This window comes from Oculina patagonica, chromosome 9, assembly GCF_052425735.1.
Source record: "Oculina patagonica isolate OP01 chromosome 9, crgOcupat, whole genome shotgun sequence".
Lineage (NCBI taxonomy): Eukaryota > Metazoa > Cnidaria > Anthozoa > Scleractinia > Oculinidae > Oculina > Oculina patagonica.
The window spans coordinates 24359269-24492950 of NC_135766.1; the positions used below are offsets into that span (position 1 = coordinate 24359269).

At 39.4% G+C, this 133682-nt stretch overlaps 6 protein-coding genes and 2 pseudogenes across 8 annotated transcripts; 1 reads left to right on the plus strand and 7 right to left on the minus strand.

Annotated features, from left to right (window-relative positions):
• Window positions 1–13715: 13715 nt before the first annotated feature.
• On the minus strand, window positions 13716–20312 carry LOC144666044 (epidermal retinol dehydrogenase 2-like). Its single transcript, XM_078527398.1, has 4 exons — window positions 19763–20312; window positions 17913–18157; window positions 15616–15741; window positions 13716–13845 (listed from the first exon to the last, which is right to left on the minus strand). The coding sequence occupies exons 1-4, from the start codon at window positions 20213–20215 to the stop codon at window positions 13749–13751; spliced, it is 921 nt and encodes a 306-aa protein (XP_078383524.1). The 5' UTR covers window positions 20216–20312; the 3' UTR covers window positions 13716–13748.
• Window positions 20313–21054: 742 nt separating this feature from the next.
• Window positions 21055–40845, minus strand: LOC144666045 (uncharacterized; annotated as a pseudogene). The gene is made up of 18 exons (XR_013573106.1): window positions 39702–40845; window positions 37732–38292; window positions 36910–37166; window positions 35865–36026; window positions 35028–35138; window positions 33872–34013; window positions 33375–33517; window positions 32095–32264; window positions 31203–31334; window positions 29898–30086; window positions 29304–29412; window positions 28542–28787; window positions 27700–27839; window positions 26571–26789; window positions 25710–25964; window positions 24571–24931; window positions 23477–23626; window positions 21055–23029 (listed from the first exon to the last, which is right to left on the minus strand). The product of XR_013573106.1 is annotated as an uncharacterized LOC144666045 (transcript).
• A 2479-nt stretch (window positions 40846–43324) lies between these two features.
• Window positions 43325–51671, minus strand: LOC144665128 (uncharacterized). Its single transcript, XM_078526301.1, has 4 exons — window positions 51328–51671; window positions 47763–51228; window positions 45942–46730; window positions 43325–44715 (listed from the first exon to the last, which is right to left on the minus strand). The coding sequence occupies exons 2-4, from the start codon at window positions 50866–50868 to the stop codon at window positions 44174–44176; spliced, it is 4437 nt and encodes a 1478-aa protein (XP_078382427.1). The 5' UTR covers window positions 50869–51228; window positions 51328–51671; the 3' UTR covers window positions 43325–44173.
• Window positions 51672–54191: 2520 nt separating this feature from the next.
• On the minus strand, window positions 54192–60753 carry LOC144666990 (exostosin-3-like). Its single transcript, XM_078528442.1, has 5 exons — window positions 58137–60753; window positions 57565–57692; window positions 57050–57194; window positions 56355–56483; window positions 54192–55672 (listed from the first exon to the last, which is right to left on the minus strand). The coding sequence occupies exons 1-5, from the start codon at window positions 60201–60203 to the stop codon at window positions 55463–55465; spliced, it is 2679 nt and encodes an 892-aa protein (XP_078384568.1). The 5' UTR covers window positions 60204–60753; the 3' UTR covers window positions 54192–55462.
• A 5031-nt stretch (window positions 60754–65784) lies between these two features.
• On the minus strand, window positions 65785–66561 carry LOC144665054 (uncharacterized). The gene has a single exon (XM_078526232.1). The coding sequence runs from the start codon at window positions 66559–66561 to the stop codon at window positions 65785–65787; it is 777 nt and encodes a 258-aa protein (XP_078382358.1).
• An 8073-nt stretch (window positions 66562–74634) lies between these two features.
• Window positions 74635–77902, minus strand: LOC144665129 (zinc finger protein 704-like). The gene is made up of 5 exons (XM_078526303.1): window positions 77256–77902; window positions 76928–77031; window positions 76506–76711; window positions 75954–76072; window positions 74635–75509 (listed from the first exon to the last, which is right to left on the minus strand). Exons 1-5 carry the CDS (start codon window positions 77744–77746, stop codon window positions 75065–75067), a joined length of 1365 nt encoding a protein of 454 aa, XP_078382429.1. The 5' UTR covers window positions 77747–77902; the 3' UTR covers window positions 74635–75064.
• Window positions 77903–84050: 6148 nt separating this feature from the next.
• Window positions 84051–114766, minus strand: LOC144666742 (phosphatidate phosphatase LPIN3-like). 2 transcript variants are annotated; one of them, XR_013573224.1, is made up of 27 exons: window positions 114439–114766; window positions 106465–106638; window positions 105610–105963; window positions 104901–104999; window positions 104037–104140; window positions 103219–103348; window positions 102098–102137; window positions 101744–101817; window positions 101186–101271; window positions 100271–100390; window positions 99519–99583; window positions 99325–99418; window positions 98688–98757; window positions 98528–98569; window positions 96588–96650; window positions 95158–95379; window positions 94410–94472; window positions 94226–94311; window positions 93441–93501; window positions 92614–92685; window positions 91740–91846; window positions 91124–91238; window positions 88435–88497; window positions 88064–88104; window positions 87475–87677; window positions 86826–86890; window positions 84051–86341 (listed from the first exon to the last, which is right to left on the minus strand). XR_013573224.1 is itself a non-coding variant. In XM_078528123.1 (26 exons), exons 1-25 carry the CDS (start codon window positions 114616–114618, stop codon window positions 87488–87490), a joined length of 2715 nt encoding a protein of 904 aa, XP_078384249.1. In that variant the 5' UTR covers window positions 114619–114766; the 3' UTR covers window positions 84051–86890; window positions 87475–87487. The 2 variants fall into 2 exon arrangements, 1 of the variants encoding a protein (XP_078384249.1); XM_078528123.1 differs by having other exon boundaries at window positions 84051–86890.
• Window positions 108564–111007, plus strand: LOC144665131 (uncharacterized; annotated as a pseudogene).
• Window positions 114767–133682: the final 18916 nt, after the last annotated feature.

Consider the following 133682-nt stretch of genomic DNA (forward strand, 5'->3'; position numbering starts at 1 on the left):
CGACCGGTAAACACTAGCTAAATTATATATATGATAATGCAAATGCGGCCTTACACTACTGAAGACCTGAAAAAAAATTTTCAGGCTCTGAGCGGGAGTCGAACCCACGACCTTTGCGTTGCCAGTGCAATGCTCTACCACTGAGCTATCAAAGCCACATGAGAGCGGTGTATATGGGTAATCCCTTTATGGTGGACATGATACTCGGCCCAAGTATATGTGAAATAAATGAATGTGTGTCCAGCAGTAGCAATGAAATATATATATGATAATGCAAATGCGGCCTACACTACTGAAGACCTGAAAAAAAATTTTCAGGCTCTGAGCGGGAGTCGAACCCACGACCTTTGCGTTGCCAGTGCAATGCTCTACCACTGAGCTATCAAAGCCACATGAGAGCGGTGTATAGGGTAATCCCTTTATGGTGGACATGATACTCGGCCCAAGATGAAAAAATGAATGTGTGTCCAGCAGTAGCAATGAATTTATATGATATGCAATGCGGCCTACACTACTGAAGACCTGAAAAAAATTTCAGGCTCTGAGCGGGAGTCGAACCCACGACCTTTGCGTTGCCAGTGCAATGCTCTACCACTGAGCTATCAAAGCCACATGAGAGCGGTCGTATATGGGTAATCCCTTTAGGTGGACATGATACTCGGCCCAAGTATATGTGAAATAAATGAATGTGTGTCCAGCAGTAGCAATGAAATATATATATGATAATGCAAATGCGGCCTTACACTACTGAAGACCTGAAAAAAATTTTCAGGCTCTGAGCGGGAGTCGAACCCACGACCTTTGCGTTGCCAGTGCAATGCTCTACCACTGAGCTATCAAAGCCACAGAGAGCGGTCGTATATGGGTAATCCCTTTATGGTGGACATGATACTCGGCCCAAGTATATGTGAAATAAATGAATGTGTGTCCAGCATTGCACTGGCAACGCAAAGGTCGTGGGTTCGACTCCCGCTCAGAGCCTGAAATTTTTTTCAGGTCTTCAGTAGTGTAAGGCCGCATGCATATCATATATATATTTCATTGCTACTGCTGGACACACATTCATTTATTACTAGCTAAATTATTTATCGGTAAAACCTCTTTTCAATTCATCGTACGGTAACACTACTTTTCTCCAAAGTGACCGTGATATGGTGGTATATCAGGTCAGTGACTTGATATCATAGGATATCAGGACAGTAGATCGCGCTTCTGATTGGCTACTTGCGAATTTGGTACGGTAATTGATTTAGTGAATACGCCAACAGTAAAATGACTGATGCGACGCGTCTGAGCGCACGTACTGTATGTTACATTGATGGGAAAAATCCGATGAACATACGATGAGAAAAGATCTTCAGCAATTACATCAGCCTGCAATGCAGGCGTATTTTAGCGAGCGAATTCGAAAGCATTTTGATCAGGCACGCGCCATCTTGGATTCGTACTCAGGAGAGGACTGGGGATAGGAGAAAACGCGTCAGAAGGAGTGAGGCTGAAAAGACCAAACCTCTCTCTGCCCTCATCCAACATGGCGGCGGATCTACTCAATCGCGAGCTAATTTCTTTGCGCGCCCGGAAAACGCCAGCAATCACACTTACAATCAGTTCGAATTCGATATCAGAGAAAAGAAAGTTTTTGGAACAAGTTTTAAGGTGGTGCTCAAGAACAGAAGAGTTCATATTATAGTTTTGCAATTGATTCTTGTGTTTGTCATTTCTCAGTTTCTATATGTCCTTGCATTGCTTTTAAAGAGTAACCAGTGATTGTGTCGATTATGGTATCTTCAGTTAATTAATAATATAAACTAAGTGCCGTGCTTAAAGTCAGTCTTGTTTCTCATGTCTATATAGAAACACAGCAAAGCCTGGATAACGCGGACAAGTTTTTGTGGATTACTTTAAAGGAAAAGAGGAAATTCCCGTTTCCACTTACTTCACTCCACGTCACTCAATATTCGTTACACCAGAGGTTTTCGCTCAAACTTATAGTTATCTACCATAGCCAATTTCCTTTGTAGTTTTTACATTTGAACGAGTTTTTACATTGCTTTTTCTATGAAAAAACATCAAAGCTGTATCTTAGGGTGTCAGGAGTAAAACGATCAAGCATTTTTTTCAATGGACGTAATTTTCCCTGTCGGTTGTTTATAAACTATGTATAAATATTATGTAGTTGTAATTTGTAATCCGAGGGCCGCTTGTTTGTCAGTAGTTTTTACTGTTTGCCGTTACCCTCTTTTAATAAAGTTGATTGATTGATTGATTGAAACGAATGGATTGAGAGTAAATCTAGCGGATCAAACCGAAACTTTTGTCGGTTTAATTGGGGTTTGTTATATAAATGTAAGTCTTGTCCTCAAAATATTTGTTTCGTAAAATCCGGGTTCCCTGCCACAACGGAAATATCAAAAACTCGCCAGAGGGTACTTCTCATTTGCGAAATTAAACAAGAATTAACCGAGCTTATGGCAGGAAACTTCATCAAATCATTATTTACTATCCCCCAGGAAATCTGTTAAACATATGAGGATTAGATATAACTATATTTACCGAACTGGCTCTAACCGCAGTTCGGAAAGGTTTGAAATTCTTGCTCGAGGAGGAGAATATTTCTTCATGTGTTCTGGATTGTCGGACTAAATTTAATCGGAGGGTTTTATCAGTATTTTCAAGTAGATGATGACTTCCGGTGCTTTATCGTTAATTATCACGCCCCCTGATAACTTATCTCCCTGACGCGTGCCATGACATAGAAATATCTTTGGGAAATACTCCACGCCTAGGGTCACATGTGGCTTGTAAGGCGTTAAATTGAATACATTACAGGAAATTTTAATTACGTAACTTCTTGGCGCCATGCTCGAAATATTGTTTCCTCTAACTTATCAAAAGGATAAAAGATAAGATAAGATAATTTATTTAACGTGGTTTATTTAATGTGATTCACGAGTATTTATAACATGATAAATGAGTCTGCAAGTGACAAGTTTGCGGTTTTTTTTTTTAAATTCCATGAATAGTGTTTGTAAAAGAATCCACAGCCAAATATCATCCATAGAATATAATTTCTGAAATGTTTACATCTTGTAAACTTTAGATAACTGTCAAAAGATTTTTCTAACTAACTTTGTGGAATACATTTGTGCTGGGTAATATGTGGTAGTGTTTACATTTTAACAGATTTGTCTACGAGACTGTGGCAAAAAATTAAGAGCGCTTGTCCCTCGCGAACAGAAGAGGGTTCAAGTTTTTCTTCTCTGGGTAAAGACAGAAAAGACTGCGCACAGAATAAATCAGTTGGATGCACATTTTCTTGATAAAAAGATACCTGATTTGGGTGTAAAATTTTTATTGTTCTTTCACTTTTCGATTAAAATTTACACCTTCATCTTTGGTCTTCGAACGCGCGAAACTTCTTTCTTTCTTGCCCTTACGGAATAGAACTATGGGGTACCCGAGTGAAACCGAACAAATAATGAACCAAGCGAACCGAATACGAAAGTCCCTGATGTCTGAGACGGCCGCCATGTTGTGACGTAACATGGTTTATCAACTAACTCGTCCCCAGTCGCCTCTTGTAAGGAAAAAAATGGATCGGAGAATGATGGGAACATCTTTCCTTCTTCCCGATCCCAGCCTCCGCGTCCTGCAATTTTTTCATAAAAATGGGAACGAGACAGGTTTATCAAATTTGTTATCGATCTCGGACTTAATAGAATTTGAATACAGACAGCAGAGATTGAAATAAATTGTTAGTATGGCCACTGATATTTTCTAGGCAGATCAGTTTCCAGGCACGGCGGGGGAGGGGCTGGGGGGGCTTTAGCCCCCCCCTAGAATTTCCGAAAAAATAAAGACTTACTAAGAGAAAAGTCTTTTAAGCCCCCCCCCCACTTCAAGTCACTAGTCAGCCCCCCCCCCCCCCCCCCCCCCCACTTGGAAAATTGCTCCGCCGTCCCTGGTTTCATTCAAAAGATGTGAAGCTTTTATCTGCATGTGTTTGTTGCTAAACTGTAATTTCATTTATTTAAATGGAAAATTTGCTGTTAGTCAAAAGGACAGTAAAAAAATAACATATATTCAGAATGTTTACAGAAAATGTTTGCAAAAAGCTAAGACAGTGTCTTGCCGGAACTTCTTTTTTCATTCGCTCATTGTAAACACTACCTTTATAGCCTCTGTTGTTTTCTAGGGCTAGGGGCATTGTTATGACCAGTTTAATACTGTTCTTAAAAACAATAAAGTAACTCTTTCTGAGACGACTGAATTGACAAAAGGTGGACTTTGGGATCCGTGCTTGAAGGCCGACGCGAGAAAACTGAGGGGGGGGGGGGGGTGCTCCGTCGTGGAAGGTTGTGCCGGGTAGCTGAGTCATAAACCTAACAGCCCTAGCGAGCCCAGGGTCAGGCATTAAATCGCTGGCTTTCTAGGGTGGTGGGCATAGTCAAGTTTTTGGGTCAATTTTAACAGACTTTGTCATTAATGATGATGATTGTCATGATTTTGGCATCTGGCTGCAACACTGTGGTAGCTTGGCTGCCATCGGGGGTAAATAGGTACTCCACACAGCCCTCTGGTCCAGCCACCTGCCCTCAGGGGAAGGGAATGTGGCTGTTAGTGAAGTGCAGTTCAGTCCTTTCTTTCCTACAGCTAAACTAAAACTTAGAGAATCCAAAACCGAAATCCAAAACTGAAATGCCGAGACCGAAATGTAACATCCGGATTGCCAAAACTGGAATCGAAAACTGAAATGTCAGAACTGAAATCTTAACTCCAAAACCATGAGCTACAAAACAAAAATCTGTCAAAAGCTCAAATGCCTAAAACAGATATCTGTCAAAAACCCATATGCTAAAACCTGAAACCGTCAGTTTTATAAATTAAGGTTGGAAGCTGGTTAGTTCTATATTTTGCTTGGCCGTGAAGACGTGTGAAGATCAATCTCCATTAAGGTAAGTCATTTTCGCCATTAGAATTTGCAATGTTAACAAAATCCTCTGGTACCTAGGGTATGTAGCAGTTCTTTTCTAAAAGAGGGCGGTGAATATATAGGGGTACGTAAATTCACCGATTTTTTTTTGGCCAAATCCGTCAATCCGCCACTATTTTCGTTGAAATCCGAATCTGAATTACTAGAAAACTTTGTGTGGTATACTTTAGCCTGCGAAAACAGCCGCCTCTCATTCGCGTCCCGAAGAGCGAATTTTCGTTGCGGGAGGCGAATAAGAGGCGGCTGTATTCGCATAGTTATACTGTAGTTTCACTGCAGTAAACAGCAGATGTTGTTTTTATGCCAATCTTTCAAGAAGTTTCGTTTTATTGCTTGTTTTTGCAACAATTCCGCAAACATACCTAAGAGGACCAACCAAATTAAAGTGACCCGAATTTCGTTAGTATCCACGATCCGAGCTATCTGACATAAAGAGTCCGGAAACCAGGCCAAAATACTTAGTTAATCCGCGATCCCGGCCGCTGTGTTTTCGTAATCCGAGAATACGTTCAATGTATCGCAAAAATCCACAATCCGTGCGGTTTTTAAGGCCAAATCCGTAGATCCGCAAACCTACTCAACCCCCTTCTAAAACGCTTTTTACTTCGTTTAGCTTAAAACAGACCAATCTTAAAAAGAAGAATAACCTGCGAACAGGCTCTCTATTGATCTCTATTCGGATCCCTTTTTGAGCGCTAAAGGCGTGCGAGCAAAGAAAGCCGCTGGGCGAGCGAAGATTCACGTTAATTGCTCCCGAAAAGAGAGCCTGCTTGCAGGCTAAAAGAAAAATTGTGGTGTGCGTTTCAGATGAAAAAAGAAACTCCATTCCGGGGGGGGGGGGTACTCAAAAAAGTTTTATACGGGGAGGCTCCGCCCAAAGTTCTAACCCCTTACCCTTTTATATACCATTTTTGAAAGAAATTGAACCCCTTTCGTATACCTTTAACTGAAAAAGGTACCCCTCTCATATACCTGAGAGACATGGCGCGGACTTAAAATAGGACGTTTTCTTGTCATTTTTATGTAGCGCTTAATAAATTAAAATAATATAGCCATAAAGTGCGTCTGTTCGAAATATTTTAATTAAAGGCCCTTTTAAATAGCCAAATGACAGATTTCCATACCCTTTCATATACTTAAACTCGTGAAATCCCTACCCTTTTATATACCTGAAGTCTGAAAAAGGTACCCCTTTCGGGCGGAGCCTCCCCGTATAGGCCATTATAGGGAGTACCCCCCCGGGACTCCATTACAGTTCTGTCATGTTTGTCATTACATTTTACAATGTTGAGCCTTACAGTGTTTTTGTACACCAATGAGTGGATGTGAAAAGGTTCTTTTCTGAAACGTTTAGTAATCTGTTTAGCTTATAGCAGACCTCTCTTGACGCGAAGAGAACTGTCATCACCTGACACCACCACCACCATCATCATCATCATCAATATTTATTAGCCACTTACCGTATTTAGGGCCTGTTTATATGGAGGACAGTTGTCCCTGGTAGGAGGGTTACCCTCCATACCGAGCCACCCCGGGCGAGAGAGCTTTTCATACGTTTCTTTATAAATAGCTGCGAACTGTTTATATGAGAAATTGCAAAGTTGGCTCGGGGGACAGGGTGACCCTGGGTGGAGGGTCACTCGCTTTGAAGGTAGGGTGACCCTGGGGAGCGAGCCAACTTTTTTCCATATAAACAGTTTGGTTATTTTCGCCTCGCCTACCAGGGACAAGTTGACACATACGGAGCATGTGCAAATGCCGCAATCGGCCAAAACAACATCGAAGTCGGCGGTAAATTGTCCAAAAATCGTCTTCGTAGTTGTTTCAGCGTTCCTGATTTTAGAAAAGGCCGCGAAAATAAATATTTCAAAATAACTCTCGCCAGTCTTTTGAACCGACAGTGCCAAGTTTCGGCTCGGTCAACAGGGACAACTTTCTCATATAAACGCTCGGCAAAAGATAGCGCGGGGGAGAGGGTAACCCTCCTCTCAGGGACAACTCTACTCCATATAAACAGGCCCTGAGTCGAATAAACACCGCGGCGTTTATTACATTTTTCGTGATTCGAGTGCGGCGTTTATTCGAGGGCGGCGTTTATTTTTCAAAATTCTAACCATTTGAACTTTAAAAAACATGAACATGTTGTAGTGCTTGTCTCAAAAATCATTTTCAATATCTTAAAACATTGTTACAATCAAGGAAAATAATTGTTTTTGGCTTGCTCAAACTTGATAACTACTGCATTTGCTTTTTGGGTCTATTATTTAAATAAACGACGCATCATGATGCGGCGTTTATTCGAGGGCGGCGTTTATTAATATTTCTGCTCTAAAATGCGGCGTTTATTCGAGGGCGGCGTTTAATCGAATAAATACGGTATGTGCGGTGTGTTTAAGTCAGAGAAGAAACTCCATTGCAGAAAGGTCAAACCTGGTTTTTAATAAATTAGATTGACATTATTACAAACTTGAAACACTACTACTGTTGAACTAGTTAAAAAAATATACACAAAAAAATGTCTAAGACATTTTCAATACACTAAGCTTTATACAGAAAATAAAATACTGTAAGTCCTTACTTGATTAATATTTGATAAGTGCATTAAGGTGATTCCACTGAAATAGAAGGAGTATTAAACATTTTCTGAAACTTGGTCCAGGTTACAATTATGTTATGAGCATTAAAAAAACAATATAAAAAATGGGGGTCACCGCGCTAGTTTTTCTGTAAAATGGATGGGCATTATAGTAAATATACGACCCATATATGCTCCTTGAATGTCAGGGGACTATCTAATAATATAAAGAGAAGAGAAACTCTCAACTGGTTAAGGAACAAAAAACACTCTGTTTACTTTCTGCAAGAAGTACACAGTTCAAACGAAACGGAAAAACTTTGGTTAGCTGAATGGGGTTACACTGGTCTGTTCAGCAGTCTTTCAAGCTCTAAAGCTGGAGTTTGCATCCTGTTTAATAATAATTTTGCTTTTGAGATACTAAAATATTATTCAGATCCCGAGGGAAGATTTATCACAGTCGACATCAAAACACAAGACAAAATTATAACTCTACAGAATATTTATGCACCGAATAATGATGATCGCGACTTTTTTAAAAAAGTCTTTAACAACTTGTCCACCTTCGAATGTGAACACATAGTGTTAGGCGGAGACTTCAACCTAGTACAAAACATTCAAAAAGACAAAAAGGGAGGAAACCAAACCACTCACTTTAAATCACTAGAAGAAATTGAAATGTTTAAAGAAGATATGGGTCTGACTGACATTTGGCGCGATCTACATCCAAGTACACAGCGTTTTACGTGGAGAAGAAACAAACCAGAAATTCACTGCCGATTAGACTTTTTTTTAATCAGTTCAAGCCTATCGGCCGATGCACTTGAGGCGGATATTCTACCGGGCTTCAAAACAGATCACTCTCTAATCACTTTATCCCTTGCCACCAAGTCAAACCCCAGAGGACCAGGTTTCTGGAAGATGAATAGCCTCTTTCTAAAGGATCTTGAATATATTAACCTTATCAAAGAAACCATAAATGAAGTGTCCAATGATTACAAAGAGGACGACACAGTTGACGCAATACTTTTATGGGATGTGATGAAAATGCAAATTAGAGCAAACTCAATTAAATATGCAAAACAACAAAAAACAAAACAAAAACAAACTGAGAAAACCCTGGAGACCGAAATTTTAAAGCTAGAACTAAAGCTGGAAGATAATATTTCCGATGATGAAAAGTGTGAAATTCGTACGAAACTTGAAATTAAGAAACAAAGCCTAGAGCAAGCGATCAGCTATAAAACCCAAGGTTCTATTATTAGGTCCAGAACACGCTGGTACAATGAAGGAGAAAAAAATACAAAATATTTCTTCGGTTTGGAAAAAAGGCATTATAACAGTAAAACGATAAGAAATCTGAAAATCAATGATAACACCGTCCTAAATTCAGATCAAGAAATTCTGAATGAAGCGAGGCGCTTTTATCAGACACTTTACACTTCAAACAATAGCTCTACACAGGAAACCACTTGTGAAGACCTATTCTTTCGACAAAACAATGATTGTAAAATAAGTGACGAAGAAAGAAAACGTTGTGAAGGTTTGTTAACGGCTGCAGAGTGTTTGGAAAGTCTAAAAACTATGGAATCAAACAAGTCACCTGGAACGGATGGAATCCCAGCTGAATTCTATAAAGTCTTTTGGAATGACATTAAGTCCTTTTTACTCGCCTCCATTAACGCTTCCTATGAGAAAGGCCTCCTTTCTATATCACAACGGAGGGGTTTAATAACTTTAATCCCAAAAAAAGATAAATCTCTGTGCTATATAAAGAACTGGAGACCTATCTCGCTATTGAACTGCGATTACAAAATCGCTGCAAAATCAGTCGCTAGTAGGATAAAAGGAGTCTTGCCTTCGGTGATAAATAGCGATCAAACAGGCTTCCAAAAAAATAGGTTTATTGGCGAAAATATCAGACTGCTAAATAGTATCTTGAGCTATACAGATATCGAGAAACTCCCAGGACTCCTTCTTTTTATTGACTTTGAGAAAGCTTTTGACACTCTTGAATGGACCTTTGTTGAAAAAACTCTAAAATATTACAACTTCGGAAATTCTCTTGTTTCTTGGATTAAACTCTTTTATACTGACATCAGTAGCTGCATACAAAACAACGGTTGGACATCCGATTTCTTTAATTTAAGTAGAGGCGTGCGTCAAGGCTGCCCCCTGTCCCCGTACCTTTTTATTTTGTGTGCTGAAATTCTGGGGGCGGCAATAAGGCGAGATAAATTAATCCATGGTATTAAAATCTCGGAGCAGGAGTGTAAAGTTAGCCAATATGCTGATGATACTACGCTCATATTGGATGGCACAAAGCCCTCGCTAGAAAGGTCCTTTCTGCTACTGGATATATTTGCCAGAATGTCAGGCCTAAAGGTTAATTATGACAAAACAGAGGCACTCTGGATAGGATCTTTTAAAGACCGAACGGATAAGCTTGCAATAAAGCAAAACATCAAGTGGACTTTTCGCAAGGTTAAATCCCTTGGAGTATGGTTTTCAACTAGTGTAGAAGAAGCTGCCATACTTAATTACCAGGAAAAGAAAGAAAAAATCTCTAAAATCCTAAATTGCTGGCAGGTTAGAAGATTAACTTTGCTAGGCAAAATAACTGTCATAAAAATTTTAGCTGCATCTCAGCTTGTCTATATCATGTCACCTTTGCCGTCCTCGCAATTATATCTAAAAGAAATTCATCAAATTTTGTATAATTTTCTGTGGGATGGAAGAGGGGATAAAATCAAAAGGAGTGTGATGTTAAACGAATACAAAGACGGTGGTTTAAAAATGTTAGATATTCAATCCTTCAATTGCGCTTTAAAAGCTAAATGGGTACAGAAGTACCTTGATGACAGTAACCAGGCAAAATGGAAACTCTTTTTTGACTATTTTATTAACGAACATGATGGCAAGTTGCTTCTGACTGGTAATTTAAACAAGGCTGACGTAGCCGGTTTAAATATTCAAGACTTTTTTACTAAAGAGATAATTGAAATTTGGTCGAGCGTAAATTACGAAGAAACCCAATCATCAGACATTGGAAACACACCGATTTGGTACAACTCTCTTATAAGGATTGCAAACCAACCCATCTTTTACAGAACATGGTCACGTGCGGGAGTGAACCAAGCTAAAGACATTTTAGACCATAAGTCAAACTTCTTAAAGTATGAGGACTTTAAATCCCGCTATAAGGTTAAAACCACCTTTTTAACGTACTATGGTGTTGTGTCCGCTATGACAAAATTGATAAAGCCTTTTCAAAATCAGGTCACGATGAATTCCAACCAACCCACTTGTGGCCAAAAGCTACTATCAGCATCAAATATTTGCAAAGAAGCTTACAAGTTAATCGTTAAAAGGATCTCTTCGACACCTACTAAAAGCCAGACAAAATGGATAACAGACTGCGGAAATTACGCAAATTCAATAAAATGGGATAAATCCTATAATCTGCCCTTTTTTTGCACTAAAGAAACAAAACTTCGAACCTTCCAATTTAAATTCCTTCACAGAAGAATTGCTACTAACAATTACCTATATAAAATAGGTATTTCTTCAACGGACTCCTGTACCTTCTGTGAACAAACCACAGAAACTTTGATCCACCTCTTCTGGGAATGTGAATCTGTTCAACTCTTTTGGCAAAATGTACAATACTGGTTGATACAGCATCAGGTTAAGCCACAAGATTTCTCTCTGAACCTACCTACCTGTCTGGGATTAGTTGATAATACTGAGGATTTACTTCTACATCATGCACTTCTAATTGCCAGATATCACATTTACTCATCAAAAATAAAGAAAACTCTACCGAATTTACATATATTTTCGCAAACCTTCTTAAAGTGTCAGGAAATCGAAAAATGTTTTGCTTATAAGACGAACGCTGTTAAGAAATATAACTCAAAATGGAACCGTTTCAAATAAACTGTGACTTCCATCTACCTGTTTATTAGATAGTCCTCTATTGCATTTCAATTTTTGTTTTGTACAACTCCACTCTTCTTCCAAAGCCTTCACATTAGGATTGCGGCCTCGCTCTTCATTTTGTTGTTGTTTTTTTTGTTTTTTTTTTTTTGTTGTTGTTGTTCTTTTTTTTTTTTTTTTTTTTGCTTTTTTCCTTTTATCGATACGTCCTGCTATTATCTTATGTAATGTGCACTTTTCTTGTTATTATTGATAATGATAAAAATATAGTTATATATATACACCTGTATAATGTACCAAGACTGGGACAACAAACTATAGATGTGATGTAAGATAAAAAAAAAAAATAAATAAATAAATTACACTGTAATAAGATTAAATATGTTCTACAAATTTAAAGTATCATATTGTAAGTGTTGTAAATAGTATACGGTGTCAAATTATAAGAAACGCGAGTATTGTATTGTAGTGCAGCCTAAGTATTTGTAAAATAAGTAATGAGTAGTTGACGTATCTTTTTTGTATTTTGTTTTGTAAGTGATTTTTTTTTTTTGCAATAATAATTAAAAAAAAATATATATATACGACCCGCGAGGTATATATTAGGAACTCCAGTAATCCGAATGGGGAACTATTGTTTCTAGAAAAAAATCATTATTGGATTAAATATTAGTCTAGCTTAACAAAACAGACTTTGATCTTATATAAAAAACTATTCTTATTGTGCAGAAATTAAGAAAATGAAAGAAATTAATTAGATTTTGCTTTGTGCGCACATTAACGGCACTACCGAAAAAACATGTTTTTACGGCATTAAAATAAAATATCTCAATGTAGAATTTTAAACTTTCCTTTAAATCGCGATATATTGTAGACAACCGTTTGACATTGTCGTAAGCTTTATATATTTACAGAGAATGAAGAACGCACCTTCCTTGATGTAGAAACTATCTACCTCTGGACGAAGGGTCAATAAAATATTTAAAACACGTTTTACACATAATTTTCATCGTCGTCACAAAATTTGTTATTCTGGGCGGCCATTACTGGTTTAATTTGGTAACCAAGCTTTTTCTTTTTTTCTAGTACCCAGACCTCCATGTGCAGGCGGTGTGCGCACTGGGATCGCTATGCATCATGGTCGAAATTAAAATTCGGGTCATTTGTGTCAAGTCGTGGATAAGTGCACATCTCGTGGCTGGCGACGAAGGCGAGCTGTATTCGTTAAATATGCTGCGAAAATCAGCGAATTGTCTATGTTTTCTTTAAAAGAACGTTAATGAACAAACAAGTTCGAGTGTGGTTGCGAAAACAGTCTTCGCTTCTTGATACATACCGTTTGTTTATACGTACATTCGCATGTTGGTCCATGTGAGCGAAGGATAAATTATCTGCCCTGCCGGTGCATCGATAGCGGTCGATAGCCTACCATTTAAATTAATGCACTAAAAAATGGGGGTCACCGTGCTCGTTTAAGAGAAAACGACCATTTATTTCCCCACCGACCTTAGCCTGAAGGGAATCTCGCAGTGTGCTGTGTGCGCGCGCTAAATGACGCGAAAACTTATGCGCAGCAAGGATGCGCAATGCAATTCAGCACACTCATATCAGAAGAGACAGACAAAATACCTCAAACTTAGCCATCACACAACTACAGCAATGTTTGGCAAACATTTAAAAGCCCTCAGAGGTACCCCTATAATGTTAGCTAATTTTCTGGGTGTGGCTCTAATTCAAATGTTACCTGTGGCCATTCTAGATGATATTGAACTTTATAAGTGGTACAAAAACATTCATTTTCAACTGGCCCCAAAAACGCATACAGTGAGCAAGCATCCTTGTGAGTGCCATTTATCTAGCCTGCGTTGCAGATGAACAAAACCCGTCTGCAACGCAGGCTACATTTATCAAGAAAAATAAAGACCAAGGTTTTATTTGTGCTTGGCCAGCACAAAAATATAAGTAAAAAGACCTTCAGTACCCAAAAAAGTGTTTAGGTATCGAATACTCATAATGGAATTGAAATATTGCATATTTTCATATTAAATCTAGCATCAACCAAACATGGCTTTGCAATAATTTCTATTCTAAGGCCTTGCCTTCTTTAAACTTGATTCCAAATTGCATTTTGGACAAACAAACCAGATTTCACATCATTATTACAAAACATACTTAACAAACAAATAGCTGCTAGCCTGAGAAACATAATACCATTAACTGTAACATTTATTCAGCTTAAAGTTAGTCTGCTTTCTTTGATCTTCCTTTGAAGTCCTCCATGCAAGCATTGGTACCAAAGAACTCTGCTAGTGTGTGGTAAGTGGATGTTGGAACAGTGCTGTTACCGGGTAATGCAAAGAGAAAATTAAATTAATTGTGTTAACTTCACATACAGTCAAACCCTATTTAGCGGCCGCCCAGTAAGCGGCCACCCCCTATTAAGCGGCCAGTTACTAAAGTCCCGAAAATATTGTCAGTATAATACTGTAAATAAAACCCCTTTTAAGCGGCCACCCCTATTAAGCGGCCATGGCCACCTTTCTTCCGTCCCGATGAGTGTTCTTCTATTGTTTTTACCTCTATTTAGCAGCCAATAAGAATGTAATATACGATATTTAAATAAATTTCCAACAAGCTCAGATCGTGACGGCCGATAAAATCATTCAAACACAGGTTTATTGTCATCTTCATGTGATTTCGTTATTCCTTTTCACCTTATTTTGTATTGAAATAATGTAACCTTCTTAAAAGACCTTATGCTAATTTCTGACAAACCCCTATTAAGTGGCCAACCTCTATTAAGCGGCCAGTTGCCATTTCCCTGAGTGTGGCCGCTTAGTAGGGGTTCTACTGTATTTATTAATATTAAAGCTATCTTTATTTCAGGGGGAATGGTGACCAATGGTTAGTGCACTGGACACCAGATCACACAGACTGGGTTCAAGCTATGGGTGTGCAGTCACTTGTGTTTTTGTTCTTGGAAAAGACGTTTAACTCTCATAGTGCCTGACTCCATCTAGGTGTAGCTCAAGCTTTTTTTGACCCCTTAAGAGACAAGTTTTCATGCCTGATCATCATCACAGTACGACAGCAGGGGACCGGAGGCTCTAGGGGAAGGGTACAGGAAGTGCACACCCCTCCCTGAGTGAGATGACCTGAAGCTTAGTATTTCCTTATAAAATTTGTTCATTCTCGTCACCATAGCCCTTTTGTTTCTCTTAGCCGGCTTGGCATGAGAAAACGAAGGGCTCTGGGGACATAAGATTTTTGAATTAATTTGAAATTTGTTTGATTGGCTGTTTGGAACAAAGAATTCCTGAACGGAAGTTGAAAACGTGACAACTATCTCATACATTCTTTTGAAACGTCATGACTGCATACACGAAGACCGGAAGTCCTAGAATCTAGGACTAGAAATCCTGTGTCCCCAGAGCCCTTCGTTTTCTCATGCCAAGGCCCATCCGGCTAAGAGAAACGAAAGGGCTATGGGGACGAGAATGAAATTTGTTTACATCACCAGTCTGTTACGCCATTCCTTAGTGGTGCACCCATCCTAAGAAAAATCCTGGATCTGCCCCTGGGACATTGTTTTTTATTCCTTTATTTGCAACAAGCTGGCTAAATGAGACCTTGATGACTGAAAATATAAGCATTTTGTCTTGAACACCCCTTGTGAGACAAAAATTGTTATTTTACACTCGTTATCGAGACGTTGAACATCCCATGTTTGTAGGGGTGACCCTATTTAGCGAAATGGCAGAATGATGGAACGGTGATGATATTGCCCTGTATTGCCCTTAAACCAACAAATAAAAGCTAACAGCAAGCAAACCAGGGCAAAGCTAACCACAAGCTAACTGCCGACCTTCCATCATTCCATCATTCTGCCGAATAGGGTCACCCATTTGTAGGGCCAGAACAAAAATTCTTGTCCTGTTACCTATCATAAAAAAGTAAAATAATTATAACACAAGCATGCAACTGCCACAGGCAAGCAAAACGCGAGAGTTTAAAGTTGCCACTCAATTTTTTTTTCAAGCCCTTGTTTGGAGATATAATTCTTCAGATATCTTAATTATCATCTGCCCTTAAACTAATCTCCACCTACCTTTTTAACCAGAGAATCACAGTCAGAATTTTTGGAAGGTACAGCATGGTTTGATTACGTAAAACAGCATTGACTATCTTATCCGTGGCCCAATCAGGATCCAGAATTGGAAGAAGTAATGGGAACCTAATAGACGGAGCATTCAAAATGTTATACAAGTAATTAAATAAGCTACTTGCTAAAACTAATTAAACACTGAAATGGGGTTTCAAGGACACAGCTTGCAAGTGGAGTTCACGGGGGGGGGGGGGGGAGGGGGTACCCAAAAAAGTTTTGTACCAAGAGGCTCCGCCCCGAGCTCTTACCCTTTACCCTTTTGTATACCATTTTGCCAGAAATTGTACCCCTGGTATAGACTAAAAACATGACATTTTCTGGTCATTTAAATTGAAATAATACAGCCATAAATTGCATCTGTACGAAATATATTAATAAAAGGCCCTTTGAAAAAACCTACATGACAGATTTCCAAACCCTTTTGTATACCTAAACTCGTGAAATCCCTACCCTTTTATATACCTGAAGCCTGAAAAAGGTACCCCTTTCGGTCAGAGCCTCTGTATATAGGCCATTATAGGGAGTACCTCCCCCCTCGGGGGTGGAGCTCCATGGGGAGACTCCCACAAATGGGCTATACAGTCAACTCTCGTTATAGCGGACACGCTCGGGGCGTCGTTTAGTGTCCGTAATAGCGAGAGTCCGTTGTAGCGGGAGTCATTTCCAGTCAAACCTTATTCGTCGGGGATCTGGATTTTGTCCGTAATAGCGAGTGTCCGCAATAGCGGGGTGTCCGCAAGGCGAGAGCTGACTGTAAATAGGAAAGTGCCATGCTCAGTCCTTAAATAGAGTATCTTTACACCCCTTTTGATGTTGTGATCCCAGTGTGATCCTAAGATATGGTTCCTTTAAATTGCATGCTAAAATATCATTCAGGAATTTCAAAATGTTTTGACATAGGTTACTGCAAGAGTAGGTAGATGTATGCCAAGCTTTTTTGTCTGAGCTAATTGCTATGACCACAGAAACTAGCGACATATATAGTCAAGTAGCAGATCTTTGGCAGTTGTCAGCTGAACTACCGTTTGAAGTATTACAGTAACAAAGAAATTTTATAAAAATGCTTGTTTGTCTTAACTCTCTTTGTCTTTGTCATTCATTTACAATTTCTATACTTGGGTTTAGGAACCTTTGTGGCACACATCTACCCCCAGGGGGGTACTCTGGCTTGTAAATGACGGGGATGATCGAAGGATTTTTTTGGGTTTGAAATTTTCAATTGCGGGATTTTTTGGGGTTGGAAAATTTGGCAAGGATTTTTTTGGGTGACTTGATTTAAATAGGGGATTTTTTTGGGTATTAAAAACGAATTAAAGTGCCTTGGCGTATTTATGGTATGATGAATAAACAAACACGAGCTTTCAATTTGTAATGGTTTTCTTTGTGTTTTGTGCTTTCTGTTTTTAGGGGTAATTTGACAAGGGATTTTTTTTTTTTGGGGGGGGGGGGGTTATTTTTGGTCCAAGGATTTTTTTGGGTAATGTCTGAAGACTTAGGGATTTTTTGGGGTCCTGAGTTTTGCCTCCATTCGATCATTCCCGTCATTTACAAGCCGGAGTACCCCCCCTGGGCATCTACCCTTAATTGATGGGTGTACCCCCCTTCCTGCCAGGGTGAAACTCCACTATACAATCTTTATGCGACTAAAGGGAATCAAGCAGGACTGTATACCAGACCATTGCCATAGACAAGGCAAGATCTTGTAAGGGGGTTATGGGGGCAGGCCTTTTGAAATCTAGAAGCTCTGGATCTCTTTCAGAGTCATTTTTTCTTGAGGCATTCCTTGGGAAAAATCAATCTTGTTCAACTGGGGATTATTTTCCCTACAAAACATATTTTGTTTTTTATTTTGGTTAAAAATCTAGATGAGGCAAGTGCCTCGTTCCCGGGGAATGCTTGTCGTAAATTTTGAAAAGAACCCCTAAAAGAGACCAATCTGGGTGTGGCTCAAGCTTTTCTCGACCCCTTAAAGATACCAAAAAACTAAGAATAGAATTTATATTTGTATATTTCTTCGTGTGTAACCCTTAACGAGACCATTATGGCTAAAAAAGCGTTTTGCCTGGAACACCCTAAGTGAGACCAAAAATCTGAATTTTACACCCCTTAGCGAGACGACGAGCATCCCCGTCACTTTCATATGTGAGTCCCCCCCCCCCCCCCGGGCCTTGTTTTGCCTCTTGCTAGTTACGGCCCTGTCAAGCCGTTAATATTTTGACAAAAAATAAAAATAAAATGACCTTGTTTTCACTCCATCAAACATGCCAGTGTTGATGAAGTATGGGCAGACAACAGTGGTATGGACACCAGTCTTTTTCATTGCACCAAGCTCCATCATCAGAGATTCGTCAAAGCCAACTGCACCAAATTTAGATGCACAGTAGTCACACAAGCCACACACTCCAAACATACCAGCAGATGATGCTATCGTCACAACATGACCATGGTTTCTCTCCAGCATGGATGGCAAAAAGGCTTTAGTAGTCTAAAGGTTAAAAGATGAAACAAAGTTAATCAAAAATACACTCTGCAACTAATTTTATAGAGAAAAACTCGTGTAAATTTACTACAACGTTCGGTAGTCGAACCCAATCAAACACCAATCGTTCGATTGGGTTTGGTAATCGAACATAATCGAACTCACAATAAAATTTGATCAATCGAACAAAATCAAACGTTCCATTACTGAACAGTCGACAATCGTACTCAATTGAACGTTCGTTAACCAAACTCCTGTTTTGCTCCTGTTTATATTGCGGACATTTGGACGGTGCATCGTCCTCCTCATTAGTCCTGCGTGATTTACTTATCAAGAGACGGATTCCCCGGGGGGGGGGGGGGGGCACTCAAAAAAGTTTGATACGGGGAGGCTCCGCCCCAAGCTCTTACCCCTTACCCTTTTATATACCATTTTGACAGAAATTGTACCCCTTTCGTATACCTTTTACTGAAAAAACGTACCCCTTTCATATACCTAAAAGACGTGACATAGCCTTAGAACAGGAAGTTTTCTTGTCATTTTTATGAAGCGCTTAATAAATTAAAATAATACAGCCATAAAGTGGGTCTGTTCGAAATATTTTAATTACAGGCCTTTTAAAACACCTAAATGACGGATTTTCATACCCTTTCATATCCCTAATCTTGTGAAATCGCTACCCTTTTATATACCTGAAGCCTGAAAAAGGTACCCCTTTTGGGCGGAGCCTCCCCGTATAGGCCGTTATATGGAGTACCCCCCCCCCCCACCCCCGGGACGGATTCCAAACAAAATAGAGATGCATTGAATTCGATTGTGTTTGATTGAGTTCAATTGGTTTGAAAATCAAACTCACAGCAAAATAGATGCTCGTTGATTTTGTTCGAATACCAAACCCAATCGAATGATTGGTGTTCGATTGAGTTCGATTGATTTTAAGTTTGATTTTGTTCAATTGGATATGCCGGGTACGTAATTTTCAGCTGCTGATGGGGAGTTAGGCAAGGGCGATTACATTAGTTCAGATGTCAAATTTCTGTTTTTAAAAAAATGCATTTTGAGCATAAAAAGTTCCAGAAATAATTTCCTGTTTTTATGTTCCCTTTTGGCTGCCTGGTTTTCCTATGTAAATGCCTTCAAAATGCACGAAATCCTATCTCAGAAACCCTAATTTTTCAAAATATCCTTCATTAGGATACCCCAAGGCACCCATACACACTCATGCCTCTGGCGCTCACTGAACAGCGCTTGCAGCGCTCTAGCATACCTCCACCCCACCCCACCCCACCCCCGACTCCCCATCCCTTCACTTCCAGCTTGAAATTGGACCTTGACCGCGGCATCTCGTGAATGTATCTAAAACGTTCTCATTGCATTGATTTTTCAGCCGATCTAAGTAAAACAACGCAACAAATCGACTATGAGTAACTAGAATGATCTGCAAAAGGAAATTAAAAGCGAAGAAGAAAAATCGTGAATAAGATCTCAATTGACCTTTAAGCGTGTTCGACAACGGGGCAATGTACACAAACATCTTCATACATGTGCGTGCGCGTTCACGCAATATTTATTTACGTACAAAAACATCATATAAGTTTAATGGAACCTCACCCAAAAATGAGCCATCGTGTTAACCTCCATAGTTTTCTGGATCATCCAATCTTCTGTTTCCATGAACTTCTTTCCGCTCACAATGCCCGCATTATTGATCAAAATCGTGACATCGCCGACTTCGTTCTTGACAAGATCGGCCACCCGGTAGATATCTTCTCGACTACTGCAATCACACTTATAACCTCGAGCTTTAAAGCCTAAAGATTTGATTTCTTCCACAGTAGCATCGTTTGCAGTTTGATTTATATCGACGCAAACGATCGTAGCTCCAAGCTTGGCGAATTTCAAGGCCATCATACGACCAAGACCACTACCAGCCCCCGTCAGAAATATAATTTCTCCATTGATGTCCTTCCGAGGAGGAGGGAAAAAAATTTGAACAAAAGACCTCAGACTTTGCCAAAGGACGACTCCAATGACAGTGAAAACTTCAACAATGAGAGTTAGCATTGTGGATAAGAGAAATCTTCAGACGAGACCAAAATCTGTACAATATCGACGCCAAATTGGTACGAAGGATTTGATCGTGTTAGCCAAAAGCAACTAATTATGAATTCACGCCAAGGTATAGAAACCGATCTGATTGGATTAGAATTACTGGCTTCCAGGCTATCCCAGACCGTGATTTTATGAAAAGGGCAGTCAAGGGCATTCAAATGACTAAAAGTCCACAAAATAATCTACAAATGATATTTGAGGAAATTACTAACACCGACAAGTCTTGTAGCCTGATAAATGCTATCTCGTGATGTTCATAATTTTTGTTGCTGAAATTGTGAAGGGCAAACAAGGTCACGTCAGTAGACGTCACAAATTTGGTCATGTTATTAAACGCCAGAGTGCATTCCGTGTACAAGCCACGCCGAAACGCCAGATTTCTACGCCAAGATTCTTCTATTATTCATACCTAAAAGTCATATGTACGCCTGTTGAAAGGGACGATTAGAATCGTACACCGCGCAATTTTAAAACCCACGCCGAAGACTCCTACGTAGAATGCAGCCTGGAATAAAGGTCCCTATACCTTCTGAAAAATTCTCGTTAAAATTAAGCCCTTATTCACGTTTAATGAACGATACAAATCATGCATCGTGTACTCATATCAAAGTAAAAATTTGTGATTTTTATTGTCAATAGCGCTTCAAATGACCCAAATCAACAATAAAATTCACAGGCTTTTGCTTTTTTAGAAGCTGCATCCTGGCCCGGCGGATTTGGATATTGCACAATGACTTGTGACACTGGACCTTTGAGGTTGTTAACTTAAAATTATGACAAAAACTGCGAGATTGTCTTCAGTATTTATTACAAACATTATGGCGAAATAAATCAAATAAAAAAGACATCAAATCTAGTAAGACAGATCAGTAATGAATGGTGCGTTTTTTGTACTATTAAGAAATGCCAATAAAAACTATTTACAATAAGACCCTAAGAATTAACAAAAAATGTGGCGTAGTTTTGAAATGTATTGTTGTTTACTGACCACAACGCTGCACAACATAATGTAACCAATCAGAACGAAGCTGTTGTTTTTTTCAGCCAATCAGATGCCAAAACCAAAAGCAATCCTGTTGGGATTGAGGTGTGACACGAGATTTTCCCGCACTTTGCACGGGTAACATGTTTTCTCGCACTTTGCAGCGGGTAACATGTTTTGCCGCGCTTTGCAGCGGTTATATATGTTTCCCGTACTTTGAGCCGGTAATATGTGTTTGCTTTGAGTTCTGGCTTATCACGCTGGTTGACTTGGAGTACGTTTAAAATTTTAAATCTTTAGAAAAAAAATCAATATAAACAGAATTTTCTATTAAAATCAGTTGCCAATGAGCCCACTTCACAGAGAGAAGCAGAAACATCTTTCGCGATTAAAAATAAGGCTAAAAATAAATACTTTACAAACACTTGTAACTGTAAATAACATTAAATAGTCTTGAATGAGAAGTGGAATTTATCTACACTGGAGCCTTGGCCGACAAGGAATAAAACATGTTCTAAGCTAATCAGAACGTTAGCTACCTAGACTGAGAATAAAAAATATGAGGCACTTCTAAAATCTTTTGATGTAAAAATATTTTTTTGAACTGTCACGAGTGCGTTTAAAATCACCATTATAATTTACATATGAACTATCAACACGAAAAAGCGTGAAATCACGAAGCCCTCGTGTTTGTGAAGAACAGACGGTTTTGAGGGTGACTGTAAATACAAAAGAAAAGTCATCTTATCTCGGACCTCCTAGGGCTTAGTTTCCAGGGTCTCCCTTCTTCCCAAAGAAAGAGAGTTCCTGGGAACAAGGTTGTCCTCTCGTGAGAAATGGTAAACCATGGCGAATAAACCTTGGATTAAAACCTAAATTCTCAACAGAAATGTTGTAGAAGATGTATGGAAACAGATCTGAGAATTTGGAGGTTTACTGTTGCAACTAGAATTGTTATGAAGGAACTGAACGTTACTCCAATCGACCAAAGACTCGTGAAACAATCACGCACTGGCGATGGCCAATATGGACTAACAATGGCTTCCTTCGACCGGGGCCGGGGCGATCTAAAAGTGCTCAAAAACGCAAACATAACGAAGGAGCGCACGAATAAAAACCAGCTGAAAAATAAGTGTTTTCAATTTACACTGTAAACTGTTTTGATTTGCTTTCAAACTTTAGGGTGTTAAGAATGAGAAAATATTCATTTCTTCCCAAAGAAAGAATAAAGTTTCAGCTCGAAATAGCAAATTCTTCATACAAATTTCCATACATTTCTTTTATCTTAGTTCTGAGATGTATTAATATTAAACGGAGAAGCAAGAAATTGGTCAAATGAAAACTTTTCCCAATTTTTTTCCTCGGCTATAACATTTGTTACTTTACTTGTTAATGGGTATTTTTCTGTCATGTGAACGATTTAAGTGACTTTTCTTTTGGCTCTTTCTTTCTTAACATAAAAATAAACTTTTCCGAGATATCGTATTTTAAAACAGTTAAAGTACAAGTTATACGATAATTTCTTTACACCAGCTAAGATGCTTTTGCCGCGTGGCGCCGACTTAGTCCTACACTGGAGAAGGAGACCGCGCAGTCTTGGGAACTTCTAACATCACCGATGGTCTCCGAAGAGATGCCTCGCTGATTCCTGAGCCGGCCCGGGATCTCGCTCTTAAGCTTGCCCGTGAGCCCCTTGCACTATCCATGGACTGGTACGTAGTGCCTTTTATAAGTGCCTGTTTGATGCTCTCGTCCATGCCGGCAACGCCCATTTCACCAAATACCTAACGGAGGAAGGGAGAGGATATTTTGATACGTTAATTATTTTTCCTTCATACTGGAGATATCTTGTTGAAGATCGTGGTAGTTATTCTGTTCTGCTTTCAACCGCAAGACAGTAAGCGGCAATTAACGCAGTTTACAGAATCATGTAAACCATTCTGCGAGCATGCACTAAAATACAAATTCGTTTGTCTGGTAGATCGGACTATTAGTTAACTGTTCTGTTGGCAATCAATCAATCAATCAATCAATCAATCAATCAACCAATCAATCAATCAATCAATCAATCAATCAATCAATCAATCAATCAATCAATCAATCAATCAGTCAGTCAGTCAGTCAGTCAGTCCGTCCTCTTTCCTTCCTTTGTTCGTCCCTTTATTCTTTTATTTTATCGACCATAAGTGCAATAGACACGATCATTCGTAACAAATATTCAATTCACTTACCTCTACAATAGCGCCATCGGGCAGCCTAAGAAAGTGACGATACAGTTCTCTTAAACCATCCAGGTGGATCGTGTGAACAGACACGTGACTCGTGATCTCACGGTGTCCAGTCTTCTTTCGGTCCGAGGCCCCCAGGTCTGATTCGTCAATCTATTAAGCAAGGGACTGGGTCAGACAGAGCATGTTAATGAAACGACCCATTCTCGTCCCCATAGCCCTTTCGTTTCTCTTAGCCGGCTTGGCACGAGAAAACGGAGGGCTCTGGGGACATAGGATTTTTGAATTAATTCGAATTTTTTTGATTGGCTGTTTGAAACAAAGATTTTATAAACGGAAGTCGTAAACGTAACGACTCTCTCATACATTCTTTTGAAACTTCATGACTACATACATGAAGACCGGAAGTCCTAGAATCTAGGACTGGAAATCCTGTGTCCCCAGAGCCCTTCGTTTCCTCGTGCCAAGGCTCAGCCGGCTAAGAGAAACGAAAGGGCTATGGGGACGAGAATGGAAACGAGCAAACTCGAGGCCAGTCACTGAGAGGCGTTATCATAAAAACTCACAATGTGAAAAGACAGTAGCAACGAACCAGGGCAAAGATATTCAGAAAATACAGCCCTGAACAACTTTGCATGAAACAAGTAATTTCCGAAGACACCAAAACTTTAGACGCAAATTTCCATGCTCTCAGTTCTCATCTGCAAAAGAGAGCGGCATTTTCGTCAAACCCAGTCGATCAAACGAGGTTGGTCACGCCCTGATTCACAAACGGCAACCTCAAAAAACAAAAGCTAGTTTTCTTGAAAGAACAAAAAAAATTCCTGTCTCTGTTGGTTTCTTGCACGGGAATTTGGTCTGATGTCGAAGTACTACAGGAATCCTTACAGTTCCCCTGACTAGTTGTTACTTGCGCGCGGAAAATCACAACCGAGAAACAACCAATCACATATGCTACAAAGACTTCGGTGCTGCTACGTCATCAGTATGGAATTTTTCGGTTCAAATCTCTGACGCCTCTTGAACGCGGTAAGAATGAAACGCGGCGAGTATAACAAAGCGCGGGAAAAATAAAGCGCGCTAAATGGTACACAAACCTGCTCCTCTTCCCAGATGTAGTCATATACAGCAACTTTCCTTCTTTCGCCTTCCTCTCCACGCCACTGCTCCGCTTTCTTGGACACATAGCTCAGCTCAACGTTGGAGATTTCCAGATCGTAGGGAATAAAGAACTCGTCTTCTCGAGCGTGGAGTCGGTGATACACATCCATGAGTCTACCGTTATTGTGAAGCCGCAGGAAGTACATGTACAGCACAGAAGACGCAGTGAAGAGAGTCACCACGTACAGAAAGATCGTCAGGACAATCCCCACAGCGCCATTACCGTCAAACCGGAAGAAATGCCAGTAGAGTTTGAAGGCGTCTCCTATAGGAACGTCCCCTCCCACGTTCAAAAACCTACAACATGCAAATTATCTTTAATGTTTTGCATACATTACAACAATATTCTACGGAGAATTCAGTAAACGATCAAGATGTTTTTAATGACATGATCAGATCTCAAGCTGGCAGGTTTTACAATTATGACAATTCTCGTGCGCTCACTCCTCAAGAGCAATGGTGCATGATAATATAAACCATGAAAATAACGTTACATGTAACGCAATGCAAATTCGTTTTCAACTTTATGCTATTTGCAAACCAATAATAGCCTTTTTCCCATGGCCAGTCGAGAATAGTTTTTTTGGAAATTTTCAGTGTTGTCGTAAAAATAATCGCCCACATTTTTCCATTGTTTGCACTCTTATATATCATGGAAATGGCGTCGTAAAATGTTCAAAACTCAAGTGGAACCATGAGTTGCAGGCGAGTTATTCACTGCGAAGCTTCGAAATTTTATATATATATCATGGAAATGGCATCGTAATGATGATGTGTTGATATGCCGTAGATCGGCGAAAGCTTGGATTTCAAACGATTTTAATATATGTTGTGTTTGAAAAAGATTTGCTTAGTCCCTCACTCAATACCATTTCACAGTAGTGTAAGGCCTCAATTAAACTTTTATCATTTTTATTTAAAATGCTACTAAAGGACAACATCCAACGATTATATCTTCCTTTAGACGTTCAAAGATGTTTTTCATGAGTTAAAAATTGACTACCTAATTTCAGAACAGTTTAGATCAAAATCTACCAAATCCACGTGACGTAGCTCCTCTAAACAATGAACTTACCTCATTAGCGCGGAATCAACGATCAGAATCCAGATTGGATCAAGGAGTACATTGATACCATACGCCATGATAAACCGTGAGAAGATGTTAGGAGATGTACCAAAGAGTCGCTGAATTGCCCAGCTGAATATCACCATCAAACAGAACACGACAATGTTAAAGAACGGTCCTATCACCACTATAGCGATCTCCTCCACTGTGTTTAACAGGGTGTTTTGGTAGTTAAGGTTCACTGTGTAGGCGAGGAACTCGTACCTTGGGTTCACAAAAAGAGAGAAGAAAAGATTAGTTTTAGATACTGGTATATGAAGAAGTATAACAGAGTCAGAAATCGCTTCGTTATCACTGTACATGTATGATATAACTCGCTGGACGTTCTTTGTAAAAGTATTATTTTGTTCTACGAACAAAAGATATTAACTGCAAATTTCGATGCTTGGGGAAAGAAAGCGAGGAGACTTGTACAGCCGAATTGCGTGACGCGAAAAGTGCTTGCATCACGCAAGGCGTCACGCAAACACTTGGTTCCGAATATTGAACAAAAATATGGATATTAAAAAATGTTATGGCCTAAGCTGCTTTGGTCACTGAGTACATCTTAGTTTGGCTTTTTATTGTATATTATCTTTATTTTTATGTATTTTCTTCGCTGATGTTTTAATCTAATTGGTGTATGATTTCTGTAAATAGTGCAAAATAATAAAAATCTAAAAAATATCTAAAAATCTGAAATCTGATCAATCGAGAACGAGAATTTTAGGAGATTTTGACATCACCTTCCTGTCGAACCACGAAAATTCTCGTGGATTATCATGAAAATTTGAGTTAGTAGAATCAAACATGACAATAGTATACACTTACTTGCTGACCGGCACTAACAGAGCTTGCAGGAAAATCCATTGTCCGCCATAATGAGTATACAGACGAATCCACCAGGTGAAGGCAATGAGCAGTAACATGGCCCAAAACTCACGGGACCGCCACTGAGACAGGCCCAGCTCAGCCATGAGTTGACGGCCCACATACTGCATCTTCTCTCGGCCATAGTGAGGGATGTGCCCCTTATTGGACCAAGGAGGCCTACGTGTGAGAATGAAAAATGGAAAAATTAAGCCGAATTCAAACGACAAATTATGTGTGGTCACATTGTTGCCGCAAAAATTAAGGCTTTTTATTCCTTGTCTTGCTTCCTAGCATAAGAGAAATCAAATTCCCGTTAAAAAAGTCACACAATTTCCCGCCTTCTACCTACCGTATTTACTGAATGCGCCGCGGCGCATAATTTTTCGCACCTCAAGTGCGGCGCTTATTCGAGGGCGGCGCTTATTGAGGGCGGCGCATTTAAAATGTGGACACAGCCGAGAATCTTATCTTTACAGAAATGAAATAGCGTCTTTGATTGTCAGTATTCGTCTCTTGCTGAAGAAAGAAGTGGAGCTAGCTGTCCTGGAAAAGTTTGCGGCTTTCACAACATTTAGAGAACTACGTATTGTAAGAATGTTGGATAGAAAATTAATGGGCGAGCAGTAAAACAATCACTGAACTGCAAAACAACGCTTTTAATGAAAAGAAATGTACAAGTTTATTGTAGCGCTGTTTTAAGTTAAACGGAATTCCTCGAACGAGCGCCGCATCGGGACTGCGGCGCTTATTAACTTTTTTGTCCCAAATGCGGCGCTTATTCGAGGGCGGCGCTTATTCGAATAAATACGGTATTTCAAGCCCACCAAACAATGCTTTTAACAAATCCATTTTCCGATTTTTTCGTGGATGTAGAGACAAACAGTCAGCAGTCATTTTCCCGCCATAAAAAAGTAAGGTCGCTGATTGGTTAACAAATAAGTCTCGCTACCTCGCATTTGTACGTCCTGTAAGCTGTGTGAGGCTTAAAGAAAAACCATTTAACGCCTTTTTTGGCCGCTGCACAGAAATAGAAACAGGGAGCCAGCCATTTTCCCGCCATTTTTTGCAGCAAGCGACCAATACTTACTGTACAGTGAATGTGTGTTCTTCAAGTTCCTCCAAGTGTGTCAACTTCTTCCTCTTTTTCTTCCGTGTCATAAGAGGTGTCTTTGGTAGCATGGTGAACATTTTCTTGGCGTGAACGTCCACTGGATTGTTCAAATGTTTCTGGAATGGAAAATTTTTTCTTACGAAAGTTTTATACGATGAAATTCATACGTAAATGGATTGTTGCTAAAGTTTTGTCGTTTAAAATTCCATTAAAAATATTCAGACGCGTTTTGTTGGTTTTCCACACTTCTCAGCCAATCAGAGAGCAGACAACGGTACGTGCAATCTATCAGCACGTGATTTTGTTAAAGTACCTCGTCTCTACGAAACGTAGAAACACTACGGTCACTAGATGAAATGTTACTGGCAAATATACTCATCGGAAGTCTCTCATATTTCATGCACTTGATAGATAGGTCGACTAAGAAACAGTGCTTGTTATAGCCTGCGTAGCTGGCGGTTTTGTTGGGTTAACGCGCAAGCAAGCAAGCGGCGAAGCCGCGACAACCCCTCGCGGGTTCGCAACTCGTTGTAACGGCCTCGCCGCTTGCTCGCAAGCGCGTTAACCCCAGCAAAACCGCCAGTTACGCAGGCTATACTTGTTATGGAAGAACTTCTGTTGAAGAAATGAAAAGTTTCCAAAAAAATCCAAAAACTTAAACAAGTATTGAAAGCTGAAATTAGAGTGTTATACTGAACAAGTATTCCTAAAGTTATTACGAGGCGTGGCGCCATGTTTCTAAACAACCGTACCAAGAACTTCGACAGCACGTACAATACGACACAGAAACAAAGGAAGAATATTTGCTTGTCACGTACCTTGTAATACATGCCTGGTTGACCTTTTACTGGCCTAAACCCGTCATCTTTTTTTAACATGAGAACTTCGTCATCAGAGTAGTCTGTTCCGCTTCCCTCGCTTGATGCGTCAATCTCTACCGCTTTGCGGGACATGTGCATAGTTACGGGACGGGATGCCCGTCTCTGGGACACGGCTGACCCGCGGCGCTGGTCCACGTATGAGGTACGGCGCTGCCTTAGGTTTGGATCGGGGACGGTAAGAGACTGAAAAAAAAAAAAACTGATCAGTATTTGACTACTCCTAAAGGCTTTTGTTTCAGTAAACAGTACATACATGAGTCATTCAACCACACCTTCCTAAGGTCATGAGAAACTCAACCCAGTTCAAACTTGAAGAAAAATGCTCGACAAATAACAGGAACTTATTGGTTGGAAATGGATTTCTATATGAAAAAGCTTGAAAACTTTAGGCTTAGGTGGAGTACTTGAATTTTTTTTTTTTAAATGTACCAACGTTAACCTCCTTAAAGAATAAAGTTTTGGCTCTCTTTGTGAAATATTGGAAGCGTCAAGTCGAGAGAATATTATGCAGCTAATGTGTACATAGACCAGTAACAACAACAACAACAACTTTATTCGCACCCATTAATTAAATTAACGTTACAATACATGTAAGAATAAAAATAAAGTAGACAGTTAAGTGCATGGCTGCCCAAAATAACCACCATTGACTAATAAGATTGGGCAGCCATACTTGAGTGAAGCTGACTTGCTACTCACTGTTCGTCTAACATCCGGGACTTCCACTTGGAGATTGTGATTAGAACCCATGCCTTCCTTCTCCTCCACGGCTGTATCAATAGCGACAGTGCTTCCAAAGAAACTAGACCTGAAATTAATTAATTAAAATTTTTGGGTTATTCTTATTGTTGTCTAGACAAACAGGTGACAAAAATAAGGAAGATTGTGAACTGAGATAACTGTTTTTTGGAACACTAAAATACAGTTAAGAGAATCAACCAATCGGAATGCTTTCTTGCCATTTCAATAATTTCTAAGCATTAGCTCGGGTAAACGTTCTACTGCTCTGTTAGCCAAGGTTGTTCAAGACCATTATTCTAAAATATTGGCTCCCGGGCTTTTTGGTGCGGACCTCATTTTGCTTGATATTTACTGTCAAGATCAAGGGTAGATATTCTCCTGGGTATGGCCCTAGCACTTGGTTTATAAGATATGTATGTAACTTGTTCGTACATGCATGTACTGTATATGTTGTGGTTGGTTTTTGGTGTAAAATCATCACTTACTGAGTACCCCCCCCCCCTTTTGCACTGAACTCTTAAATTCATATAAAGCTCTCATTCACATACTCACCCCATCATACTGATCTTACTGCCACGTCGGCTGCTGGATGCAGATTGAGACTTGAGGTCCATTCGTGAACCAAAGATAGGTTCCTCTCCGTCGATGTTCTCTTCATCAATGTTTGTACGTGATGGGTAACTTAGAATCCCTGAGGTAAACTGTAGTTCAACTTCATACTCCTTCTGGCCAGCCATGTACCTACACAAAGAAAGGAACACTGTTTTATGATCGTGTAAATAGAGGCAATTTCTAAACATAATAATTTCTGCTTTTCTCAGCATGACGAGGCTAGGAGTATTTCTACTCCTCCCTGAATGGGATCTGCTAGTCCATTGCAGGGTTACCCGCAGCGTTAAATTTGCCAGTACTCATATTTTATACACCTGGGTGAAGACAGATACTCTGAGGGTTAAGTATCACCTCATTAGCTAATAAACGTGTTCAAAATTTCCTAATATTCTTGTATAAAAGCCTGTTTTTTCCCCATTTTCCAGTTTACATGAAAAATATGTTCTTTCTTTGGTCCTCCTGTTACGATCTACACGGCAATAACATTTTGTCCCTTTGTAAGCCTAGAACAACCAGCTTTGGCCTTCATTCATTTTCATACTTCTCAGCTAAACAATGGAATGCGTTACCTGACTGTATTAGAACATGTGACTTTACAGAGTTTAAAAGGAACATTCAGGGAATGACTTTTGTTTAGTTACAATACAATACAATACAATCTTTATTTAACGTGGTCAGCAACACTTAGCTAAACAGCTAGTTTTCAGGTGCGCCACGAAATAAAAATACAAAATAAAAAAATAAAAACTTCTTGGAAGTGTATAAAAATGAATTGAGCTATAATTAAGAATAACTACGAATTACAATATTGTCTAACTAAGATTTAAAATATAGTTACATTTACTATTTTTTTTTCTTCACATTTTGCATTTTACATTTACACTTTTTTAATATTATTATTATTATTATTATTATTATTATTATTATTTATTTTTCTCGAAGATATTAGCTACAATATAAATATTATATTTAAAGCTACTCTAAAATTCGAGTGAAAATAAAGTCTATGTACGTATGTATGTAAGTATTGACCTACCCAATAACATTTGGTTCTTAGTAATATTCTATTTTTAATTGCACTTTGACAATAAATTCCCATTGCCTAATAAAATAACAAATGCTTCTATCAAGAATATCAAGAATAACTACATTGTATCTCTCGTTGTCAGTAGTAATATTATGTAATGCACAAAAATCAACTGGAACTAGCTGTTTGAACAAATATTTATTTTGATGAAGTCTTACCGGGGGAGTTTGACAATCTCAAAATACAGGTTGCACAACCAGTTTTCAAGATCATCAGCCATAAGTTCTTCGATTTTCTCATGTTTATCAATGGTGGGATCCATGTCTCCTCGAAGAAACGGTGCCTTGTACCTGCAAATCAATTTTAATTAGTGGCTGTTCAAAGCCTGATTTACATGTATGTATGTAATGGAAGAATAAGCATAAGGGAATTCGGATGTATGACAAGCACAATGCAACATACACAGCCACAGTGGCTTTTAGTTTTAATCAAAATTACACAAATGTCAACCTTTGAGGTTGCAGAAAGGCTTGATACCAAAGACCGTGAAACATTTTTTCAATTGGGGGGCTGACTAGTGACTTGAAGTGGGGGGCTTTAGAGACTCTTCTCTTAGTGAGTCTTTTTTTTTTTGGAAATATTGGGGGGAGGGCTAAGCCTCCCCCCCCCCCCCCGCTCCCTGGACCCTGGATACTGAGTGAGTAGAGCTAGTACTATCAGTATTTTTTACATCCATAATGGAAACAAGAATGCATCAGCACAAGCATCTGAAAAAGAATTTTTTCTGGGCTTGAATCACCCCAGCTCACATGTGCCCTGCCTGTGCTTTAATCATAATGAAAGAGAAAATTATCTTTATATTTTACTAAACCCTTGTTTGTTTGTTTGTAAGCTCTTCAACTGGTCTGTATATTGGACTTCTTGTGCTTACACATTGTCTTGCATTTATATTATGTATGCTTGTGCTTATTATTGTGCTAGACTGCAGAACAGAGAACAGGCAATTTAGCAGGGTAAAGCCTGCAGCATTTATTATACAGGAATGTGAAAGTTCAGAAAGCTGCCAAAAAATACTTATTAAAAAGTTTATCATCCTTTTACAGTACTTACTTTCCATCAACAATGTTAAACTCTCCATCGCAAATAGGAAAACATCCCCACCCTACCACCCTGTCTGTAGCTGTAACACTCCCCCTGAGAATAAACAACTCAAAGACCAGAATCATGCCAGGACGGACATCAGGCCTGGATGGACACACTGTAAACACACTCTGGTCAATCTGGAAATACAGTATAATGAGAAAATGTTATACAATCTAGTTAAATTTTGCAGCTAGGATTCTATTCTTCAGGGTAACTAAGCCATTATTCATTACTAGCAAACGTATACAGCATTTACTATCTGTAAAAGTGAACAATATATGTTTTGTTGGTCCATTCATTTGTTCATTCTTTCATTGGTTGGTTAGCTCAATAGTTATACCATTTGTTCATTTGATTATAAGTATGTTTCTTTGTTCAAACGTTTGTTTTCTTCTTTCTATGGAAATAGCCACTGACTAAAATTACAATCAACTAGTACATGTACAAAGCACTTTTCCATAAATGAGAAATGCAAGTCGCATTTTTGAACAAACAGCAAATAAACTGTCATTACTTTAAATCTTACAAGTTTCAATTACCTTAACAGGGCTGTCACAATCAGAAAGTTTTTAAGCAGCCATTTCAATAAAGTTATCATCCATAGCATTTTGCTCTGTACGCAAGAGTAACATAACACCAATCCACATCTTCACCCGTAACACCAAGAGAACACAGCCATGGTGTTACAGGTTATGGCCCTTATATTGTACATGAGTTAGAGAGTTGAATGGTTAATTCATCTCAATGTTGCGTTTTTAAGTTATGAAAGTTTATTTTTCCAATATGTTAATGAGTATGACGTCTACCCAGGCTTTTAAGCATACTTGTTTTGCTTATATCATTATTTACTCGCCATTACCAGACACCAAATTTACAATAAAAATTGCGGAAATTGCGAGTATTATGATAATGCTTTTTAAATACTGCTTGTGTGAACGAGTCAAAATCTGTATATTGAATGAAGACTGGGTAGACGTCATACTCATTAACATATTGGAAAAATAAACCTTCATAACTTAAAAACGCAACATTGAGATGAAGAAATATTTAACCATTCAACTCTCTAACTCATGTACATGTACAATCAATTTTAAAAGTATTGTTTCGGGGGTTAGGTGCACTTTAATGACATGGCCCTTCATTTACTTCATCAGATTACCTGTGTTGGTACTCAGTATGATGTTTTAAATAAGAGAGTCAAATATGATTTATTAATCCATTCAAGGGTCCACATTTAATAAACCCACCTTGACTTCGATATTAAAGAACTCTCCATCATGCTGAAGTGGCAATGTTGCCCCGCCCCATTGCTGGCCCTTCAGATTGGACCATTTGAGAACATGGCCACCCAAACGATCATACAAAGACACCATAAGGACATAGCGACCAGCTTGAAAGAGACAAACAAATAATCATTACACGATTTGAGAAGGTAGTGTGGCTGAGTGGTATAGGTGGCTTGTTTAGTTGAAATGTTTGTTTCCTCGTTTGAGTTGCATGCCTGGAAACTACCGGTAGCTATCTTGAAGCTAAGTACATGACTATAAAAAAAAAAAAAATTACATTTTTTTTCCAAAAAAAAACATACGTATAGTCAGATGTTGTAGAGCATCCTCCAGAAAACAAACTTTGTACAAGATTTTTTCTTAAGAATGTTTATATCAGACACTGTTCCTTCTGATGACTGTGCATCAGTGAGGCAAAATTGGAGTGTGGGTACACAGCAGCAGAAATTCGTTTCAACCTGGTAACTTGTCCTTAACGCCTCTTAGACACTTGAGCTTGATTTGGATTGGCTGCGGTGTTCTGTTCCAGTCTACTTTCCAGCGGCGTCCTTTGCTCCCACCATACTGACCATCAGCCAGCATCAGATCTCCATACATAGCCTGGAGAGAAATCACATAGTTTATCACTTATGCTTAGTAGGTAGGTAGGTAGGTAGGTAGGTAGGTAGGGCATATACTAAAACCCGAAACAACGAAACGAAACAACCGAAACCGCTGAAACGAAACCGCCGATACAACCGAAACGGCCGAAACGAAACGAAATCACCGAAACAAGCAAAACTTCAAGATTTTCGCCATTTACTGTACTATACACCCCGTTTAGCCTACTATACACCCCGATTAGCCTACTATACACTCCGATTAGCCTACTATAAGCCCCGGTTAGCCTACTATACACTCCTGTTAGCCTACTACACACTCTGGTTAGCCTACGTTTCACTTAGGTTAGCCTACTATACACTCCGGTTAGCCTGTTTACGGTTAGCTCTCAATAATTGTAATGGGGTTTGCTTGTTTCGGTGATTTGGTCTCCTTTTGCTCGTTTCGGCCGTTTCGGTTGTTTCGGCGGTTTCGTTTCGGTCGTTTCGCTTGTTTGGTCGTTTCGTTTTGGTGGTTTCGTTTTGTTGTTTCGGGTTTTAGTACATGCCGGTAGGTAGGTAGCCTGGTGCTTATCCTGGTTTCTGTAGCATGAAGTGACTAAGAGTATTATCTTATACTTCCCCCTGGATTGGATGCTAGTCCATCAAAATGGTGTGAGATTCATAAGTGTAGTTTCCTATTGACCATAACTGCAGTTTACTTTAACAACAGTACCCTGAAAATTACATGTAGGTTTGCATCTGTGTCTATCAAAACAGTTGCAAATCAAGTTTCACTCAGTGAAATATTCACTTACAACTCAATTTGTTATTCAAATGCTGGAAAACAAACTGAGCCTTTTAATCAAGCTCTTATGATTTGGCTGCCAACTGTCACACATTCATATCATCTCTCATTGACTCTCTGGCACTGTTGGTTGATCAGAGTAGAGGTATTAAACTCCTGTTCAACTCTTATCAATCAATTCTTGTTAACTTTTATTCTCAGCAATTTTGTTCTGGCTTCAATACTTGCCTTCACTTCTCCTTTTCTTGCTGTCAGAGCCTTTAGCAGCTGTTCTTCTGCTCTGCGGAATGCTCTGTGAATCCTGTTCTGTATCAGACGATCTTGCTGCATCATAAGATCCTGAAATTTCCAACAAAAGCAGAAAAAATAATAATTTAAAATTCACTAAATACAAATAATAAACTTTCAAACAAGGAATGTTTGCAGTTGGTTAGTTAACAATGTACATTGAAACATATCAGTCAGTAATCAGTTGAGCTCCAAAATAAAGACACCCTCATCGGACAATGGCCGAACCTCTGAAAATGCAAATTTCTCAGTCTTAGAGAAATCCCTTGTGTAGTCAGAATTGATATCCTTTGGAAAGTTGTGACCTCAAAGCAATATTTACTTGGCTTTTTACAAATAAACAGTAAAATTAAACCTTTTATATTTAGCTGATGTCCAACCAAAATATTATTTTGTCAGATTGAATGTCATTCCATAGGACCTATGTTACCTGTACTATCCTTTGAAGTGAAAGAAAAATTATTTTAACAAGCCCTGAGACTGTCAAAAGTTTACAGTTGTTAAGTCACAAATGACCAGATTAAGCTGCACTTCAGTTTTATGTTGTAATTATCACGGATGGTAGCCTCAGTTTGTGGGGAAGGTCCCTTCAGTCTTTTCTCCGCTCGCCCACTTTTTACACTCTTCCCCACAAACTGAGAGCCTGGTCCAGGCTACACGGTCAGCAGTTCAGTTTGCAGAGCTGCAATCGCATAACTGGTGGACTAGAGGGGGCTTACTATTGAGTTTTATATTGATATCTAACAGAAAGCAAGTGAAATAATATGACAAGCTCACCTCTCTTTGCTGTAGACGCTTGCGTTTCTCTCTCATCACTCTCATGACCTCCTTCCGAGCTTTAGCTTCTCTCATCAATATGTCTTCTTGCCTTTCACGTTGTGTCTTGGCCTGTTGTTGTTGGTAGGCAATATGCTCATCCCGCAGGCGGCGCTCCTCTTCCTATAAAAGAACAACAAGACAAAAATTATGTGTAAGTAAGCAAAGTGTTTGCATTCTTGAGTATTTCGAGATAAGCATAGCAATTCTCCTTTCTTTTCTCCATACATTTTTTCATAAAGCAAGTTGAGAGAATTTAGTTAACAGCAAGACAACTTCCCTGTTGGAATTATTTTCATGATTCTCATTACCTGTTTGATATTGGTTATGTGTATGGATATGATGTGGAGAATTAAGATACCAGTCATTTTGCTCCATTTTGTGAATGACATTTGTGGTGAACTGGTCCAAGAAAGCTGCTTTAATAGTTTGTGAGAGATATTGTTTAGTGGTCAGTATTCTTACCATTTTGTAGAGTCAAATCTTGTGACCGTCATCACTGAGACTAATTTGCATAATGGATAAAAACGTCAATATCTCTAGAAAATTCTGAAATCTAGAAGATATGAGTTTCGAAAAGAAAAATGCCATTCTTCTGAGGTATTTCGAAAGGCCTTTCAAGTTAGCTAGAAATTATTTTCCCACCAAATGTCATATACACTTTTAATGTTAGAAAACAATTTATTACACTGGCGTTGCAGCTCTGTGATTGAACGCTTTAATAAGTTACAACCCTCTGAGGTAAGACGCTGGCGACTAAATTCCGGAACCGAGTGTCGTAGGCGACTAAAATTGTGAAGTAAGACTCGACTTTCTCTGGGTTCTTGGTTTCCTCCCTCCTGAAAAACCCACATTTTTCAAATTGGCGACTCAAACCTGAATAGTCGGACCTGGCACGAAAATGGCTAGTAAGTGATGTGGTACCTCTCTAAATATAAATTGAAGGCTTGTAGTTTTTGGCCCTCTCAGTCAGGCAAAAAAGGTATATAAATTATTCAAGTCATACCTGAACCATCTCCAGTGAAATATTTCCAATCATAAGAATTTCCTCCTCCATCCGTTTTTCAAACTCTTCATCATAAAGGTCGATTGGCTCATTAGCAAGACCCTGCTTTAGTTCCTCAATACGTCTCTGCTTGGCATGCTTTTCCTCAGGGAGGACAAGAGGCGGGGGTGAAGCAGTCGTCTCCAGTTCAGATTCTCCCCCGTCTAATGTTCCCATAAGCATGTCGAGGTCTGGAAGGTCCTCATTCTTAGGAGGCACTATTGTGAGATAGAAAGAATTATGAAATGAGAGAAATGAATTAAATGCTACTTTTGGGATTGCTTGTATTAGTAATTTAAAAACCTAAATTACTTCTTATTATTTGTTATTAATTTTTCCACTGAAATGATGAAGAAATTTTGAAGAAATTAATGATGAATTCCCACCTGAGAAAAACTGTTATTACTATCAAATCATAAGCTACAAATCATTAAATTCCACTAAATAAATAGAAATGCAAATGTGAATTACAAAAAGTTACGAATTACTGTTATCCATACAAAACCTAATTTTAAGGTCGGCACACACAAAGGGACATAAGTCCCACAGGACTAGTTCCTGTAACAAGTCCCTTAATTTGACAAGTTTACATCAGGGAACTTGTCATAGGGACTTGTCTCCTTGTGCATGCTGACCTTTAAACTTCTCAGTACCACTCAAATGCTCTTTAGAACTGTTTTACGGTATTTAGTTAGTGCTATTATCCCTAAAATTCAAGTCTGCAATTATGTTACACAAAAAAATGAACAGTATAAAGCAAAAAGATGACTTTCAGTAACTTACCATAATCCTCGTCTTCATCTGATGCTGGCCAATCATCATCTTCCTCTACAGGGCTCCTCTGGGGAGGAGTGTCCAGTAGAGCGATACATCGCCCACGGAAGCTCGTCATCAATCTCATACTTTGAGTAATTCACACCCGTCTCTGTTTCATTGGTAACCACAGTCTCACTGGTCACTGGCATTGCTTCTTCTTGGCTGGGCTCTCCCTCCCCTCCCTCAGTACTTTCAGTTTTGATCTCTCCCTCCCCACCCTCTGTGCTTTCAGTTTTGACCGTCTCCCTCCCCATCCTCAGTTTTCGTCGCTTCCTCGATAGGAACGGCAACATGTTCTTCACCACTAGCCAGCTCTACGGCAACTTCTTCTGGTTTCTCCTCTGCTTGATCAGCATCAGTTTTTTCGGGTTTCTCTTCATCTTGTTTTTGTTCAGACTCTGCTCCCTCGTTACCGGCTGTGTTGGTATCTTCCTTTGTATCTTTTTCTTTTTCCTCTTCAGTGGTCTGCTTATCTTCTGATTCAATATCAACCTTATGCTCGGCAATTCCTTCTTCTTTCACCAGCCTCTAGCTCCTGAAGTAATTAAAAACTTACATGTTAAGTTACAAGAAAAGTCATATCCAAGGGACTATTCCCATTTGCTATTAAGCAAGGGGGGGGGGGAGGGGTTATAAGTGGAATCTTTCTGCAGAATAATGAAACACAATGAAACCCAGTAATTATAATTATCAGGTTAAAAAAAAACATTGAAAACCTTGAATATGGCAATCAAACTTAGGTATTAACTTACCGGTATCTCAGATGGGGTACAAAAAATACCAAGTGACTAAATATTTTACAGGGTCTTGACAAATCAAAACACCACAACCTAAATATTGTGGAGAAGGTCCCCTCCCTTTCCTCTTACCATTAACAGCACACTAAACACCCTAAGTGAGCCCAAAGTCCTGGTACCCATTTATACATCTGGATGGACAGAGAGGTACTGTGGGAGTAATGAGGCCTTCCAAGGGGTAAAAGCGACAAGCGACATGACTCTGAATTCTGGCAACACAGGAACATTTTAACAGTGACAAGCCACATCATTACAGCACTGTAATGCGACAGCAACACAATGCGACAGCAACACAATAGCGGGAAAAACGACAGCAACTTTTTCAGCTGTTGGCTAGACGACATCGGTTCCCAGAAACATGCGACATTGCCACACGGCTACCCCCCTTGGAAGGCCTCAGTAATACTGCTGTTGAGCGGAAGAACGCAACACAAGGTAATTACTCTGGCCAAGGATCGACCCTGGATAGCATGCTAACCATTAAGGCTGCTTTTCAGTTATCAGATGCAAAGAGATTTACGATCGAGTGCAAATCAAACCGACAGAGTCGTATACGTAAGCAGAGTTTCTGATTCTGCTTATGACTCTGCCGCTTGTGATTCAGTGAAACATACATTGTTGGAATCACAAGCAGAAAGGAATTACCCAGAGGGCCTTAGAGCTAGCACTGTGATTGGATTGTTCTTCCACTTGGCTTTGGCTTGCAATGCCATCAGTCAAGTTTTCACTGGATCATAAGCGGCAGTGTCATAAAGCGGAATCAGAACGGAAACGTTCTGTTTCTTCCAACTCCAGTTCCATCAAGGTTATGACTCTGCTAACTACTCCGATTTTCACTACGTCGTTAGCACACTTATAATTCAGATTATGATCCCGACTATGACTCAGACGCAAGTGAAAATCAGCCTTAATTAAGGCCACTAGTACTGTGCCTCGTGGATTCAACAAGGGCAGGGGATGGGGGTGCTTGGAGAAGACGATGAGGATGAGAATGTGAAAAGAGTATGTTATCTCATACCGGTTATAGTTAGGTCTGGTCTTTTGGAAAAAGCCATACCTTACTTAGACCGGCCTGAGTATTAGGTAATATCACACTTTTAAATTAAGTTATAATTTTATAAAGCAGGGTAAATTTCATACCTCTGTTGCAGCAGTTGTGACAGGAGCTTGTTCACCGTCCCCTTTGTCGACACTTTCGCTCCTTAAATCAGACAAAGTTGCTCTTCTTCGCACTGTAGCTCCCTCCACTTCTGACCCGGTTTCTTTCGATTCTTCTTCACTGTCTTTCTTTTCGTCTGTCTTCTCTTCTCCGCTACCCTCGCCGGAATCTGCTCCTTCTTTAGCTACGTTGTCCTCCTTGATTAACGTAGATTCTTTCTTCACAACAATTTCCTCGAGTTCGTCGGGCTGTTTCTCGTCTCCCTGTATTTCTACTACAGTTTCTTTTGGCCCTTCGTCCACAGTAACGGCCAAGGCTTCGACATTCGATTCCAACTGTTTACCATCGCTAGCGCTTGAAGCTTCCACGTCTGGCGGAATATCCGACGAAACACGAGCTCTAGGTGGTGCTTTTTTCTTTCCTTTCTTCTTACCAGAAGCACTTTCTTCTTCATTGTCGCCTTCTTCGTCTTTAGACTCTACAGATTCTCTACGCTTTTTCCCTTTCCCCTTCTTCTTTGCCTTCCCTTTCTTCGGAACGCGAACTTGTTCGGCCGATCCATCTTCTCCAATGGAATCGGCCAGGTTTTGTGCTTCATCTTCCAGTTGTGCAGTTGCGCTCATTTTGTCAAAAAATGACTAACAAGTCAAACCTCAAAGTTGCAAGATCCAAAACATCTAGCTGCGATCAAACCACAAAGTGATAAAGCGACGAGTCCGGTCTCCCACAGATGCGATTGGCGAAAAATGTAAAACAAGTTAAATTCCCACCATAAAAGTCAAATCCAAGTGAGTTCCGTACAACTAAAAACGTTTCTTGTCAGGAAGCTTCAAACAGCGGCTCGTTATAGCAGAATTAAAACGAAATCAGTAAAAATCTGACAGAAATCTCGCCGGAATAACACAAAGAAATATGACTTCTGTCGCGCGAGACCTGCGCTCGTGACGTCATTTCACGGGCCCGTGAGTAAAATCCTGCGTAGCGAAGTAAACATCACCACAGCAACAACTCAAAACACAATAACATTGACTTTTAATTGCAGCTCTCCTTTGTCAAAAAGAATTGCTTCCCGTTATCTCATTGAGTGATGTATTTATTTCCATCGATTGCTATATATTGCAAATTCCTAATTTGCTCTGAATGGGAATACACGCACGAGTGGCGAGAAGCCGCGAGACGATGACTTGTTGCATGTTGCATTTGATTGACATTTTTTCGCTGCAAAGCCGATGATGTCGCGACGGAGCCCATAAGCTGCATTTTTAAAGCTTTTTCGCGCCGGATGATCGAAAGAAAGAACAGAGTATCCTGACAGAGGAGGTTATACACCCAACTTGGCATATCCCGGCAGCATATGATTTGGAAGTCAGGGGACGAGGGGGGAGGGGTGGGGAAGTGGAAAAGTAAATCTCGGTATACTGGGTGGCAGCACACTCGTGTTCGGAGGCCGTTGTAGGTCCTTTTTGTCGGCACCAAGAATCGCGACCTCTGGTGAGTTCCAATTTGAGAATACGCGATTCACCCGTACGGTTTTTCGCTCAAATTTTATTGGCTGAGCATGGAATGCGGTATAAAATACCATTCTGGTAATAGACCTTTTTGTGAGACCTTCCAAGGGGTAAAAGGGCCAAGCGACATAACCCTGAATACTGGCAACACAGGAAAATTTTAACAGCGACAAGCGACATCATTACAGCACTGACATGCGACAGCGACACAATGCGTCAGCAACACGATAGGATAAAAAACAACAGCGACATTTACAGCTGTTAGCTAGGCGACGACATTGCAACATGGCTACCCCGGCCCCTTGAACTCCAGCAGGGACTGCGCAGAGGGAGGGGCTAGGGGGCTTTAGCCCCCCCACTTTTGTGCAAAAATAAAAAAAAAAATGAATAAATTTAAAAAAATAACGAAGAAAAAAATTTGTTAGTTCAGTAATAAGGGACAAAAGTTACTGGCAAAGTAGACGCGCAGATAAGTTAACCACAGTTGAAGCCTTGTGCTAGTACAGGTTTATGTCTTTTAAATGGCATTTTTTTGCAAGCGGACCTCTCAGGAAAACGTAATTGGTTAATTTCAATCCGAACTCATGACTGGGTTAAGTTTTTATAAGGCTCCCAAAGAAATTGTTCAGTTGATCGCCGAGTCCAGTTGATAGAGGTACAATAATAACAGTCCCGACCTTGATCTTTGAACAATGAGCATGAAATTATTGCTCCTCTTTTTGTGTCCTGGTTTTATCTTAAGGTAATTCCCTTGAAATAGAACTGCTCATAGATTTCCAACCAAACTTTGCATTGATTGTTTGCCTTAAGGGAAGTTTTGAAATAAAAAAGGGGGTTCACCGTATCGTTTAGAGCAGGAGACTGTATTTACCATATATTCCTTTTACCAGCCAGAAAAACAGCCAATCAGAATACAGGAAAGCCGTGTATTCGACGGTATTCAACCCAACCTTCCCATGCGCTCGATGTATCACGACGATTGTAGCGTATTCTATGATGGTATAACACCAGGCCCTCATTTTCTATACACACTCGCCTAAGGCCGACCGAGAAAAGACGTACCACCGGCGTTGCATCTATTTCGCAGTACTGGCAAAGTACACGTTTTCGGTGATTTATCATCGCCAGAACTGATCGTATTCATAGAAAGATTTGATCGCTACTTTCGAACAAAGAGAAAAAAAGGATAGGTCACCGAATTGTTTATGAGAAAACGATGATTTCTCTCTCGCAGGAGCCAAGAAGCATAGAAAAAAGTCGCCATTTTGTTTATGTGCGCGCGCTAATTACGCGTAAAATTCTGCGCAGTAAGGATGCGCAATGCAATACTAGGGAATCACCTTAATCAGCGAGACGTTTCACGGATTGGTGAGCAATGACGGTCCCATCGCAAGTTTTGTTGAGCAAGGTTTCCTTATGGAAATGAAATTTAGTTTGCTATTTATAAGTGTTTTTTTCGTCATTTTAGAAGAATTAACATCAAAATTTTCAAGCATATATCCCCCCCGGCTAATTTCGCTTACGCGTCCGTCTTTAGCCCCGCCCCCCCCCCCCCACTCTAAAACTTGCTGTGCGGGCCCTGCGCAGAAGGCCTCTTTTGTGACTTTTCGAAACGTCAGCATTTCAAAATCCAATACGGCGGTTAATTTACCAGTTGATAATCAACTAACTTATTACGTAGGCCTGTCCCGATTGTGCTCGTAAAATGCTGGGAAGTTACTTACTGGAATGCCAAAAAGTTGCTAAAAATTGCCAAAAATCCAAAAAGTTGCAAACTAAATTTCTGATATTTTTATAAAAGCTTGTCAGGTTATGTGTTCAAAAGGTTGATAAGCATTCAAGAAATTCGCATAAATGGAAGTTTTCTATGAAATCGTTGACTTTTTGGTGCTCTAATTCTTTATTTTGCTAAAAAATTGCTCAGAAAGGCAAAACTTCCTCGAGGTTGCTAGAACCGCAAAAAGTTGCTCCAAACGCGAAAAGTTGCCGAACAGTTGCGGAAGTTTATGAAATCAAGCTATCAAACACAACAAACAGAGTCTGACCAATGAATAAATAGACGTGTCTTTTAATAATGGTTAAATAGAATCACTTCGCATCAAGCACATTTTTTATGAGTTTGCCAAGTGCTTGTACTAAAATTTACAAAAATACTGTAATGACACAGTTGAAAAGGTGTCAACTAAGCTTAAAAGTTCCATCCTTGTATAGCAGGCAATGCAACATTGGAAAAAATCATTTCATTGAAACAAAGCAGTTTTTCCCGCCATTTTTGAACCAGGTACAAACACGGCGCGAAATACAAGGTTTCTTTGGGATTATGGGAACGAAACATCAAACATTTTTTTTTAATCTTTGCCAAAAAAATAGTTCACACAAGAAAATTTAGTGGGGCGACGTTCAGTCTCGTACCTCGAGTCTTAAATCCTTACTGCACAAGCTTGTCGAACATTAGACTTTCAATTAGAACTTTCCAGGGTCATTCGTTTCCCGACTGTAGGTCAAGGGGAACAAAGACTCTGGGTAGGAGGTAGGGCCAAGTTTCACCTATTCCAAAATTGTGGATGGAAAAACGGTCGAGTCGTCTACTAAAATTGCATTAAAAGGCGATAAAAGTTTTGAAAAAAGGTGGCTACACTAAAAACCAGTCGTTACATATACGAAGCTCTGGCTAAATCCCTTGAAATGATCAGTTTGTAACATCTCTCTCTCTTTTCGTATCAGCTCACAAAAAATGCCATTCCTATGAAATGCCCTAACTTAATCCAATTCTCAGCATAGCGTCCAGGCATTCCCTTCTTTTTGAGGGCGAGCGCGAAGTAAGCGTCAGTGACAGCCTGGGAACGACTAGTGTGTTTCCTAACGTGTCGTGTCATTCGGTGACGTCATGAACGACAGGGTACAAGATAAATCAATTCTCAGTTCCAGTTCTACTCTTTCATCTTTCACTCTTGCTGAAGAGCTTCCGACAATTGCTCTATTTTTTTGATCCTCTGATCAAGAAGTGAACGCTCTCTGCGTTGTTTGTTTCTCTCGTCTATCACTTGTCGCATTTTTCTCGTCAGTTCCCCCTCAATCGACGATTTAATCTGGTGTAATTCTTTCTCTGATGTTTTCACTGACATCTGAAGTTGAACTATCTTTTCCCATGTTGCTGATTTTCGCTTTTTCAGCGGCTTCAGCTCAGCTGCGAAGAATTGCAATCTTTCTTCATATTCTGCAAGGTAGGATTTTATAATTTGTCCTTTTGTCAAATGATTGATTCCACACTCGACGGAGAGAACAAAATCCACAAGGTTTCCTGGCTCGTCTTCACTCGTCAAATCAACATCTAGTACTTCAAGAGGCTCAACACGTTCTTGTTCTTGATTCGTGGCTATAGAGCTTTCTGGGTGTGTTGATGGCTCACAGTTTTCAGATGCACTTTGAAGAGAGCTTGATGTGAACTGCTCTTTCATTGCTTGCGTTTGCCTCAGTGACTGATCCTCTACTCGAGATAAAATCATACATAATAATCAATAAGTCAGCACCAAGAAATATACTCAAGGAAAATGGTGACGGGGAGTGTTTTATTACCCTGTGGGCAGAGTCTCCCTCGATCTTCAGTAGGGGCTAGAGGAATTATTCCTGTTGTTTGTTCCATTGTTCTCTCGAAGGGATAATAAAATGAGTCTGAAATTGGCCTAGCTGCACATTCACAGCGAAATTACAAACATATTGCTAACCCGAGGTGGCCTCCCCCATAAGTCTTGTGGTTTCTTGGAGGTCTCCTTGCCCTATCTATTTAAGTTATTTTGTACATATTAATTTCTAAAGTGGCAAATAAAATGATGATGATGATGAAAAAAGGGAAGCAAGCTGTTCACCTTTTGAGAGGAAGGAGGCATAAAGGAGCTCTGTCACGAATTTTAACGGATCTTTGAACAGCCAAAATTTGTATCTGTGTTCTAGGAAAGCTAAAAACAATGGTCCATTTTTATTACAAATTGCTATGTATTAGAGCACTGAAACTGTTCAACTGCGTCTTTGGCTGCGGATGGAAATGGTTGCAATTTGAAAAATAAATGCTTAATCTTTCAAGTTTTTCCGCGCGTCTTGATATCTATCCACAAATTAAGGTTATATCTTCCTTTAGATGTTCAAAGATAATGTTTTTTATGGGTTAAGTTGCCAACCACTAATTTTAGAACAGTTTAGATCAAAAATCTGCGAAATCCCCGTGACATAGTCCCTTAAATGCAGCTTCTACGATAAGATGATGGCCTTATATCCGATGGAGGGGAAATCTTATTAATCTTACTAATCTTACTAATTTTAGCGATTTTTTCAGAGCAAGATTTAGCGACTATTTAATTTGGCGGTTTTCCGAAAAATTTGAAAAGTTAGTGATATTGTGTAAACCAGTTTTTAATGAACATATAGCTAAGATGAAAAAAATGTTCAGTAAAAGAACAAACTCACTTAAAATTGAACGAACATTTGCATTACCAGAAAGAACAAAGTTACCGGCATCTATTTTTAAAAGAATTTTTCAAGTCGACTATGCTTATTTTGTTTCCCTTTGGGGTGAGGTACTTAAATTTATTGAGTATTAAATTTGACCGAGACAAATTTTAGCGAGCACTAAATTTAGCGATTTTAGCTAAACTCACTAAAATTAGTAGCCGCTAACAATAGTAGCCTTAAAGTATTGTATTTGAGTGGTTGACTTACCAATTGTAGTTGTCTGCTGATATGAAATTGCTGATGATTCTGCTGCTGCTGCATAGTCACACACTTCCTCTGATGCACTTGTAACCTCTCTCACTCCACTCACATATCTGAGATACATCTGCTTGCCGTAGCCATTTCTGTTGAGCAGCAACTCGACAGTTTGCCCAGCTTTATTACAATCTGTCAAAAACTTTGACAGGCACCAGTAATGCACAGAAGGATTCAGTTCCTTCAGCAGTAAATGAACAAACACTCTTAACAAGTAGACACAAAGGAGCGTAACTTCTACTGGAATACTTGGCAAGCTGATTATTTCTGCCATTGAATGAAGGATTGTGTTACCCTTGTAGTCTTTGGCTGACAACAAAAACATGCCATGGACATGTCGACTCAGAGTTTTCACAATGTTCACAACTGTGTCACACAAGAAGATACTACCAGACCACTCGTGACGCAGTAACCTGACTACCATGTGCAGTGGGGTCTCGTCCGTAATGGCCGCGAGGCTGAGAGGATGAAAGCCAAATTCTGATAGTACTTCTAATGCCCTGTGCTTCCCTAAAAGGCAAGCTAAATGAACAATAGAGTAGCACAGACTTGGCATGGGGTCTAGAACAACGCTGTCGATAGGCCAGCCAGTTTCCTTCAGGTAATTCCTAAAGTTTGCGCATGATTCATTCTCCATTGCCAGTGTATCAATGCTGTGGTGATCTGGTGTAGCACAGAGAAGCTGGATCAATTCGTGGTGTCTTACACCACAGTCGGGCTCACACAGATATGGGTGGGTTCCTTTAAAAAACAAACAAACAAACAGTAAAAATCACGTGTTGCAAAGGAGTTTGAATAGTGGGCGTCTGTGATAAAGATGGTCCCACTTAGCCTTGTCAAGGATTAGGGTAGGGTTCTAGCTAAGTTTTTAGCGTTAGTGGTCAGCAAGGAATTCCAACAGGTCAATTTACATCTGCTTCCACCAAATCATTAGAATTCTTGTATTACTTTGTCGGGACAGATAGGCAATCTTTTCGTTTTTTTTTTTTACCTGAACCCCCCCCCCCCCCCTTAATCTGGAAGACTTGACTAGGACATTGTAAAATCTAGAAGCCTGGATATCCAATTTTTTTTAGTATTCTGAAATCTAGTTGGTTGAAGAAAGTAGTCCTTTGTCATGTGAACAGAGGATAAAAAAGCTGTTTTAGTGTTTAGATTATCTACAGATACACTATAGATCTATTTTCCGAGAGTACCTCCAGAGTCCCTGTAGTGTTTTTTTTAACTATCTACAGCTGGATTAGAATGTTTTCTTAAAATGGGAACTGAGGGAACGTCATAGGGTCGAAAGTCTCTTTCCTTTTAATGAAGTATTTTTATTTTTTTAATTTCTACAATTTCGAATAAACCAGTATCTCGTGTCATGAAGCATCTGGAGAGTACCGAGACCCGTCTCGAAAGTAATCACACGCAGCGTCTCTCAAGAGAAACGACACGCAGTACGTCTCAAAAGTAACGACACGCATCTCGAGAGTAACAAGAAAAAAACGACACGCAACTCGAGAGTAGCGACACGCAGTACGTCACGACAGAAACGACACGTACCTCAAGAGTAACGACACCCAGTGCAACACGACAGAAAGGACACGTACCTCGAGAGTAACGACACGCAGTGCGTCACGACAGAAACGACACGCAACTCAAGAGTAACGACACGCAGTGCGTCACGACAGAAACGACACGCAGCACGTCTCAAGAGAAATGACACGCATCTCAAGGGTACCCAATACTCCCCTGACATGTCTCTAACAATCTCTAACTGTGGTAACTTACTTTTTTGTGGTTTTGTGTTCACTTCTTTTGGCAAATTACTGCGACTCCTCTGTGTAACACCCAGTGGATCGACAGATGGACTGTCACTCGACACAGGCACGGTTTCAGAGGGATTTACCTCTTGACTGTACAGTCTAGTTTGAGTTGATGCTGAAGCTTTTTTATCTTTTCCGGCATATCCTCTGGGTAGGTGGAGAGGCACGCGAGAGATGCTCCTAGCTACTGTCTGGGACGTTTGAGGCAAACATACCGAACCAGAGAAAGTGGTGGATGGGGACTGTTGTGGACACTCATCAGCTGTGGCTCCTGAGTGATTTACTTTTTGACTAGACAGTTTTAATGAAGTTTGTTTTGAACTTGCTGAAACAGACACTGTACATGTAGACACTGTACATGTTGATGCAGTTTTATTGACACCACACTGTGTTGTTTGGACCGGCAGACAGTTCTGAGATGAGGCTGTTGCTCTAGAGTTGATAACTGCTGGAGATGACTGTACAGCTTGGACAGAATGACAGTTATCCGAGGAGGTCATGGTTCTAGAGGAATTAACAACTTGATTGGACAGTTCAGTTTCAGTTGCATGCGTTGAGACAGAAACTGAAGAACTTAATTCATGTTTACTGGCACATCCTCTGGGCAAGTGGACAGGTAAACGAAGTGTAGTCGTAGTTACTGTTTGGGAAGCTTGAGGCAAACATATTGAGGCAGAGGCAGTGGTAGGTTGCGTTTGCTGTGTACACTTGTCAGGTGTTTGGACAGACAGACAGCTACCTGGCAAGGGCATGGCTCTTGAGGGATTTACATCTCCACTGGATGGTTTAGTTTGAGTGGAACACACTGAGTCTGAAACAGTGGTGGATGGAGATTGCTGTAGACACACATCAGGTGTTTGGACAGACAGACAGCTACCTGGCAAGGGCATGGCTCTTGAGGAATTTACATCTCCACTGGATGGTTTAGTTTGAGTGGAACACACTGACGCTGAAACAGTGGTGGATGAAGATTGCTGAAGACACACATCATTCCAGCTCTTCCTTTCAGATTCTTCTTCTTCTTCGAGAATCTGTGATATTGTCTCTCCAGCTTTATTCCTGCAATCAAACAATTTCATGACCATCTCTTGAAACAAAGGTCCCTTGCCACTAAGCATCTGAAATATCTGCACGATTTCAATGAAAAGTTTATCCAATAACTTCCTCTGTCGAAACAACATTCGATGTTTTGCCAGAGATTCGTCAAGAGATAACACAGTCTTTAACTGTTTGCTTAGATCTCTGAGCATCTTGGCACAGGTGTGAAGAATCGAGTCTCCATTGGTGGGATCCACTAACAAAAGAGCATTGTGGTCATACTTCACAAGTATTTGCAACATATGTTGAAATGTCATAACTTTCTCGTCACAAGATGAAGACGGCATGTAATGTTGTATTTGCTTGAGGACTGTGTGAAGTGGCGACATACTTGTATGAACCGACTCTGCATACAACTCTGTGTGGCCAAGACGTGCTTTTAACAAAAACTCCAGCATGTCGCATTTACCAAACAACATAATCATGTGAAGAAGAGGGTGACCTACATGTTTAATACTTCTTGTAGATTCCCAGCCTCTGTTTATGGCCAGCTTTAAATAATTTTCCATGCATGTTTTTAGTTTAAAATCATCCGGTGCACTGACTGCCAGTAAGAGAGGATTGTGTTGCAAGGTACAGTCACTTCTACACAAGCTAGTGTGAACTCCACTTAGGATATCGTCAACTGGTATTTCCACACTTGTGTCAAGTTTTATCTTTTTCCTTGGTGGTTGTATGAAATCTCTGGAAGACAACAATGCTTTGTTCTCCCTGGTAAGAGCTGATGCAACAGCTGCATCCATTGTTTTCTCACTGTCATCAGTAGAAGTTTTATACTCCCCTGCTTCAAGCGTAATGGAGTCATCCTCTGTGCTTATAGAAGTGTGATATATATAACCTGATGTAGATGCATTATCTGTTTTTTTGTTCGCACCTGGAAAAGTAAACTGACTCTGTGAAGTTAAGCCCTTTTCAGTGGAAACTGGTTTCTCAAGAATATCAGCATTATCACTGTTTACACTGAAAGACTGCATTTGGTTTGGTGTATATGTAGGTGCATCCTGTCTTGTGGGCATTTGCTCATCTGATGTGGTTACAGTTTTGCTGTTTACCGACGAACAGACCTCAAGACCCTCTGATCCATTTGCAGATGACACTGGACCATCTAAATCTTCCTCAGGGTCATTTACAGCTGTCTTGTTTACACTAGCAGAAAACTTTCCTTCTTTTGTACTAGACATCTCCATTGCAGAAGTTACGTGTTGTGACATTTCCTCTTGAGATGACAAGGTTAAATCCATAAGATCTTTCATAGGTGTAACTTCAATTTCTCTGTTCACACTAGAAGAAGACTTTCCTTCCTTTGCACTAGACGTCTCCATTGCAGAAACTGGTTCTGACATTACCTCTTGAGATGACAATGTTAAATCCTTAAGATCTTTTATAGGTGTAACCTCAGTTTCCCTGTTCACACTAGCAGAAAACTCTCCTTTCTTTGCACTAGACGTCTCCATTGCAGAAACTGGTTCTGACATTACCTCTTGAGATGACAATGTTAAATCCATAAGATCTTTCATAGGTGTAACTTCAGTTTCCCTGTTCACACTAGAAGAATGCACTTCATTTGGTGCGTGATCCACTGTAGGAACAGGTTCTGATGTACCTTCATAAGAGAATGTTAAAACAATAAAATCTTTTGCAGGTGTAACCTCAGTTTCAGTTTTCACACCAGAATCTGAATACACTTCATTTGACAGGCCTTCCATTACAGACACTTGTAATTTGTCAGATTGCACGGCAGATGACAACATTGGATCATCAGCAACCTTCATACATGTAGGCGTAAACTCACTTTCTGTGTTCACATTATATGAACTCAACTCAGGGTCGAGTCCGTCTACAACGCAGGCTACTACTCTAGAAATTGTTTCTTCTGTTAGATCATCAGTAACTTCCATAGGTGTAATTTCACTTTCTCCATTAACATTATAAGACTTTGCTTTGATTGATAGATCCTCTACTTTAGAAACCATCTCTTCAAATCTGAATGCAGATGACAATGTAAGGTCGTATAAACTAATGGTAGGTTTCTATGTTGAGATTAGACGGTGACTGCAATAATTCAAGGGAAGGATCCTTTACTTAAGAAACTGTTACTCTTAACAGTAATGTGGGATCAATAATCTTTTCTGCATGTGCAATTTCTAATTTCCTTGTTCACACCTCAAGAAGGCCTTTCATTCAATGTATTCTCCACTGAATAAACTGGAATTTCGTCAAATGTACACGCTATAGATAGCAATGCCTGACATTGTCCTGCGGAGTTGTCTTGTTCAAACTACAAAATCCCACTTCACTGTATTTGGCTTTGGAAACTCTTTTGCCTGATTTCCCTACAAATGACAACGTTTGATCGCTAAAATAATATTCTTTTGCAGGTATCTTCTCGCTTGTCGTAAGCGTTATATATTTACAGAGAATGAAGAACGCACCTTCCTTGATGTAGAAACTATCTACCTCTGGACGAAGGGTCAATAAAATATTTAAAACACGTTTCTCAACCGTGTTGTTTACACATAATTTTCATCGTCGTCACAAAATTTGTTATTCTGGGCGGCCATTACTGGTTTAATTTGGTAACCAAGCTTTTTCTTTTTTTTTCTAGTACCCAGACCTCCATGTGGTTGGCGGTGATTCGCGGTGGTAAGACGGCGGGACTGGCGGGGATGAGAGGTAATGGTGAAGAGAGAGGCTCCTTCCCGGGTCAGTGGGGGAGGGAGGAGAAGGAGGAAACACGACAGATGAAAACTAGGGGAACGTGGAGGACGGCCGGCCCGAACGATGATGGGCTCCTGACGAAACAAATAAAAGAGGCCTTTGCAGAGGAGAGGGGGGGGGGGGGTGGGGAGGAAGTTAGGGACATTCCTCTGTGATCTGTAGCTAAACGAAACCTTTTTGATATAATAAAATGGGAATTAAAGAACTCAAGATAGGGTAGACATGATTTCCATCACTTAATTCCCAAACAGTGGCTGGTAATGTTTGAGCCTGGGTGAGGGGGCCCTCCTATATGAAAGGGATGGGGTGTAAAAGGATTTTAATCTCACATTGGCTGTTCAGGACAGAATGCTAAGGGAAGTGGTCATAACAAGTGTACTCAACGAGGGCCCACGTTGTGTAGGGGTAGGGGGCTATGCAAGATACTACCTGTCTGATTAGCCAAATCAGGTCATAGGCTCCTGGCCAAATGGACAAAATTTATTGGCCTCAAAATTCAAGTTGAGACTTTCATATTAGGTGTGCATGAAGCTTGCATTACTGGAGAAATGGCACAGGGAGGTTCGAATCTTTTTATTAGTTTCTACTCCTCATAGAGTGGGTGTTATACAAACAAGACACAATCTTTCAAGGTGGAAAAGGTAGGGTCGTGAAGAGACCACCTGGCTTTTTTTGCCGAGTGGTAGGTCCTGTCTGAGTACAATAATTTTGACCATTTCCCTAATATTTTTAACCATTCAGGTCTCAACCCTTGTACCCTGGGAATGAGTGAGGTTGTCAAGGTCTCACTTTACGTCCCACTTAGGGTCAGGGTTCGTACACTTTTTCAGGCCAAAAATTCAAGGACTTTTCAAGGACTTTCCAGGACCCTTCTTGGAAATTTCAAGGGCTTTTTTTCATGAAATTTACCCCAAATCAACGGTTGATGTGCTTGCTGAAGAACTAAAAAAAATTGCTCATTTTGGCGGTCTTCTCATTGCTTTGAAGCCTTTTGACGTTCAATAAAAAATCAAGGACTTTCAAGGACAGAAAACCAATTTCAAGGACTTTCAAGGCCTTGAATTTTTATTTTGAGATTCAAGGACTTTCAAGGCGCGTGCGATCCCTGAAGGGTTGCACATGAAAAAAAAAAAAGTTATTTCCAGAGGCACACCCAGATTGGTCTCCCATAAATGGGTTTTTAAGGTGTTTGAAATCCCAGGCATCATTTATGAATACAGTCTGTTTACTATTTTTCGTATGGTAAGGTTATACACCTTTAATGTTTATGAACACAACATTGTTGCACACAATATTATTGTGACTGTGTGTACTTTTAAATTACTGGAAAATGCACAACAGTAACAAACTGAATGGAAAAATAAAATTTGAAGTATTGTTCTCACTGTTCTTCAAATCAAATAATGCCCTTACTAGTAATATTTATATTATTGTTCCTTTCAAAAGAAACCCTTCACAAAAATTTCATCGTTCTGTCAATTTTGCATATATATACAGTCGAAGCTCTCGTAAGCGGACACCCTCGGACGCGAAAAAAGTGTCCGTAACTGGAGCTGGCCGCTTACGAGAATGGTTCTCGTATGCGGCCAGTAGAGGTGTAGGGGATAGATGGCCGCTTACGGGAGCTTGCCCAGCTAACAATAACCGGACGGATGTGGATGACGACAAAACAAGCACTGAAATATGGTACTGTAATTATTGTTAAATCATTGTGACGAACGGCAATGAGAAGTTGATTGATAAAAACAAAAAACAGAGGTTTTTGTATGATTTTCTTCGGGGTGTCTGCTTATGGGAGCTTAAAAACAAAGAATAAGTCTTAGTCGTAATCTGTGAAAGTGTCCGCGGCCGCTTACGGGAATGTCCGCTTACGAGAATGTAAAATTACAGAGTTTCTATGGGAGTTAAAACGGGATTTCAAACAAGGCGGCCGTAAGTAGAGCTGTCCGCTTACGAGAGTGTCCGTTAAGAGAGCTTTGACTGTATATATAAAAAAAACAACTACAAAAAAACCCAGTAGATCTCCTTAGGTGTCTTTGTTTTGAAGACAATATTAATTTGATACATACAGTTGAATCCCCATAACTTGAACCTTCATGGGAAATCGAAAAAGGTTCAAGTTGTCGGGGGTTCAAGTTATCAAGGGTAATATAATTAAGAAAATGACCTGAAGGAGAATAAAAAAAAAAAAGGTTTGAGTTAGTGTGAGGTTCGAGTCATTGAGGGTTCCAGTTATCGGGATTCAACTGTACCTGTAATTAAACCAGAACTGCCCTTATAAAGTCGAACACAACTAAACTGAAAGATAACTGAAAGATACAAGCAAAAAATATCATAATATAAAAAATACACAATTTGAATAATGGATAGACTTTGGCCAACTCAACAACCCAACATTATATTAGATATGGTGAATATTTTATGTATGTACAATTCTCATACAATCTGTATATTTACATGTATAATAATTTGATAGTCATAAATCACTTTAAAACACTTTGATCCTATAGAACAAAAAGTAATAAACTCAACATGCCATAATATACTAGGTTTTTCATATTCTTTTTATATTTTGTAGATTATATACCAATATCATATATTAAATAAAATAAAATAAAAATAAAATTCTGTTATGAAAGTGGCAAAATGGAATTATGTCCTGTCTGCCCAATACACAATAGCCTATAAGCACGCTCAGGCTCAGAAATACACAACATGCAAGTGACGAAGCCACAAGAACATTTTTGTAGCTTTGCCACTTGCATATCTATTCTGCTTGCAGGCCATATACATATACATAAACACTTTCAGTTCTCTGAAAATTATTGACAATAGAAATTGAACATTTCACTTTCAATAAAATTTCATAGTAGTGCACCAGATCAAATAGATTGACAAGGACTGATGTGCAGTTCCAGAAAAAACCATACTCCCCAGGCAAAGGGTTTATTGGTTTGAACCTTACGTCTCTTCCTTTAGAATTTTTGGTCAGACACCCCTCTCCCTTGGAATTTCTAATAGCTAGCAACCTTCAGATTTGACTACGAGTACAAGATCAAGTACGAGTATGACTTTGGAATTTTGACACAATTATATCCCCCAAACTATAACTCTACCCTGCCTGTTGCTGACTAACACATAAATAAACATTAGGGATAAGATTGGTGTGATAAGTGATTATAGGAGGCACACGAATTTGGCTTGGAGACTCGTACTTGTACTCAATCTCGTACTGGTAGTCCAATCTGAGGGTCGCTAATGACTCTCAATGAGGGGGATATGGATATTAACTGGAACTACACAATTTAAGAGATAGCTTTGGTCTGTCATTCACAAAGCTCACTAAACTTTCTGTCAAAAGTGTAACCAGATTAAGTGTCAATGCACAATTAAAAACTAAAGAAAAAAAAATGCATTACTAACAATATTTGACAACTGATTGATTTCTTGCAGATAAACTGTCAACAATTTTCTCAACCATGTTCCCAGGGGTCTCCAGAGCTGGGGGCTGGGAAAGAGACCCTAGGAACAAGGTGGCTACGTTCCTCACTTTCCCTTCAAATTATAATATAAGTGTTCATGGTGTTTGTATCCCCACTGTAACAGCTAAATTTAAATGCAAGCATTATGATTAAGATCCATTAATAATCACATAGTCTGCATGTCTGCATAAGGTAAATTTTGGCTTAGAAATTTATTAACTTAATAGTGTTAGCTTTAAATGTTAAAGTCTAAGTAACAGTTGGAACAGTTTGTCTATTTATTATAATATAAAAATTTTATTTCATAATTTACCAGTTGTTTAGTACAAATTTATTCTCATAAGAAGAAAGTAAATGTTGATATTCATTAGACATACTTAAAACACTTTGACTTGTCAGCTGGAATCCTTGTTTTAAACAGGACAGAATCTGCTCTGAACTGCGTCCTCAACAACGGCATGTAACCATACACCTCCACAAAGAAGTTGATGCATTTACTGCGCTCCTCAAAGTGAGTTTTGTCATTCCAGAGTGAAACTGGACAGTCTGGGCAGGAGAATGTCCAACGGGAAGTCACCTGAGTGAAAAGCACCATGTTTAACATGAGCCAAGAATTCAAAGAACCTACTGATTGGATTGTTGGAGAGAGATGGACAGAAAATGAACATTAAGATGAAACACAGCAAGGGCAGTGCTGTTCAAAAATAAATAATAAACACTCCCCAATCCCCACCCCCAAAATAATAAGACTCCAAAAAGGCCTTCTGAGCAAATTAAAGCCCAGGGATCATCACAATTTTATGGTAACAGGCTACTACCCATAGCAAAGAAAAACAAATTCAACATTATCTTTTATTCTCAGGGTTGCCCATTCATGGAGCAATAATTTACCTTTAGACATCATGAAATGTACCCAGTTGCTAATTATTTTAATTTTCCCAATATATATTTTTCTGTTCTTATCCATCTTTGCTTATTTCGCTTTTTTTCCTTATTGTTGGTAGCCACTCATCAAGGGAAGTTTCTTTCTCTCTTTTGGTTCCTCTCAGCACCAACAATTTTCTCTCTGTTATCTTTGTAAATAATTTCCTCTGCCTGTTTATTGTGCTTATTATAACTAATTGTGCTGTGAAATGTTTAATAAAAGTAGTGGAAAGGGAAGGAAAGGAAAGAAGGGGAAAAGAAGGAAAGGAAAGGGAAAACTGCCAAGAATCCTGTTTTAGCCATATCTTTTAATATTAATTTTATTTAGTACATACCTTTATGGGAGGTTTTCTTGTGATATGAGAAACCAAGAAATTCATTGCGAGGTCTTCACAGTTCATGTACTCATCTACTCTGTCTCTTATGACTTGTGGCATCCAGTGTGTGTATAAATATCCAAAATACTGCCAAAGAGTAGAATAATCAATTAGCCCTTCAATTTAAGCCTTGTGACCCATCAGCCATTGTTTATCACCAGTTTTAGTAGGAAAAGGGGCTAGCTGGATGTTAAAGCAATATAATATCAGCTTACACATTTATTTTAATTAGAGGAACTCTATCTAAGGATCACGATGAGATCACAACTCCAAAACCTGCCACAAAGATACCTACCTTAGCCAATATGTGGAAAGCCTTGTGGCCTTATCGTTAGTGTGGTGGACTCCAGATCCAGCAGTCCAGGTTCAAGTCTTTGTGTTGTGTTCTTGGGCAAGACACTTTAATATCACAGTGCCTCTCTCCACCCAGGTGTATAAAATGAGTACCAGCGAGTTTAATGCTGGTGGAAAACCCTGCAATGGATTAGGCATCCCATCCAGGGGGAGTAGAAATACTTCTAGTTGTTTCATGCTACTGAAACCGGGACAAACTCCGGCCTGATAGGTCACTAGGCTCGAACACAGACTTAACCTTATTTAGCCCATACGATATAAAGGTCGGAGTATTCCCCACTCCTACTTAAGACACTAACCTTGTGGTAAAAAGCAGCTCCAGTAAGGATCATAGACAGTTCACATGAATACTCTGAACTATACAACCACTGTTTATTCTGTGAATCCCATGCGTGAAATCGTGCAGGAAAACCCACTATGCGATCTCTTGCTTCTCGCCAAACTCTGGTTAGAAAAAAAAATGTAAAATGTTGTTTATAGTGGTGACACACTTAACTTTAAGATAGCTAGTCTCCAGGCATGCTATTGAAACAAAAGAAACATTCAAATGTTTTATATGAATGCTTATAACATGGTTACTGGCAGGAGGCAGACCAGTTGGTTATTTTAAAAGCATGACTGTGGAATTGAACTCAGGACTACCAAGAAAAAATCCAGCTAGTAGCAGGGTGAAGGGGCTGAATCCAGAAAATAGATCCTCTGGATTACAACAGTGCCCTAAACCACTCAATAACACTGCCTCCTTAAGTTTTAGTAAGAAGATGTTTTTTGAATGTGAGCTATGCATACAATTTATTGTTTGAAAAATTGTTACCTGAAACCCAGGAGAATTTCATCATGACGCATTTCTACATCGTCATCAATGGAAAAAATAGCATCAGTCTCAATAACATCGTATGGAATGAATCGGTTATTCAAACTGTTCTTGGCTACTTTCACTACCTGTTGAAAACAGCAAACATACTTGTAATTAGAAAATAATTTCTCAAACTCGTTCAAAATTCATCAAGATAAATTACAAGAAATCATACAATGTATCTGTGACAGAGTTTGATTGTGTGTTCTTTATTAGCATAGATTTTCATGATTTTATTTCTCCATTTACCCCAGGTTGGTTTTAGTTTTGATTGAGAAGACAAAAACTCAAACCTTCATGATAGTGCTTTATCAACTTGAACAACTCAAAAAGTTGCAAAAAACATCGTCCGGGGAAACCATGCAACAGTTTCTTGTGGTATACTATGGAATATCCCACATGTCACTTGTATTTTCTTGGTATACACACTTGCCTGAAGGCTAGTGTGTATACCCAGAAAATACAAGTGACTCGTTGGATATTCCATAGTATACCACAAGAAACTGTTGCATAACTAATATTTAACTCACATGAACTGGCACTCCAATATCAGGCCATCTTAGGGACAAAGAAGGTGGCTCAGGACTGTTCCACACAACAACAACTTTATTGAGGTATTGTAATCCAACAAGACGCTGAATTGCTTCGATAAGTACCAGTTCTCTCTCGTATGTCAAAATGACAATTGTGAACTGCTCCACTGGGTAATTCCCACCCAAAGCCTTGTTAAACTCTGCGCCTGCACCACCCATACCGTCTCCAATGAGTTCAAATCCTTTGCTGGAATTCCTGAACGGCGCTGATGAAGGTAACACAGGAGAAAAAGGTGTACTTGGATACATTCTGAAAGACCCTGGAGGAAAATTCCACACGTTGTAAGCATCTACAACAGTTGATGTTAAATTTCTGATGAATGTAGGAGACTCTTGCGCTAGGCTGATAATCGCATCTGGATCCAAAGAACTTGTCACAGGTGGCTTAGAATCGCTGAAGACCGAGGGTGTCGGAGACGCAGGTACATGATGAGCAGGAATTGACAGGCGTGTTCTTAAAGTAGCTAGCACTGTTTTTAAAATAGCATTTGTGGTTGAAAGATACGTTTCCCACAGGAATCTCCCCTGTCGACGCAAATCAAGAATATCTTCATTTGTAATCGTTCTGAGTAAGACATTTAATTCTGGTAGCCGAGCTTCTGATAGAATGATCGCAGCTTTTCTCCAATCAATCATTGCATTAAAAGGAAGCATGGCTTTGCTTGATAATATGACTGGAATAGCTCCAGATTGCAATGCTTCAAGCAGTCTGATATGACAATTTTCCCAACTTGAGCTTGCACTGTTTGTTCCTACTATTAATGTAAATGTCGATTGTCTTAGAACCTTTGTCCTGTTGCCATGGTTTCCCCATAATAACCATTCACCACTTCCCTTTGAATTCTGCAATTCAGATTTTGATAAATAAAGTTCAATTAAGAAGTCTCTAGCCTCTCTAGACATATCATGAAGTTGATCACGCAGAATCGCCATTGTTTCTGTAAGATGATTACTATGCTCTGCTTGAAAACTCAGCAAGTATCTCCTTCTTGCTGGCAGCTGTAAAGCAGCAGTATCCCACACATCTCCCTCAAGGGGTCCATTTGACGGCGGCACTACAATATCGAAACCATGACGATAAAGACTGTCTTGTAGAAATGTTGATTGAGCAATCAAGGCAAAACCTGTGTTGATATTTAAAGATAAAATACTGGTAGAATGTCTTCTGTCTGTTGTTAAGTGAAGAAGCAAATGATTTTTACCATTTCCTCCCCAATAAGGTAGTGAGTGCAAATCCATCTCTAAGTCATCCTTACTTTTCCGATGCTGAATAGGCTCTGCTGAACCAACAATTACTATGTATAAACAGGCTTTCTCTGGTTTTGATGTATAATGAGGACTTCTTTTCAACAACTGCAATAAGTCTATGGCTTTAGAATCTGGTTCGAGATGACCAAAAGGACGCTCGTAGACAAACACTGGGAAACCTGAACTGAAAGAACATCTTGAAAAATCAAAGCAATTATGTAACTTGCAGTTTGATGAGACTCTCTGGTCTGGGAGTGGACTACTCTCCACAGATGCCATGATCAGTTTTTGTGGCAGTTTTAAATGTGGTAGCTGTGGACAATCATTAGCTCGTATTTTGGCAAGTTTAATGAGCTCAAGTTCCCTTTGTGCCCGAACCACATCAGTATGATAATGCTCTGCTTGAGTCCTTAAGCTCTCCGCTTTTCTAGTAAAATTGGAAATCACCTTTAAAAGTCTGTTCTTCTTCCCCTCCAACTCTCTGAGTTCATTAGACAAGGACAATTTGATCCTTTCCTGCTCTTCAATTTCGTATCTCAGTTCATCAATTTTGTCCAGTAATGAATCCGCTTTGTCAACAGGTCGGTCTAACTTCGTCCTCGATTGAAAATTAATTCGGTTGCTTTCTAAAGGGGCCGTCTCTTTGGCTAAATAGTAATGAGTAATTAGTGGTACCACGAGTGCAAATACCAAGAGAAAAGCGACCAGTCGCCCAAGCGACGTGTCTTTGAGTTTGTACATCAATATATGCATCATACCATGGAGCTATTTCTTCTGTTGGAAAGAAATAAGTCGTTGTGCCGACAGCCAGAAGGAATTTGAAGCACCATTGATTAATTGCTTGTCGAAGTTGCTGTAATCGATCCAACGTTCGAGGGAAATTTAATATTCCGGAAACATATTACCTTGAATTAAATTGCTGAAGCCATCGATGACGATTCGACAATGATTTCCAAAGAGAATTGCTTCGCCAAATGTCAACGAAAGACAAGGTATTGTTGCTTTTTTGTAACTGAGTAAAGTTACATTTCCAAACGCACGTTAAATCCATCAAATGCCATCGCACGTCGGCAAAAAATTATCGGTGTCAGATAAAAGCACAAAAGATGCGAGCGATTCCTCGTCGTGACGAATCTCAGGTAACATCCAGTCGCTTCATTCGTTGGTTTCGATCATTAGCTGTATGATATTAACTTGATTTGCTGTCCACTCAGTGATTTAAAGTACCGGTACCTTTTCAAACGAAAACAACCATCACCAGCAGTTTTCAGTATTTCAAAATAGCGCGAACCGAGGAAGACGTGATCTGACAGCCGGGAAGGACTGGTTCTAGGACGCGTAACAGTCTCATTTCGTCTTCTTCATGATGGTTTTAATTCTCAGCATAGCAAAGTAAACGGAGAGAAAGAGTAGGAAAAGAGATGGTTGAGTAAGCAAATTCCCCGAGGAAGGGAAAAATCAAAACTGTCGCGTTTTAAGAACAAAAGTTGTTGCGCGTGCTACTTCCGGTTTGGCGCGGTTCCGGTGGACTTCCTTTCAGTGAAGGCGTTCGCATATTTTTTCTCATAGCTACTTCCGTTAGGTACCGGAGATAAAAAGAGAATATCCTTTTTCAGGCAAAAAATAATAAAGGTACTTTCCTGTTTCCGCCGCCCACGAAGGACAATTCCAATATCTGCTGGATACAATTGTTTAAAACAACAAAACAAAGAAAGAGTGATAAATGATCGTCGCAGTGAATTTCCAATTTAAGCAATTGGAATAAAGAAGCCTGAAAAAAAAATCAGAAAGAAACTTTCTTGTTTTCTGGTACGTGCGCTTATCAATACTTATCATCTTAAAAATATAATTGATTTGCAACATCACAAACTTGTTTTGCTCGGTGACTCAGCGGGAAATATCCCGAAACGCTGCGGGATAGTGAATAGCCTGCGGGAAGTGCGGGTTGTACGAAGCGTGACTCACGAGCGCGAAGCGCGACTTGCTCGCGCATGCTCTCGCCGCGGCGCAAGGTTGGTTCTCGCTTTGCTTTTTATCGCGCAAATGCAATCCGCTCGCTTATAGACAGATCTCACTGATTTCACTGAGTTTTACTATACCAGTCACTGCATCAACCAACTCTTTAAAAATACCAAGCAAGAACTCCTTCGTAGACCAAGGCTATGGGTCAAGTATGAAACAATCACTAAATTTCATGCACCACATATCTTTAAAGATAGAAATGGTTAACTTCATTTGTTACCCAAGCTTCAATTAAAAAGAAACAATGAAGTACATGGTTACGACACTATCGACTAGACATGCAGCTTGTACAAATTACTAAATAAATAAAGATAAAAATTAAAGAGAAATTCGCAGTGCAACATACACAGAGTGGCTCTTCATTAACTGTTTACAGATTGAATTAGGATTTTGAAGTGGTAGTCTTCGTGGTAGGAGGAAAACCCGAGAACCCGAAGAAAAACCCTCAGAGCAGGGACGAGAACCAACAACGAACTAAACCCACATAAGCTCACATTTGACGCCAAGTTCTAACCTGCGATAAGGTGTTCTTTTTTTTCGCAGCAGGAGGGAAAAAAAAAAGAAAAAAAAAGGCCTGATGGCAGGTTAAGCAATTGCAAGTTTTGGATTCGAACCCGGGCCACATATTTGGTGGGGGACGAACGTTCTCACAACTACGCCATCCTGCACCCCCAGTCAAACGATTCTACGCTAGAAGTGCAAAAGCGGCGTTCTTTTCCCGTTTTGCCGTACTGCGACACTCATCTGGAATAACGTTTAAAATTCCGGTTATAAGCCCTCCGCTTATAAGCCCCCCCCCGGTTATAAGCCCATCTACCTGGAAACCAAAAAAAATACATCCGATTATAGGCTCTTCCCGGATGTAAGCCCCCCCCTCTACCGGATGACATTACTGAACAGGGCTAAATGTTGCTTTATTATGCGTTTTTTTTTACTTAAAAACGTATTTTAATCAACACTCCCGTGGCTCGTTTCGAAACGTTGTTTTATTCCGCTTATAAGCCCTCCCGGATATAAGCCCCTCCGCTAATAAGCCCACTTAAAACCCCTTACGAAGTTGTATAAGCCCAGGGCTCATATCCGGAATTTTACGGTATTTCATTTAACTTGCGAGAGAAAGATAATTCGCAGCCTATTACTTGAAATATTTTCATCTCAGAGTAAAAATGTTTCAATCATATTGCCATTTTTCTCACTCATTTAGCTTCGTATGGCGGCCTTTTATTTAGTCCGTAAAAGGCCGCCATTGTTTCGTTCTCTTTTCTTGTTTTCTTTTGCATGATTTTTACTACCAGTAGTTGCTTGTCTCGTTTTTCTGTATTGGTATTTGTGTTTATTCCTATTTTTCACTTCTGACCTTCTCGATTAATTATTGCTGTTTGCGGATTGCAAATATTTTTTTTTTATAAAAACTTGTTTGAAAAATGTAAAGATTGTTCTTGTTGTTGTTATCATTTTGGTACATTGACTGCGAGCAGTATGCTATTTGTCCCAAATGTGAACGGACAGAACATGCAATGATTAACATTTTAAGATATGTGACGTTTTGCTAATTTGATACTAAACGTCAACCAATTCAGCGAACAGATCAATTTTATTTATTTTTGTTCAAATCGAACAATGAAAACTTCGAAACAAAAATTTGCCTCTGAAAACAATGCTTCCCGTATGGCAAAACTAGGAGACATTGGGGAAACATGCGCGCTACAAATGTTTTTGGAAACATTTTTCCTCGTTTTGCCAGGCTCTTTAAAGTAACTGTACTGACGTTTGGATAGTGTAGACTAATACCCACTTTAAGGTCGCGGGGGATACCTACAGCATGAATAAATTTATGAAGGGAAATTTTCAACCGGGGGGGGGGGGGCCTTGACCTGCATCTTTTAAAACGCTTATTTCTCAGCTGTTATAGGTTCAATTAAGCTCAACTTTTGCAGAGACATAAAGAAATGATGAAAGATTGTGAATGTCATCTTTTACTTGGTAGATTGCATTTAACGGCGATGTTATAGCCTCGTTAGTGCCAAATTGGGAAAAACATAATTTTGTGGCAGAGCTTGCGGAACGAGAGTGTACACCTGTACAGTCTGCAGCTTTGTTCATTACCGCAGTCTATTTAGTAGACAAACATTTCGGTAACTTATTCTTTTTCGTTTTTCGTCCATAATTTAAAGTTTCTGGTTTTATATTAGTTTTCACGGAAGCTCGCCGGCTAAACCTATTTTCCTAAATGAAGTTATATTACTTTTCATTCAAGGGTTGCTCTTAGTTAGTTAGCTGAGCAAACCAATTCTAGAAATCTTAATAAGCTCTCCACTTTTAATTTCCTTTGCTTGTTTTACATTTATTTCAGTTCGCTATTTCAAATACATGGACGAGGAAGCGGGGGGGGGGGGGCTGTAGCTCCCGGCTGTAGCTCCCCCCCCCCCCCACAAATAAGGTATGCGCTTGGCTTGGAGCACGAAAAACGCTCCGCCTTCTCTCATGATCAAGAGGTTCAATTTTATTTCTCTTAAATTCTGGCATTTCCCATCAAACGGCAACATGATGCCTTCCATCTTTTTGCATTACAGAAATTACATATCTTTGGAGAGACGAGACGCCTAATAGATCCAGAATTTGAAAATAGTTTGTCTTATCTTTAAAAGTATCTTTTTGTCGTCATTTGAGTGACCATGTTATTTTGATGTAATGGGAACGACAGAGGCGTGCAAAAGACTCTAAACTTGTCAGAACTAAAATTACTTGAAGGTAAAGCCGAAGATAAATTACAAACACTTGAAGAAATATGCGAGATAGGACATCTCTGACAGTTTGGTTTAGGTGTCATCTACATCTACATAAGGGACGTCCTGAAAAGAGAGATACCCAATTACTGCAAGACATTAAAGGAAAATAAAAATGGGGAGAGGGGTGAGATAAGTGTTGTCTTAATGAAAAGTTTTTTTTGACAAGCTTAAAAACTTGCGAAGATTCTTATTACCCTCAGTAGTGGGAGTTTGAATTTTCAAATGCCGCAGTTACCTGCTAAAATATATCTTTCCTGTGCCACAAATACTGAAATTCACCAAGTTGGTGAATTCTTTTAAAATTTAAGACGAAAACCGAGTATTAAACACAGGGCTAGGAACGTTTTGAGAAAGCCTAATAAATAATAAATGACTTGACTTACTGACTTATTCCTTTAGGCTCCTAGTGGAGCAAAGGGCGTCAACAATGTTTCGCCACCGAACTCTATTTGCTGCCGCCTTCTCTGCTGCGTTCCAGCTGATGTTAGCTTTCTTTAACTCCTCCTCAGTTGATCTTCTCCAGGTCTTAGCAGGTCTTCCTACCTTTCTTTTCCCCTGCGGATTCCACTTTAAGGCCTGCTTGGTGGTGTCAGTGCCTGGTTTTCTTAGTGTGTGGCCGATCCAAGCCCATTTCCTTCTTGCTATCTCAGTTGGTATGTGCTCTTGTCCTGTCCTGCTCCAAAGTTCTTTGGTACTGATCTTTTCTAGCCAGTGAATCTTGAGGATCTTTCTGAGGCAGTTGTTGACAAAGCTTTGTAGCTTATTTGATAGAGCTTGTGTCACTTTCCAGGTCTCTGAGCCATAGAGAAGCGTAGCTTTTACATTAGTGGTGAAGATGCGCAACTTGGTTTTGGTGGAAATCGAGGAGGCATTCCAGACTGGTCTAAGCATGTTGAACGCCAGTCTCGCTTTACCAATTCTGCACTTCACATCCTCCTCAGTTCCTCCAGTGACTGTGATGATACTGCCTAGATAAGTGAAACTTTCGACATCTTCCAGATCCTCGCCATTCAACTTAATTTTGCCCCGCTGCTTGCTTTTGGTTCGCATCACTTTGGTTTTCTCTTTGCTCATCCTGAGGCCGGTTGTCTCTGCAATCTGTGCCAGGTTGTTGGTTTTGGCTTGCACATGTTGTAGTTTTTGGGAAAGAATGCATATGTCGTCTGCATAATCCAAATCATGGAGTTGAGTTGTTAGTGTCCATTTGATTCCTGTCTTTCCCTGATCTTCCACCTCTCTCATAATCCAATCGACAACCGTGATGACGATTATCGGAGACAGCAAACAGCCTTGACGAACTCCTGTGCTCATTTCGAAAGATTCTGTCAGCTTCCCGTTGTGAATGACTTGACAAGATGACGACTCGTATAGGTCCTGTATCAGCTTGATGAACTTTGATGGAATTCCATTGTGGTGCATGAGTTGCCAGATGATGTTCCTATCAAAACTATCAAAAGCCTTTTCGAAGTCGATGAAATTCATGTATAATGGAGTCTGCCATTCGTTGGATTGTTCGATGATCATCCTTAGAGTGGCAATGTGGTCAGTACAGGGTTTATATTTCCTAAACCCTGCCTGGTTACATCGCAGTTGTTTGTCCAGGGCGTCCTTAAGCCTTTCAAGGATAATGCAGCAGAATACCTTGCTTGCCGGATGGAGAGAAGCATAATTCCACGCCAGTTGTTGCAGAGTCCAATATCTCCCTTTTTGGGCAGCTTCACCAGATAACCATGCTTCCATTCTGTTGGAACTTTTTCTGCTTCCCAGATCTTAAGGAAAAGTGGATGTAGCATTTCTGCTGTGTTGTTAGGATTGATTTTGAGTGCTTCAGGCGGAATCCCGTCTGGTCCTGCTGCCTTCCCATTCTTCAGTTGTTTCACAGCTCTAACAATCTCTGCTTTGGGTGGTGGATAGATGCTGACAATTAGAAGGGGTCCATTTGTTTCAATAAAGCCTGGCGTAACAGGAGGAGGTGGTCTATTTAAGATGTCATGGAAATGTTCTGCCCATCTCGCCCTTTGCTCTGGCTCTGTGGAGATGGTCCTGCCTTCCTTGTTCTTAACTGGCCTTGTCTGTTTACTTTTCTTTCCTGACATCGTTCTAGTTATTTCGTATAACCAATTCATGTTACGCTGCCCTGCTGCAGTCTCAGCTTCAGTCGCAAGAGCATTGAAGAATTCTTTCTTGTCCTTTCTAGCACTCTTCCTTACCTCCTTGTTTAATTTCCAGTACCGTGATGTTAAGTCCCTTTGTCTGTCCTGCTCTTTGCATCCATTGATCTTTTTAACACCTTTATTAGGCATTTATTATTTATTTTATTTTTTTAATCTAAAATAAGCTAATAAATTTTTTTTTTTTTTTTTTTTTTTTTTTTTTTTTTTTTTTTTTTTTTTTTTTTTTTTTTTTTTTTTTTTATCTATCTATAAAATCAGGCCCAAAATAAAATCGATCCAGGCATTTTTTCAAAAACTCTAGTATCAAACGTTTTCAAAGTTAATGAACAATAAGAAATCTACTAAGTTCTTATCTTTTGTATTTGATTATATCAATTGATTATGTTCGCCCAAAATATATCCTTATTGATTATTGTGAAATAATTTATGCTCATTTGTAATTTACGTTCCGGGTAGGTTACCCATCTTTTTCTCCGCCGCCACACGTTCGATCTTGCTTCGTTTTGCGCCAACGAAACCGCCAGCTATACGCTACTAACAAGCAGCGCCTGATATAGTCGGAGTTTTCTTTAAGACCCTGTAACTATGACCAGGACCAAGATCATTGGGGTACAAGCTGCAGGGCACGGACGTTATCTCTCCCCGCGCACCCTCAAAAGTTGCGCCTTGTTCAAGAGAGGACGCCTGGGGAATAGGCTTCTCGGACATCCAATCAAAAATGCTGTTATAAATGTACCAAACTGAGCAGATGTTATTGAACAATATTATGTGCGATCTTTCATGCGTCGCAGGCCGGCCGGCGTTTCACACGCCGGTATGGCGTGGATGTGTTTATTGACTTTTCTCAATAATTATTCATTGTCCGTCAGCTACAACAGTGTCAACAATCCAAATTAAACCCTTAGCTGCGCTAACATTAACTTTAAATCGTCTAAAAGTTTGGATATTACAGTTATGAGTGTTCGTGACTAAACTTTACTAAACGTGCTTTTGTTTTAAAACATATTTCTGATTGAGGGCGTGAATGCTCAAACTCGTGAGTGTAAAATATGTACGCGCATGCAGACCTGCACGCTCCATCGCAGGATCACGTTTTGACTTGGCTGCTGTTAAAACGATTGTTTTTAATTTCCTCTGCTGTTGATCACGGAGACTCGTTCCAACCACGGATCAGTTCAGAAAACCAAAGCACGTTTCTTCCCGAACTGCTCAATTTAGAAGAGACAAACCAATCTTACTCTATGAGTAATGTGTCTCAAGTGTCTTAATTTCACAAGCCATAAATGTGAATTGTCGTTTTGTTAATGGATGTTGTTTTAATGAAAATTAGTCGGTCAGTATATAACAAAAGAGTCGTGAAGTTAGGCACGACTTGTCGGTCGATAAAAGAACGTATTAGACCTTGAGAGTTAATATCGATCAATAAAAGACCCTTATTGTTTACGTCAGATTGGCTAGTTTTACCACCTCGACTTATAAATTCTATCACGGACGAGTTCCCAAAGCAGAAAAGATAAAAAAAGTGAAAACTGCATGAAGGTGGCAGAAGTTGGAGAATAATTCTCGTAAGTGGTCGGCTTAGTGGTCCCAAATGGAAGTGACTGGGCATATTTTCAAGGGTTTTGTGTATCTTTGCAAACTTTTGTCGGCCGGCGATTATCAGTACATCTGATTACAATTGCATTTAATATTTTTCCCAGCATTCTTCGTTAGATACACCATAACTATGATACGACGTAACTTTCATTATTGAAACAAAATAAATAAAATATGTCTGATATAATCCGCAAAAACTGTGCAAAGGCATTCCGGCTAGCCTGAATTATCAGTCGTCCCCCTCACTTCAGGTCAATTTCAGACCAGGGCAAAGGAGCTCGAGGTAGTTTTCCAAAAGTGGAACGGAGACGTGGGGACTGGGACGTGACAAGCACAGCAAGGTGACCAAAATCAACAGGCACGCGTACTTTCCATTTCTCCGGAACCTGTATTTTACACATTCAACGCAAAAGCTGGTTCTGTTTGATTATCACGTCTCCACGTTCCCGTCCCACTTTTAGTCTAAGCCGGCGCGGTGGCCTAACAGTAAGATCGCTGGATTCTGGATCGAGCGGTCCGGGATCGACCCTGGAACGCAGTCATTGCGTTTTGTTCTTGGGCAAGGCACTTACTCTCACTGTGCCTCTCTCTACCTAGGAGTATAAATGGGTACCGGCGAATTGTTGAGGCAGCCTGACATATATTGCTGTGGAGTAACCTGCAATGGACTGACATCCCATCCAGGGGAAGTAGCAATACTCCTAGCCAGTTCATACTACAGAGACTGAAGTAAAGCGCTGGGACTTGGGCTTAAAAGGGTTTTTATTTTCTTATACTTTCCCGGAGTCACTAACATAATAAAACCAATCACATCTTGCAGAGCAGAATATAGAGAACAAGCCGAACTTTTGTGTTGCAATAAAAACTGATTGGCCTGCCAGAAAACCAACCCACTAACGTCCTCATTCGTGGAGAACAGTGAAGCAAGGGACTGGATCTCAGGGTGGAGTACGATAGGACCTATGTCCCGGGTCCGCTGCGAGACGTTCAATGCTACGGTAGCATTGAACGTCTCGCAGCTAGGGGTCGATCACAAGCTGGTACTGAATTAGCTCGGGGCTATGGCAAGTTTGCGGAGGGCCATTCACCCTTTCAGGCTAATCTTCGACTACAGAAGCCGAACCAGAAAATTGATCGATGTTGTAAGTTAGGCTCGATTTCCGCCGTTTTCTCGGGTCCGGTCTTTGATATAGGATAATTTTTGGTGGGGGTGTGCCGCCCGCATCTCCAAATCCAGACCCGATTTTTCAGACCAACAAATGCCCACATCCGTTTTCAGACCATCTGTGCTGAACGGAAGACAACGCAACAAAGATGAATAGGTAAAACTTAGCTGGAATGATATATTTTATCTATTTCCTCTTTCTCTCTCAACAGTTACTCGCCCCGGTTGCTGGAAAGAAAAATACGTTTATAAGTTTTCGTGAACGTTCCCCAGATAACCGTACCCAATTTCAAACCAAAATGTTCAAAATCTATACCCGTTTTCAGACCAAAACGGCTCAAAATCATATCCTTTGGGGCTTGACAAGTGAATATTTTTCATCTTTATCAATCACCTAGCTTAAAACCTACTCTTTATTAGTCATTACACACTTGATGCTTTCGACATTGCTGATCCAAGCAGTATGCAGAACCTATGACTGGCCTAGCTCACCATGAGTCTCTCGTAGCTCTGCGACTCTGTGGTTAGAGCGCCCAACCATGATCTGGAAGGCCATAGGTTTGATCCCCGGCGGGGACTCAGCTTTTTCCTTTGTCCCACGCTCTTGACAAGTGAACATTTTTCATATTATAGGGTATTTTGGACTAGAATAGCGTTAGTGTTTCAAGAAGCGTCCCACCCCCCCCCCCCCCGCCACCCAAATCCTCGAGGAGTCCACCCCAGCCCCCAGGGGCAGATCCAGGAATTTTTGATTGGAGGGGTCCAAAAACAATATTCAAAGAAGCTCACCTAATAACAGACAAAAGGGATAGATCTCTCAAGGATATACTCGTGATCGTGGGTTCAAAATTATGAAAATGGCTCAAACACGTGGGCGAGAGTCGTGTAGGCCTCTCAATCTGTCAACTTGTTTTATCGCTGTCCGGCGATACACGAATTTTAGTGTGAAGAAAGTGTCAGGTCTGAAAGGGGCGGGGGGGGGGGAGGGGGTCCGGACCACCCGTACTCTTCCCCTGAATCCGCCACTGAATTCCCCCTGGGACTGTAGATGCCTTTTGCGTCCCACAGTGCGATTGAATATTAATTCACGATGAAAACTTAGTGGACTGAAGTTTGTTTCTTTTCATTACGTTAGGTGGCTTGGCACGCGATTCAGGTCGTTCGATCGTGCATTAAATTTTAAGGACCCAGATTGACTGATTATTACGGCCCGACTTGCACTCTCTTTCTCGAGAACTAGAAAATATATAACCTAAACTAAACTAGTAATTTCGTCGACCTCCAGCGATCATATAGTCGCTTAATATCAGTTGTGTTAGTGTGACATGTCCCTTCTGTAACCAGTACATACATGTTGCTACGACATGCCCCTACAAAAGGACTCTTTGTGTCTGCACCGACCTTTAAATATGGAGTTCTCAATAGCTGTAAAACATGCAACACGAGCACTTAACTTGAGTGATTTCAGCTGCTTTTAACTGGTTTTAGAGAGGGAAAACAAATAAATAAAACCATAAACTTCATGCCATTGAGAGCGAAAAAATCTCAGAATAAAAACAAAGTTAGGTGATGGGGTTGAGCATGCAGACAGAAAAAGCTTTGTTTGCTCATATCATGCAGACCTATTAATTTTCGTTTTAATCAAATTTCCTTTATGCTTATACGGTTTAAAGTAAGAAAGTTCAATCTATATTTGTTTGTGACCGCACTGCGTAATACTTGATCACGTGCCTGGCGAAGAGAGAGGCCCCAGCGACAGTGGAAGCAAAATGCACGCGATCTTTAAACATGATCCACGACATTGATCTCAAAGGAATTTTGTTTTCTCTACGTGGTATACCATCGAACATCGAAAGAGTACAAAGTCCCATTTGAGTACAACCACACCTACGCGCTATTAAGGCCATAGGGCAAAAGGAAAAAACTGAGAAGGAAATAATTGCTCATTGAATGTTAAGTGCTCATCGCCTGTATTAAAATGTTATTGAAATTGTTGTTTTAATATTTTGATTCGTGCTGTGACATTCGTATCATCACCATCAAGAGCTAGCAAAAGATATGAAGTTAGGCACGTTTTGCCGGTCAACAAAAGAACACGCCACACCTCCTGGGCTGATATTGATCATTGTACCGGTTTCTTTTTGGCTTCATTGCTGAAGAATTAGAAACCAACAAGGATATGATGCACGTGCACGTGATGTATGCTCTGCCTTGCGTGCATTTAGCACTTTAATGGCTTCTTGTGGCTTGTAAGTGCTCTTAGTTAGAGCAATTTAAAAATATGTTTTTTTTCTCCTAGCGCGTGACTGAGGTTTCCTGCAAAGATCTCTGTGGTTTGAGACGGAAACCATCAAGCGTGAAAGTCAAAATACATTTTTCTTAATAGTCGTATTGTAACAGTTTATCCATATTTTGTGGCTTCTTGTCTGGCTGACTACGGAAAATAAAGTAGGTTTTAAAAAGTTAATCCTGGGAAGCAAATTAGACGCTAATTCACGGATGTTACTCACTTTCGTAGCTTTGTTTTGAACTGATAACAATCAGATTTTTGCTTTATATGGTAAATGTTGTTATCTTTGTCGCTTTTTGAGTAAAAATTTCCACTGGTTTGATAACTTTGGTTGTATGCATTTTTACAGTCATTTTACATTAAAATTTGAAGCAACAATTTTGATAAGTGTGATCAAGACTTGAACTAGGGAAATTATGTTTTTGAATTTATACAATGACTGATTATATTATGCATTGATTGAGACTGCTTCAAGTGGTGAGATATTTTCATTGAAAATGATTAAAGATGAAAAAGTTCAAAAGTACTGACCTAAAACTCGAGGAAAACTGTGCAATTTCCATCAAATAAAAGTTCCTTTTTAATGAATTGAACATTGAATTACGCCCGGAATCCCGATTTTTCGAGCCTCCATAGAAAAAAAAAAAAAAAAGAAAATTGGATCGAGACATCAGCGGGGTAAAATTACAATCTTCGACTGAGTGAAGCAGTTTCAAGGGAAACAACTTTTGGCGGTTCGAGTCATCGGAGAGCTCGCGAAATCGGGATTCAAATGAAGTTAAGCTTGAAAAGAAACATACTTCAATTTTCCGCGAAAACTATTTTCAACCGCATGTTTAATTTCTCTTACGATAAAATATTCAAACGGAAAATTGTTATCGCGCGCTGAAATGAACCGGTACATGCCGCCCTCCCACTCGGTCATGTGACCGGTAAGTTGTTTTCAGCGTAACAATTGAAAAATGCCGGCCGGCACGGTCACGAACGAGTGGGCGGGCAAAATGTTTTTCTATTTTTTAGATGGATTGGATTGTGTTACTCGAAGTAAATTCTGTAAATGCGTACTTCTGAATAAAGGTGACCGATTTAAAGTTGCACCAGTTCTTTTTCGCAAGTAACATAATTGTATGCGTGTCGGACGTGACCGAGATGGCCGTCGCTACTTTCCTTTTTGTCTGTGAGAGCAATTGTTTTTGGGATTACGCGATTTAATTCGACAATACACAACTGACCGGCACAAAAGCAAACTCCTTTGAGAAATCACGACTTGTTTGGCTCGTATTTTGATTGTTCTGTGCAAGAAACAGTTAAAATCTGTCTTGCTTGGCAAACCACAAAAACATGACCGCAAAAAAAGTTAAAAATAAACAAATCCCGGTATCAACCTGGTACATGTACGTGCACTCGCGCTTGTAAACAAGAATACAACAAGAAAGACCAGATATAAACAGTATTTTACGCACGTGCAGGTTCTACAAGAGCTTCATGCAGAAAAAATACACCTAATTTGTTCAATTGAAAAGAAAAAGCCTAGATGCATTTTTTTGTGTGCACATTCGATGCAACTGACCATGTCGATTTCTTGTTGTTTTCTTGGCTCCTCGAATCTATTTTTAACCGGAAGTTAGAAGTGTTCGTTTTCTCACTATTGTTCTATAAGAGGTCAAGAAGCGATAAACCAGCAGATAATTCAAAATTTTTATACCAGACTTTAATCATTCCTCTTCAACATTTCTTAGCATTTTTTGTTCAAAACACGACAAACATGACTGACATTTTGGAAGTTTTACGAATTGAGAAAACGCTTATGTCAGTCACGAGTCATGTGATTTGAAATACTAGAGATAAGACCCCAGAGATGAGTCAAAACAACCCAAAATAACAAAGGCTGTTCGATCAATTTTCTAGATTATACATTGGCATAATAACTAGTGTTTAAGAATCTTTTCTTATCAAACGAGATACCGGCATAAACAAATCTGTGGTACAACAAAACATGTTGATTAACATTTTCTTAGTTAAAATTTGAGATTAAAAAAGTACCGGAGAAAAGTTGCTAGGTTTCCATTTACAAGGGATAGAATTTTTGTTTTGAGCTTCTATCGAGTCTTATATCAACTGACATTTGTTCATTTACATTTTGAAACCTGTTTAAGCAATACTGTTCAATAATTGCTCGTGGTCCAGGGAATATTATAATTTTTAACCGCGAAGCGAAATTAAAAGTGAAAAGTGAGTTAAGGGTTTTTTTACCAGTCTTGCTAATTCTTGTTTTTCCAGCCGGCGAGGTAAAATATGTTTACAAGAGCAGTACGGCTATTAAAAACACCGGCTTTTCACAAAGCTCTTTGTGTATTGTTTAATTTTTACCGGAAGCGACACACCTCCTTGTCTTAGCCAATCAAATTCAAGCTACTTAAAGTTGTTTACTACATTCGCCGCATAGCGAAATTCGTGCAAACGCAAAATTTGGCGGCAAAAATGCGGGGTTTTCGCTACCTTTCTCCAAATCCAAGCGCTGGTTATCTTCATGGTTGTTTGCGTCCAAAAAAACTGCCGTAACATCATGGGACATGACTAGAATATGATATTAGTATGTATAGGTCATTTAAATTCATTCAAATGCCAGGCAAAAATAAAGTGATTGATTGAAGACAAAGACGGACAATATTGTCATTTGGTCGAGCCAGCCAATCAGATTAAATGTCAAAGGGCAGAGGTTCGTCGAACAACTTACGGAATCGAGATAAACAACACGGCGGCGCAAATTTGTTTTCATTCTTGAAAACAACAGGGCAAAACCCAGCTCGATGCACAAGATTCTCCATTTAGCCTTTTTGTTTCGTAAATTTACACTTCATGGCTCGTTCTTTTTGACATTCTAAACTTCCAACTTGCAGTATTGTCGCACGTGCGAGACGGACGGTGGAACTTATTGGCTTAGGGCCAGAGAGCAGATCACGCGAAGCGGAACGATCTGGGTTCTTTCAGCATTTCCGTTTGACAAGCTTCGCCGATCTTGTAATTTAACAATAAAAAATCAATCGAAAACAAAAACTACAAGTCTTTGGGGATGATGCAAATACGCGTGATACATTTTCTTAATGCTTCGTAGCACATGTCAAGTCATTTATAATCACACAAACAGTAATAAACCCACATGACAATTTTATTGGAAATATTTTTCTCTTAAACTTCCAGATATTAGTTTAAAGTATATAATTTTAGTTCGATGGAATTTATATATGGCAATAAGTTACCACCCTGGAATATTTGAGTGTATGTCCAACGCTGAACAAGTCGCAAAATATTTTTGCACCATGCATGCAATAGTACACGAATCTCTGATTCTGTTTACGTCCAACTTTTTTAATCAATGCAAAATGACTGAATCTCTTTCTCTCCGTTCGCAGAAGATGTCTCACATCAGCTCACTGCGAATATAAAAAATATAACGATTTATAAAATATTTAATCTATATACATGTTCTTCATTTACTTTACGACACGCTATCCGTGCGCTACGAACGTGCTATAAATATAATATCTGCATGGTGATGTAAAATGAAACGTTCAGACAGTTCAGTCCGCGAATCGCACACACGCTTTCTTCCATCTGCACTGCGTGCACCAAAGATGCCTGTTTTCCATGCCGTAAACCTTTCTGCACTTCTTGCTCTCGCCGCGGACTTTTCGTACGGGCGCATGGTGCTGTACTCTCGCCGGGGGACTGGTCTTGCCGCTTGTTGTCTTCGCAGCCGGCGCGTACGACAAGTTAGCGATCGACTGCACGTCCCAGTTGAATCTAGGATACTGTGGCGAGTTGTAAGCATTTGGAGAAGTTTCCACACCGGGTTCAGACCATGGACTCTTCACCATGTCAAAATGCGATTGGGTTGGCGTTGGAGACAGGGCTAGCGGCGCCGGGAATACACTGTCGCTGTACTCATCCTCGTCAAAGTCGATCTCGTTAAAATAAAAATCTTCTTCTCCGTCGCTGTATCCTTCTTCTGCAGCACTTTTAGGCCTGAAGAACACAAAATGAAAAACCTCCGTTTAATAAGACAGATCGCTCTAAAAGATCTCAAGATTCTGGGGCTCATTTTTGCAAGCGCAACCTCTAACACCCAAAGCAATTCCCAGTTAATTCAGCTATTTATTTTTGTTGCCATTTATCGACAAGTTAGAACTTTTTTATGAGTTTAATCCAAGAAACTCGAACATTAGCAACGGGAATTCATAACTCTACGCGATCGCCATTAAAAATAATTCTTTCTGATTTGTTCAGCGAGATAAAAGTACAAATTTTCAAAAGCAGCTTACACATACCGGTAATATAAATTAACACCGTTTGGGAACACTTCTAATAAACTGAATAGATGTCAAATTGAAGGTGTTACTATAATCTTTTCGTTTAAGTCAGTAGAAAAAATGACACCAACACAAAAGCGTAATAAATAAATAATCTTACCCAAGATGGATGGTTCGAACATGACGGATGATACCGGGGGCGGTTGAAAGGGTTTTCCCGCAGCCTGGCCATGTACATTTGTACAGTGTCTTCAGGCCTGAGTTCGATGAAGTGGACGTCTGCAAAGAAGAAACAAAACGCCAGGGTTATTTAACTGTAGGCTTTCAGTAAACTGTACAATTTTGTGGGATTTGGGAGAATCAAAAAGACAAGCTCACTAGAAATCGATGGAACAAATTACAAAACAGTCACACGAGACGAGGTGGCGTGCATCTTAGCGGGTACATAATTTAAAGGTGTGAAATTGCTTGTACACGACACGAAATAAATTAGGATCTCTTGCTAAGTACATTTTTCGAGCCCCAGTTAAACCCTTCGCAGTTTTAGATGTTCGGCGTCGAAGATCTGCCCCCAAAAAACAGTTTTTAGGCTGATGCAACTGTTACAAGACCGGCTAGACCGCTGAACCAGGAAGGAGCGAATTTGAGTAAACAACCTTTGTACGACTTGTTTTGAACAAAATTATTTTAGCTAGGCGCTAGATTTTCTAACCTTTCTCTTGCGGGAGTTTTCCTGTCTCTGAAAATCAACTCCGATTCCCTCATCGACTGGCGAAGGCGGACCGTTGAAGAAAAAGTTTGAGTCATTTGGGTGTACGGGAGAACTGGAATGAACCGGCGAATTTCCCGGGCTTGGAAACGGTGCCATTTCGGAACCCGAGTCCGGCGTTAGAGGGAAGCCAAAGCACGTCTCCTCCACTGAAAATACAGATAAGAAAAACACATTTTTATAACAAAATCCAGATCGAAATTAGAGCTATCACATCGCTAATGAAGAAGATTCATGTTGGGCAAAACACCTCCAAGTGTTAAAAGGCAAATGATAACTCTCGCGCGCGTTAAGATTATTTCAGGAGTCGAGCACAAAAATACAATGAATCAAATAATTTTTGGTAACAGTGTTTTGGTACTTACGCTGGTCCACGTCCTTCAAAACCGGTGAGATGGACAAGGCTGTGAGTACAAGAGCAGCCATTTCTTCACTTCTTGTAACGTTTTCTTGGCGTTTCGTGCAGCCCCTATATTAAAGAAACCGGTTTGAATTAGGTAAAGAACAGAGCGTAACAAAAGAATATAAAAAGACTTCGTTCTAAGAACCTTAAAAGAAGAAATAAAACTCTTTTCTATTAACCACAAAGCACTTATCAAGTAGCACGGAATATTACTATATTAGAGAAAAAAACAAAACAAAAATGAGGGTATAATCTTTTTTGAATCTGCACGTAGCGTAAAAATTACTTACTCGCACGATTCTATCCCATGTGCTTTCATTTTGCATGGTACGGGGCATGAAATGTTCGAGCTCGAACCGTTAATGCATTTGAAGTCCACTGGCGCAGAAGAGAACTTCTGTCCTTTCATAAGATGGATCTCATTTGGCCTTACTGCGACAACCGTGTCTTGCTGGTCCAAAATTTGAACCAAAACTTCGTTGAACTCTGAACGAATTTTCAACACGCGAGCACCAACTTCGCGGTTCTTGTACGTGATGTAAACACGTTGTCCGGTCTTCAAGGCCGAGGCACCAAAGCCATTGAATCCTGGACCAACGATTTCTCCCTCGTCTACCTCAGCTATGTAGTCATCGTCAAAGAGAATGGTGTAAGTATTTTCGCCGGTTGGCTTGCTTTTAACCGCTTCGATCACGCCGGAGTAGAACAGTCCATCTTTCCAAGGAGCACTGACTCGCACGCCAAGGAGAGAATTTTTTGGACGTCTTCTGGAGGACAACATTATTTTTTCCTTGCCAGCTGCGTAACAATTCGTCTATTTTGGTCAGAAATTAAATATTTTCTCCCGTTACATCAGAACCGGTAAAACGCTTGTCGTGCAAAACTCGCCGATCGAAAATGCTGTTTTGTTGTTGTTTTTACGGCGAGTTCTTGGGGGTGTTTTCCCTCCCTAGAGGGATTTACGATCTATCCCGCTATTTGATTGGTCAAAAGTTCCGATAATATACTACGACATTTCTTATTGGTTCAAAGTTATTATCAGATGACGTGTGATTGGCTAATGGTAGTGGCTATTTTTAAACCCATTCAGCAGCTTTGTTTACATTGTGAGTTTAAGACGTGTCGTTCTCACGTAGTCAGGTTTTATTGGGGAAAGCAATTGTATTCTTTTTGTTCTAGCTTGGAAATCGATTCAACGTGACTGCATGGCGTTTCCTATCCGAGCAGATCTTGAAAATCTGCTGCATGTGCGATTGTTTTCGTCTAAGGAAGTAGCGCTTTGAAATTCGACCCGAGCCATGTGATAGATGTTACGGTTGTTTGCGAAGTATGCAAAATAAACCCTGCTGTGTGATTGGTTAAAAACAGTGGGGAGGTGTCAAAAAGCGCTAAAACAAACTCTACGATTGGCTGACAGAACAAATCTTTAGCACATTTGGCCGCCAGGTCGACGCCGCGACAATTATATGCCCTGCAGATAATGTCAAACAAAGTCTCACAAACAGGACAAGTTTGAAACACGATTGTCGTTTGAAAATCAAATTTTGCAGTTGTTTTTACCGTCAGACAATAGCCTATTTTTCTTTAGTTACACAATGTTTTTTCCGGTTCTGCTTTTGGCTGCTGACATAAAATAAACACTTTTTTATTTGCTATCAAAAGCGAGTTTCTAGTCCGCAGCTAGTCACTTGCCACTTTGTGAACAATTTATTTTCATTTAAAATATTCATGCATTTCAAAATATTGGATGTCCGAGACAGCAATCAAGCTGATATTATTTGCCTTTCCTGAAATGCTAAAAATACCCAAAACTTGTCAGATATGAACGACGTTCAGCAAAATACTTCGTATATAAAAACTCGTCGCGAAAATATCATGTGTGTTTCAGCAGTGCTTTAATTGCCTTGAAAAAATAAATTTCTAAATTTTACTAAAATGTTACGCATTAACCGCATTTTGAAATTTGTGTCACCTTTGCCCCAAAACATTTGAAATACCAGACCTTTTTCGAAACGTGTGCTGATAAGCAAGCTTGTTGGTGCGGGAGAGATCATATTTCGATTGTCTCTGAGCTGCTGTATAAATAAGCCGGCCGGCACGAGACTAGTTCGCCCTGAGGGGATGAAATTGTAAACGTTACGTCAATAACATGTGATGCTAGCTGAAAACACTTCAAAATACCTAAGAACAAACTTTTTTATGAAGAGTCGCAAACGAAAAACACTGTCGAGAACAATCGCGTGACGGGCAATGCTAAACCGCCAAAAAATGAAAGATAGACGAATAAATTGTCTCAAAAACAATTGCGAACACGAGGCTGCAGGCTATATAATATAGCTAAAGTCTTTTTAACGGACAGTTTCTGAAGGAGCTTATCTACCATCTGTCATTTTGAAATGATCAGTCCAAGAGATTTGAAATAGATCGTATATCGAAGTCACGTAGCGCCAGTGTAGTAACTGGAAGCCATTTTACTCCAAAGCTATGTTGTTTACTTGGGCTTTGAAACGTTTAATTTATGCAAATTACACTAAAGACTACAGAAAACAAAAGCTATAGGAAAATAATTATTTAGTAATGTTGACAGCTTAGTTGAAGCAAACGGGTTTGGAATGAAGACATCCATTTGATTTAAACGATATTGCTTTCCTCAAAAGATGAGATGGGATCAAATTGAGCTGTTTTGCCTATCACTTCACTTGCGGGCATTTAGTCACGCGAGAGAAAACTCCTAATGATTATTGTTAAGGAACGAAACCCCAAGCGAATCCAACTTAAGTGTTTATGCCGTTATAAGCCTAAGCTAAAAAGGATAAAATCAAAACTAAAGAAAGGAATGGTACAACCAACGCCGCCGGGTGTTGCTGAATTCTATGCGCTAGTACATGTTGTTCAGTACTCTGGCCTGAATCCAACGTTGCTTCAAGGGTCTTCAAGCACCCAACGAACGTGTCACGGCCGACAAAACGCGAAATATCTTTTGCCAGCGAAAACCAAAACCTTTAAGATACTATGCATCCAGAGTCTTAGCTACTCGGGGACAGGAAAAAATAAAAATATTCCCTGCAACACGAAAACTAGAAGAAACAATTGATGAGCGAAATAAAGAGATATTTGCATTCATGAATTGTATTGTACAGTAATGGATAGAAGTGTTTCATATTTTATTTAGCGAAACCCGTAACTGGGGCCACGTACACATACAAAATTTTGAAAACTTTCATCGTGAATAACTCTACTTCACTAAGAACTTAACGGAGACAAGAATTAAATGGTTTTATTTTAGCTGACTGCATGTTCATTTATCTAGGCACGTTCAGGGGGTGCTTTATGCGGGGGTCTGGGGCATATGGGGGAAAATGACGGGCGGGGAGTGGGTTGGAAGGGGGCGGGGTGTGGGCAGGCTTATCGCGCCAAATAAGCCATTTGCAGCAGATATCGATTTGGGCAAATAACTAAAGAACATATTGTTCGTTTTCACGCAACAGACAGAGAAGATAAAATTAGACGAGCTCTTTAAAAATGGTAGAAAACCGGCTGTCTCGTCAGTGCAGCGTTTTCGAAACATGTAGACTTTTATTCAATACATGTCAAAATTGTCAACATGTAAAGAAGTTGCTACTTCAGAATCAAAATGAACCTGCATGTATGCTTCAGAGCAAGGAATCTCATGGCCGAAATTTTTAAGCATTCGGCTTTAAAATATGTCGAGAAAGTGATGACTAGACGAAGACTGTACCGTGCTATCAAGTTTACACAAGTTTTCATCCGTCCTTGAAAATAGACAAAGCATTTTAAGAGATCGTGCAACAGCTAATATTCATTGAATTATTAATGTCTACAGAACACAAGCTGTTATCTATCTAGTCACGCGATGTCTTTATGCTTTCAGTTTGGGTAAGCTGTCTCAATAACATGCGAATTATTTAAGACGGAATCCGCCAGGACTTCGAGATTAATTGGACAAAATGATGTACCAACATTATTGATATCTTATTACAAATTTCTGTGTTACTGTTTCAAATATCTTATCGAAATAAAACATTTCCAACAACACTCAACATCGAAAGCAAATTCCACAAATTCAGTTCCACTGATCATGAATTCCACTGAATCGCTTAAAGACAATTTTCCAAAATGGCTACACGTGCCGGATTTAATTTATAGTTTACATGGTTCTTGCGAACATTGAAATTCATTTTCTCAGCCTCTGATTAGAAATTGTTGTTGGTGTAATCACAAACAATTACTTACATCTTTAGCTTTCAAAAAGGGTAAAAAATAACGCAATAGGATTTAAATTATTCTTGTACTCGATTTTTTTCCAACTAAAATTAATATTACTTGATTTCCTGAAGGATTCCGTCTTAAAGCCAAATGTTATTACGGATACACATATGCATTGCTCCAATCCAGGGGGGACTCCTATATGAAAAGGACGGGGATGCTCGGTCAGAAAATTTGAATAAAATCCCTAATTCAATCTGGGCGTGGTTCGAGCCTCTCCCCTCTCCTCCTTTAAGGACCGGACCATGATTTTCTTGGAGGGGGGGGGGGGGATGAAAAATTTTCCTCTGCAAACCTTTTTTTTTTTAGTTTATGCACTTCTGCAAACAATTTTTTTCGAAATTCTTACTATTTTTTGTTATACATATCGTTTTTGCAAACAATTTATTTTGTCTTTCCAGGCCCTGCAAACAATTTTTTTCAATATTTTTCATCCCCCCCCCCTCCAAAAAAATAATGGTCCGTCCCTAAGATACTATTTGCTATCAATATCTTTTGGGATATAGCTGACTAATAGTTAAAACACATCAGAGATTACAAGAACAATAAACTGTTTTTTCCTGGTTTCTTAAGCGATTAGGAAGTTTTAGCAAACCACAGCAAGAACGTCGTCGAAAACAGAAGGCTCACTGGACAGTACAAATGGCTCTGCAAGTTCACAGCCTCTCTATTTTTCAACGCAAAGGAACGCGAGAGAAACAGCGAGCAAAACGAGCGCGAGTGTCAAGCACGAGGGTGCGCTTGAGTCCATCTCGTGATTCTTTCACCGTGTTCAAAGTTCGATCGAAGAAAAAAACGAAAAAACAGACGGCTCTGAACAATGTTATGCATGTATGTGCAAGTCTTAGTTGTCTAAATGAAATGTCCAAAGTTTGCGTTATTGGAGAATGTGAGACAAGAAGGCGACTTTTCCATATTGCGTTTCTAGTTAGAATTTAAGGCTGCTTTTATACATATATTTATCCTCTGAGCCACAGGATATTTCTGAGACCTTGTACAACCAAAATTTTGAAGATACTAAAGAAAAGTTAAACTTAAGTTTTTTAATCAACGTTCCTTAACGAAGTTCAGTGGTGTAAAATTAGTGAGAGCTTATTTTGGAGGCCAATTTTTAATATTGTTAACTCGATTATTGCTTATTACTTTCAACATTAAAATGTGCTTAACAGCAGAAAATGCCGACGGTTATTTTTTTTATCCTGGATTAGTTTTAATCAGCTTTTGATACTCGCGAACGAGCTGATGTAAGTGCTCCAAGGTAAATAATGGTCGCGTACATTTCCAAAATAGTCTCAATACTGTAAATGTTTCTTTTGATTGCGGTTGAGGAAGCTAAGCCGGTCGGGGCATGAAAAGTGGAGCTGTTTTGTAATAAGTGAGCTTACAACACACATATGCTACTTGCTGGGTGAAGAAGGTGGGGGCGGGGATATTTCCCTTTTAAGGGATAAGCTCCCCTTCCCCAAGGGAGGTAGTCTAACCCGAAGGTAGTCTAATATGGGGTATACCTTTGTAAGGGAACAATAAGACCGAGATATTGTGAGACAATTAAAAAAGTCAAAAATGCAAGACAGAAAGGACAGAAGCTGGTAAGTCAGGGGTTATTAGAGTCGATATAAAACGCGATCAGGGCTTCAGGGTTAAATTACAAACTTTAAAATCTCAGGTCTGAAATAGGCGACGCATAATCAGGGTTTTAACAACAGGGTAGGCCACCCCCACTAAAGATTCCAAGGAGTGTTCCCCTGATGTCTTGAAACATGGAAAAGTGCTAACTGTTAAATTCCTTTGCAGTTACTGTTCAACATGGAAATATAGACTTTTGTAAGTAAGTAACTTTGCTTGTAGGTTATGTGACAGATGAAGCAGTGCTGCAGAAAAATTCTTTACTGGAAAGAAATTCTAAACCATAGTCATGTTTTGGCAGAGGCAGTGAGAGAATTTGAAGACTGAAATAAATCCACTTAAAACCATTTCTCAAGTGTAGCTACATTAGAACCTCACGTACAGTCAGACATTTGACATGCAAATTGCGATTATATGATATGAAAGATTAAAATATCTCTCCGAGTCAATAAATTCCTGTATTTTTTGGGCATTACAATTTACGGCTCAGAATAATGCTAGCTTATCTACTTGTTGAAAACTTGGGCAAAAACTTGGTTAAAAGAAGTCAAAGCTGCAAGCAAAGGCAGAATCAAGCGTTATGTGGAATATTGAATACATGCGTAACCACTGCTATCTCATTAGCGATCAGTCACAGCAAGTATCGAAAAAGATTATAAAATTGTTCAATATTGGACTGCAGCTGGGAAAACAACGCCGGGACACTTTAACATGTTAATCTTTCGATGTGTCTATATTATAAATATGCAGAATTATTGCTGTTAGGTCTGTTTCTTTTTCAAGGCGACCCTCACATAGAGAAGCAAATGCCACACTGCCTCCGCATTTTCCTATAACTTTGCTTATAACTGGAGGAAGCACAGAACCGCCTACAAACGGATAAAGGCCGGGCCTTCTTTAAAAAGCTGAAGACGGTTTTATTGTAGAACTGAGCTTTTGAGAGTTCGTATCTATTTCCTAACAGTTTATATACCCTAGCGTCAGCAACATCTCTGGGCGGAGGTGGAGGGTTGGGGGGGGGGGGGGGGAGGGGGTTAGAGAGTGTTCACTTAAGCAGCCTCATCCCCAAGGTTTGGAAACAAGAGAGATCCTGTGAACGAGGTTGGCTCAACGATACGTCATTGTGGCAAAACAGACAAAATATGCTCACATAAAAAAGGGACTGGGCCGAGTATTTTCAGAAAATCAGTTTTATTGATAAACTTTCCTGCCTGCTACTCTCTCATCATAAAAGATTTAGATAGAAACACACTGCTTCGAGTAACAATTTAAATACAGAGGTCGGTGGTCGATGTATATCAACCAAATAAATTAATCAGATCACACGATAAATTTCAGGGGAAGTAACATGAAATTCTATACTAACAATTACGGACAACTCGCTGAAACGAACAAGGGACAAGAGGAAAAACTCTCATTAATTTTTACCCTAGGACAGGCATCTTTTCAAGGTCAAAAAAAGGCTCTTTGAGGGGGCATCTTTCTAAACTGGACAAGTTTCCATACTGGGCATCGATATAAGGCAGACAGCTCTCTATGGCAGTCACCTCTATAAGATGGCCACCTCTCCAAGCATGTCCGTTTCAGAGCGAGTTGACTGTAGATCGATTCAATTATTATCATGCTTTGTTTGTGCTATTAAATATTAATCTTTATTTACCATTTAATATTAACACTGAGGTTAAAATCACTTTACATCACTCGAATTAACTCAATGTTAAAGACCGGGCGCTATTTGGAAGCAACAAAAGAAAATGTTTTCTTGCATCACTCAAAGTGATTGTCACTGTCTTGTCATACGACTAACAGAACTGCAACATTGAAATTACATTTTTGTCTCATTATAAAGAAGATACTGTTAAACAACAATATATTTTCAATAATTCTGGTATTTCCAAATATTTTCTTTTAATTAAGATAAATGCTCTGATGTATCATACTTTTTACCGAAGAACAAACGTCCAAGCTTTTCAAACGCTAATACCGTAATGATTCGATTTAGCGCCCTCCTTCCAATAAGCGCCCCCCTTCGAATGTGTTTTTGTCAATAATCGCCCCTATTCCAATAAGCGCCCCCATTCCAATAAGCGCCCCCATTCTTATAAGCGCCTCTATTAAAATAAACGTTCCTATTGTGGATAACTGTCTCCACTGACGTCATCGACGTCGAATAGATAAACTCGTCAACATTCACCATACCGTACATGTATATATTTACTGCTAAAATGAACAATTCTTTTAAAAGTAACTGAACTTTCAACAATTTTTTACTGTTACAGTTTGTGTTTTTGTTAGTTATTTTAATATTTATTAAAGTTTTGTTTTAAACGTTTGGTTGTTTCTCAAAAAATTAAATAAGCGCTCTGTCCCGAATAAGCGCCCTGTCTCGATTAAGCGCCCTCTCTTGAGGTGCCAAAAGTAAATAAGCGCCCCGGGCGCTAAATCGAATCATTACGGTAGATAACCTGTTGTGTTCTTTGTACCACACTGACCGGTCACGCAATTTTCTTTTAATCCACGACGAGCCAAAACAACTACAAAACAACAAACAGACGAAAAACGATCGAGGCTAATGCGGAATGAAGTGCACACAAGACGTTTCAAACATGCGAAACAAGCCATACGTGTCACGGTTTGTCAAGCAAAGAGGAAAAGAGAAAACGTTGCGGACGTCACGCAACGTTTGAAAAGCGTCGAGGAGAGTTGTGTGACGTCTCAAATGAACGACTGTAAATTGCGCAAAATTGTTAAAATCGACAAAAACTATGTAGCGTCTGGTAGGCGATGAAATAACACACTTAAAATGAGCAAACAACACACCCTGATGAAGGCAGTATTGCCGAAACAGCGGTAAACTTCTACCGAAATTTCTAGCGTCAAAAACAATTTTAATTGTTATTTCACTGTGTAAATTGCGCGAGACTGATATTCCGTTCACACCAACAAAACATTCTTTTTTTACTTAATAAGACAACGCTTAAAAAATTTAGCTCAGTTACACACATCAGTTACACAACACTATAAACCTTAATTTTACACTTGTGACAGCCCAGAAAACATCGTCTTCAATACACAAAACTATTTTAAACCCCATTTAACCTACAAAACGCAACATTTCAACATATTGAAGATTAAGTGTGAACGCAATATAAAGATGACTTTGTTTATAAAATAGCCACCGCAAATAGAAAGTGTGTATGCTTGAAAAATGTCAGTTTGAAACATCATACCAAATCCTCTTTTGAAATTATTTACATATGCAATATAAACAGAAACAACTGTTAAAAGGTGAAATTCACCCGCATATCATAATGATTCACACAATTTTGTAAACAGAAACTCTGTCTTATTAAAAGGTTAAATTCAATTGTAATTAATTTTGATTTCATTTCATAAAATTTTAAAATTTACCTATTCTTACAAAACAAATCAAATATGTTTTCTAGGGCATTAAAGAAACAATTACCTTATTATAGGAAATTAACGCTTGTGTTAATTAAGGTATTTGAAATTAACGCGACTTAAATTAACGCGAATTGAAGGGAAAATAACTTCCCAATAAAGGAAATTAACGCGAAAGAGGGGGTAACATTTCAAAATGAAGGAAATTAACGCGACGTACACAACAGGAACAAGTTTATTTCAACACTTGTAGGCGTGTTATCTTAAACGAAAACAATGTTCGTGGTACTTTTCCCACTTTGAGCGTTCTTCACAGTATCAATGATAGTGGCAGATAAAATTATGCTTTTTCCTTGGAGTCAAGAACATCTAGACTGTAACGAAATATTGAAGCCAAAATAATGGAAATTAAAGTCATGGAAATTAACGCTCCACTTAATTAACGGCGCGGAAATTAACGTTAACAAAAATTAACGCGACTTAAATTAACGCGAAAGTTTGAAATTCGCGTTAATTTCATGACGCGTTAATTTCCTATAATAAGGTATCATACATTTTAAATAATGGGTTTCATCTTTTGGTTGTTATACACTCACATCTTCTAAGATATCTGCAACACGAAAAGGAAGATTAATTTAACCAAATATTTAAAAAATAGAAAAACTTGGGAACAAAATTCTAATACGTTACCCTTCAAGCTAGAAACGTCAGGGATCTAGCCACCTTAGCCAATTTTAAGAATCGAATACTTTCGGATCGAACAATTTCTTTTTAGGAATTGAATATTTTCTGGATTATAACATTGGAATTGACAATTTTACTATTAGCAGAACTTATTAATGTCTTATCATACCGAATTGTTATCTTTTCCATTTTGAAGTTTTTACATTTAAAATCCTTTATTGCAGTGTTTTTTATTTTTATTTTTGTACTTGGGCCACAATGAAAACTTCTGGTTTTTTTTTTTCAGTAATTGTGTTATCCAATAAAGTCTTAGCCTTACCTTAGTCCTTTCTTAGTCCATATCCAAATTGTTATCAGTCTTTTCCATTTTAATGTTTTAACGTTTGGATTTCTTAATTGGTTTTTTAAATATTTTATTTTTGTATCTGGACCACAATGACAATTACTGGTTTTTCAGTAATTGTGCTATCCAATTAAGTCTTATTCTAAGCCCTTCCTTGCAGGCCTTACCTTCTAAAGTTTCTTATAGTTGTTTTGCGACTTTCACTTCACTACTTTTGTCGTCGCTATCACTAAGTTCATCCACTGGAAGACTGGGGAGAGGGGCTCTCCAGTACGTGAAGGAGCTAAATTGGTCGGGCGCTATGAACCCCAATGGCTCTGTCTTGAATGGAGGGAACATTTGATCTACCAAGTCACTAAGCTTGATGTACCTGACGAAAAAACAAATGTTGAAGTTTAACACAACAATAGTGGCCGATTTAAAGGACTTGAGAATTGATCAATGCTTAAGTGGTAAGTTGGGAGAAGGAGCAAGAGATGCGTTAAGACACTGCTCTAACCAATCACAGTACAAAACGTATTTTTTTACACCACTCAGAAGCACGCATTTTCCCGGCTTGGAACAGGTTACATGTTTTCCCGCTCCCGCGCCTGGCACGTGTTTCACGTTTTCCCGCGCTTGGCGCGTGTTGCATTTTCTTGCTTTGAGTTTTGATTGGTTCATTCTTTTTGTCGTGCTCGTTATGATTCGCAAGAGGTCACGTTATCAAAATACTTCTCTCAAATGCTGCGTTAAGTTAAAAACATAATCACTCACGAGGTTTGGAAAGCATTGGTCAGGTCATGCCTTACTTCACCCTATAAGAAACAAGGAAAAAAGATAGCATAAGCAAAGACAGGCATTCAAAGAAAATTTTTGTTCAGCTATGGTCGCTTCGTAACGTACTTTCGCTGACTCTAAAAAACAATTATACGAGGCGAAGAGGGATCAATGGTCGTTTCTGGGAAACTGCCCACCTACCCCTCCCCTAACCTAACTTTAACACTGACTTCTTTCTTTGGGCAAAATGTTAGGTTTGGGGAGGGGTAGGTGGGCAGTTTCCCAGAAACGACTATTGATCCGCGAAGAGTAGTGTTAGTTACGAGCTCTAGGCTATTTCAGGATTTCACAAAATATGCAATTCTTACCCTGTGGTTTATGGTAAAAATCCTAGACACAGATATACCAACTGCACGGTAAGAGAGCACGTCCTGTGAAAAACAGTAGAAATAAGATTTAGTGTTTTGTGCACAAAACAACTTTCACCATCTGCAAAAATACGAAAATTGTCCAAACTTGGGGAGACAGAGTCACTTGGTGCCTTTGCAAGATTTCCCGCGCTTGGTACGGGTTACATATTTTCCCGCGCTTGGTACGGGTTACATGTTTTCCCGCGCTTGGTACGGGTTACATGTTTTCCCGCGCTTGGTACGGGTGTATGTTTTGGTTACATGTTTTCCCGCGCTTGGCACTGGTGTGCTGCTGATGTTTTCCCACGCTTGCGCTTGGCACCGGTTTCATGTTTTCCCGCGCTTGGCACTGGTGTGCTGCTGATGTTTTCCCACGCTTGCGCTTGGCACCGGTTTCATGTTTTCCCGCGCTTGCACCCGTCATACGTTTCCCCGCGCTTTGCACCGGCAGGGCTCGAGACTACGTAACGGTAGCCAACTAGCCAAAGGCTAGTAGAAATGCAGTTTTGGCTAGTAGATTTTGGACTTTCACTAGCCAAAATGGCTAGTAAAAATTTCAGGCAGTTTTGTGAAAAGAACCGCAAATTGAAATGACTCTGAGAGAACAGAACTAACAAGTACACTGTTGACATATCAAAGAATATGGACAGGCTAAAGTTACCGAAAAGCGAAAAAACGATCATTGATGGCTTCTTTTAGGACTTTTCGGTGACGAAAGCAACAAGTGAAAGAAAACTGCTTCTGCTTATTATTAGCCGGCCTGGGAAATCGAGCATTATGTGTAGGTTGTAACGTTAATCAGTGATTGGGTAAGGTTGCATGAACAACGAGGGTGAGAGGTCGCGTACGTGAACGCTTTCAAAAAAGCTTTCATGTACACACGTAAGATTCGGTTCCGTTGGATACCCGAAATTATTCTGCAGTAGGTAAGAGCAAAAAAGCGAGGAAAATACTCGATGAAGACAGCAAAGTTCCTCCGTGAAAACGCACGTCTTTGCCTTCGTGTAACACAGACTTTTCATGGATTTGGGAAGAAAAAAACCTATTTTTCCGATTTGTCACTGTCTTTTGTCTCTGCTGGTCCTGCTGGCTTGGGAAGAAAACGAAAACCATGCTTGAAAGTTCTGGCTAGTAGAATATTGATTTTGGCTAGTGAAATCAAAGGTGTCACTAGCCACTATCGGTCCAAGACCCTTTTCTACAAGAAATTTTAGAAATATGGTCAGAGGCTAACTTTGATGACAAAATCAAAACCGAGCAGCAATTTCTGGAACAACACATATGGCATAATTCACTAATTAGAATCGAAAACAGACCGGTTTTCTACAAACATCTTTTCCTACATGGAATTACTAAGGTAGGCCAGTTAATGACGGACTCGCGCAGTTTTCTCCCTCTTGCAGATCTTATCAGCACTTACAATATACGAATACAACCTATAAAGTATCTAGGCCTTATTTCTGCCCTTCGGCACCATTTCAACTCTAACTGTCTTGGCAAAGAACCTTGTAGCATAGAAAATCCCGATACCTTTTCCGAGACTTTTATTAAGAACGATAAAGCGAACAGAGTTGTATACCAGAAGCTCCTCTCTTCCAAAAAAACCGCACCTTTAAGATGCCAAGAGAAATGGAACGACAGTATTAAATCTGATGAAAGATGTTCTGCTGACTGGACTAGTGCCTATTGTCTGGCAGCTAGTTGCACAAAAAGCACAAAACTCGTAAACTTCCAATTCAGATTTCTTCATCGTATTCTACCAACGAACCTTTTCCTAACAAAAATTGATATAAAGCAGGACCCAAACTGCTCTTTTTGTACCAACCATCCCGAAAACCTGATCCACCTGTTCTGGAACTGTACAATAGTAGCAACCTTTTGGGAAACTTTGACTGAAAAACTTAAACAGGTTAACCTAATAACGATAGACTATCCAAAACACGCCGCCATATATCTGGGTCTGAGACCAGACACCACCAAGTTTTCACTTCAATTAAATTTCTGCTTTCTTCTGGCAATACATTATATATGGAGCTGCAGAGTCAACAAGAAGATCCCGGTTTTAACAACTTTTCTTGTGTCCCTTAAATCGCAGTTTCATATAGAGTCCAACAACCTAGATACTACCTCTAAGAAATGGAATCTTTTACTTCCACTTCTCGACATTACGTAGTCTTTTTTGCCAAAAAAAAAAAAAAAAAAAAAAAAAAAAAAAACTCCCTCGTATATTAACCTTCTTTAAGCGAACCAAGGCCAAAGTGCATTTGAGAGATAAATATACTTTTTTTGTTTTATATTACTTATCTAGGATATCTTTCTGCACCAATTATCATCAATTATTATCAACTATTAACTATAAATAACATTTAGGATTAAATATTAATTATTAGTAACTGCTGTTAATCAAACTGAACTATATGAAGTAGCTATCGCGTATAATATTTGTTAAAAAATAATAATAATGAACTGATGTAACACTAGGCTAGTTAGCAAAAAGTTAGTCTCGAGCCCTGCACCGGTTACATATTTTCCCGCGTTTGGCACCGGTCATATGTTTTCCCACGCTTTGCACCGGTTACATGTTTTCCCGCGCTTAGCATCATCAAGGCTAGTATTGGTACGGTTAGGTTGTTTGCAGAGAACTTACATTGACTTTATTCCCAAATCCTGCATAGAAAGGATTTCTATTTGTAGGAAACAAGCTCTGGATATCTCGCAAACAGGCAATCTTGAACTCCTCTGGTTTCTTCTCGATCACCTCTCTGTAAAACAACGAAGTAACAAAACGTCAAACTTTCCTCTTGAAACTGCTATGATAATTTGCCAAAAGGGTGTGAAAATTTCAGTACGGGAGCTACTTCTTGAATAGCGTTACAAAGTTGTTGATTGATTGATCGATTGATTATAAACTTCTGACAACACGGGGAAATGAAAGTTGTCCCTGAAATTCTAAGCCGGCATTTTCCCGATTATTTCAAAATGCAATGTTTCCGAACTTTTTCCTATAAATTTAAAATGACTTCTAGTCACTGGTAATTTTTTTGAATCTCCCAATTCCGAGCAATTTCTTTAGATTCCCAACAAAGTCTGCTGTTCTTCTGAAATAGCTTTTTTCAACCCCAAGAGAAATTTTTTAACACTTCTTTCAAAACAAACAAAAAAAAAACAACAACCTGCTTTGGAAAAACGAGAAGTTTAGCAAAGCTTTACGGCATCCTAAATCATTGTTGACCTCAATATGTTGAGCAAATGGTGTTGTTTACCTGTGGAAAGCTTTGATGAGTGATTCAGGTGAGAGCAGTAATGGTCCATCAGGTAACATCAACTGATCCTGTTTCACGCTCTTCAGATAGTCTCGAGTCTGCTGGGCCTACACGGCAAAGAAATCGAAACAATATTCTGTACGGCTATAAACCAGACTGTACTAAGTTTTACGCCTTAAACCATGTTCTAATCATCGGAAAATATCACATCTTCCAAGCTTGGTTGGATAACAGCCCCCCAAGCTTTAAAATTTTTTATCTCGTTCTCAAAGACAAAATCCTTTGTGAAAGCAGAATCGCTTTTAAAAACAACACCTTGTCGAAATTTAGATCAAAATGGACAACATTAAGCGCTCTACCGCCTCAAAATATTTCTACTTAGAATGTGCCACCCGCCTTTTTTCCTACTTTCTTCCTTTTTCCCCCTTGTTTCCACTAAAAATTGTATTTAGAACATTATGTTGTAAACCAACTTTGTACTTGTACTTATATGTAGTGAAATTGTGTAAATTTTTCTTTGTATTATCAATATTGTATTTTTTTTTCGTCTTCTTTTTTAATAATTTATATTGTAAAGTCTACTAAATTCTCTTCAATAAAAAAAAAAGAAAAGAAATCGAAACAGTTGAGAAACTAAAAACTTTGAGACTCCCTAGACCGGCCCTCCGTTTCCGCAGAATTGCCAAGAACCCTCTTTTGGGTGTGTTAGGAGATTTTCTGTAATTAGGCAGTAGAAGGCGTGGTGGAGTGAAGGCTTGCTTTTTTCAGCCATAAGGGGAGGGTGGTGGTGGTTGTGGTAGGTTAAGTGTGTGTATGTTTTGAGCCCGGAGTTGTCTATACGAGAATATTTGACGAATAAATACACAAGCCTTACCTGCCCAATAGCTCGAGCTGATAAATAAAGAACCTTGTAACCATTCTTCCTGATCGCACAAAAGAAATGAGCCTGAAATGACAAGAACACAAAACCCCTTAATAAGAGGTACCAACAATTCCCTTTCGTAATCTGTATTAATCTTCCAAAATCTTACCATCCTTGTTCATTTCTGGTCTATTATTATCTCTTGAGTATTTTTCTGTCTTACTTATCTACTACTTTAAGTTTACCTTCATTTCAAGCTAACTTTGCACATCCCAAAAAAATTACTTTATCTGTGATGACAAAGCTACTTCACTGACATAAATTGCTTATAAGACAAAGTTTCTTTTCCTGCTATCCTTGCTGAAAACAGAGTATACAAAGTAACCTTTAAAATAAATTGTTATATTTAGAGAGGAAGCCACATCAGCACTAGCTGGTTTTCATGCGGGTCCTCTGTCCAGGTCGAATTGGAATTTGGAAATGTTAGTTTTCCTGGAGGGAGGAAAACCGGAGAACCCGGAGAAAAACCCTCGGAGCAAGGCGAGAACCAACAACAAACTCAACCCACACATGACATCGGGCCGGAATCGAACCCGGGCCATATTGGTGGGAGGCGAGCGCTCTCACCACTGCGCCATCCCTGCTCCCCTTTCCAGACACACGCTTGACATATCAACTCTCATTACTCGTTTTCCATACATTTCTTTGAATGTTGGTTCTGAGAATTTGCCGGTATATCAAGACAATGTCTCTTTGATGACTTTCTCTATTCTCATTACCTTTTAGTTTGATATTGCATTGATACTGTTAGGAGAAATTACAAGTTAATCAACACATACCACTCCTGATTGAGCCCAGGCCTGTCCTACTACTGGCAGAATCTGACCCAACACATCAGACCTAAAATAGTAGAAAAAAAGAATTCCATCTCAGTAAAAGCATGGCACACTAACAAAATTCTGATGTTCGAGCGATTTTCACTTTCAATCTCAAGAGTTTTTCGCTTTTGCTAGTACGCTTATTGTTTGGTTAAAAAAAATTCGTGCCACTTTCACAACCAATCAGAAGTAAAACCAAAACCAATCATGAGTCACTTAGGCCTGTTTTCCTACGCTTCAAGGCAGTTTCATGTATTTACTTCGAGGTTTGATTAGTTTACTGGATTGTCCGTGTCCTTTATGATTGGCTAGGATGATTACTTTGGTTTTGGTTTTACGACACTTGATTAAAAAATCTCTCTAAATCTGCTGAAATCTAATGGTTTTATAGAGAACCAAGAACATTGTAAACAGTGTGAAGAATAGTGTTTTTCAGCAAATGTACGACTTAGATTCTGCTTCAATTAATTAAAGCGTGAAGAGAGCGAGCCTCCTTCCAAGCTTACATCTCTGTCTGATCAAGAACAGATAAACAAGGACGTTATGGACATTGATGAAGAAGAAATCAACGTGGAGAGAACTGAACTGCACAAATCGTTTACTTGCTTGCTTATTCATCAATTTAAGTTTATCTTTGGGATAGCTGACTCTGAGTTTCAATGCTTTTTTTATGAAGCTCTCATCGATAATTAAGCACCAACCTCCCTTTTGATTAGGCTAGTTCAAGGAAACACGGTATGACTTACTTGGTTATTGTACCGTCAATGTCAGAAATGACAATTTTATCACTGTAGTTCCATAGGTAGATTGTTGCAGTACACATAGCAGTTCCCTGATATACACAAACAATCACATTAAGAATGAGTTACAACAACTTTCAAATCTTATTGGCTAATTACAATACATATTATAACTTTAATAACACTGTACCTGGTATTTTGTGGTAACTGAGAATGTCACACTGTTTGCACCTTCCTTAAGTTTCAAACTTGCCTGCAAAAAGAGATCAACTATTATGAATATTGTTTCAAAGTTTAAGACTCTGTGGCTACTAATTATCAAGTTAAGCTAAAAGAAACTATGTACATTAAATGGGAAAACCCCGACCTGAATCAACCACATTAATTTGTCACTTTCCTTACAGGCACCTTGACCTTTTGTCGTTTAGTCAGGTGCAAGGGTCTTGACAAAGTGCAAGCTAGCGAGTCATGCGAGCCATTTCGGCTAGCCTAAATAACACACTGAATAGCCCAAATAGGTAGCTTGTGGTGAGTCTTTATATTGGGATTAGGGATTTCTGGCTTGCACGGCTTGTAAGTGATACGATCCATTCAGGTTAGCCTAAATAACACATTGATTTGCCCAAATAGCACTCTGGTTAGCCTAAATAGCACTCCAGTTTGTTTAGTTAGCTAAGGTAGCTTGCAGTTAGCCTTTATATTGGGATAAGGGATTTCTGGCTCGCATGGCTCGCAAGTCATATGAGCCATTCCAGTTAGCCTAAATAACACTCCGGTTAGCTTAAAAGCACTCTTGTTAGCCTACAGTTAGTTTAGGTAGCTTGCAGTTAGCCTTTTAATGGGATTTGAGATTTCTGGCTCACATGTTATACACACACCAGGTGCAAGCACATTCTGTAGTTCAAAACATTGCAAGCCAATGCAAAGACAGGACTTACAATCTGTTCAGAAGACAGCCGTGTAACCTTCCTGTAGTTCCCCTTAGGGAAAGCATCAGATTCATTGCCGCTGGCACACTCGGATATTTTTCTCTCCCTGTTCTCGTTATCATCTTCTTCTCTCTCCACCTCTTGTACTGACAGTTGTTTCCTGGCACTGCTGCTATGTACTCTTGGCCGAGGCTTATCTTTTTTCAAGTCATCATTCTCTTCATCAGAACTCTGAAATATTCCATACAGGAATAATATACAGCTTCATCAAGTTAATCAGTAAATAATTACAGTAAACACCCGCGTGTAAGAACCTAGTGGTTTAAGAACCTGCTGGCAGAAATTTGCCATTTTAATACCCCAAAATATAAGAACTTGTTTAGCCAAGCAGATTTCAGCAGGTTCTTATATGTGGGTTATAGAAAATTTTTATGAAGTAACATTTTTAACAGAACTGCCAGAACATCCCAAACTGTATTTTACAAATAAAGAAAAGACAGATTCACATAGACTGTAATTGTCTTCTTTGGACCTTGCATGAGGCTTGAAGCAATACAGTTATGAATAAATGCTGCATAATGAAGGACCAAACCCATTTTTTTTCTTCTCGTACAATCAAAAACTATGGCTCCTCCTTAGAAATTAAGAACCTTATTAAGAACCTACTTAGCCAAAATTACCAATAACTACCCCCAAATACCCCCAAACCTATTTTGCCAAACTTAGAAAAATGTAGGTTCTTACACGCGGGTGTTTACTGTAATCCATGGCCAATAGTGTAGCAACTTTCGTAAGCTTGTAATTCTACTGGTCCTCTAGCGTAGCAGTTGCTGTTGTTTCTGGGGCTAGGGGCATTGTTCATGTTGTTTGTTCTATTGTTCTCTTGAAGGGCTGTGAACCATTCATGTGAGATCTTGTGAGAGCTGCTACCTGACCAAATAATTTTCACAGATAAACCACCTTACAGGGAGGCGCGGTGGCCTTATGGTTAGCGCACTCGGCTCCGAGTCAAACGGCTCGGGTTCGAGACCTGACCGGGGTGCTGCGTTGTGTTCTTGGGCAAGACACTTCACTCTCACAGTGCCTCTCTCCACCCAGGTGTATATATGGGTACCGGCGAACTTACTGCTGTGGGGTAACCCTGCGATGGACTAGCATCCCATCCAGGGGGGAGTAGCAATACTCCTAGTCGCTTAATGCTACGGAAACCAGGATAAGCATCGGCTGTATGGGCCACTTAGGCTCGGACACAGACTTTACTTTTTTTTACATCACCATAAAATGATTATTTTAAATGGTAGCTTTTCCACATACCATACACATGTAAAATATGAGGTATAAAAGTGTTCCTCATTAATGTTAATATGTAAGAACTGAGACCAGAGTACCATATAAAACTTATAAGTAACACTCATTAATAAGCCCGTAATGTATCTTACCTTTTCTTCATTAGCTTTCCAAGAAAACCAGTAATACATGTTTCTGTAGCTTCTTCTTTTTTCCTACAAAAAATATTAAGTATTGCTGAACAAATTGAAGTTTTGTTTTCATTTGATGTGTTGCAGTGGAGGAAATAATCTAAGAAGATTTCAAATAAGCATTTTGTTAAAGAAAAGGTGTATATCTTGGTGTTGCTCAAACTATTTAACAATTAGACGGCAAGCCGAGAGAATTTAAATACGGCTGAAATTTCATATGACAACAAAGAATTAGGTAAACTCTTAGAGCTACCAAGAGCACATAAGCCAGCTGGGCTTCTATTTACAGCTAAGTGTTTTCTTAGCTACATCAGCAGGAGGGCATTTTGCGTGCGCATCGTCGATGGGCTAGTGCGCACGACAGAGAAGTTCTGCTATCGATTGTTTACATATTTTTCACATTTTGGCCTAATTTTCCGCTCAAAATAAAAGGTGTTTTAAGTTTTATTTGCTGTATACGATACCAAGAGTCCTTGCTTTATCTTCTGACAACAACAAGCATATTTGGTGTCGGCGTGCCGTTTTTCTGATCGACTTTGGCTATGTGCATTAAACATTGCGCGTGGACAAAATTGCGACCGAATGTCGAGAACCTAAATACCTTGCCCATGTTTTTAATAGCTGGGAGATCTAAACGGACAAAGCGCTACGGCTACTTAGTACTAAAATATAAAACAGCAGTTTTAACTATACGATGTTATAATCAAGTATCCCGGGTTTGAGCGAGTGGTCATGATTTTGTTCAGACTTTTTTATAAAACTGCAATTTCATCGTTCTCACGATGAACAAAAATCTCAAAATCTAACCTTGATCTCCAGCGTCTACCGATGATATATGGAGCCTGAAGTACTTGAACTATCGTCTAATGCTGCGAAGGTAGCGTTAAAAAATGGTCTATTGTGGTAATTTTTAGCTTTCTTTTACGTACGTTCTCGCTGGTTTATTCTAACAGAGAAACTATCGTTTGTGATTATTTCCTTAAACTTAAGCATTGGTCAAAATAACTTCACATTTCGATGTACCACAATTATTCCGTTGAACAAGAAAAGAATTCTAGATCTCTTAATTTTAAAGTGTTATGGTAATTTTTCTGGTAGACTATTTGTTTACATTTTACTATGTTAATTAGTATCTTTTTTGGCTCCTTTATCAAAATCTAGCCTTGATCACCAGTCAAAAAATAGCATAAAACGAACAAGCGATATATATATTTTTCAGAAACGTTCTAATAACTGCTGCATAAAATGTCTTAAGAAATAATTTTTAACTATAAACAATGTTATTTTCAAATTTTCATTCAACGTTTATTTCTTTAAGATTGATGTTCGTTCTGTTATAACGACTGTTTTACTTCTGTGTCGCCTAAATGTGATTTAAAGAACTGTAGTTCTTGTTCCAGGAAACCCTGTTTGCCAGTCGAGGGCAAGTTCGCTTTGCTTTAGAGTCATCAGTGAGCTGCATTATCATGTGCAGAACACCCAAACATGTCTTCCCCCTCAGGGAAAACCCTTTTCTTTGGTGGCCGTCCCTTTAGGCCAAAAATCTCCCGACAAGCTATAATATTGCTCGCACTCTGCCTGTATTACAGCAATTGATTGATGTAATTTTGATCCTAATATATCACACTCCAGCATACGAATAAATGTTTTCCTCTTTTTACGGCCTGCTGGTTGATTTTTGCCGGTGAATTTCTACCTTCACATATTTTCCATTTTGTTCATTTTAGCGAACTTTCCGTCTTAAATTGTCACATAAAAACAAAAAATAAAGTTTAAATTTTTTGCGCCATTTTTATTCCCAAGATCACATAAGCGGCTGAGCTGGGCTTCTTAATTTACAGCTAAATGCTTTTCTGTAGCTACATCCCTGTTAACTACATTTGTTTCCATTCAACACCAACCTTTTTCGGCATATGCTGTTTTACCAGGGACTGGAAAGTGTCCTGTAAGAAAAAAAATGTTTTCCATTGTAATACCAAGTGCAAATCAAAAACCATGGATGATTGATTCCTTGTTGCAAAACAAAAACGGTAACTTGAAACAATACTGCTTTATCATTACCTGTCTGAGTGGTCTTTGGAAAATTACGTGAGACATCAACATCGGAGCAGCAATCTGCCAGTTATAATATCTAGGCAAAAACAACAGAACATTGAAAGCAACATCTTTCATAAGTACGAAAATCACTGAACTGTGGAATAGGCCTGAATTTTTACGTCGCTGCCCCACCCGTTTTCTTCCACTGCCCCACCTCCTTTTGTCTATAAATTCAATCCGTCGCCTTGTCAGGTATAATTCACAGCTCGCTAATTACTGGTACATACAATCGCCTGTTAAATAAAGTATGGGAATAAACAGATGGTAGAAGAGAAACTCAACAAAAGCTCTGTTAAAAGAAGTGCTTGCCATTTTCTTTTAGTGGTCATGTCCAGATTTGGCGCTAATTTTATGTTTTGTTGCGAAAAAATAAATATTAAACCAAGATTATTTTTGAAGCGTGGTTCAAACAAACGATCGTAGACAACAGTGTCGGCAAGGAGGCGCAGCACGTGAGCCTGTGGAATTTGTCAACAAAAGTGGTCAGTGGCAGCAATATGAAAATTCCTGCTGGTTCCACAGTTCAGTGATTTTCATAATATAAATTTCAAATTTATCACCATAATTCTTGCAGAAATGGAAGTGTTCAATAATTCATTACCTGTCATTTATTCTGATAACAAGTTTAGGGTCTGACAGTAATGCAGGATTGTTACACAGGTCTTCGTATGTCACCATGGACTGTATGAAACTTTCTGAAAAAACAAACAAAACACTCACAATTCAAGAATGAACTTCCCGCAATCAACTGAACCATTTTAAGTTCATTTTTGTATGAAAAATGGAAAAACGTACCTAATGAAACTTTACCATATTTTAGGTCACCACACAAAGACATGGCAATGTCATGATACTCCTCTCTGAAAAATAAGAAAAATCACATTTTTTTTTTTCAAAATTAAAAATACTGAAACAATTCACAATTTACCTCCCAAAGACCAACCCCTAACATCCTCATTCGTGGGAGGTGGGCAATAGTGGAGTAGGGGACAGCCATTCAGGGGACTCAGTACAGTGGGACTAGGGTCCAGGGGTCACTACAGTAGCTATGAAGGCCTGGCAGGAACCCTGAACAAGCTGGCAAATAGGGCTGCAGCATCCCACGGGCGTGAAAAGGACAGATGATGATGATGATGATGATGATGATGATGATTTGTACAATTTACAGCTTTAGGTTCAAATAAAATAATACAGTCAGGGAAATAGCAGGCAGGGGAGCAGGGATGGCGCAGTGGTGAGAGCGCTCGCCTCCCACCAAGGTGGCCCGGGTTCGATTCCCAGACCCCGGCGTCATGTGGGTTGAGTTTGTTGTTGGTTCACTTCCTTGCTCCAAGGGTTTTTCTCTGGGTTCTCCGGTTTTCCTCCCTCCACAAAAACCAACACTGCCAAATTCCAATTCGACCTGGAATCAGTGGGATCAAGAAAAGCCACTACGCGGAAGATGCCACTGTAAATTCCCATTTATTTATTTTATTTTATTTTTTATTAAATAGCACCTGTATGTTAAATTAACTATTATCAATATCAGATAAATTAAATGTAATTACATTGTTTCTTTAGATCCTTCACCAGCCGTGGGAGAACAGGGAAGTGACTGTCCAATTCCCGACTCTCTGTCTTCTGACCCTGAACCACTCTGCTGTAGCTGCTGCTGTAGTTTAGAGTCTCTGTACATGCAAGGAAAAGAAAAGAACTTTAAATAACCCTGTGACAGACAACTGAATTCTCCCTACAATATCCATGCATTGTTAAGTAGACAGGTGTTGAGAATAAAGAAAACTATAGTAAACTGACCAAGCAGGAGAATACTGTCTTGATGTAAAACTTAATTCTCATAAATAAAAGAAATGTACGACAATAATAGTAACTTCATGTAAAGAAGAATTACCAGTATTTTGAGTTTAAGATTTGTTCTTGAAGGGTTGTTAAAACTTTTCCTGTTTTTCCTTCCTCTCTACCTAGACTATCATGAATTCAAAATGTTTTAACACCATGTGCCAATTACACCTGCTTTCAGTGTTATGTGCATAGCAACTATCTTTTGACACACATCTTGAGCTAATCAAAACCAATGCATATCGGTGTTTGTTTCATGCAAATAAGGCCAAAAGTTCAGAAGGCAGGGCTGTGCTCTAGCATGGCCTGGGGTGCCTCAGGCGACTTACTTTTGTCTTTGGACGACCCGTATAACTTCTCTATCATGAAAGCTTTGAAGAGCTGGGCACCCAAGATTTCTTAGAAGAACCTTCAGGCACCCTGCAATAATGATTCTTAGAACACCGCTTTAGAAGGCCATGCTAGTAGGCTGTGATTGTTGGATTTTGATCCATCTTGTTTGTTTAGCATGTTGAAAGATGGATGTCAAAAGATAGCTGCTATGCACATAACACTGAAAGTGGGTGTAAGTTAACTTTGAATAATTTCTTTTCAAGTATCGTAGAGTGGTTCGAGGATTGACTTACAAAGCCTGATGAAGATACAGAGCTGCAACTTCGTGATCTACAGTTCTGAGATCGTCTAAAAGAATGCCCTCCTTGTTATTAACAGTCTGCAAAGATTCCACAAAACATCACCATAAATCAAAGTGTGACTATAGCATGAAAAGAGGTTATAGGTAACATTTTCATACTGTGGAAGTCCTGATTTCTCAAACCTGATCACTTGAATCCAAAGTCACTTCCTTTGGGTTTCCTTCACTCAACTGAACACTGTAATTTTGCCCCTTTCTCAAACCAATTTTCACTTAATTCCCTTGGAGGTTTGACAAATCAGGATTTCACTGCTATCTTGATTGAAGATCTTAATATATTAGATCTGTGCTCTAGCAGAGCCCGAGTGCCACAGGTGACTTACTTTTTTTTGCCTTTGGGTTTGACCTTAGGACTTGAATAAGTTTGCTACCTTGAAAGCCTTTGAGAGCTGGGCACCCAAGATTTCTTACAGAAGAGCCTTTGAGCACCTTGCAGTTATAATAACAGTGAGCACATGTACAGCTTTGTATATAAACACTTCACACACACCTTGTGATGTGATTTGAATGCTGCTTCTCTTCTTTTTACTTTGTGGACATGTTTGATGTCTTCTTTTCTCAAATCTGTTTCAACAACAAGTAAATGGCTTTTATAATTATGATATTTTTAATAATAATCCTGAATAATCCTAACTAAGGACATGTCAATTTTCAGTTTCATGAGCAAGGAACAGTTGGGCTGGGTGTAAAAAAAAAGCCTCAATGATGGGCTAGCATTTTCAGGAAGCAAACTTGTTTGTGTTTGATTCTCTCTTCACATTTACAAGGTTGTTACTTTGACAGTAATTGGCTCCAAGTTCAGAAAACATCATTATTGTACAACGACTTTAAAAATGCAATGCACCTGAATGGTTTCTGTCTTGTAATGATCTTCCTTCTGGCCCCTAAGGTAGAATGTAAATAGTACAACTTAAACTTTAAGGAGCTATGTTAAAATTATATATTAAGTGAAGAAACTGCAGCAAAAAAAAAAAAAAAACATGAAGGAGATTAAGACAATGTTCTTCACAAGACCAGTAACCAATTAGTAGTATAATGACTTCGCCCAATGGGTTCACCAAAATACAGAAATACTACACAGTAAAATGTCAAAGAAAAATTAAAAGAAGAAAGCACAACTGCCTAAGAATTAGCGCACTGGATTACAGTCAGGTCAAGTGGGTCAGGTTTGAGCTCTGGCCAGGATTACTGCACTGTCTTTTTAGGCAAGACACTTTACTCTCACAGTGCCTTTCCACCTACCGGTAGGTGTATAAATGGGTACGGATAAATATAATACTGGAGGTAACACTGCAATGGACTACTAGCATCCCATATAGGGGGAGGGGGGTGGGGGTGGGTAGAAATAATTTATTTCTAATCACTTAATGTGACAGAAGCTGAGATAAGAGCCATCCTGATGGGCCACTCCTGGGGGGGGGGGGGTACTCCCTAAAATTTACTACAGGGGTGTGCTGCTGAGTCTCTGAGACTCTGGACCTGTTCCAGAGAGAAAAAGCTGAATTTGCGCCCCTGTTCAGGCAAACATTGCAAAATAGGTACCCTGTTCCTGACAATAACCACAATGGAAATATATGTAGATAGATATAAAAACACAAGCGTATATCACAATGCGCTCACTTGACTTTGTCTGTGGCTCGGAGATAAAGCGATGAGAGGAGCAGTGTTTTATAGCTTAAGTCGATCGTGTTTAATCAGGATTCTGGAAAAAAAATCGACCCTGTTCCAGAGTCTAAAGGGTGATTTTTATACCCTGTTCCAGAGTCAGATGGATAGGCAAAAAGCATACCCTGTTGAGCGGCACATGCCCGTATAGCCCTTATATGGGAGTACCACCCCCCCCCCCCCCCCCGGGAGGTACTCCCATTATAGACATACTGTAAGGCTCAAACGCAGACTATACCCGGCTACTATGTTGTTGACAAAAGTTGTAATTCTAAGCAAAACAATTTAACTGAGCCAAACCTGTGGTAGTTTTCCCCAGGCCCATCTGATCTCATTTTCTCTTGAAATGTTCTCTTGGCTCTGATGTAGCTCTAATTCTGAGTCACTCAGATAACGTTGAGGTTCTGCTAGATGGTTGACTTGCTCATCACTGTAAGAAAAATCAAAATCTCCTTACTCTCTCTTAAATATTATTCTTGGGAGAATTTAGTTTTTAGTCAGACTTCTTTCCTAAGTAGGTTCAGACTACCACACTTTCCTCTTAAAGACTAACAACTTGCCCATCTGAAATGCAACCAAAGACATGAGAAGAAGTATAAATCCCTACTATAATCAAGGTAGAAGAAAATTTGAATTCCAGCTTTCCCCTTTGAACTGTTGTAGCAGCTCTCAAATGTTGCTTGCCCAGGGCAGTTACATGTTTGTCTTGGTTTGCATTTTTAATTAATGATTTATTTGGCATGAGATGACTTGCCCATGAGTCAAGGAAGCATGAAAAGTTACTTGCTGACAGGAAATCCTGGAGAACAGGACAACACTTTTTTTGGGCCTTGCTTATGTTAAATGTATGGTAAAAAGTACAGAGAAGATAAATCTTATATCAAACTTGGGACAAAAAACAGCTAGTAAACCTATCAAACTGGTATACAATGAAATCCCTATTTCTCAATTCCTCAATTTCTCAGACCTCCTGATAATTTAAACAAAACGTTGTTTCCCTTTGATTTCCTTCAATAACTAAAAGTTGATCACTGCAATTTTACAAATCCCAATTTCTTGACCCAATTTTTGTTTCCCGTGGAGGTTCAAAAAATCAGGATTCGTCTGTAATTGCTTACCTGTGGGTAGGTGGAGAACCAATGGGTGAATCCAGATCAGACAATGGATAGAACTCTCTGCTAAAGCTGCCGCTCGGAAGAGATGGTGAGCTTGAATCTCGCCACTAAAAAAAGTAACAAAGCACAATCAGCAAACTTCTTAAGAAGACACTGACACAGGTGGTGTCTTAATCACATGACAAGGTTATATATACCAGTAGACCAAATTTATTCTTTTATTTATTTGACATTTAATTTTCTGGAAATAGGTTTTATTTACTTTGAGCAATCAAAATCGAAACTAGGATGAAGCAAGAATGAGAGTCACGAAAAGCTGATGCTGGTGGACAAAACACTGACCACTCAAATCCATGGACTACCTTATTATAGGAAATTAACGCGTCATGAAATTAACGCGAATTTCAAACATTCGCGTTAATTTAAGTCGCATTAATTTTTGTTAACGTTAATTTCCGCACCGTTAATTAAGTGGAGCGTTAATTTCCATGACGTTAATTTCCATTATTTTGGCCCCAATTTCTTGTTACAGTCCAGACGTTTTGGACTCCAAGGAAAAAGCATTATTTTATCTGCCACTATCATTGATACTGCAAAGAACGCTCAAGGTGGGAAAAGTACCACAAACATTGTTTTTCGTTTAAGATTATACGCCTAAAAGTGTTGAAATAAACTTGTTCCTGTTGTGTACGTCGCGTTAATTTCTTTCATTTTGAAATGTTACCCCCTCTTTCGCGTTAATTTCCTTTATTGGGAAGTAATTTTTCCTTCAATTCGCGTTAATTTAAGTCGCGTTAATTTCAAATACCTTAATTAACACAAGCGTTAATTTCCTATAATAAGGTACCCCTTAAAGTAGTATATTACCGTGGTTTCACTGTCTGATAAGAAATCGTGAGGATCAAGATTCCGTCGCATTGGTATAGGGATACTGTCTGATTTGGAAGGACAGCTTACTGCTGCAGCCTGAAAAACACACACAACAATAACAGTGTCATCAATGCACAGATCTTTTGTTTCATATTGACACAATATACAATGACATCTCCCAGCTGCAAGTTAACTTTCTCATTTGCAGTTGGTCAGCTCAGGTCAATTTTCATGATACATAAACAGCAGAACAAAATTGCCAGTTAAATAACAGACTTCTGTGGTGCTTAGGGTGTTTTCCTGTGAATCCATTTTGGGGATGTCACCGCCACTTTTTGCCCACTACTCAGAATGGGAGGCGGGCCGGGGTGGCCTAACCTAATGGTTAGTGTGCCAGACTCCTGTTTAAGGGGTCCAGGTTCGAGCCCTGGCCAGAGTCATTGTGTTGTGTTCTTGGGTGCGACACTTTACTCTTTAAGTGCCTTTCACCACCCAGGTGTATAAATGGCTACCAGGGAAATAATTTTGGGGGGTAACCCTGTGATGGACTAGCATCCCATCCAGGGGGAGTAGAAATACTCCTAGTTGCTTACTGAATGCTACAGAAACAGTGGGATAAGCTCCAGCGGCATGAGCAACTTGGCTTGTCGCAGACTGTACCTTACTCAAGGCAAAACAAAGATGCTTTGGATCAGTGGCCTCTTACCTCCAAGGTGCTATCGGTCTCTGAAATATTTTCTGCAGAAGGAACCATATCGTTAACATCCGTATTTGGTTCCTTGATGGAGGGCAAGAAAGAATCGTCAAATTCACCAGTTTCTGGATCACTGTGAGTGTCTTCATTTGCTTTGCTACCTTCATCGACACTAAGATCTGAAACTTTCTCTTCTGGTGTATTATCGCCTGTAATGTTACTTGGCGTTAACCTGTCTTTCTCTTGATCAGCAGTTGTTTTGCTGTCTTTCTCTGGGACAGATATCACACTGGGATCTTTCTCTGGATTTTCAGTCAGTTTGGTATCACTAAATTCCACGTTGACAGTCGTGTTGCTGCTACTCTCCTGAAATAAAACCGCACAAATACTAAGTCTCAAACATGATACCACTAAATAATTAGAGAACATTTGTTCCACTTAAAGGTGCATGGTTCTCATATGCTGCTGATGTGCCAGGGACATTGTCCCTTAGCATAAAAAGAGATATCTGTTTAATAGTCAAAGTTATTACTTTCTACAGAAACTAATGTGCTACATCCATTAGCAGTAGAAAACACTCATCAACTGGAAGTTTTAAAGGTAAAAACCTGCCATGGTGAATTTAAAAACAGCTGACATTTCACCTGCAGCCCTGCATCATTTCGCCAGTTGAAGGGCTAACCCTTGAAAATCCAGCTTTTCAAATTCCCTACTTGGTTTATTTATTACCTTGTTTAATCAACTTCAAGTTGATAATCTACTAACTGTTTGCTCCTGCTAGATACCCTTTCTTTCTTTAATGATCTGTCTGCATTTAAAGCTAAGATAAGTTCAGAAAATTCATTTACCATCAAAACTTAATTTTACCTCATGTGGTATGCCATCATCTTTCTTGACATCGTCAAGTGTCTCAGCAGAAGGTATCGGGGAAGTGCAAAAATCTGACAAATCATTCTCTACTTCTTCAACAAAAAATGCTTCCCCTGCATCACCAAGTTTCATTTGCAGTTCAACAGGCTCTCCATTGATTTCTATATCAACCTGTGGCAAAGACAATAAATTATGTCATGTGAATTTGAAAATATAACAGAATCCCAGTTTCTTGATGTAAGGTTTTTATTCAGTACATTCAGTACATCGACTGATCAAGAGTCTAAGTAATTGTCTAATACATGTGCGTACCTATTAATAGTATAATATGATCCGTTAACACGTGATGTGTTAATCAAATACCGCACACTTGAACATAAAATGGAAAAGAAAATTGGTTTTAAAAAGTCAATGGTAAATTAGGGCCGTACTGTCGCAGATAGTGCGTTACCTTGCGTGACATTAAAAACCGTGGCGTTAGTTACCCGCGTAACGTGAATGTAATCCAGGGAATGACATGTATGTAAGTAATGTAACCTAAGCCGTCGAGTATAACAGGAGAGGCTTGTTGTTTTAAGTACGAAGAACAGTAAACGTGTAGAGAGCTATCGAGAGTGTTTTCATATTAAAGGGATTGTAAAAGTATCAACCGAGTGATCTATTTGTCGTATACCCGTTCACAACAAAAGTGGCGACCCTGCCAGGACCCGGCACAAACGAGAGAGAATTTCTAACCTTGGTAACAAGTTTTCACGAACAGACATCACTGACCGCGTGGTTAAATCAAAACGAAAATGGCTGACGTGGAAGGAGCTGTTAAAAAGATCGACGCCAAGCTTCGAATGCTGGAGTTTACAACCGAAGAAGTATCTCGAATCCGAGAGAAAGAAGACCTAAAGGCACTGGAACGATTGGAAAGAGAATTGGAAAAGCAGATCGACGGAATTCATGAACAGGAGATTCAAGTGCAGGCATTAAAAATAGAACATGGAGATGACCCAGATGATGTTAGAAAATGGACGCTCGAAATCGAAGGACGGATAGAGGAGTTCGAGAAGCTCACCAACAGTGTAAGAGAAGAGGCAAAGAATCTACGAGAGGTGGCTGTAAGTCAAGTGAGAGAAGAAGAAGAAAGGAAAGAAGAGGAGAAAAGAAATCGTCGCTATGAAGAGGAGTTGAAACACGAGGAGGCAAAATTGAAGGTCAAACGAGACCACGAAAAGAAATTAGAAGAGGATCGAATCAAATCTTCAAAGGAGTGTGGCGCCAAGTTGCCCAAGTTAACCATCACAAAATTCCAAGGAACCCACCTCGACTGGCTGAGATTCTGGAGCCAATTCGAGACAGAAATTGACAAGGCTGGAATTACGCAAGTAGCAAAATTCTCCTATCTCAAAGAGCTTCTCGTCCCCAAAGTTCGCGCCTCGGTGGATGGATTGCCGTACACTACAGAGGGCTACGAACATGCCAAAAGCATTCTGAAATCGAAATACGGGAAACCAAGCGAAGTGTCTAACGCGCACATGCAGAGTATCATTGCCTTACCCACCATTCGGGGATCTCAACCAGCGAAGATACACCAGTTTTACGAGAAGCTGTCAACCAACGCTCAAGCACTGGAGACTATGGGAAAGATTCAAGAAATAAATGGTTACGTTCGTGTTACCCTGGACAAGCTTCCCGGCATCAGGGCAGACCTTGTTCGATTAGACGACAGCTGGCAAGAGTGGGGATTCCCTCAGTTGTTGGAGTCACTCCGAAAGTGGTGTGATAGGAATCCGGTGCCATCGCACGAAGAAACAAGCAGTGACAGGACCCTGCCACCAAAAAAGCGAGAAAAATTCTTGAATTCAAGGCAAGGCGACTGGAAACCAAGACCATGCGTCTACTGCGAATCAAGTGAGCACAAGTCCCTTGCCTGTGACAAGATAGTGGGTGTGGAACAAAGAAGAAAGCACCTCAGCGAGAAAAGGCTATGCTTTAACTGCACTGGCACTAAGCACAGAGCCGCCGAGTGTCTTATCGTTCAAAATTGTCAAAAGTGTAATGGCAGACACCACACATCAATTTGAGATACGGAAAGAAATTCCCAGCAAATGTTGCTAGCTAACAGCGAAGGAGCGGTCGTTTACCCAGTCGTTGTTGTCGAGGTTGAAGGCATAATATGCCGAGCATTACTGGACACTGGGGCGGGAAGCTCGTATGCCTCAGCAGCACTCATCAGGCGACTTGGAAAGCAGCCATCCAGAACCGAGCACAAGAGGATTGACATGATGATGTGTTCGACGAACCAGAAGATTCAGCAGTATGACGTAAAAATCTCGAGTACTCATGGGAATTTCCAGATGGTGACCATAGTTAGCAAGGTGGACAAAAGCGTCCTACTGTCGGTCCCGAACCCAAGATATGAAGAAAAAATCAACAAGTACGCCCACCTCGAGGGAGTGATCATGGAAGATAAAGACCAAAAGTCAGAGCTAACAATCCATGTAATACTGGGGGCCAGCGAATACTCACGGATCAAGACTGAAACCAAACCGAAGATTGGAAAGGCCGGCGAGCCAATAGCCGAACTAACTACCCTGGGCTGGACAATGATGTCGGCAGGAAAGGAAGCGCACCTAAGTAGTGTTTATCTGACAAGGACGTCGTATACTGACTATGAACAGCTGTGCAGTCTTGACGTTCTAGGGCTTCAAGACAGACCAGACGGTGACCAACAATCTGTATACGATGATTTCAAGGAGCAGCTGAGACGAAGCGAAGAAGGCTGGTACGAGACCGGGTTACTGTGGAAACATGGCCATGATCTCCTCTCCAATAACAAACAGGGAAGTCTGAGAAGACTTGGAAGCTCAATCAAGAAACTTGAACGGGAGCCCAACCTTCTGGCCCAGTATGACGAAGTCATTCAAGATCAGTTGACGAAAGGGATCGTGGAGAAGGTGACTTCAGAGCCAGTAGGAAGAGAGTTCTACATCCCACACAAAGCTGTTATCAGAGAAGCGGCAGAATCCACCAAGTTGAGAATCGTCTTCGACGCTTCAGCGCGATCTACCGAGAAGAGTCCTTCCCTTAACGACTGTCTCGAAACAGGACCACCCCTTCAGAACCTCCTGTGGGATGTGCTGGTAAGAAACCGTCTCAAGCCAGTAGCTTTGGCTGGTGACCTCAAGCAGGCATTCCTGCAAGTACGCATTCGACCAGAAGATCGAGATGCCTTGCGATTTCACTGGATAGTGAACAGAGATGTGTCAAATGTTGAAGTATTGAGATTTACCCGAGCGTTGTTTGGCCTCGTTCAGTCCCCCGTTCCTGTTAGGAGGGACACTGCAGCAACACCTGGAAAGCCTAAAAGAAAAGTACCCCAAAGAAGTAGAGGAAATCAAAAAGAGCCTATACGTAGACGATGTGATTACCGGTGGAGAGACCAAAGAAAAGGTGCGCGAACTAAAAGAAACCGCCGTTGCAGTATTCGGGGAAGCGCAGTTCGAACTACACAAGTGGCATTCCAACGAACCAGATTTGGAAACGGACGGAGAAACGAGTACAGAGGCTGAGAAGCAAAGCTACGCTAAGGAGCAACTGGGAGTTAAACCCGGAGAAACCAAGATGTTAGGGCTGCCATGGAACAAAGCCGAAGACACCATTGCAGTGACGTTTCCAGAAGCACCGCCAGAAGTGACTAAGAGGGAAATGTTGCGTTTCCTCGCTTCAGTTTATGACCCTCTTGGTCTAGCATCACCAGTATCCCTCGTGGGGAAGTTCTTGTATCGAGAAGTTTGTGACGAACAGCTCCCATGGGACCAACCCGTACCCGAAAGCATCAGAAAGCAGTGGGAAAAGTTCCAGAAGAACCTCCCAGACAACCTTGAATTCCCACGCACCTTAGCAGGTCATCAAGAAACCATTGAAGAAATCAATTTACACGCATTTGGAGACACAAGTGGGGCAGGAACAGCAGCTGCCATGTATGCGGTGGTCCACCAAGCTTCAGGCGTCAGCACAGGTTTACTGGCCGCAAAATTGCGCCTAGCAAAAAAGGGCCTCACAATTCCTAGGCTGGAACTTGTGTCAGCACACATGGCGGCAAATCTCGCAGAGAACATTAAGAATGCCCTAGAAGGTCAACCAGTTAAATCCGTCCATGGATGGCTGGACAGTACTGTGGCCCTTTATTGGATCAGAGGGGAAGGGAGTGCCTACAAGCAATTCGTGGCCAACCGAGTAAACAAGATACGCGATAAAGAGTACATTCAGTGGAGACACGTTGGTACTGACCAGAATCCCGCTGATGTAGGCAGTAGAGGCTGCCAAGCAGACAAGCTAGGTGAGCTGTGGTTAAAGGGTCCAGAATGGTTGACAGAGCCAGACCATTGGCCAGACGATATACTTACAGAACCAAACAAGGAAACCGAAGCAGAGGCCAAACTCACAAAAGAGATCTTTGCCACAGCTGTGGAGACCAAGGATGACGGCCACCTTGATGAAGTTTTGGAGAAGCACAGTTTCAAGAAAGCTACAGTGTGACTGAGAAGTTCAACGAGGACAAGTTGACACTTAACCTACAGAAGAATGCAGAAGGGCTATTCGAGTGCAGAGGCCGCATTCAGGGAGATTATCCAATTTACCTACCAGACGAACCCGTATTAACTAAGGAGTATGTCATGCACGCCCACATCCAAACGCTGCATAGGGGAGTTGGTCTGACTATGGCTAAAGTGAGACAAAAGTACTGGGTACCACGTCTGAGACGTTTGGCAAAGCGAACCATACGAAGTTGTTTCGGATGCAAGAGGTTCCAGGCCACTCCCATCCATAGCCCACCACCTGGAAATCTGCCTAAAGAGAGAACCGAAGGGTCGGTACCGTTCAAATTTGTTGGCGTGGACTTCGCTGGTCCAATTAAATACCGGAACAAGTCCAAGAAAGAGATGAAAGCTTACATTGTGATATATGCATGCTGCTTAACTCGAGCTGTGTACCTGGAGATCCTACCTAACCTGACCTTGGAGGAGTTCATCCGCAGCTTGAAGCGACTGATCAACAGACGTGGACGCCCAGCCAAAATCTTCTCAGACAACGGGAAAACCTTTGTCGCGGCTGCAAACTGGTTGAAGAAGATACGAAATAACGAGAATCTTAACGATTTACTCGCAAAGCAAGGGATTACCTGGCAATTCAATCTCAGTAGAGCCCCATGGTGGGGGGGTCAGTTCGAGAGGCTAATTGGAGTTATGAAGCAGAGCCTGTACAAATCAGTCGGCAATGGAAATCTCTTGTGAGAAGAGCTGGAAAGTGTCATCCTGGACATCGAGACAACCTTAAACGACAGACCACTCAGCTATGTCGAAGACAACATCCAAATGCCGCTGTTGACTCCCGCTGCAATGCTGTTTGGACAGCCAAACTTGGTGCCAGAGGAAAACCCGGAGGAAATCGAACAGAGTGATCTAAGGAAGCGAGCTAGATACCTACGGAGATGCAAAGAAGTCTTATGGTCAAGGTGGTCATCTGAATATCTTAAAGCATTACGGGAGCGGCACAACATGAACCACAAGACAAGAGAGATGGTTCTGAAAGTCGGAGACGTAGTACTGATCAAGAGTGACGAGCGCAACCGGGGACGATGGAAGATTGGCGTGGTAGACAGATTGATGGAAGGTAGGGATGGAGTCGTGAGAGCAGTACGCTTGAGGGCGGGAAGGTCGTTTTTAGAAAGGCCGGTGCAACATCTGTATCCTCTGGAGCTATCATGTGACAGAGCAGTGGAAGGCAGGAGTAACCCCCTAAACGCTCATGCACGAGAGTTCAGGCCACGGGCGGCAGCCGAGGCTTCACGTCGGAGAATTGCAGAGATCGCGAGAGACGAACACGCAGAAGAATGATGGACTTATATGAACTTTGAACACTTGATTAACCGATTTGATCATTACTAGTTTGTTGTTTTATTTGCCTCATCCTGAGTCAAATAGGGGGAGAGTGTCGCAGATAGTGCGTTACCTTGCGTGACATTAAAAACCGTGGCGTTAGTTACCCACGTAACGTGAATGTAATCCAGGGAATGACATGTATGTAAGTAATGTAACCTAAGCCGTCGAGTATTACAGGAGAGGCTTGTTGTTTTAAGTACGAAGAACAGTAAACCTGTAGAGAGCTATCGAGAGTGTTTTCATATTAAAGGGATTGTAAAAGTATCAACCGAGTGATCTATTTGTCGTATACCCGTTCACGACAGTACCTAGGATTTTTTGTCTGCGGGGGCAAACTCCGCAGACCTTTAGTTTTCTTAGTTTAGTTTTTTTAAGTTTTCCTGACGGGGGCAACTGCCCCCTCTGCCCCCCGCTATGTACAGCCCTGTAAAGTTACAGTGTTCCACTCATTGATGCAAATCAAAGGGAAACAAGTTGGTTCAAGTGATTGCGAGATTTGACAAATCAGGATTTCAATGTAAGACCTAAAAATCTCACTTGTAAAAATCCTTTAGATTTAACACCTCCTTTTTTCAGAATTTCGTTTTTTTTAGTTTCATAACACGATTGATATGAGAGGATAACTTTTCTAACATTTACATTTTCTCACACTTGATGGTACCCAGGCCAATAAGTATAATGTTAAAGAAATACCCCCTCCCCTGAGTGCATTGTTGAGTTATATATAAGCAAGCAGCAATTTTTGAGAACACGAGGGAAGTTCATAGAGAAGCAAGAGGTGCAGGCGAGTGCTTCTCGCACTTCTTGAGTGTGCGCCCAATTCCTCAGACATTTTACAATTAATTATAATACAATTATACCACATTGTGAATCAGTGCCAAACAAAACTACAGGTAACTTGAAAATCTGAATAAATTATAAGACCTATAGTCACAAGGTTTCACCACAATTAAACCTTAGCATGCATATTTAACATATATTTCCTGTTTATTTCACCCACTACCTTGTTTACAACCTCTGAACACTGAAAAAGACAACTAACTTAAATTTTGCAATCTTATGTTTTGTAAATTTAAGGGATGAATGATTGATTTCATAACATTCCATTCATATTTGTTAGCTGTAGTCTCAAGGGAATAATGATTAAAACTGCTTGGGGGTGTGTATATGGTGGTGTCATTTAGGCAAACCAATAGAATTAAAGCAGAAACAATAACAAACAAGAAGAAGTTGGAAAGAAAGATTACAGCGTGAATGGTACAAAGCGCGTGAAATAAAATCATGCAATTCACTTACAATGTGATTTCAGTATTTACATGCAATCCTGTGTAAACATAAGCTTTTACGTAAGCTGGCTTTTCATATTTCTGCAATTATTTGCTCAATGTTTGTCTTGCCCTGAAAGTTGTTTTTATTTTTGTATCTTAATAGAAAATTCAGAGCTTAGATCCTTAAACAACCGTGAGAACGATTTAACATGTTAAACGTACGATGTTATAAAAGCGAAAGATTTGAGTCGATAAAATTAAATTTGGTAAATTGTGTGTGATTTTTCATTCATTGAGAATATACTACGACATACGCTACCGGCACATTTGTCACGGAGAAATTCGAACTAATAATTCTTACAAAGCTGTGCAATAAATTAAAAAATATTGAAAGGAAATCCATGTCTTCAGATGTTTTGATACCGATATACTTCACAACAGTTTGAGAACAGAGACAAATAAGGCTAATGACGCCATGGAAAGCACAAAAACTCATTCATTTTAAATCACAAATTTAGCTCCTAAAAAGCAACAATACCAGTATTCTTTCAATAAATCTATAAACTAATGTAAAATGTTCGAGTTTGAGCCTCTGTTAGCTAATTTTGATTAAAAACTACGCTACTGCAAACGTCTTATCTACGTTTATGTTATGTCAGTGATATTCGCTGCGCATAGATTAGTGATTCGGTGATAGTTACACAAATTCTGTACCAGAATCTAACTAAAATTATTTACAGCTAAATTATAATAGGAATGTTACTACTTACGATCTTTTCTCGACTGCGAAGCACGCCAAGTTTCCCAAATCTAACGTGGAACGGCGAGCCGACGTAAGAACCATCTTCCTGTCGAACGACCACAACGTCGATGGCTCCAGTGAGAGTGGCGGAGTTTATCTCGCTGTAAAATCCCCGCACGTTCGACACAAAACGGCCTAAATAGTTCATTCTCCAAGATGAGATTTAAGGCTTCCACTTTAAAGTCATTTCTAGCCTACAATGCTATTCTACGAGGAGAAAAACACTTATGTCAAGCCATCAAATTACAATCTTGTTCCGCGCACTGAGTTCATGGATATTATGAATGGAAAAGTGGGTCGAGAGGCCTGTAAACCACAGGATACCATCAGGGGTAGGGTAGGGTGAACACGAAAAGCATCAAATATTTCGAATCCCCGCTTAAATGCGTACGCCAGAAAATAGGAGTAGTTTTACCTTGTGTGTTTTCTCAAACATTCTGGAAATCAATTCTTTTTATTTTTATCTTTTACGGCTAAAAAGCCCAAACATCGGAACGAATGACTAAACAGCTGATATGACTCACGTGACAATGAGATGTGGCCCCACACGGGTGGCCTCAGGAGCCCTTCCTGAGCGCATCCATTTCCGGTCAATGTACTGGACTTCAGAAAACAGAACCGAACGGAACGCGAATGACCTGTTAAAAACTTGCTCGTGATCAAAAAGCAATCAAAAAAGAACGTAATAATTATTATTTTTTTTTTAAAAAAAAGACTTTGCACAGTCATACATTTCGTCTTCAGTTATAAATTATTATTTTTTAACTTTGTACAGTTATAAATTTCTTCACAGTTATAAATCATGACGTCTAGTACACCAAAAATAAAATAAAAAGAGGGATTAATTAGGTTTAAATTGCTAGAAATTTAAATCTTAAGGAGAAATACAATCAACTACAGCATCCGTGAGCATCCCGTGAAAGGCTAAAAGCAGGTTTAGTAAAATACTGTAACAAAACAATAAAGGAACGACTTCAGAGATTTTTTCAAACCAACATATATTACGGCCAAACATTGCCCAAATAGATTCTTGGAAGAAAAAGAGGGGGTCACCATGCCCGTTTTATCGGCCCTCAAAAGTACGCGATCCCTCAAAAAAAGTCGGGACGCATTTTTCTATTTCAATCCGAAATTTCTGAAACAGTTAACACGACGCATAAATATTTTTAAAAATCCGTGCATTTTTCGCGACATTTGCCGAATACTCATTATTCAATGCGCAAAAAAATCCCTGAAATATTCAGATTTTGCACAGCGCATTTATCGCATCTGAAATGAATTTTAATTGCGTACAAAAAGAAGTCTCAAAGGACACGCTGATCATTTTGGTGTTGATCACAGTTACGTGCGAACCTTCGTCTTCCTCGATGTGCTCCGTCTTCGGGTAAGTCCACGTTTTCTATCTTGTCTTTGTTATTTATTTGTCTTGTCGTTATAGCTTATCGTTTCGCCAGTTTAGCTTTCGTTTCCATTTTGGCCGTTTAACGGTTTAATTGAGCCATTAAGAAAGTTTCGGCGTGCACATCGACGACGCCATAAATAAATCGTTGTTCAAGTTTAGTTTTTGAAGTATTATTTAACCAATCAAGTTTTTTTTATATTCGTTCGTTTGGCCAAGCACAGAACAGAAGGTTAAAATGTTTAATACAACCGTAACAGTTCGTAATTTGTAACTAAGCCCTGAAAGTTTTAACATAACGCCAGTAATTTCCATAACTTTTTCAAAGTTTATTGTGTAGGCTGAGAGAGACTTGTTCACATTGACCGAGGTGTTGCAATTGGCTGATACAGGCTTGTTTTTAAGATAGGTTCATTTCGTTGACGCTGGAGAGCAAGACTTATACAACAATGAGGCCCTTACAACATCTCGTTTGGTTGAACAGCAGGTGATTTCTTCAGTGATCTATTGAAAATATAAAAGAGTAAAATTAGAAAAAGTTTTCGTGATTTGTGCTTACTGTTACTACAAATCACTTTATGCTTTTCATTTAGTCATCGGTCTATTGATAGTTTACTATTGCGTTGAAATGTCCTAAATTGGAAGCATAATGTAGGCAAGAATAGAATCCATTATGAATAAACTTTGAAATCTGGAAAAGCAACAAAACTACCTTCCCTCACGTTCGCATATATTGCTGTGGTTTATGTATGACTACCAATTTGGAACTTATTGATCCACTGACAAGGCTTCAAGAATGCTACTAACTGCGAACGTTTTTCTTGTTCTTTTCCACAACACCAGATATATGTCTAAAGGAATTCAGTGCAGCCATTTTGGAGCGGACTTGTCCAGCTTTGGTGCCAGTTATCACCAATTCAAAGCTAGTTTAACGTTCAGTTGTTATTTCCTTCTGGCCGGCTTCATCATGCTGGAAAGAACTACAGATAAGTCAAACAAAGTTTTTCTTTTCTTTTACTGCTTGTAAGTTTGTTGCACAAAATCTGATTGTGTTCAAAGAACGAAATAATTTTTTTCCAGTTTTAATCCTTCGACTGTCGACTTTGAATAATGTCAAACGCCACAAAACGTTAGCAACGAAAGAGAAAGAGTTTAGTCTTTTATTTTGAACAACTGGGCCCAAATGGCTTGCACACGATGAATTTGTGCTCGAGAGAAGTCTACCTTGAAATGTTTTATAATGTCTATATTTTCCACTGTTTTGAGGTCGAGATTATTTGCAGTGATTCATTAACAAGGAAGCTTTTTTTCCATGACTTTTGAAAATAATCTTTATTTTTGTTTTCATTTATTGTTGTCTGAAAAGAAGCATACAATTTGACGCAGTATTCTCACTGGCGTATTTTTGTTCCAATGTTCTAGGAATGTTTATTGGAGAAACTGCATGACACCGTACATCCATTCTGGAATTTGGCGACTTCACTATTGAACCAAACAAGTTACGGACTGATTTGATGCCAGGGCGCCTTGTCTACAAAAGAGGTTAGTTTTGGGTTCCAACATTTCCTGTATTTACATTTGACTAGTTCAAGAATTTCTGAGTGTAATTCGGTTTCTAATGATAGGCGAATTTAGCTGAGCTCTGGTTAACTGACCGGTGTTGAGTTCCTAATTATAACTTCAGTATTTTCGAGGCCAAAACATGCTCCACTGACGATAGAAGGCACTTTAAGTCCCCTAACCTTACTCGTTCTTTTTTTCATCCCACGTAGTGATCAGTAAACTTAGGACAAACTTGAAATAAAAAGCTCGACTAAATAAAAAAAATTGCTTAATTTTAATTGATGTTTCTTTGTTAAGGTTGAATGGCGTGCAGCCATTTTGGATCACAGTCTTAAGCTCTTCGACTCCGGTGCAAGTTTCAGTTAACTACTGGAAACATCAAATTTCAGGTAATTTCATGTAATTTTCTTAGTTTTTTCTTGCATTCACTTTTTATTGAATTCTCACAACTTACATTTTAGAAAAACTAAGCCAATCAGTTAGGAGAATTTAATATATTTCGAGTCTGGGACTGAAAGTGTTTTTAAAGTCCAGATCATTATTTTTTGTGAGACTGTCAAATGTTGTAGTATTTTTTATTTAAATTATTGTTTAGTACACCAGAACCGAACTTATTTGTAGAAGTTTGGTTTAAAAAAGAAAAATCACTTATTATAATTTAATTATGTCTCTTTTTTTATCGAGGTTGAACACGGATTTGATGAAAGAAAGTGCAGCCATTTTGGATTGCAGTGTGTAGAGCTTGCAGTCTGACCAAGTTGACTATTGGAAACATCTTTTTTTCAGATAAGTTCATCATCAGTTTTCTTATCAATCTTCTGTTGTTTACTTTTCATTCCAAGAATGATCAAAACCTCATGTCTCCTTACCTTATTGACAAACTGTCAAGTATCCTAACAATGAGAATCATTAATGGTTAGAGGCTGTTTTCTACACCTGTCGCCAAATTCTCATAACTAGAATTGAAGGAATGTAAGATGATCAGTAAGGAGAATTTTGAATTCGACTCGCGGACTAAACTTAGGATCAAGGTTACTCCATACCTTCATAAGGCTATATTTGCGACTGAGAAAAGATACTTTTGTCAAAACTAAATAAACTTTAAAGTCTCCAAACACATGCGCGCTATTAAAAGCAATATATCTTGGTAACTGAAGTTAATAACCCAAACATCATCTGAATGTTTCAGTGGCTGACATAACAGCAAACTCAAGAAATCTTATTTGCGCCAGCCGAGTGCTACTTTGAAGCAATTTGTTGCAGGCGCTTGCTTTTTTATTTAGCATCCTGTTTCTTTCCTAGCCTGTCTTGTACCACTTTACTGTACCACTTTATCATTAGTTTCATAAAAACACACACGCAGTAGCTTAACATAACGTGTTCCGCGAAAGATTTTTGCCGTTTCAGAACACGCCCACGAGACCGGCCACCGTCCGCTTTGGAACGACGTAAAGTTTACTTATCGAAAGTCGCACTGATCCACTCGAAGGGACAAAGAAGCAATTCACTAAGACTTCACCCTAGTAAGACCAACAGCGTAACTAACATTCCAGAAGCAGGATACCCACTAATGGACAAGAAACCAAACAAGTCTGATACGACAACGGACGTGTGGGCAACTCGTCTGAACAGTGGGTATCGACAATCCACCAATCACAGCCGACCATCGTGCTACATATGGTGACGCATAACCAGTCGACCTCATCGTTTAATGAAGACTCGCAGTAAACAGTCAAAACGTCACGATCTACATCCCAATGGCAACATCGTGAAACAATCGATAATGTCTTATTGTTATTGTACCTTAAAACCATGAACAACAATAAACTTTTTCTCTAAACTCTGAGTTGTTTCTCGAGCGAAAGCCTTCTCTGTTAAAGATGCCTTACAATACTATGGATCTACGTTAGTCCATCCCGCCTTCGGGATTTTATGGCTAGCCTGATGATGCAGCTGAAAATCGTTTACTGAAAACCAGTAAACCATTTATCAGTAAATGCAGTCAATCAAAATGACGTCAAAATTTGTTGCCATGGCAACGTCAAAAAGACCAAAGATACTCTCTTTAGGCCTTTTGACGTTAATAACTTAAAATCTTCTCTGTGAAAGGTTTTGTTTTTCATACATTTCTTTACAATCAACTAAACAAACATCTATAAACGTAATAAAATGGCCAAAAAATTCCTTAAAAGAATAATGGAAAAATTCTGAAAACATAACGGAGTTTAGGTTAATAGGTTTTGGCTGGTAAACGGAGGGAGACTTAAATCAGTGGGGCCTATAAGCAGTTGAAAAATAACAACAAATCGATAATTTTCGAACTTGGGAAATGAAAGAAATTTGACCTGATGACGATCTGCGAGTAAAACAAGGGAAACATGTGGGGGAGGGGTGAGGGAGAGTGAGGAGCTTATAACCGGAGAATACACGCATAATATCGGAGTAACTTATAATTGAGAATTTTCTGTAAAATTTGGCCGAGATATTCATAAATTGGCAATAAGGAATAAAACTGTCTCGGTACTGATTTTGTTTGTTAAAATATTTCGCGAGTTTTTTGATGCTAAGACTTAGAAAGTTAATAAATGCTGTACAAATTGGAAAAAGAAGTTCGTATTCTGGCAGGCTTTTAGATTTTGTTGGCAATTAACAGGTGTGCAGTTGTTTTATATGAGCAATCACATACATTGAAATATCACCCGGTTATTTAAGCGTTTCTCCGCTACTGTTCGCTAAAAAAAAAGACTGAAATAGCCAAGATATCTTTTTTTTCAAATTCTATGTGTAATATAATCTCCATTGACAGTTGGCTTGTAGTATATTTTTCCTTAAAAACTGCGCGCGTACGATTTTTTTTCCGTAACGCGATGGTATGGAGTAACCTTGTCGTTGAGTTCGTAGTTTTCAGGAGTCGACACGAAACTGGCAATATTGTTCTTAAAATCAGTTAAATATAAGTAGTGAAGATCCGTAAAAGAGATAAAGTAAAAAGTTAATAATGTTTCCTTTTTTCCCGCCAGGTTTAACACAGACATGTTAATGAAAGTAACACCATTTTGGATTGCAGTGATTAGCTCTTGGACTCTGGCGCATGTTGACAATGGAAACTTCTTGGGGTAAGTTCATCGTTCTCATGTTGTTTACCATAAAAAGTCTCATTCTAAGAGCAATAAAAATCGTTAACTTCCTAGGAAATATTTTTCTTTATATGCAAGCATTAAACAAAGAGTTTTAAAGCAATCAGTAAGGATCGTCAAATGAATTAAATGATCCTCGCAGTATACAAGCAATTTAAACAACCTGAATAAAAAATAACGCTACAACGGTACTTAAACCCATGACGTTTGCGATTACGCCATTACAGTACTAGTCGTACTTTGTATTTATTATTTAACAAGAATTAAACTAAAATCGTTCCTCAACGTTCGACTAAACAAAGGAAATATCCTAAGTCAGCATTTTTTCATTTTTCTCCAGGTTCGACACAGATATGAATGGTTAGCTCTTGGACTCTGGCGCAGGTTGACATGTAAACATCTACGAGTAAGTTTATCATAGTTATCTTAGTATTATTTTTTGTTCTGCCGTTTAATCATAAAATGTATCAGTCCAAAAGTGATCAAAATCTAGTATCTCCTTACCATATCGATACCTTGCCAGGTATCTTATGAAGAAATTCGTTAACTAGGAAATAATTGTCTTGATAAACTAGTAACATAAAATTATAAGTTAACAATGTTTTTTTTTTCGGCAGGGTGAACACAGATTGGAAAGAAGTGCATCCAGTTTCAGATTGCAGTGATTTGGCTAGACTCTGGCGCAAGCTGACATTGGAAACTCATATTTAAGATAAGTTCATCATAGTTATCTTGCCTTTATGTCCTTTACCCTAAAAAAGTTTCAGTTCGAGAGTGATCAAAATCTAATATCTCCTTACAACATACTATATTGTCAAACGTCTTATAAAGGAAATCGAAAATTACTAGGAAATATTGTCTTACAATACTTGAAAAAAAATCTAACGTAATCAGTAAGAATCGAGATATTTCGAGTTGGTTAATTTGGAACTGTCAAATATTGTTGTGACTATAAAATATCAGGACAAAAGTCAAATTTTGTTAGCAAACTTGTGCATAATAGTTCCGCTTAACAAAAGATTTAGGGAAAAAAATGGTAGCTCAATTTCAGAAGTATTTATTAACAATTGTACAGTTCACAAAACGTGGGGAACAAACTCGTGATAACTTCCATCGAAGAGAAATCGAAATTTACAAATAAGAACATAGTGGTGGCATTACCAAGAAAACAATTTCTATACAAAAATTGGGATAAAAAACTATTTTCTTCTTACAGTATTTTACATTGTCCAAAAAAGAATGAAGAAAAACGTCGACTAGGAAATATTGTCTTGATGTAGCGTTTAATTCTCAGATCTTAATATGAAGTAAAAGATGGCAATTTTATAGTATGGAGAATTGATATTTAGAACAGCATTGAAAGGAAACCACACGTGACAGATGTGTTAAAATTTGTTTTGTTGCATGGCATAGAGTAGATCGAAGAACACAAATTGATCAAATTGGGACTGTTGTAGCGTACGTCGCTTACCGCAATTTAATTGAAGAAAATGACATTTTAAAAAGCTTGCATCATTTAGTTCGCTGTGACACGCCATGCAACACGAAGCAAGCAGTTCACAAAAAATAAAGTTTTGCATTTCCATTAAAAGTCCAAGATTGATCCAAATTTAATATCTTCTTACCGTAAAATCATTCACTAAGATATATTGTCTTAATTGGTGCGCCAGCAACATTAAAAAATAACGAAAACAGTACAGCTCAGTGTTGGTTAAAACCAATGTGAGGTTGTTAGAATCGATGTGAAATGTAGTACTGTGCATGCGTTCTATTTTTAGGCCTTCTCGCGATCGCGCACTCTTTTAAATGCGCTAAAAACGTACACAGACGCCTGCTACGCAAGCTAGTGCAAATTAGTCATATTTAATCTATTTTGGTGCAAATTTAGAGTACGACGCATTTCATCGAATTTGGAATATGACGTATTTGATCGCTAAGATAGAGCTTGAACAGAACCAAAATTGTTCGTCAAAATTCATATTAAGGAAAGTTCATTTAATACGAAGGGGGCGGTGGGGGTGGGGCTGGGGTCTGGAAGCTAAAGATTCAGCATAATTAATCTGAAAAAAATCAAGGCCAGAAAAATCAAGGTGTTTTTTGTTTTCTATCTGGGATCAAGGGAGGTTAAAGGAATTCCTGTTATGATTCAACCCACATACCTTAAAAACTGAGGGAGCAATGGATGTGCCTATATAACAAATTAAACATCTAGCAACACTTGAAATATTGAACAGGTAAATCAGTGTTTACCCTGCTGTATCAAGAAAGGAAACAGTCAAGAGAAGAACGAGCTAAGAAGAAAAACATTTATGGCAGAAAGATATGCGAAGAAAGCAACACAGTCTTGCCAGAAGACCTTAACAAGAAATTTTGCAACAAAAGCTGGAACGTATCAAGGTCCCAGAATATCTCATCCAAGGAGATGTGATGGATGACGGGAAGCAAACCACAGTATATTTAGATCTGCTAAGGACAAGGAAACTGGTAAAACACTAAAAAGACAAAGCAGACGATGTCACTTGTCAAGAGTCAGACTGATCCATGCAGACTCCTGTGAAAATAACAGTGGTGATGCCAGTGATGTCAATGTCAAGCTGACGAGGAAGATAGCTCTCAAGTGTCGCAAATTATTTAATAAAACGTCAAAACGCGAGTTTTAAAAAAGAGTTTTTCTTTGTCGTTAGGGAGTGGAAATTTTTAATTTGTTATTTTTATAACAAAAGAAAACCTTGAAACTTAAATGTTGATATCAAGGGAAAAAACCCTGCGCATGTACCCCCTTGTGACTCATTGACTCATTGTTTTACCACATCCACCCCCCCCCCCCTCCACAAACAAACAACTAAAAATCTTTCAGGGTTCCCCTCAACATCTTGATTTCTCTTCCACCCACCGCTCGCTCCACTTTAATTGTATTAAATGAACTTTCCACGAATAAAAATTTTACAAAATTCTAGTCGTTCATTTTTGAAAATGTACACTAATAGTGGTAAACCGAAAAACACGCCAACACTCTTTTTGAACAGGAAAACAATTGCTTGCATTGAAGAAAAGTCAAACTTGTTAAAAGATGAACATAGCAGTGTTATTACAAACGATCTACATGAGAATGTTGTGAAAACTTCTAATGGCGCAGTTTACTATGAAATTATGATGATCAAAAGTGTGAGAAATACTGCAATCTTTATAAGTAGCGACAAAAAACCCTTCGGTTTTATTAACAGCGATTTTGTCAGGTGGTATGTCAAAGATAACAGTACCACGGTCAAAGAGATGCAAAGTTTATGAGATATTGTCATAATGTACATTAAATTCCTTCATCTTATATTTAGGGTGAAAATGGGAATTTAATAGTACGAAGAATTCTTCAGCTGGTTGTATTTTTTTTACATTAGGTCTATTTATTTACCACCTGATGTTTATCTTAATTTCATTTCTTGCTTCTTAAAAATGTCTCAACTCGAGGAGAAATTAGATTTTGATCACTCTAACTTCGGCATTAATGGGTTAAACAGAAATCCTTATTTTCTTCACAACTTGGCAGTACCTTAACGATTTTCTTCGTTATAATAATTAATTATGTTACTGAGGAACCAACAGCGACAAAATGACATAAATTTTAAAAAAAGACACTACAGGTCGCCCTTTCGATTGATCGGATACATTTAAGACTAATTCTTACATCACTAACGTTTATCTCATGTTTTATATTCTAATATATTTTCAATGTTTGATTTTCTCAGCAGATACCTGCAGATACTAAGAGATTGAACAGTGAAAGAAAATGAACAACACAGCAGCGCCTGAGTGAATTGAAGACAAATACAAGAACATTTAAAAACAATTTTTAAAATGAAGAAACGTAAAAAACATTTGATTTGTTTAACACAGTGATTGCTCTAAAAGATGCAAACAGAAGAGTCAAGAAAAACGATGCAGTAGAAGCTTGCAAACTAGTGCAATAAACAAGTGTTTGATAGAAATTAACCAAGTTGTTCTTCGCAACAGTTGTTTCACGTAAATATTTATTTTTGGTCGAATATCGTTTAGGAAAGTGTCAAAATAGAATTTTTGTGTAGACAACTGATGTATTTCGCTTAATATATTAAAGGAAAAAAAGTTTTATTGTACACCGAGTCATTATCGATTCTCACAGTTGTCAGCATACAATAAAAGGGTTTAAATATCTTTAGTTTACTTCACTGATGTAAAACAAAATGCTAAGAGCAGATTAAAGGCCAGACCCAAATGCTCTTAAAAACTCTCTATAACATAACAGTACTTATTGATTAAGGAGAAACATGATAAATAAGCCGCACCACTTGAAAAGTGAATGCGATGAGCCCTGTGTGGTTGTCCTTTACTTTTACATTTAAATTTAGTTTATTACTATGAGCAATTCCCCTCTACCTAAAGAAAGGGATACTGCTAGAGATATTTACAGCTTCAATGGGAGAAGTCTTTATCCCATCTCAAATTCTCCACTTTCCTTGGGAAAGATAATGGAAGGGAATTTAACTATGATCCATAAATCGTCAACCTCCTAGAAGAAAAGATTGTGAGTTTAAGTTAAACTCTCGCCTTCAATCCTCCATCCTCTAAAAAGTGAAGATAATAAGTGGAGTTTTTCTCCCATCCACAATCCTTCACTCTGCCAGAGGAGAAGACTAGGGAGAAGGTTAAATACTATGAACAATCTTCATTCTCCCGGAAGGAAAGTGTTGTGGGGGGACGTCTAACTCCCATCCATAATCCTCCACTCTCCCAGCGGTAAAGTTTGTGGAAAGAAGTTTAATAAGAGTCTACATACTTCTCCTCTGAGACAAGTGCAGGAGGCTGGTTGGGAATAGATGTCTTTCCGTCAGTATTTTCATCTAGAAGAGTAAACGATTGTACATGGAAAATAACTTCCTCCGTCATTCTTCTCCAAACAAGTGGAGGATTGTGCAGAGGAGTAGACTTTCTTCAGTAATCTTCGCTTCGAGGTGGTGGGATGATCCTACAATAGAGTCCTCGTGTGGTTGGAGGATTGTGGATGAAAAATGAACTCCCTCCCACAACCTTCCGGCTCTAAAAATGTTGAGAATTTGGGATGGAATTAATACGTCCCAACAGTGAATGTCTCTGTCAAATTACCTTTCTTTGGAAGGGGGAATTCCAAAAGAGAATAAATTAAATTTAAATGTAAAAGTACAAACGCAATACTACACACATCAGATTGTGCGGAAAATTGTTCTGTTCAGGTTGAGTGAATTTATATGAATAAATTAACCCGTGGAAGGGTGAGTGGGAGTACCTCCCCCTCGCTCTCTCCTTCTCCCAGTGGAGGGGGAGAAGGGTGAGTGGGAGTACCTCCCCCTCGCTCTCTCCTTCTCCCAGTGGAGGGGGAGAAGGGTGAGTGGGAGTACCTCCCCCTCGCTCTCTCCTTCTCCCAGTGGAGGGGGAGAAGGGTGAGTGGGAGTACCTCCCCCTCGCTCTCTCCTTCTCCCAGTGGAGGGGGAGAAGGGTGAGTGGGAGTACCTCCCCCTCGCTCTCTCCTTCTCCCAGTGGAGGGGGAGAAGGGTGAGTGGGAGTACCTCCCCCTCGCTCTCTCCTTCTCCCAGTGGAGGGGGAGAAGGGTGAGTGGGAGTACCTCCCCCTCGCTCTCTCCTTCTCCCAGTGGAGGGGGAGAAGGGTGAGTGGGAGTACCTCCCCCTCGCTCTCTCCTTCTCCCAGTGGAGGGGGAGAAGGGTGAGTGGGAGTACCTCCCCCTCGCTCTCTCCTTCTCCCAGTGGAGGGGGAGAAGGGTGAGTGGGAGTACCTCCCCCTCGCTCTCTCCTTCTCCCAGTGGAGGGGGAGAAGGGTGAGTGGGAGTACCTCCCCCTCGCTCTCTCCTTCTCCCAGTGGAGGGGGAGAAGGGTGAGTGGGAGTACCTCCCCCTCGCTCTCTCCTTCTCCCAGTGGAGGGGGAGAAGGGTGAGTGGGAGTACCTCCCCCTCGCTCTCTCCTTCTCCCAGTGGAGGGGGAGAAGGGTGAGTGGGAGTACCTCCCCCTCGCTCTCTCCTTCTCCCAGTGGAGGGGGAGAAGGGTGAGTGGGAGTACCTCCCCCTCGCTCTCTCCTTCTCCCAGTGGAGGGGGAGAAGGGTGAGTGGGAGTACCTCCCCCTCGCTCTCTCCTTCTCCCAGTGGAGGGGGAGAAGGGTGAGTGGGAGTACCTCCCCCTCGCTCTCTCCTTCTCCCAGTGGAGGGGGAGAAGGGTGAGTGGGAGTACCTCCCCCTCGCTCTCTCCTTCTCCCAGTGGAGGGGGAGAAGGGTGAGTGGGAGTACCTCCCCCTCGCTCTCTCCTTCTCCCAGTGGAGGGGGAGAAGGGTGAGTGGGAGTACCTCCCCCTCGCTCTCTCCTTCTCCCAGTGGAGGGGGAGAAGGGTGAGTGGGAGTACCTCCCCCTCGCTCTCTCCTTCTCCCAGTGGAGGGGGAGAAGGGTGAGTGGGAGTACCTCCCCCTCGCTCTCTCCTTCTCCCAGTGGAGGGGGAGAAGGGTGAGTGGGAGTACCTCCCCCTCGCTCTCTCCTTCTCCCAGTGGAGGGGGAGAAGGGTGAGTGGGAGTACCTCCCCCTCGCTCTCTCCTTCTCCCAGTGGAGGGGGAGAAGGGTGAGTGGGAGTACCTCCCCCTCGCTCTCTCCTTCTCCCAGTGGAGGGGGAGAAGGGTGAGTGGGAGTACCTCCCCCTCGCTCTCTCCTTCTCCCAGTGGAGGGGGAGAAGGGTGAGTGGGAGTACCTCCCCCTCGCTCTCTCCTTCTCCCAGTGGAGGGGGAGAAGGGTGAGTGGGAGTACCTCCCCCTCGCTCTCTCCTTCTCCCAGTGGAGGGGGAGAAGGGTGAGTGGGAGTACCTCCCCCTCGCTCTCTCCTTCTCCCAGTGGAGGGGGAGAAGGGTGAGTGGGAGTACCTCCCCCTCGCTCTCTCCTTCTCCCAGTGGAGGGGGAGAAGGGTGAGTGGGAGTACCTCCCCCTCGCTCTCTCCTTCTCCCAGTGGAGGGGGAGAAGGGTGAGTGGGAGTCGCCTTTATACCCTTTTTCTACCTCTTCTTGTCGCGCCCGCAGTATTAAAATATTAAAGTAAGTACTAAGGACACAGTGTTTTTGCCGAACGTACCTTTTAGGTCGTCCAGCTAGTTTATTCTTCTATTTGCAGTAGGTCATGATTTATGTTGAAGGTTTAAAAGAGTTTTTCATTGGTGATTCTTTATTTTGCTCTCTTAACCTTCTTTACAGGAGTTACGTTTTCGAAATCTAAGATAAAGATAAGAGGCATTGTTTAGGAACATCTGTTTTAATACCAGTTCAAGTTCTATCAATGTGGTTGGAACTTGGTGCCTAACTTGAATGTTTTTATCAAAATAATGTCGTGATATACAACAAATCGAAAAGTATTATGCTAGTAAAGTATAGTGCTTGTGAAAGTTCATGCTGAAAACGTGTTTTCGTTGTGTTGATTTTCGGATTCGTTGAGGAATGTTGACTTTTCTGTAGTGTTGCTTGACTGTTATGGTCGTTGGAGATTCCCTCTCCTCTCTGGCTTTGTGCCTGTTGACGAGATTCAGCAAAAAAAAAACATCCATTGAAAGGCGTGTTCAAAAAATCAATCATTTGTTCTCGGCTATTGTACTTTAAACTATATAAAACTCTGCCATATGATCGACGTTTCTTGTCGGCAAGACTGAGTTATGCACTTTTTGGAAAACATAGATTCTTGTGATCATAGCTTGCTTTTATATGCGATTGAAAGTTACATACAAATTAACTGTGTTACATTACTGGATTATTTTTGAATTTTGTTTTTGATAAAGTAGCATATGGATGTGTGTTTTCTTTTTTGTTTTGATTTTTAATCAAAGCTAAGTGACTTTTAAGATGAAATATATACATCATTGCTGAAATTAATGAAAGCTACATGCACTGTTAAGTCGGAAACTCCAGTCATTCTGTCAAAATTTTTTTGTGGTTTTGCATGCACTTCCTTCTCTTTCTCATTAATTATCATTGCTAATGGAGGCTATAAACTACTGTAACCGATGCTTGATCAGTAGTAACTAATAATTACAAATCCAGCACTTTTGTCAACTTCTTTTTGATAATCAAGATATGTAAAACAACAATCCTGTATTCCTGTATCGTCATGCGTTATTTCAGCTTTAAAGAAAGATTGTAACACTACAACAGTTCGCAACATCGGTTTTATTTCGGAAATTTTAACACTTGTATGTAGTCCTTGTTGTTCAAAGTGAGATAACAGTTGAGGTAATCCAGGTTCGAATTCAGTGTGATTATTTATGAGTAATTATCTTATTCTTTTTGTTTCACATTGTTTTACTTAAAGCAGTGAAAAACTGGATTTAAAAATTAACAACGACAAACGTTTTTTAAACTGAAACATTATGACTATAAAAGAGCAATTTCAGCGTTTATCTGCTTTAGAATACATCACAGAAATTTACACTTCAGTCTTTGTGGCATTTGAGAAATGAGCCAAGCTTGAACAATTTTGAAACTCTTTTAACAACGAACACTGTATTCACATTAAATTTGCAGGAGGTGTAACAATAACACTTTTTCCAGCAGTTAGATTATTTATAAAAACCCAAAGTATTAATAATTTTAGAATTATCGACTTATTTGAAGGCGAACAAAAATGAACTTCAAACCGAGGTATCTATTCAATTTTCCTGACGAACGTTATAGAGTCACTATTTGTACAAGTTTTACAGACTTTCCAATTTTTTTAATTTAACGTGTAACAAACAGCTTTGTCAGATCTTATCACATGACTGAAAACAAACAATTGCTGGTGTTTTGTTTTGTCATTCCTCACCAATCACAATATATTAAAGACCATTAAAGTAACTAAGCCTCATTTGGTATCTTTTTTTAGTATTAATTCTTTGATGTTTATTGCTTTTAGTGATTGTCAGATTTCTAACTGAGAGATCAGAGAATGTAATTATTCTTCAAGACAATTTGCTCTATTGATGATTTTCTTTCTTCTCATCACCTTTCTGTTTGATAGTATATGGATATTGTAAGGAGAAATTGTAAGTTGATCACCAATCTTGAGAATTAAAAAGTTCATTGCTATGTTGTTTTTATTCACTTTCGTTCCTTATCTCGTTTCTATAAGTTTAATACCCGAAAGCGAGAGCGTTTGACTCGAGTTAATAAATATGTTGCTTGATTAATAAGTCTTAAATAAAAGTAAACTTTTTTAAGAAAATTTAAAGATTTATCTTCACGTTCTAAAAACTCATGAAAACTGCTATTTCGTTTAACTGTGCCGAATTGGCCTATAATTGTGACGTCAGAATGTTTTCAAACAACACTGTAAACAAAGACAGAATAAATTTCCTTTTTCACAAGATTTTCACTGGGATGAAGTTCAGAAGATATTCTGGCCTGAACACTAAATAATCTACTTATCGTTTTCGAAAAATATATTTTTTTAATTCACGAGAAACGGAAACTTTGGCTTTTTCATTGCAAAGAGGGGAGTTTGAAGACTGGAACCAAAACAAATTTATTTACACGAGGGACATATAACTTTGAACGATGAAAAATGTCAGGGGCTAAATTTGATAAATCACAATTTAATGGAGAGTGGATCTTGTTATCTATCGAGCAAATTGTAAATGATAATTTCTGATTGTGTATTTCGACATAAGGGTATGTTCAGATGCGTTTTGTTTTGTTTTTTGACATCGTTACAAAATGTGCCCCAGATAACAGCTTCCCATGCACCCCCTCCGAAAAGGAACAATCAAAAAAGCGTTTTGAATAAAAACCCACTAATTCCTTTTTTGTTACATAGTTTTTTATTCATTTTTCTTCATTTGACAGTTTTCAAAAAGTTGCCTCCTTCTCTTAGTACTCTTTGAATCTACGTAAGAAAAAACTCTACAAAATATGAATTCTACAAGTTAAATTTGGGCTGTTGTTTTTAAAAACAGCTGGTCGACGGGTTTTCTGTTCAATGTGAATCTAAATTGTGAAAAAACGTCCTTATTACGCCTTATTACGTCCTTATTACGCCTAACTTCAAACCCTTTACTTCATGCACCAATTCTTCCATGACAAATTACCTAAGGTTTTTGACTACTTTTTTATTAAAACTTCTGATAAGCATAATGTTAACACACGCTTTGCATCTAGGTCAACTTTTTATGTTCCAAAAATTCGAACCAACTATGGCAAATTCAATATAAGATACAACGGACCTATATTATGGAATGAAATTGATGAGAGATTTAAGATTCTATCTCCTTATTCATTTAAAAGAGAATTATCATTGTATTTCATTAAGTTCTATTAAGTTTTTCTACTAATAATTTAATTTTGGTATTTCTGCCATTTTTCATTTTTTTCCCTTTTTCTTTTTACTATTATCTTTTTGCTGTTGTTGTTGTTGTACATACGTGTTTAAGAATTATTTGTTCTGTAATCTACCACCTTAATTAATTGCGTAAAATTGTAAAATGTAAAATGCCTCTTTTCTGACGTTGTATTTATTTTAAATTAATAAATGGTGGTCACCCAACTAGTTTAGCTTTTTAGTTATTTTGGGTGACCAGCAACTGTATGTATTTTTAATTTATTTATTGTTTAAACATTTCTTTGTAATTTTACAGTTCAAATAAACTTTGTTGTTGTTGTTGTTGTTGTTGTTATGTAATTCCTGCAAGTTCTCTGCACGGTCACAAGTTTTGGTTTTCATCAGAACTACATATGACCGAATTTGTATGATATAAAACACAGTTGTAAAACAAAACATTCCAAAGGCACGTGAGGTTTTTTTTTTTTCAAATTAATTTAGTCACGTTTCCATGTCAATCCTTGAAAATTCAGTTGTTTTACGGCCTCCTTTTAGAATTCTAATCATTCAAGTAACTAGAGCTTTTCGCATTGTTTCAGTGGAGCTTTTAATATGACGAATCGCTGATGATAAACTTTATTTTCATTCCTAACGCAAATCGTCTTGTAAGCTACCTTCAATTTGCTCTATCAATGTTTTACAAAAAACAAAAACAAAGGAAGCGCGTACTTGTTTTATTGGCCATGTGTTGCCTTTTCAACTGCATTGATCTTTAAAATGAAAGAATATGACTTTCCTAAATTTTCGTTTCGTTGAAAACACATTACAAAATAACGAGCTGGATTTTAAGATTTCCGATTATAAGCTCAAATGAATAATCATTCATTTCTTTTAATGTTAGCTCTAAAACTGTGGTTGCTCATGAAGACAGTATCCTTTAGTTTCCTCTTCTTGTTACGAGAATAATTTATCGAAATTTACAAAGTTGTTAACATATGGCACTTTTAATTTTCAAGGAATGACAACAATATCTGTTATCTGATGCTTTGATCAAAATTGACACTGAAAGACCATCACTGCTATTTCTAAATATCTCGTTTGGTTAAAGAACATATAATTTTTTCGTAACTTATTCATACAAGTATTTCGTTTTCGAGCGAGACTTTAAATTAGCACTGAAATTTTAATACAACAATATTCTACGATTTTACTTTCACCTTCGAAAATAACGAATAACATTTTAATACTTTTCACTTTTAATAGGCTTGAAATATTAGTTCTATTTACGGTACACAATTCTTAGAACGTTAGTGTGGACAATGTGGTGATACATAAAGAAAATTTGATGATTTTTTTAACAAGATTCTTTGCAACTTTTCAAAATTGGAAAGAAATATCTCAAAAAGTAAGAAAGCTATGATATACTTATCTCGAATAAGATGTTTCCAGTCCAAGCTTGCTCCAGAGTCCAAAAGCTACACACTACGTCACTTCCATCCAAAATGGTTTTACTCAGGTAACCATACATTTTCTTTGATACATCTCAGTCCAACCTAGAGTAAACAGAGGCAAACGTTAACATAACTCGAGCTTTTCTTTCTTTATTTCATCCAACTTTTATTTTCAGTTAAAACATTATCTTGTTTTTGCCTCTTTTTCTCTAATTCATCTGTTGGCAGGATCACTTTCCTGTTAAACTGTTCTTTCTCAAATATTTTCGATTTATTTATTCAGGTCTGCAATAGATGAAGCACACTTGATCCGTGTTTGGTTTTAGAAACTTCAGTAAGTGTTTTTAAAAGATCACTAAGTAAACTTTTTTATACTCTTACCTACAATAAGACGTTTCCAATTGTCAGCATACGTCAGGGTTCGAGAGCTTCACAAATCAATGATCCAAAATAAGCAAAATGCGCTCGGTTACGTTTTTGTACTGGCATCTCTGTTTAACCTAAAGCATAAACGGATGAAATATCAATAAATGTTGCGTTAACTTTCTTATTCTATCTTTCAGCTCATCTAATTACTGTAGTTTTGTTTGTAAATAGTGGCAATTTTAAAAAAGAACTTCGCTATGCAGAGAATCAAGATGTAGTCTTTTTAGCCTATCAGGTTCCATAAATACGCCTGTATTTTTGCTTAACTTGCTTTATCTTACTTTCATGAGTTTTTCTGATTTCTAGGACAGGATGTTAAAACTTTCAGGCCTAGCTCAAACGAATAATTCCTCTCGATCATTGATCACAACCATACATTATTTACGGTAATGTTAGCTCTGTGAATTTGGTGAATCAAGACAATGATGATTTGCTGTACTGAAAGCCATGCGACAATGTATTGATCTTGCCCACTTCTAGACTGAAACTGTTAAAGTGTTAACAACAGAAAACAAAAAAAGAAGCAAGAAAACTAAGATGAACTTATCTGAAGAAGATGCTTCTAACATGTCCAATCGTCAACTAAAGCCAGAGGCAAAGAGCTCAGGCCAGACTTCGTTCAATCCAAACAGCAATTGTACTCAAGACTCAGTTGATCTCTGTTCAGCCTGTAAAAAAACAGAAGGAACGCCATTAGTTACTGTGCATATTTTTCAGTTGAGGTATTTCCAAAAAGTCGGCCGACAAACCAACGGAAATTTTGCAGTGACTTTTGAAAGTACTGGCAAACATGGTCCAAGCAAGCAAAAGGTCAAAAGGAGATGTTGTCCTCGGGAGTGAATTGCATCCATTTGCATCAAACTATATTACCCAACTGAACATTAAACAATCTTTTAAGAATTAA

What these genes read in the sequence shown, in the direction of transcription:
- LOC144665054 (XM_078526232.1), bottom strand. Translation starts at nt 66,561, where the DNA reads ATGCCTAATAAAGGTGTTAAAAAGATCAATGGATGCAAAGAGCAGGAC.
- LOC144666742 (XM_078528123.1), bottom strand. Translation starts at nt 114,618, where the DNA reads ATGAACTATTTAGGCCGTTTTGTGTCGAACGTGCGGGGATTTTACAGC. An exon ending in AGACCGATAGCACCTTGGAG is followed by an intron (nt 105,000 to 105,609) that starts GTAAGAGGCCAC and finishes TGTGTTTTTCAG; the next exon opens with GCTGCAGCAGTAAGCTGTCC. An exon ending in GTTATCAGAATAAATGACAG is followed by an intron (nt 98,758 to 99,324) that starts GTAATGAATTAT and finishes GTTTTTGCCTAG; the next exon opens with ATATTATAACTGGCAGATTG.
- LOC144666990 (XM_078528442.1), bottom strand. Translation starts at nt 60,203, where the DNA reads ATGATGCATATATTGATGTACAAACTCAAAGACACGTCGCTTGGGCGA. An exon ending in GAAATTCTCCTGGGTTTCAG is followed by an intron (nt 57,195 to 57,564) that starts GTAACAATTTTT and finishes TTTTCTAACCAG; the next exon opens with AGTTTGGCGAGAAGCAAGAG. An exon ending in GAGCTGCTTTTTACCACAAG is followed by an intron (nt 56,484 to 57,049) that starts GTTAGTGTCTTA and finishes ACTCTTTGGCAG; the next exon opens with TATTTTGGATATTTATACAC.
- LOC144665129 (XM_078526303.1), bottom strand. Translation starts at nt 77,746, where the DNA reads ATGTTGTCCTCCAGAAGACGTCCAAAAAATTCTCTCCTTGGCGTGCGA. An exon ending in AAAACTCCCGCAAGAGAAAG is followed by an intron (nt 76,073 to 76,505) that starts GTTAGAAAATCT and finishes TCTTCTTTGCAG; the next exon opens with ACGTCCACTTCATCGAACTC. An exon ending in GTTCGAACCATCCATCTTGG is followed by an intron (nt 75,510 to 75,953) that starts GTAAGATTATTT and finishes TGTGTTCTTCAG; the next exon opens with GCCTAAAAGTGCTGCAGAAG.
- LOC144666044 (XM_078527398.1), bottom strand. Translation starts at nt 20,215, where the DNA reads ATGCTAACTCTCATTGTTGAAGTTTTCACTGTCATTGGAGTCGTCCTT. An exon ending in ACACGATGGCTCATTTTTGG is followed by an intron (nt 18,158 to 19,762) that starts GTGAGGTTCCAT and finishes TTTAACCTTTAG; the next exon opens with ACTACTAAAGCCTTTTTGCC. An exon ending in GTGATTCTCTGGTTAAAAAG is followed by an intron (nt 13,846 to 15,615) that starts GTAGGTGGAGAT and finishes ACCCGGTAACAG; the next exon opens with CACTGTTCCAACATCCACTT.
- LOC144665128 (XM_078526301.1), bottom strand. Translation starts at nt 50,868, where the DNA reads ATGGTTTCTAAAGTAGAGGATCTATCAATCAAAGCAAAGTCTTATAAT. An exon ending in GAACACAAAACCACAAAAAA is followed by an intron (nt 46,731 to 47,762) that starts GTAAGTTACCAC and finishes TGTTTTTTAAAG; the next exon opens with GAACCCACCCATATCTGTGT. An exon ending in TCAGCAGACAACTACAATTG is followed by an intron (nt 44,716 to 45,941) that starts GTAAGTCAACCA and finishes TATCTCGAGTAG; the next exon opens with AGGATCAGTCACTGAGGCAA.